The sequence below is a fragment of the Gymnogyps californianus genome, chromosome 4 (assembly GCF_018139145.2).
Source record: "Gymnogyps californianus isolate 813 chromosome 4, ASM1813914v2, whole genome shotgun sequence".
Lineage (NCBI taxonomy): Eukaryota > Metazoa > Chordata > Aves > Accipitriformes > Cathartidae > Gymnogyps > Gymnogyps californianus.
In genome coordinates, this window is record NC_059474.1 from 79,071,202 (window position 1) to 79,215,380 (window position 144,179).

The 144,179-nt window shown below is 39.0% G+C and overlaps 2 protein-coding genes and 1 long non-coding RNA gene across 3 annotated transcripts; 1 reads left to right on the forward strand and 2 right to left on the reverse strand.

Moving 5' to 3' along the window:
• Positions 1 to 19,692: 19,692 nt before the first annotated feature.
• LOC127016253 (uncharacterized) lies at positions 19,693 to 71,173 on the reverse strand. Its single transcript, XR_007766462.1, has 3 exons — positions 71,117 to 71,173; positions 70,008 to 70,123; positions 19,693 to 19,874 (listed from the first exon to the last, which is right to left on the reverse strand). It is a non-coding gene; the product is annotated as an uncharacterized LOC127016253 (long non-coding RNA).
• Positions 71,174 to 76,159: 4,986 nt separating this feature from the next.
• Positions 76,160 to 78,976, forward strand: MAD2L1 (mitotic arrest deficient 2 like 1). The gene is made up of 5 exons (XM_050896713.1): positions 76,160 to 76,235; positions 76,397 to 76,543; positions 76,706 to 76,826; positions 77,456 to 77,559; positions 78,117 to 78,976. Exons 1-5 carry the CDS (start codon positions 76,160 to 76,162, stop codon positions 78,287 to 78,289), a joined length of 621 nt encoding a protein of 206 aa, XP_050752670.1. The 3' UTR covers positions 78,290 to 78,976.
• Positions 78,977 to 79,943: 967 nt separating this feature from the next.
• Positions 79,944 to 86,855, reverse strand: RPL7L1 (ribosomal protein L7 like 1; the record flags this gene model as incomplete). Its single annotated transcript, XM_050896416.1, has 8 exons — positions 79,944 to 80,195; positions 80,451 to 80,663; positions 80,909 to 81,018; positions 81,287 to 81,424; positions 81,601 to 81,764; positions 83,677 to 83,785; positions 83,928 to 84,060; positions 86,786 to 86,855. Coding segments are annotated over 7 exons (933 nt in total), but the record flags the coding sequence as incomplete, so codon positions are not given.
• Positions 86,856 to 144,179: the final 57,324 nt, after the last annotated feature.

Genomic DNA, 144,179 nt, shown 5'->3' on the forward strand with positions numbered 1-144,179 from the left:
AAAGCCCTGGCGCAAAAAAAAAAAAAAAAAAAAAAAAAAAAAATTACAGTTCTTTTTAGTACAGTAGAGAAAGAATTATTTTGGAGGCCTTACAGGAGGGATTTTTTCTTTCTTCTTGTTGTTGTTAACTTGATTTATTTGTATGTATCCTTAGAAGTCTCAGTCAAACTTCACACAAAAATTATTTCCAACAAAAGAGGTTCATGCTTCTGGATAGAAAACAAGTAAAACTCAGATTGAAATTCCTCCTTTACTTCTGTGACCTGGGGCAACTACTACTGCCTTTTAAAATATGCGTACTTCTCCTGTCCCTGGTGATTGTTATTAATACAGTTTAGGGAAAGTGGTGATAAAGATCAATCCCCTACCCAGAAAAGAAACATTAACTGCTTCTTTCATGTCTTCCATAGTGAGTGAGCAGCTACAGTTTCAAATGATCCCCAGATGTTTACTACTTCTTGTGCTAAAAAGCAGTTTAGGTTTTCTCCAGAGCAGCTGTGCCATGTTGGGTATTTCTGGTTATCCTGCAGACTTCAACCTCTTGTCCTCTGAAGAAAATGTAAAGGTCAAACAGAAAGCCTGTGTGGTGTAGAAGTCCCCAGTGAAAAATAAACCAAGAATGGTCTCTTACCGTTGGCCAACTTAAGCTATGCCTCGGCATGCTAAACAAAATATTCAAGGAATTCCTACAGAGATGGGTATGTGAACATTATAAGCTTTTCACTTAATTACAGAAAGGTTTAATGATTCCAGTAAAAGAATAATTGCTGAGGTTTCTCACAAAAACCATGCTATTTTTCTGGTTCTTTACAGCAGTGTTTTCCTATTTCTTTATTCTTACTCAGAGCTCGGACTTCTCCTCCCTCATTCCTCCTGTCTGGAGTCCTTTCTTCATGTGGTCACAAATTTCTGCCACTTTGGCCATTACTGGGATCCGTGTTCACTGTGTGCCCCAGCACGACTCCCTGCGATCGGGCCTGCTTTCTCCTTCTGAGCTGAAATAGCTCGGGAGAGGGTGACAGGGCTGACTGGTTAGAGAGCAGCTGCACACCAGAGGCAGAAAGGCATTTTCTTAAACGTGGGAGTTGATCACACTATTGTCTAACCTTGGGCTTGTGAATCATGATGTCGGACAACACCAGTAAGCCACTGATAACAGCTGAGGAGCTAACTCAAAGTTTAGTGGACTTTTTCAAAGCTTATAGACTGCCTCCAGAATCTCTGGTTATGCAGCTACAATAATGACATGGATGGAAGTATAGAGAGATCAGTACTGTTTAGATTTCAGGGCCAGTGGGGCAGAATGTGGATTTGGAATCGGGCGGTATCTGTTATATATCTGGAATCAGGAGATACCCGTTATCTGTTCTGTTATTCTTGGTCTGGCCTCTAAACACAGTGTGACCTGGGTAAGTTCACTCTTTTCCATGTCTCTGAGCTAAGTGAAGATCCAGAAAACTGGAGCAGATCAAACATCCTACTTATCTTTAAAAAAGAAGGGGAAAAAAAGGCTTCACAGGAAATTATAGTACAGACAACCTAATTTGACTATCTATCTGGGAAAACATCTGGAAAAATTATTACAATTAATTTACAGGCACCTACAGCACTGTAAGCTGAAAAGCAAAGATTTATCAAAACCAAATGCTAACTTAGCTTACTTTCCTTCATTTACAGCTGGCCTGGTGAAGAGTGGGAGGATTACAATGTAAATTTGCATGCCATAACAAAGTTTTTGACACATGCCAACGTAAAAGTCCCAAAAGCAAATTGGTAGAGATGGTCAAGATTAAACAACAGATGCACAGTTGTTCAAGGAAAGAAATACTCAGAAACTAGTTATCAGTAGTTCACTTGCACACAAAGAGATACTAAACAGGACAGTCTACCTTGTGTACATGGTGTACATATGACAGTATAATATTTTACAATAGTAGCAAACAGTAATTACAATATTAACAGTAATAAACAAGGTCACAAAAATGCCTTCCAAAGCACATCATTTTCTGGAAACATTTAATGTGATGAAATGGACTTTTCTTGAATTTAAAATATATTATTTATTGCCTTTCTTTTTTTTCTGATCAGATTGTTTCTTCTTAGAACAAACATGGAAAAGCATAAATTAAACTTCCCAGTTTTACAGTTTACCATGTCAGCTGGTCCTGTGGTCAGTGACACTTACCCCCATTAAGGAAAATCCTATGTGTGATTGGCAAGTCAGGTAATCAGGAACCACAATAAGGAGGGTTGATAACAACATTCTGCTTTTTACATATATTCTCTAATGCCCTAGAGAGTGACTGCAGTGAGGTATTCTACTCCTACACCGTTGAAAAATGCATTGTTTTAGAGATTAAGTAGTGCTTATATTAGAAAGCTATATATTACACAAAGAGAAAATAAGCTGGCTACTAAACTTGACCCTCCTGAGCCTTTAAGAATTTTAATATCCAGAAACAACAACAAAAAATTTCACCTTGTCATATCATTAAAGACAAACTGACCAGCTCACGCTGCTATCCTGAAGAACTACGGTGGCTGCAGAACCTCTGGGCAAAGGACTCACTTCATGCCTAGGCTGCTGCACCCTTGGAAATGCTGACTTGCCTGCTCATTCTCAGAAGTGATAGAGAGCAGCTGGGGAAAAAACCGCTTTTCTATTTATATTGATTTCCTTTTACTTTTGGTTACATTATAACAGATTACTACATCAAGCCAGCAGGAACATCACTATAAAATTGTCAGATAAGGCCCTGAGTAAACACAGGAATCAAACTTTTTTTTTTTTAAGCATTGGTAATATATTATTAATCTTAGATACACTATTTATATATATAATATAAATATAAAACACCTATAGCTATACACTATATTTATATATATAATATAAATATAAAACACCTATAGCTATACTCAGTACTATACCTCTAGTGTACTATATACAGTATGAACCTATTACAACTACTAAAATCATCTTATTCTTTCATACCTCCATCACTGATCTTTCAAAAATGCCAAATAACGAGGGAGTATAGTCCACCTAAATTTGTAAACATGATGACAGCTAATAGAAAAATGAAATAAATAATATACTTCCTCTGCTACTGCATACCTATGTTACTGCATACCTAGCTACTGCATACCTTATGTTTTCCCATAAGTGTCCAGGCAAAGTCACTATGGAAAAAGCAACCTCAAGCTGTTCAGCAGTGGCTGCATTCCTTGAATAGGACACTAAACTGTTTGCATAGTTGATCTTCACAACTGTGGCTTCCCATTGAAAGCAGCATCAAAACCAAACATTAATTGGTAGCATTTATGTAAATACATGAAAAATAAGGATGAATAAAGGAAAAAAAGTCCTCCAAATTAGACAATGTTTATAACGCTAGTAGGTAACATTACAAGCAAGAAGCAGAAAAGCGTGCTGTTAGGCTCAGAACACAATACATAGCAAGATTAAGAATAATAAGAAGAATTTTCATTCTACTTCTCTTTCCTTTGCACTTGTCCTAATTAGTCCCTGATGATGTGAAGACTTACCTTTACTGATGCTTAGTCCCGCTGGAAGCAATTAATGCTGATAAAAACAGGCACTTTCCAAGAGCTTTAAACAGAGTATTATCTGAAGAGCCTAACAATTTTGTCATTATTATAACCAGGTAAGTAAAGACAGAAGAAGATCATGCCATATAGGACATTAAAATTTTTTACTTTCTTGGTATGCACTGTTCCTTTCCCTCTCTTCTTGTGAGGAATATTGCCCAAAGGATTTAGTCCTGCATGAACATCAGAGATGGAGAAAAAACCACCCCAAATCACGGCAGGACTCAAACCCAATCTGTTACACCTGTGTACATAACTTAGAGGAGGTAATGAAAAACAAAAGCCTCTGATCCTAATTTCAGGGCAATTATTCTGATTGAGCACTCAACTGAGCTGGGTTCCTCTTTTTAATTCATGCAAAGATGCCAATTTGACTTAATTGGATCAGACCATATGGAAATTAAACATTTACATATATTGTTAAACTATTTCTTTCATGCCAAATAGGCAGGCTTAAAATTGACTTCTCTGGTCACGTGCAATGGTCAAAATTAACCAAGTTGTTAAGTCTCTGTAGGATCAGAACCAAAATACTATCTGAAAGGTATTTTGAACAGACTCCATGATCTTGTGAGGCTTCCACTGTCTTTGCTGTGTTAGAGGAAAGCTGGCTGAATTTGGCAGTTGTTAGTAGAAATTTTGTCAGATGGACTTACAGTTACCTTACATACAGTCTAACTGCCATTGCTACTCACACCACAGCTTTCACTCAGTAACCAGTTTCAGATAGCCCTGTGTTCTCTCCTTCCTACTGCATCAGTGGTGTCATTTAGACAACAAGTCTATGTTGTGTATGTTTTTAGTATTTCCCTAAAGAGCTTTTAAATTTGAGTATTACAAGAGCATCCATGGAAAGTATTCTGCAGTGTATGAAATAATTTGACCTTATTATCTTTGCTGATACTGAGAAGGTAGTAGGATGGCCCTTGCACGCAATAATGTGTTCCCAGTGGGAGCAGGAAGGTTTGAATAAGACTGTCTTAATACAGCATAGTTCTTTCAATCAGTAGTCTGGCTCAACATAAAGCTACTCTTTATTCTACTGCTGAAATATTACACAGGCAAATATTTCATTATGAACAGAACAGTACCTAGTTCATATGTGAAACGTTTTCATCTGTTAGCATATAAATGTTAATACATGTTGAGTTAATAATCTATTAATACTGGATTACTATTAGTCATAGGTTTGTTCAAATTGAACTGTGAATTCCCTTATTCAATTATTCCTGACTACATGCAATTTTACTTTTATGTCAAAACCACGTTACTTACTGATATATTTCACCCAGCTTGTCAAAAGCAGGTGGGAAGGCTCTGAAATGCATACACCACAGACAGAGGTCTTCCAATGTAAAGAGGCCAATCTTCCCTGCTGAGAAAGCTGAAAAAACAATAAAGTGCATTGTTGATTCTCTGTTTATTGAGAAAAGGCACATTTGTAAGTCTAAGAATTAAATACAAGTTGGAATCTCTCTTCCATAGCCCTGAAATGGAATTGTGAAAGAGACACTAAAATGTCCATCTTAGAACTACGGTGACAATTTGGTATTGTGGCTTGCTGAGGCAAAATGGTAGAAAAGCTGGAAAGGAATTTCATTAATAATTTCCACACTATTTCTCCTGCTTGTGATTCACTTTATTTCAAGTTTTCTTTCCCCATTCCCAAGTCTTTCACCTTTTTGCTTTAGCACTTTAAAAGAAATCTTTCATTTACAGATTTCCATTTCTTTCCCCCTTTTCTGCCTGTTTCATTTCCCTCCCATTTTAGCTCAGGGGAAATCAATTTTCAAAATTAGCTAGATGGCTATAGAGGAGAAAAATGTGAACACAGGAAAAAATACATATAATAATTGCAAAAATAATTTTTTTAACTTTAAGAATTGCAGAAATCCTCACCATTTTAAAATCAATTTCATTGATGGGGATCCTACTTTAAAAAGAAAGTCTATTGTCAGTTATTAAAATTTTGCTCCAAAATACCGATCAGCTCAATTATAATTAGTTATGGGACCACCTGGTTACTTGCAACATCAAGGATTTCCTGAGTCCTCATGAGCTAAGTTGTCTTAAGAGCAAGAACGACTTCGTTTACAGAATTGTGTAGGCCACCCGGTGAGGATGTCCAGGGAAGCATAACAGAAACAAGCTTCCAGTCACACACCTCCTTAGGCTGGCTAGTAAAAGCCACAGGCAGGAATCAACAGTCCCTTCCTGCCCCTGGAAATATGTTACACCTCGTGGCTCTTCGTAGGAATTAAGATACAAGGTCTCCATTCACCCTTCAAGGAGATAAGGCAACAGCACACTTTTAACTGGCCATGACAGGAATGGGACTTAATCATATGCATGTAATTAAAAATGGATTTAGGGACTTCCCAGAAGAGGACCAGGTTCCAACAAAACATCCTTCTGTCTGCCCATCACCAGGAAAGGCGATTACAACTCTAAGATATTATTAAAGCTGCTGAGACTGTGGGGCTTTTTAAATTTTCTTTCATGTCCAAAATTATTCAGGTGTCTTTTTTAGGTGTTATTTTTGTATAGATTAGCTTGTGTTTTCCATCTGAATTCTCAATGAGACTGCAGCTGCAGTGTGACCTCAACCTTTTTTTTTTTCTTTTTTAAATTTTTATTACTTAGCACAGATTTTAAGATAGGAAATAATAGCAAGCTTATTGGGCTTGAAGACAATCCCTAGTGGTACACACTTTAACTGGGGTATAGCTGTTTGTCTGTGATATAATTCCCCAGAAGTGAAAGTTAGCCAGAGACCCTACTTACTCAAAGCAAAATAATGGTTAGGGCAAATGTCCTGGGATCTGTAAAATCTACTGTTTCTAAAATTAATCTCCTTTACTCTATGAAAGAAGGCTATGAGAATTACACACCTGGGAAGTTGCAAAGAACACTATATTATAGTTAGTTAAATCGGACCAAACTCTTTCCTCATGCAAACTTCTGAAGTCAATGGAATTACAAAAGCAGTGGTTTTGGCCTGCAGCATCTGATGGGTGACTGGTGTAGCAGATCTTGGGGACACTTCACGCAGCATTACTGTAGGATATAATTTTGTAATAGGTAACGAAACAGCCTTAGGAAGCTTTACAGTAAAATGACACACTTGTACCTTTGAAATATTGGGACTTTCTGGCATAGTCTGACCTATTTCCGTGAGCAGGTTTGAAACTATTTGGGCATGCTCAGTGGCAGAGTAACTGAGTCTACAAATCACTCCATTGTGCTACCCATCCACACAACTATCCCCTAAAATACAAACTGGTGACAAGTGTAGACACTGTCCTGAGACGACTCCTGATCTGTGCAAACCAGAATCAGCTTACAAGGATGGACAAAAGTACAGCTGAACGGTAGTACACTCTCTTTCCCCCTTTCCTGTATTTCAAACCATGGCGCTTCCTTGTGCGCCCCTGTTGAAGTCTTAAGCACCAAGGACACAGTTTTAGAGTGTGTAGAAAGAATGAAGAATTATGTTTTGTGTCCTTTACATGAGGTGCACAGTAGCAAAATAGATCTGCTCTTTTGTAGTCAGATAAATTTTTAATCCATCTGTGATAACTGCATCTCATCAAACTAATCAAAATCTGATTTAACACCTCTCCTAAAATTTATAGACTTCTAAAATAGGAATTAGAAAGAGTTGAAGGACCACATAGGTATTTCTGTTTCGTTCTTTACTTCATGAAATGTTCTGGATGCAAAGCCACTTAATTGTATTTCAGCATCTTCTTCTACAAGATAAAGATTTTACTTTCTTAAAATATTGTTCACTTCTGAAGCTGAACAGCTACCTCAACACCTCCACGAATCCCAGGATTTTAAAGGCAGACATTTTTCTTCCGTGGTGAGAAGAGTGTAAGTGCCATCAGATAGTACTGAGATTTCACATAGATCCCGACTGATATCAATACACACACACACATGCACATACATATGGTTTGTATGTTATTGTGGTGCCTTGTCACATCACTCAGGAATGAAGGCCCTGTTCAGTGAAAGACTGCAGATAAAGTGAGCATGACCTACAGCAACAATGACAGAGCCTGTGCCCTAAGCAATTGGAGTCAGACAGGACAGAAAGGTAAGCAAACAGAAAAATGTGGCGGAGATGAGCAAGACGATTGCAAAATAAAATAAATAGGGTTTAACAGAAAGCAGAAAAGTAGAAAGCTCACCTTGTCCTTATACGAGTCAAGCTACGTTTGCAAGTGAACACGTTTTCTACTAATAGAAATAAAGGTCTCCACTGACAGTGTTTTACATTAAACTGGAGGATAATCAGTTATTTAAGACAGAAATAAAATGAGTGCACAAAGCACTTTGCAGAAGCTCATACAATCCACTGTAACACTTTTGGCTTACTGAACACTTTGAAACAGAAACTGAACATTTCAGCAGAAGTTAACCCAGCTCAAGAGTCCTTGAAATTGGCTTTTGTTCGTCACCCATAGATTATCTACTCTCATGACCCCTCCTTCCTTTCTGCACTCTCTTTTTTTATTATCATTCATGATTTGTCAGCAGCCAAGAAATTCCTCTGGGTTTCAGTGATGAAGTGCTTCATTTGGACTAATTGTTTCATTTACTTTAAAAGAACAAAGAAATATGTCAAAGCACATTTATTCTTTTGAGGCCACTTTTGGATATGTGTAGCCAGTTGTTATGATTTTTGGAACTAAAAATTGAAGATTTAACTTTCAAAAATATTTTAAGTCACAGCAGCACACACTATAGATATTACAGAGACACGGTGAAGAGAACATCAAAGTTCTTGCATTTGTGCCACTACACATTTCACCTTAAGATCACTAATTTTTCCAGACCACCTTGGCAGATCTCAGATATGACACCACTGAACTAAGGCTCTTCATCCTCTGCTCCCTAGACAAACAAACAACATTCAACACAGCAATGTCTGCTGGAAGTGGAGTAGAGGGTAAGAGCAGAAGAGGAAGAAATAGGATAAACTGGTACAGGTGAACTATAACATCAGGACAGTAGAAAAGAGGCAGGAATTTGGGACTGGAAATGGGAATAAAACAATACTATGTGGAAATATTATTAGTAGACAGGACAATGAAATAGTCGTTGAGTAGGCACAGGTTGTCATAGGACTTCAGGCCTGAGACGACATACCATGGATGGGTAACTTTGCCCAATCATCTCGCTATGCAGGCTCTTGTGTTAAACTTTAACTGAGCTATACTGGCTAAATAAATGGGAAAGCAGGTTTCACTCTTAACTTCAGTGAAACTGCACCTGCTTACATTTCAGTTGAATTTGGTGCTCAGTTTCTTTTTATTTCTTCTCTTCTTGGTACAGATAATGGGCCCTCTCCCATCCTGGGGGAAGGGAAACGTAGATTAAAATGGCTTACAGAGAAAAAAAAATTAAAGTTCATTAAAAATTAACTCAAATTCAAAAGAAGAGTTTGACATGGGCTAGATCAAAAACCAGGCTAATAGCAAGTAGGTATTTTTAGGTATTGATTCCCAAACTGTGTTTCAGGGACAACTGACCTATGTGTCAGCCTGGTCAATCATTTCTAACTGGTCTGCTGGAAAACATTAAACTATATGTTCACCTGATACTGTGCATCATGGGTTGTAAGAATGTGGTTCAGGTTGAGCATTCTCTGTTTGTCCAAAAAAAATCTGAAAATCATTATTTTAATGTGTACTTTTCCTTTGGCTGTACCTGGACTGGTATCCATTTAAACTGTTCTCTAGTCTCCCATCCCAGTGCCTTTGTGGCTAACAGATTAAAACTCTACTACCAAGAGAACGTAATGTACCTTTTTATCATGAACTTTTATGGCATTACTTCCTTATTATATCAGTACTCAAGAAGAATGTTAACAGCCATTTGAACTCAACCATTTGCATGTTTCTGCATACTATACAGTTGTTAAGGGAATACAAAATAAACCTCTATGTCATACTTTCTTAAGCTGAACTTCTTGCCTCACTGACAACAAGCCACCTGTGATCCTAATTCTGTGATATATTATAGGCTTTTGTGCAAGACTGAAAGGAGTTAGTTTGGTGCTGCCGCTGATTAACCCTGAGACAAGTAGAATAAATAAAGGAAAAAAGACTTAATTTTCACAGTTTACAATTGTGGCGTGTACCCTGATACCATACACAGATTAAACTTAATGGCTTTTATTTATTCTTGTCCTTTATGGACAAACCAATTAATGCTATTGTGTGAAGCATACTCTACTTGCCCACTGTGTCCAGTCTACCGAAAAAACCCAGTTCCCATTATTTTGATGTACCACCCTAGCATGATCTCTAGTACATCATATCTTCAGATATGTGTGCAGTGGAGTCTGTGGCAGCTGTTAAATCAGTATTTATTTCACTGATGCGGGACACCAAATTGAAAGAGATTGACTTAGTGTCCTGGGCATTCTCCTAGCCATAAAATGTGACATACTGTGCCTACTTAAGTATTGCTATCTGGAGGAGTGACAAGTTTAGGGGGAAGACGTATCATTGCTATCAGCTCTATTGTGCAATAAAACCTGTGTTCAAGTAATGGTGCCTGCATACAGCATATTTAAACCAATATTCTTTTAGTTGGAGCAACTTAGAGTGTTTCTTCTTTCAATGGTCTTTGGTGTTTTCTGGGAGATTTCTTTCAAGGACATTATCAAGTGGAAATAAGTTTATACGTTATTCCACAGCTACATCTGAAAACAGAGCAGCTCAGTAGTTTGGAGATGCAGCTGGTAATATTCACAGTTACCTAAGTGGCTGTGTACTCTGAAAGTCAGCTGAAAAGTTTTCAGGGATATGGCCACATTTTCCCCTTTTTAGTATTCACCAACTTTAAGATTTCTTATTTGTTGTCTGTCAAATTAATATTTAAAAACAGAGGACACTTGAATTTTAAATGGAATTACACTGAGAATTTGCCTGTCACACTAAAGAATAGACTTGTTCATTTGATATTTTTCTTTATATAGACCAGAAAATAAATAGTATAACCTGCATTTTGTGTAATGTATTTGGGCATAGTTGTATAAATGTTGCTTCTCCTCATCTTGAAGCCAAACAGATTGTAGTTTTTAACTTAATACTTGAACAAACCTGAGGAAAAGCTCTCATACAAGCAGTTCTGTTTTTTCCTGGGAATTCACAGTGAACCTGTCTTTCATAAACCGTTCAGGCCGTATAAAGACTTGAGCTCCAGCTCATATTGGAGATAAATGGAATGGAGCTGTCCTGGCTCTCTCCAGTACCACAGGAAGATCTTAGATAACTTGCCTGTGTTAGACACCCAGCCCTCAGATGGCCGACAGCAGGTGAGGCAAGTCCCATACAAGAGCAGCCCTTCCTCACTTGTTATGTGATCAGCTGAAACTTTAGTGGATATCCCCAGTCTATTCAAAATGCACTGATGCATAGGAAGCTAACAGTTACATTTGAATGTTAGTCTGATTTCAAGTTTATAGTTAATACTGAATTAAAATTTGTTCTGATTTGCTAATGTATCATTTTCTGTAAAACCTGTTCATGTTTTGAAAGGGATGTATGTATTAATTCTGAACTCTAATATTAAAGAAGTACCTTGCATGGGTTAAGAAACAAACAAATAGCTGATATTGATGATGGCAGGACCAAAAAGAAATTCCAGTACTCAAATATAAAATCATCTCTCCAGCAGCAGCCTAGCACCCTCCTTGATTCTGGGCCTGCTGGTCAGTCTGAAGATTTCTCCACAGGGCAGAAAAGGAAAGATTATTGAGTACATAAATCGTCTTCTTCCCCCAGAGTACATCCCATAAAGTCTACTTATTGCAAAGTGAGTTCTGTGGAGGCAGATCCTGTAACACCATGTTTTCAAAAAGTATTTACTAAAAGTCCGTGGCTCAAGTTCAGGACTGCAGTTCAAGACCACATTTACAGGCATCTGACAGGCATCGCATTCACCATGCCAAACAACGCATCTAGAGGAATGAAGGCTACTTCCTCCAACAGACCACCATCTTTGTAACCTATTAACCTACTCTCCCACATCACTCCTTCCCTCCTGCCTTCTACTATTCCATATTCCTATAGGCAAGGAAATACTGAATTTTTCGCTTTCTTTCACTTCTCTAGCTTCATAATTTCCACCAGCTTGCTATCATCAGGTTTAGTCTAGGCAGCTCCCTCAGATCAACAACCTTCTTCTGACAGAGTAGAACCAAGAAAGAAACCAAGAAAGAGCCTAAGGCTTTCCTGGTAACACATGCTTGCCCCATCTCAAAACCTTGCTGAGCACAAGCTTTTTCCTTTTATTCTTCATTCACGTTACTCTAAGAGTTTCAGACGCATAATTTTTGGTGCTGTGGTACATTACACCTTTTGTGCAACTTTTGCTCCAAGTCAATAGGTTTTGTTTCTTTTCCAATTTCAGACTCTATTCCTGCCTCTTTAGTTTCTGTCTTTCTAGGCAACTAAGTAGCTTCCCTTCACTACAGTTTGTCATTGTTTTTGTTTTCCTTCTTTTTTGTCTTTTGTACAGCCTGACTCTTCATATTGGTGTCCTCTGACTTGATTCCACACTGTAGCTTCCTTCCTGGAATATTTGCAATGCTTTGATCATTCTTTTCTCTCCCCTCGTTATTCTGTTCCTCAACTCGGAAAGATATATTAACACCAGAAGCTTTCCATTCTAGGTAAGAGGGAAACTTTCTCCTTGGAGACACTGTCTGTCCTGTTCAGTTTTACATTTTGCCTTGTTATTGATATTAAATTGACAATGAATGTTGACTACTTATGGAAATTGGGGACATAATTCTCACTATAAAACATTTACTGGCGTAAACTCAACCCAGCAAACAAATTGATGTATACAAGGGGAACAATATAAAAGCTATCAGCAGGGCACAGGCTTATTTTATGCAGATGTACAGTTTGCATATTATGGGACTCAACAGCACACAAGTTTCCAATAACTTCTTTTTTTGCTTGACCAATTTTCTTCATTACTTATAGGTCCCTGCAGAATTCAGAGCTGTTATTACAAACATATACATTACAGAAGGAACACAGCCTGACATGCATAGCTTTTTAATAAGGTTTTCATCAGCTGCTTTTACTGACATTTTTTCATTTCTCTTACACCCTACTTTTAATGTCTCAGTCTTCATTTGATACTGTAAAACAAAAGGAGTGGAATATTACCTCAGAATGTGCTCATGGCTGAATATAAAAATAATCACAGAATGCGCGTGAAGCATGAAGGCTCTGTAGGCAATTTCCATTCCTGTTTGCATATGCAATCTATGCATCTAGATTGGAAAAGTTATCCTCTTTTCCCGTATCAGATTAACCCTGTAAAAAAAAGCATTCTCAAAGGTTAGATTTATAACTGAAAATAATCCATATTGAGTTTTAAGTCTAACATTCAAAAGTAAGCATACATATTTGTGCAAAGAATTTTGTGAAATCTTCCAAGACCTGCACTTGTGAAACTATACACCACAAGCTGATGTTCAAAATTCATTCCATCTCAAAGGACATGAGCCAAAATAAAGTGTCCTTTTATCACTGAGGAGTGATTGTGATGTTCTAAATTTTAATTATTTGAGGTAATAGAGTCAGCAAAAATAATCAGCAGTTCTCTATCCTACCACAGATGTCAATAAACTGAGTGCCTGATGGTTGTCAATTCATGTCCATCAGGACATGAGGCAAGTTTATTCTGGCTCTAGGACACAGCTCTGACTCATACCAAAGCAGTGTATTTTAGGTGTGGCTACATTTACTAAAGAGTGATCTGTACACAAAATCAAATTGTTTGTCATGATCCAAACATTTAAAAAAAAGTAAAAAACCTCTGCTAATTTTCTCAGCTCACATGTCAATACTAGTGGTGAGATAATCAATGGGATGCATCTAATATCCCTGTCAGCCAACCTTTCCCAGCAGAAAAGAGAATGAAAGACGTTGTAGTACATTTTTTCTAGATGTTTTCTTCTTTGGTATGGTGTATAACTTGAGTTCCCTCTTCAACATGAGATGCTTTGTGATATGAAGGGGAGAAAGAGAGTGAAGCTTCACACTCTGTGGTCAAAGGAGGTGAAAAGTAAGCTTGCAGCAGGATTGCATCAGTAGGCAAATACACTTCTACTCACTTCAGTGGATTTCTATCAATGATCATTCTTACTAAACCTCTCTTTTCCTTAGCTCACAGCTTAGCTCTGATGCATGGGTTGGCTTTGTCCCAGCTACACTCTACCTCCGGCAGTTATGATAGATGAGGGATTCAGATTCATGACCCCTTTACTTGCATTTGAAATAGGCTACAACATTCTGGGCAAATCTGTTTTATTTTTTCCATCCCCATAAATATCAGCAGGCACCATGAAATCTGACCTGCATTAGCTCAGATCTGATACCCACCACTGATGCACTGCTCGCAGCACTGCCAGAAGAGGGTTATGTTGAAGTGTTCTGGACAGCTTTACAGATTGAAAATGCCAGTGCCAGCACGCCTCAAAAGAATCTCAAAACTTGACTGTTGATACAATAAACCTGAAGAAGATGTATCCAACAACAGCACAGAATGAAGAAAAGCTGTGAATGGCAGGGGAGGGAAGCTGGCAGGAAAAAAAAGAGGCTAAAAAGTTTGGAGTTGGTGTTCGCTATTATGAATATTGCCTAATTTTTTTGTCAAGATGTCTTCATTCATAGATCATGCAGGATGCTTAGTCTCATATCTATAATGGTGAGGGAACACATCCAGAATTATATGGAGTAATCCAGAATTAGTCAGAGTCTGTCAACTAAAATGATTCCCAAATGCTCTGATACCTTGCAACCTGGCAAGTAAACCTGCTGCCTACAGATAGTCCTCTTAACATCTGGTGGTGTGATGATTCTGAGCATGTGCTTGTGCATTCACACTCACAAAGACAGGATATTGTCCATCCTGCTACATTCTCTAAAGCAAAATTCAAATAATATGTTACCAAGGATGGGACTCTTGAGGAGTATGTTCACATCACTGCAATACTTCAACAAAATTACAGCTTTACATTCCTCTTGGCTCTGGCTGTACTGCACAACATCCATAGGGCAAAGGAGGAGGGGGTTGAAATTCAAAATAAATCACCTGAAAATTCAGAAGTGCTATGTTTCTTAGAGCAGCGAAGCATGCAAAAGCTGCATGAAGTTGTCCCACTATAAAAAGAATGAGAAAGGTCTGAAAATTTTCTTCCATCATTGGCAAATTCTGACTGATAATCAGGAAAGTTACTAGTGCACACCCACATATACACATACCTACTGTACTTTGGAAGTGAAATTCAGTAGCAGATCATTACATTGAGGCCTAATATTAGTGCATAATCAGAAATTAAGTGTAGCTAGTAAAATATCCTTGCAACAATCTAACTAGATTGTCACAAAGAGAGATAATTAAAAAAAGGCCCAAATTCCTACTTCGCTGGTCATTTACTCATGCAAGAAAGCATTCTGTCTCTCTTTAGCCTCTGTTAATAAAGATATTAACAGTTAGATCCCAGATTTTATCTGCCTATAATGGAGCTCTCATAGTTACTAGGAGCACTCAGTGAAGTTATTTGACAACACTTTGCCCATTTGTCAGAAGCAGTAGTATTTTTGTTATTAAAATTTACTTTGCCGTGGCATCTACTTAAGACTCTGCCAACTGCAAGGTTTTGTGTATTGTGCTAAGACGTTTCTGCTCCTACAGTTAGGTCCAAGTCTTATTAAAATTAAATGGCTTTTTTGAGTGTGTTTTGAGTCAGCTCTGATTGCTTTAAGCTTTGGTTGTATCATCAGACAAAAAAACCCAAACCCTAAAAATAGTCAAGAAAGATATATTAATTACTTTTTTTAAAACCTGCAATTTACAGTGACATTTAACCCATCTTTCCAGAGCTGCAATTTGACAAGTATGTAATTACATTTGACCAATGATAATCATAGAGACAAATAAAATAAGTCACATTTAAGATGACCTTTCTTAATTGATCTTTGCCTGCAATTAATTATTCATTGTCTGTATGTATATTATTTATAATCAAGAAACAATTCATAATAATCTTCTATGATTACATCATATTTTTCTAAATGAAAAATGATGTCAAGAGTTGCTTAGTTTCTTCTATCCCAACTCAACAGGTGTTTCGAAGAATAACGTAAGAAAATTTGGCCTGAGTGAAAAGGAGAAGATTCAATATCAGAGGCATAATATTCTACTTTACAGGAATTTAAAAAAAAGTGAACTCAGTTTGATCTTGTGATTGCATTTTGGCTAAAACAGAACATTGGCCTTTTCACAGCTGCCATGTAACCAATTAATAAAAGACCTAAGCAACAGAAGTAGTTGACTTCAGCATAATGAATGCTAGCCTGCAAACAGAAATCACATAATTTCTGGGATTAGAGCTGAGTTCTATATTCCCCATTTTCAGTCTTGATTCCTTCTGTTTGTTTGGTTGGTTTTTTTTAAACCTTGCTTCCTTTAATTTAAATTCCCTTTCTTCCTGATCTTTCTGTAACAGTGGCATTATAGTGCAAGTAACATAAAAAGGACAGCAGGGAGTAAGGTCTAAAGGGACTGCTTGTTTCCCATCATGTTCACTTCTGCCCAGTAGCACAATTCTGACATGGCCCTCACAGGCCAGGCAGGATACCTGTGAGCATCTGCGACGACCTTAGCCACCTGCATTTCAGATCTTGACTCCCATTGCTTGTGATGATAATGGCAACACTAAGCTTTCCTCTTTAGCTCAAGTAAAAACAATGGATGCATTTTATACCTGAAAACAGCTAAATCATACTGATACGCAAAGAATACCTTAGAATAGTTATTTAGGCAACCTGTGACTGAACACTTACCTCCAAGAAAAACTTCCACTGCTAATGGAGAAATACAACCTGCTTCCCTAATTTGTTCTCCACAGATCTTTTGTCTTCCATCCCCACCCTTATTTTAGCAATTAATGAAGTCAATGTAACTCTTTCCATTGATTTCAGTGGTCTCCAGCAGAAGTTTCCAGCCCAGCCTCTAGGAGCTGCTTTCAGTCCTCTTGGCTAAATGGAATTTATTAGCTTTGCAGCACTACATATTAATTTATACCACCATGTCTGACAGTCTACCTGGGGGGCAGAAAGGCTGTAATTTAATATTTTAAGGTATATTATGTTCATTAAATGATGTGTGTACATTAACTGAATGTAGACGTTAACAGAAATTAATTTTTATACAATAGAGTACAGTATAAACTAATGAGAAATAAAGGAATGTTAGTCACCACACCATAACAAAATATTCTCACATCTACACATGCCCCTGGAGAATTGTTACCTCATGCTCTGTGCGATGGATGTCTACCAACAGTGGGCTTTGTTGTCTGAGGTGACTCACCTGGAATTAGTTAATGCTTCTAAATGAAGCCAAGGAATGTTAACATTTTAAAGAGCTCAGTGATATAATAAACCCTTACACTGGATTTATAGTATTGGCATCATATTTAATTTTAGTATCTGTAATTTTTTTCCACTTTACATGTAGAAAAGTGGTGGAGCGGTTACAATTAAATTCTAGAACATCCCTACACTGCTATTAAAACCTCTTTTTCCTCCTCTAATCCCAAAGCTAAAATGACTTTGTTTTCTGTACTGATCCACCATTACCTCCGGATAAACAGATATGTATCTTCAGAATTATATTCTATACTATGCAAATTGGCACACCACATAAACAAATTACTGAAATGACACAAAAGTAAATGGAAGAACAAAAGATTCTTATAAACCATATTGCTATTCCTATTGGATATTGAACACCTGATTTTTTCATGCCATATTTCTTCCATCTTTAGTGTACACTCCTTAGGACAGACCATTTCTTATGGTATCTGAAGGCAGCAAATTCTGTAAAAATTTGCATGCAGTAAATTTACCCAATAAACATTGGAAAAGATGGGCTGGGCCTAAAACCTATTGAAATCCAAATGAATATTTCAATTCAAGTTGCTTTGGATCAGTCCACAACTGCAAACTACCTTTTGTAAATAAACATTTTAAAATATTAAGTCATAAAAGACTCCTACTTTCTTGTTCATTACGATATCGCCTGCCTTACGTTATTCACCTTCCAAATTATATATCTATATATACATATATATACACACACAGACCCTTTTCCACAAGAGAGACTTAATATATTGAGACACTATAGCTTTCTTAGTATGCTTCATACTCTTCCCTATTTTGCTATTGCCTCTAATGATCTATTTATATTCACTTTTAAGAGACCAACTAATCCAGCTGCACCTCTTCCTAACACCAGATCTTTAGAAATGCATTATAATGGACTTTCTGAAATTCATGATTCCTCTCACCTTTGACTGAGATTCAGAGTTTTCAATGGCAGCATCATGTTCTCACATCAGAAAAAGAGATTACTCTCTGAATGTACTTAGGCTTCACGTATCAAACACAAATATCTAGCAGTCCCTTGGAAATTGTATGCTACCATACAACTATGAAATGGATTTTTCTACAGTGCCAGCGGGACCTCACATTTTTAATAGCTTTCTGCTCAAGTAGCCCTGGAGAGGAAAATGTCCAGGTATTAGCAATAAGCACTGTTAATAGATATTCACTAATCGTAATATTCCATGATACGATACCTGAAGTAACACATCTTAATGTAGGCTTCAAAACCATGTGCCAAAGAAAGCACTTAACTTCCACCTGTACTTGTATATATTATTCACATGACTGAATGCACAGAACAGGAGAGTACCAATGAAAAATTACTAAACAAGTAACTCACAAACCACTTACATGTATAATCATTTACTTTATAGCAACTATGATGCAAATTTAAGCATGGCAGACAGCTCTCCACCACTACAAATGTATTCTTACATAAGATTTCAAATCCTTGTGTGTAGGATCTCAAAAGTCTCTGACCCTCGGAAAGTATTTTATTAGGTGGTCAGAATTTTCAGATCTTTTTCTCCTTAAAATAAAACAAAAATATCAAACTCAAATCTGGTGTATTTTTTAGATCAAGAATAACAGAACAAAAAGTCAGTAAAACACTAAGATTAGTGCCTAAATATTACAGAACTACTTCCTTTTTCCCTGTTTCTTTTTTAATTTCAAGAAACTTCACTCGGTGTAAAATAAAATCCATTCTTTTCAATCTGGAGTAGAACAGGAAGTTACCTACTATAGAACAACTAAGAAGCCTAACCAATTCACAAGGCCTCTGTGAGACATGTCAGGGTTTATCTGCCGGTTATCATGGAGGGCAGTGATGCTGATGGAATGTGAGCGCAAGTCCTGCCACTCTGACTGCAGCGCCTTTCCAGACCTTGTCCCGAATGGAAACAAAAACCAGTTGTGACCATCAGAAATCTGATTAATTGAGAGTGGCATTCTGAGCCTGGTGCTGGTGACCCAATGACTGGGAATTGCCCTGGAGGTTTAAAGTCTCATGTCCTTCCCAGGGTAGCAGTCACACATATAACAAAATTGCCTAGTTAAATTACATTAGCCAACTACTGTTTACAAATTTCAGGATCACATACGGTCTGCCCATTGTTTGGCACAGATAAACACAATCAGCCCTGGCATTTGAAGCTGCTGACAGATTGCCAGCCACTGGTGCAGATGGTGACAGCACAAGAGCGCTAATTACCGATGACATTAATGATGAGGTAACCTGTCTCTCTTCAGCTAATAAACAGATGGAATGTGTTTCCTATTAATTTTTTTCAGATAACAAAATGTTTAGCTTTAATGGTAGAGAGCAACAAAACCAAATTATCTGTTCTTTGGAGAAATTTGTTTTCTGCTAATTGCTCTAAACAATCAATAAAAGAATTACAACTGGCATTATCCCACTGAGAACAGAAGCAGAGAAGTCAAAGTCAATTAGCTTCCTACAGTACGATGCACTCAGATGGAAAGAGTCATTACAACAGAGTGTAAAAGTCAAACTATAAAGCATGCAGTTCCATGAACAAAGCAGGCTTGGATGGAAACTCTAACAGAGGGCTTATACATACCTGTCAATTTTTCATATATCTTCATATATCTTCATATAAACCAAACTGCAGTTTCCAGTTTTTCTTTAGATGCTTCCAAAAAAAGGTAAAAGACAGGTAAGATGACGTCCTTGGATCTTAGAAGGCTCTGTGTCTTAGGAGTGCACTAAGGCTGTAAGTCTTCAGAAGTCACGACTGAGAAATGGCTCATCTACAGAATAAAAAGAACAAATAACCAGTTCAGTTTTCTGTCAATGTTCCATTACTACAAATATGATAAATATGGAAAAGCTGAGGACTCCACAGTGGCTAGTGAAATATTATGCAAATGGGTAAAATAGCAGCCATAGTTGACTTCCCAGTCTTTTCTCCACTATTCTCCATGTGGGGGTGGGAGCAAGGAATAAAATAGGGCAACTGTTGTTGCCACATGAGCAGTGCTTAATACAACGGCCATGCTTCAAGTGAGGAGACAACTTCATCGGGACTGGGAGTCCCTGTCCTGTGTAAGCACCAGATACCAGCAGTGTGCTGAATGAGTGGAGCGTCTGTCTTCTCAGAGGCAGGATTTCAAGCTCTTGCTGAGTCCCTGAAAGTCCTGAGAATTCAGATTCTTGTGTCCTGCAGGGCCATGGCTCCTGGCCCTGCTGAGCAGTGCCTCTCACCAAAGCCCACGGCCTGTCCAGGAGGAAGCAGCCAAGAGGCAGTGGCCCCCATTCTCTTGCACACTAGCCAGCTAGCAGTCTCTTGGCCCTATATGCACAGAAATCCCTGCCGTCCTGCTCTGGACAGGGCTGCTGCACAAAAAAGTTGTGATATCCTGTTTCAAAATTGGGAAGTGGTGATGTGTATTTTTGCATATATCCTCATTTCCCCCACCACGGGTTTACGATACAACAGAAAGCATATATATACATATACACACACAAACTGACTGTTCAGGTTGAAAATTTTAACTAATAGCAATTGGATCAAAGCAGCAACCATGTAGCAAGGACAAGTCACCTTCCCTAGAGGTATTTAAAAGACGTGTAGACGTGGCACTTAGGGACATGGTTTAGTGGTGGACTTGGCAGTGTTAGGTTTACAGTTGGACTCGATGATCTTAAGGGTCTTTTCCAACCTAAATGATTCTATGATTCTACAACCAGCAATATCAGAAAAAAATTCAAGCACATAAGATACAGACATATTCTGCTAGAATAACTTCTCATTGCTATTTTATCTGATTTTCCTCAAATGCATGGAGCTTTAGATTTCCTTTTATTTTTTAAACATTTTTCATGGAATATTTGTTGGTTCCAGTGCATTCAATTAAGAAAGTAACATTTTAACACACTTCGTGTTGAACATAACTCACTTTGTGTGTTGGAAGAGTCAAGTCCACATTATTTCACATTAATTCCTTGCACCCCACAGTTTCTCATCAGTGAAAAGCTTAGTAGCGTATATTTTGCCCCGGAAAACTGAAATCATAGAGCTTTACGTGAACCCTTGACTGATTTAACCTCTCTTTTGGGGTGAGCTCCTGACTCTTCTAGTAAGGAGTGGCTAAAGAGCCAAAGTGCTCTTGCACAGGCTACTTGAATGACAGTGCTTGTCTCCCCCAGATCATTCCATCAAGACGCTTCCCTGCACAGGTTTATTTTTCTACAGCAATGTCTCTAATTTTATACAGGGTAACAATTGCTGGCCACCCAAGGTCTTAATACATTGAGCAATGTTTTCAGCAGTGATGTAATGTTGTATTTGAAAACACATTATCTCCCCACTTTCTACTTTATGCTGTTGCACACAAAGGAGTGAACTGACTTTTTCATGCAAGCACAATTGCAAAGGCATCCAAAATTTTTGTTAAAGGCCACCTACTTTTTCCATGAGTTATCAGAAACAACACAGGCAGCCTATTTAGAAGTGAATAACAATGAATGGCTGTTCTGGGCTGGGAAAGGTTTACATACATCCTCACAGTTCTCTTTCTTCAGAGCTTGTAAATAACAACAGCATACAAGCCCTACAGCACTAATTTAGCACCACATTGTGACTCCCTCTGTTTCTTTCCATTTGCCTCAAGCAAAGTCAAGTTCTAATGACCTTTTTTGGCCACTATATATGAAACTGGTTCGTGTGACCTCGGTACTGTTTTGTACAAAGCATTAAATATTTTGTACAAAGCAAATAGTACAGTCTGTTGACCATGAAATTCCTATGACTGCGCTTAAGTTGGTTTGCCTATGCATTGCTGAATAATTAAGTGTGGGACTAAATTTTGCTGAAAAGGAAAACAAACATTTTGTTTAGTTTTGTTGCAAAACATTGCTAATTCAGGGGCTATTCTGCTGCTAAGCAGAAAAAGGAAATCTTTGAGGAATGAAAAAAATTATGATATTTAACAGTTCTCAGTTTTTATCCTTAGCCAGGACTCTTGTAAAATGAAGACAACATCCCTCTATGACTATATGCGCAACAACAATTAGTTAAGCCACCTGTAACATGCTGTATTTTCCTATGCAAAAAAGAGTACGCAGTGGTTAGAACTGATACTTGGTACAGAAGGAAACATCTCTCTTATATAGACTCTGTTTACAAAGCCACTTATGAAATGTTAAAAATTGCTCTGAATGTCTTGCTTACTTTTCCAGCAAAGATGTTTTCTTCCTGTGCTAACGCAAGACAGATTTCCACACAAGGCCAGCTGAGTGCTAACATTTGTTCTTTACAACATATCCCTCTACAGATGAGACCAAATTCTGCTTTCGTTCTCATTTTGGCAACTACTGTATAAGTAACAGTTGCACCGTGTCATTCTGAATCACAAGTTTTGCTTATGATCTGTAGAACATATCTCATGTTAGACCGCTTTTCTTCCTTAATGCTAGAATCCTCATACTTTATCATCTACAGATACACAGGGTGGATATCTAACAAAACCTAAGTCAGCTCTTACCATGCAACTTTTGTTTTCCCTTCACACACATGAAGCACTCCTGAAGTGTTTATACAAATGAAAGGAAATCTTTTATCATACTCTTTGCTCATCTGGGTCACTTGAAATGCAAAGTGCAAAATTAAATTCCTACAAACAGTAAAACAGTTCATTCCTCTTTCTGCACTCCGCTACACTTCACCATGCACACAATGTGGTAATTGCTTTTGCTTGACTCGTTCAAACAGCCATTTTCATGATGTGACAGCTAGGGCACTAATATATTTATGCCCTTTGTAATCGGCCAGCACTGCTTGTAATTAGGTGCAAAGTTAATTAAGTGCAATACATCTAATAACTGCCTGCCAGTAATTGTAAAGTTTGATTTAGCACATGAACTGTCAAGGTGTCAGAATGGTGTGTTAAAAAATAAGTTGCTAACAGAAAAACAATCCTGCCACAAGCCAGAGAAAAGCACTGTGACAGTGAGTCAGTTGAGAAAAGGAAAAGATATTCTTTTTTTCTTTTCCTATATTTCCTATATATCTTTTCCTAAAAGATACTATTTCTGACACTGGGAAATGACCCCACCTGCATTTTGATAAGTTGTATCTTGCTTTATTGAACAACAAATTGAAATATTTTTTTACTTACCAGTCAATTTCTTCTCCTATAGACAACTCTTCCCTTTAAAAGCTATACATATAGTATTGAATTTTTTAAAGTCTGTAAATGTCATTAAGAGAAAAGATTTAATTTAAAAAAAAATTAATGCATAAAGAGGATTATAAAAAGAATCAAGAAGGCCCAGAGAGTCACTTTTCATGTTTGGGGACCTGGTTTTGTTTGTTTCTTTTATTGCACAAAATATAGCTTTTCTTCTACTGAAAGTCAGAGAACATTATGCATATCCCAAATACTTATATATAATACTAGCGTAAATAACTATGCTTTAGTTGTGTGTGCTTTAGCTAATTTCATGATTTCAGTTCTTCACCTAGGAAAAAACTATGTTGTTCATTATTTTATTCACTACAGGATATCCTTTCTCCAAACCACAGTTTCAAACTACTTGTTCTTGGTTTCAACTGTCTACTTGTGCTTTTATTTATCTCTTCAGTTTTCTTGAAAACCAGCTCCTCTCCTAATGATTGATCATCCCTTCTCCATGAGCTCATTGTGAGTTTTCCAGCTCCATATTCTTCTTTCTTAAATTCAACTTTGACTCACTCAAATGTTCCCTTCACCTCAATCCCTGTATGGTATGAACTGTAAAATGTTCTTTTCCTCATACTAGGCAGTCAGGGCAGGTTTGAACAAAAGCATAGCTGGTCAGCAGGGGAAAAAAAAAGGAAAAAGAACAAATGACACAAATTCTATACATAGAATAATTTAGGACTGGCTGTACATCAGATTAGAAGTTACAGTGAGTTACAATGATGAGTTACATATGTACCACAGCAGCACAAAATATATGCATAGTTCAATAATACTTTGATTATTAACACACAGATGTATGAAGCTCAGAAAATTACACCTATAAGATATCAAGAGGGAAAGTATGGACAATGCTCTGAAGCTTTTTTAGGCCAGCAGATACAAATAAATTGATGGAATTTGTACACATATAGGATAGCCCACAAACCTTGAGAAATAACCTAAGTTCAAGGACAACATTGCTACTTCCAAAGCAATCACCAGTAAAGCTTTCTTTCTAAAATACTTCACAAAAATCAATGTCAGATAAGCTAATCTTTGTGGTTAGTTATTATGAACTGATATTTGATCAGGGAAATTATGCTCTAGATTGACATGAAATTAATAATGCTTGTTGTGTGGTGCCCGATGACAAAGGTAAATGCTAATAGCTCTGAAATCCTAATGATTGCCAAAGTACTCTTCCGAGCTTTGATTAGTGCTTGTGTTGTGCAATTATGCTTTTCTATAATTACTGTGAATTACCATCATGATATTATTATTCTCATATTTTTTATTCCTCTGAAATTCTCAAAATTTCCTGCAGCTAAAAATGGATTTCATTTGCATTATCACAAGCTTTGATTGTTTAATGAAAAATAATTCCATGCAGACCCTCATGTTAAATTGTCCATTTAAAATTTTCCTGTTATCTAGATTATGTTGAAGTGTCCCTTCTTTCATTTATCATTTGCCTTTATTATCACAGTCACTGCCCTCGCTTCATGCTAGATTTCGGAGAGAAGGAAAAAATGAAAGACATTTTTATTCATATCCCCGTCTACTGCCTGGAAGCCCTTTCTTTGCATGTTCTCCCTTCTCCTTAAAATTCCTTATTTGGAAAGCTTAAAAATGCCAGGACTTTTCAGCAAAATGTGGTACCTGTGCTAAAAATACGATTTTCTTTGGTTGCAGAAGGGTCTGCAGAAGGCTACCTCAGACTTGCCTAAGGCTTAGAACCATGCCCTAAGCAAGCGAGATGACCAAGGGCCATCCTTGTCTATGCCTGATGGCTGCTGGATATTTCCCTCTCAAAAAATACACGTAAAGGGGCAGCGCGTGCTTCTTTGGAATGTCCATCTCTCTGCTAGGGGCACAGCTACATCCGCCTCACTACTGAAATGTTTTTGGCAAGTGTGGATATCTTCACGGTTTTCAGTGCTGTAGTGGCTTTAAACTTCACAGGATGGCCTAAAATGATAATCATTTTTCAAAATGAGTCTTCCTTTCAGTTTGCTCAGTTTGAAGCAAATTTCAGGACTGATTTTCAAGGTGTTCACACTCCCTGTGAGCAGTACTGATCAACTTATCATTAATCAGATGGCTACTTAACAGCCTTGGGAAAAAAAAAAACCATGAGATCGCCTCACCTTCAGAAATTAAAAAATAAATAAATAAACCATTTGTTTGCATGTTTCCCAATGATTTTTGTTTATGTGCAGGAAAATATTAGACTCAAAGTATTGATTTTTGTAGTCTTATTTTTTCCCATCTGTAGACATTAATTAATTTTCTCTTTTTTCCTTTCTCAGTAATTTTACAGAACATCTGATGTCTTATAAAGCAATGGTGGTTTCGAGGGCTTCCGAAAGCCTAGCTCCATGGCAGCTTGCAAAACATCAGTGCGACTATGTTGTGGGGGAACACTCAAAGCATGTACTCAGCAATGCTGTAATGAAAATGTAGCTTAAGCCGTACTCGAGGCTAATCTTCAAAAAACTTTTTAGGAGCAGAAAGGAGAGAGCAATTGACTTTAGTAGATTTCTGGATACCATATGCATTTCAAAAAGCATATAGTACCAAAACCAGCAAAATCCATTCAAAAGCCAAGTTGGAAAAATGGTGGGAAACGTGGGTTTGTAAGAGTAAGTAGGAGCCTTTCTCAGAGGCATTGAGTTTAATAATTGTAAAAAACCACCAGATAGACATGACCTTCAAAATTAAGAAATATGAAAGTATCCCACAACCTAAAGAAGAGGTCATCTGATATTTGAAATAGTCCTTCCTACATAAAACACTTCTGCATGAGGTGCGTGTATGTTTAAATAGATGGACGAAAGGAGACAGAGAGACAGAATCTATTCTTCAAAATTTAGTGAAATTCAGTTAACTTTTTGTTGGTTTACACAGAAAGTTTTCATTTCTCTTGCAACAAAAATGGAAAAATCTTGTGACCTTTGCACAGTTTTGATAGTCTTAAGGTCTGATTTGTATGTTTCTCAGTCTAGCTCAAGTTCACCGTCATTTTGCTGCCTCTACATTAAAAGCCTTCACTGCAGTATTTCTACTAAAAGGGTAATTCAGTTATTTTTTAAATAGATTTTTTGAGCTATTTTGTGATGTATTCGCAAATGTTGGACTAGAAGATGGTCTAGATAACTAAATTTATATTACGTATTTCGCTACATATACAGAGAATATTATTTTGTTACTTTGTCTCCCTCATTTCTTACCAATCTTTTTCAACTGGTTCCATTTTCACCTCATATATGCATCTGATTTTTCTCTCACATACACACGGGTCTCCTATGCAAAGTGTTAATATAACACGTGTGGTCACAATTTCACACTTGTAATATTCAAATAGGTTCAAAGTTAGTCAGAATAAGTTTGACCATGCCCATATGTATACTTAAGGAGATGAAAGTCTGGATCAGATGAAGGAAAACAACCATTTTTTTTCAGCAAAATCTTATATAAGGATATTTATCCCTTAAAGATTCTTTTTTTGTTGTTGTTTTCACCATGGATAATAATAAATGAAAATATTTCATCTATAACTTTGTTGTCATGTGGGGAAAATTGAGCCCACAGTGAACATCGGTAGATTGCATCTTTTGAAGCAGAGCTCCACCAGTAAGATTTCATAATGATAGCTAAAGAATGTTGGGTTTCGAAGCAGCAATGTACACTCATGAAACCACAACTTCTTTTCATTTGTTTGTCAGCGCTGCAAACCTGTTCTCATTGCTTCCTAGATGAATCATCATTCCACAGGGCTGTGTACATGTCCTGATGAGCGTGTGCTACATGGACATCTCTGACACTGCCTTAAATATTTGTTCCGTATCTCCTAACCCAGCTACGGCTGCCAAGTGAATGATCACGGCAGTGACACTGATAGTAAGATTAGCATCTTGCACACTTTCATCCCAGTCTGCTTCATATCAGTTCTACTTGAAGTCACACTGTATTAAGAAGGGCTGTTATTTTTAGGTACCCAAAACAATGTTACATAAACAAACAAGCAGGAACAAGTCATGCATCGGGTGTTGACCTTGCCAGTAAGCCAACCTTCTCAACTTGAACCAGTATAAATGTAAATTATTAGAGAAGCTCCCACCCATACTTCATGGAAACTTCCACTCTACCACCCACATGGTCGCTGCCCAGTCTTACCCCTCTCATATGGGAGGTCAGCACAGATCCCGCTTGTTTCAAAATTTTTCTTTTATATTACAGATCAGCTTCAAGAGCCTAGGAGAGAAGCTAATCCTACACACATGTGCCTCTGGTGAGATGGCAACTGTCCCTGGCTAAGGAATTAACACCCCTTTTAAAGTTATCCTCTTTATTCTGAGCTTCCAACAAACAAATCAAATCCAGCATTTAGCAACTGCATGTTTCACATCACCAAAAGCCCTTTCAGATCCTGAAGCTGTACACACTGTCTGCTAGAATAACCTCAGGCATTCTGTGACAATTGAATTATAACCAGCGACACCCTCTTTCCCATCCCATTGCACTGAGTTACCTCCACTGTCTACAGAAGACTCCACATGCTTTCATGCAGGCAGCAATATGCTGGACAACAGCGGGAACATATTATTAAATATTTCTTTTATCTTCACTTACAATAGTCACAAATTTAACCACTCTTCAAATATTTTCCATTAGACTATTGCAGCCACAGAGGTTCCAAGCCTCGGAGACTAAAGGGGTTTTACATGATTATGGCTCTTCAGTCACTTTTATCTAGCCCAACCAATTTTATCCACAAAACCTTGAAGAAAATACCCAGTCACATGCCACAGCACAAGATGAAATGTACGCAATCATCTGTGTTGCTCTAGGCCTCTGAGATATTATAGGTTTGGCTGTTGACCTTTCACTACAGTTTAAATTTTGTTTGAGGATGTTAGAAATATTTCAGCTCCTGAGTGGTTGCCTGTGATTGGAGAGACGGCAGCCAGTGAGCTGGGTGGTCCTTTCTAGTTAGAGGCTTTTCTGGGCTCTCAGGAACTGACTATGCTAATCCATCACTGAACTCAATGTGCTCGAGTAGCCATATTACTTCATCATTGCAACTTACAGTGTAGTGTGGAGGGATTTCCTTTATGTATAAATTGGACTGTCATTGACTCTGGAGCCTGCCAGTAAATAAATATTTGTAAGATTTTTTAAATTATCTTGGTATAACTTTGTGCAATGCTTTACATGTATGCAGGAGGCATTGTTCTTCCTTCCCTCTGAATGTTCTGCAAAGAATGGAAGAGCAGCCTGAATGCAGAGATGTGAAGAAATCACACAGTGCTGTATCCAAATCCCTTCAGACAGGGAAATGGTCTGATGGGTTCATATCCATTAGCATGTGGATATTCTCTTTATAAATTCTTATAAATCTACCTGGTTATGGCTAGAGCAGTGACTCTAAAATGCCTTGTGGGTAACTCAAGGGGATTTGGGAGAGGGAGTTCTAGTCCAGGAACCACTGCTTAGCTGATGAACAGTCTTGGATTAATCACTTTCCTCCCCATGTTACTATTTCTGTTTGCAAAGTACAGAGTTATTTACGGGTAGGAAGCTGTACATAAAAAGTCCTCATTATTATTAAAGGATACTCTACTTTTCACACTCCACTAAACTGCAGGAAGGTTTAAAAATGTGCTGCTGTAATCAGTCAAAACCAGTGTTTTATTGGACGAAGCTGGTTCTACCTGTCACCAAGTCATCGTATGTAACTGTGGCCAAACTTTAAAAGTATCAACTTTTTCTAGGCAGCTACATACACATGCCTGGAGGGATGCATGAATTCTCTTAGTGGGTTAGAGTTTGACTAGAAAGATACCAATAAACTTCGGTAGTTGTATACACCTCTCTAAGTCCTTACTTGGACATTTAGGGACTATATGCAGTAATGCATACAGCTTCAATTCACTTGATCAAACAGCTGTGAAGTCAGGAGGAAGCTCCTGACTGGCTATTTGAATAACCCTTTTAGTGGGAGTCAGATATACACAACATACAATTGTGACTGAATCTGGACCACATTCAGGTTAGTATGTGATAAGATCTTCTAGACAACCCAAGTTATGCTGAAGATGGTTGACACAGTTGACTGCTGTCAGAATACCGCCTGAGTCACACATTTTGTTAGTCAATTCCCAGAGTGAAATTTCAATCACGATGTATAATAAACTAGGCCAGTCACTTAATTGTATTTCAAAGTGGATAGCAAAAGAATGTTGTCTGTTCTAGATAAAAATTGGACCGTAGCCAGCAATCCATAAATCCCTTTGTCCCATCCTGAAGGCAGTATGTAGCACCAGAATATGGCAACATTTTGGAGTCTCTGAAATGATCTTTACCACAGAGATGACAGATGAGATACTGTAGAGCAAACATCACTGGCCTTGCAGCTACTACACTGAAAGAATACTTGGTAGCATGGCTGTGCTGCCAGGATAGGTGAACAGGACTGAAGATGTAGCAAGTTTGAAGGTCTTCATCTGCTTGTCCTGCCTTACATTAACTCAGCCCAAATACTGGAAAGCAGAAGTTTGCAGCCTTACAGATACGAACCAAGGTTATACAAATAAACAATCAGTAATCACAAGCACGGCAGAAAGCCAACATGCTGAAGCGATGTTGTTGACCTAGCCAGCACACTGTATTCTCTCCATCTGAGAAAAGTCTGGCAGGCAAATAAGTGCTAAAAATGTTTACACTCCTCCACGAAAGAAATACTGACCTTCTCATGTAGGAAAAAAGCCTAGGTAGCTATTTGATCTTCCCTCAAGTGGTTTTATAGTTTAGAAAATCCTTTTGCCTTAACGTAGCTATCAAACAGAATCAAACGAGTTGAAACTTGCTTTTACCAAAGCAAATGGATGATCATCATCTGCATGCAATGGCAGCAAGACAAGCTCAATGAGAACTGTTGTATCTGTACTGCTGCATCCAGACCTGCATTCTGGCTGGGATCTTCACTCTAATACAGACTGAGCTGGAATGCTGAGCTGTATGTTGTCTAGGGTCAGAAGCAAACAAATATCAAAAGAAATTCCAAAATTAGACCAGGAGCAAAGACAACACATGGATGAAGAGCAGGATGTTCAGAATAGTAGACTATATTTGTAGGAATGTTTCCAATGACAGCTGGTTAGAAACCATGCCAGAGGATATCTCTGAGAGATTACTCATTTTCCCTGAAAGTGAAACTTCTTACGTTGAGTATTTATTTCTTCTGGAGGAACTGGGCCTGGCTCCAGCCTTAAGGATGCCATTTCAGGGGCTCTCCACTGGAGGCCTCATCCTGAGGACCCCAGATGTCCCAAGAGCCAAGCAAAGCCAGAAGCAAGCTAGCAGGTGAGTTTAAAAGATCTGCCGAGACAGATCTGGGCAGCTCCAGAACCCACAGACACCAGCATCTGTTGAGAAGACTAGGGGACAAACTTAGATAAAGAAATGCCATGTTTAAATATGTCCTACATCTTATATTGTGGGATTCCTGACAAAAACATATTTTTTGATTTTTTGGCTTTTTTTCCCTTAAATTAAAAAATTACCAAATTAGTTGAAGAATTTATTTTGGAAATCCACAGCAATGCTTAGGGGACATGACTTTGACTAATGCTATTCATTGTTCTCAATTCTCACCTTAAGCCTATAAAGCGTGCTACGTTCCTGTTCTCAAATCTCCTGTTTTCTTAAATTGAAATTTCTATCTTTCCTGTACTTTTTAACCCTCACATACTATTTTCAAAAAGCATCATTCCAAATCTCACATATTTTTGTGAATTGGGAAATAAAATATTCCATTGTTTTGCAAGTTTAATAGCTACCATGTTGTTGAGTAAAATGGAAACCTCAAATACAAAGACCTCAGCTTTTTTCGCTAATTAGGGGACTTTCAATCTTTACCTCAATAAACAGAGCTGCTAATCTGTCTTTCCTCTTCCAAGGCAGAGAAATGTTTCAACAAACCAGGAGAAAGATGCATGAATGTTAGAAATAATTGCCACAAGTTGCCACAAGAATACTGTGAGATATTCAAAGCTAGGGAGGCTTTGGGAGTGTTATCTTAGTGTGATGTTTTGTTTTGCAATCAGTTTCATTTTTTATAATTTGTATCTCCTTCTGTTTCCAGCAGCACTGCTCTCCCATGCAAAATCTGGAGTTACCAGGTAAAGCAGATTCAGTACCAGCTTATTCCTAAATTGTGACATACCAGCTCTTTGCTTACTAAGCTTAGCTGCTATCAAGGGTTTAAAGGTGAAACCAAGCATCTTGAAATTCATCAAAAGAGCTTTCTGACACAAAACATCTTTCTTATGTATCTATATCCACTAACAGCATTTTTGTAGTATTTTGAAATTACATTTTAACACCACTGGCAAACATAAATAGTCTTTCAGAGAGTGAAGAGAGGTTACTTTGACTCTGGCACCATCTACTGAGAAGTGAATAAAAGTGCCTGGACTACAAGACCAAGAAAAGATATATTAATCAAGGAAATACACCCTAATTTCTTCTTGCAGTGTGAATATTTCTATTCACCAAGAATCATCACCAAGAAGGCTTTAACTTACATCCTTGAAAAATATTTTCTTAGCTTCTCATTACTGTTGACATTCATCAGAGTGCAATGATATAATGTAATAGGATCTTTCCAGTCTGTAAGATAACCAGTACAAATAAACAAAAAGTTGCTTGCACTGACTTTGCAAGCAATTCTTCACCACACAGACGCTGAGGAGGAACAAGCCATTTCAGTGTAACTGCCAGGAATGTTCTTAGCTGTGCAAAATCCATTAAAATATGAATGCGAAAAAACCCTCACACAAAGGCTTAGCTTAGAAAACAGTTTTCTTATTCTTGCCTTTCTAAATATTTCATTCTCCCTTTCTAGACAGAATACATTCTCCATGCATTAACAAGCAAACCATAAATGATAAGGAACTGTATTTTGTGATTAATATTTAAGTTGAAAACATTTCTAAGTAAAAAATTAACAAATGGCAGCTTTTTACCTGTTTTTTATGGTTACTGAAAAGTACCAAAGTTGAGTTTCATAAATTTTTGCCACTGGTGAAAAGAGTATTCAGAGAACAACATTTGCACTAAAAATATTTTTTAAAAATACTGAAAATGCCTCCTAAACATTTTCAAAGTATAGGAGTTAAGGGGAAAATAGGTAATATTTTGCCTCTGTCTGTATGTTAATACAGAACTTACTTAAAAGGGGAACAGAATTTAAACTACAATCAAAATGCATAAGGACAACTAGGGGTTACAGCAAATTCAGAAGATGAAGACAGAGGTTAGTAAGTAAAAAATGCTGCAGAATAATAAGAATTGATCATTTGTACCTCTGAGCAATGAAATGAAGACAACAAATATTGTCTTAAGCCTGCTGGACATTCAGAAGAACAGAGCCGTCATGCTCTCAGGGTCTGCTGATTAATGCTTGGCTTTAGCGTAACATAAGATTTATTGCATTTTGCCTGAAGTGGGTAATTGAATAATCCCTCTAAAAAGCAATAATTTTTCCATGAAGTTCATAAAGTTAATACACTCCAAACCTCCAAGCAGCAGAAAAGAAACAGCTAAGCGTCTACCTGTGGAAATCATTGGACGTAATTCATAATGCACAAACGTCACTTCATAGAATTTTGTTATTGAAGTGTTTTACAGGAAAAAATAAATAGATTATTTTTAAATAGTGCCTATGTACACATATCATGATTGGTTGAATGAACATCTCACATCTTTTTATATCATAGTAACTCCATTGAATCACTGAATACTATTCTCACCTTATATGGACTAAAATCAGATTGAAACTCAAAGACAGCCTAACTCAAAATCTGTTTATTTTTGTTAGTCTTTCAAGTTGTACTGAAAATATATCCAGTTGCTGGGAAATGGGAGAATAAGTTCCACGTGTACTGCTTAGGCTTTTGATATTAATGGGAACATGAGGAAAAGGAAAGAAAATTCATATTGATTGGTGCTGTGTTTGGGGTTTATAGACCATATCCTATAAAATGCATGTAAGACTTAGACAATCAGCCAGAGAGCTAGCACTGTACCATCTAGTAATCACTATGAACAGATGGAGGATATAATCTTTGTGCTCCAGAGTGGAAATCACCAGAATGAAGACCCTGACAGACCACAGAAGAAAGCAAGGTGTCCTCTTCTAGTTTGTCATACCTAAACCAAATCAAATGGGCATACAATAATGACCATATTCCCGAAGGCTGGATTTATAAGTGTACAAAGGTGTAGGTTAGATTAACAGACCAAAGATGTGTCACTTCATTAGTTTATGCAAAAAGAAACTGAAAAAAAATTTAAAAGCAGCATTTGGACAAAATGTGGCAATCATAAATTCTGCCTCAGATGATGATAACGTTAATTAAGAAATCTGAGCTCATAGTGTCTTTCAAAACAACACAAAGCAAGATGCAATATCCTCAAATCTAATATCAAATCTATAAAAATCCTCAAGCTTATGTACTTAAAAAGTATCACCTGCAACTGTTACCACACCTCTAGACATTCTTCTCTGGAGAAAGCACTGAACAGATTTTGGTTTTTTGAGAAGAAGAAAATATCAAGTGCTTAGACTGTCACTAAGAATGCTGTATAGAGCAAAGGCGAAAATCATACTATTGCAGTGGCCTGTGGGCTCTTCTTAAGATCCTGAAAGATGGTCCCACCTAGCAGAACCATTTCACTGCAGCCCAGAGTCTCCAGCAAGAGTCATTTTTGAAGACATCTTACATGCTGCAACAGCACCTTGATGTCTGATAATCAGGCTGCTCCTGAGATCAAATTAAAACAAAAATTGTCAACACATAAATGATATCTGCCCACAATGTCGCGATGTGAGTCAGACACTAGTATTTTAAGAACGATTGTAGGAACTGCTATAACTACTATAGTCATCCTGTAAGGAGAATCAATTACAAGGACATTTTACTTGATAGAATGAGTAGTTATTTTATGTAAACATGCAGTGGTTATTGGTGATCAAGGTGCATTTTTGTGCATCTGAAATGACTGACTTGTGCACCTGTTTGTGCCTGATTTGAGGCCTGCTCCATTAAGGATACTGATATCAAATTTATTCTAATGTTGCTGACCTCTTAGGCACACATGACCAAAACAATTCTGGGGGAAGGGAAGTTCACTGTGAAACTTCCAAAAGACTTCAACTAAAACTGTTAAGGATCAAGCTCTTTTTTCTAAAAGTGACCTTGAAGATACAGCCAGACTAGAACAAACCATCTCTAACCTGTCAGAATGTCAGCTCACTGCCCCATGGAGAATGTGCACCAACATGGAGAGGTCAGCCACACTTGAGGACACATGCCACGATATTCTTAATATTGAGTCCTATAACAAAGGTAGAGAAATATTTCAAGCTTCAGTTTCAACAGAAATTTTGAATTCTAAATTACCTGCATTTTCTCTATAGGCCCTAGGTAATACTACAGTTCAGAGTTGCAAAATTATTAACTCTAACCCAATCATGCCCATAACCGTTCCAAATTTGGTTCCAAGTATCATATCCAACTGTTTGGCTGGAAGCTTCCAAATCCATAAACATCAGCATAGGACAAATTCAATCCTGGTGTTAGTGGATGCAACTTGGCAAAAGCCAATGCAATCACAAAAGATCTGACAGGTAAGCATTTCTCAGATGGTTGGAAGCTATACATGACTGTATGGCACATGCTATCCAAACCTAGTTAGTGCCAAAAGATCAAAGTTACAGTGTTTCTCTTGTGAAGTATCTGTTAATTTATTTTGAATTAGCAGATACAAAACCATAACAAAACCAAATTCCATAAAAGAATACTTAAAGTGTAATTCAGAACAACTGAATAAAACCAGAAAAGCAATAAACAGCAAAAAAGCTCAAGGAAAAAGTCAATTCACTGGAAATCAGTTGATACACTTCAGCTTTCTAAATTGCCCTCTTGCCTGTGCCCTCACGCACTTCAGATATCCCCACACAGCCATACAAATAGCTGGACATTGCACCATGGCCAGAAAGTCAACAGATTTAAGCTGTACTGGAGAGAAACAAATGAAATCCAAAGAGGAGGAACAATGCTCTTCCACTAATCCTACCGACTTAAACCAAAAAGCAGTGGCTCAAGCCTCTTCCCCAGTGGGTCTGTGTAACACATGGAGAGACACCACCTCTTAAACCAGGTCATTGTGTCTGTCACAATTTTCATAGCTTCTCTGTGTCTCACTGTCTGAAAACACTTTCTGGAGCCCCACATAGACTCAGCTCCTCAGTGAATGTAAACTAGTAAGTCCTGGAGTAGAGTCAATGGCTCCATACCTAGCCACAACAGATCAGAACTTGGACTCCAGTTTTTCACATAGCTTTTCAATCTTTGTTTTTCACCTGGCCATGACAACAAAATGGCCTTTTTGCTGGGGCGTGCAACTTACACTTCCAATATTACCCTCAGTGGATTACAGAGTCGAGAAAATTGTGATTCCTTTTTCATTAATGAAATGATTCTCAGGCTGGATTGCAGTGATACAATACATTTCAGACATTCTTCTTCTCTGAATTAATGCACATGGGACTACTAATGTAGTACTTTTGACATAAGAGATCTTTTTTGATTGTACACTTCATGTTACATAGCTTCACTAGAAACACCAATGGAAACATTAGAATTCTCTATTCATATTTTTAACTTTCACTTTGAACCATCTGGTAATCTCAGCCAGGTATGAAGTAAATTACAGGCCTCCAATAAATTTTCAGGACACTGTCTACTACTTAGACTATATAAAAACCACATTTTTAAAATACGATATAGACATCTAAAATTTGAAAGCAATGTTATCACAACATATACAGTAAGATAATGGAAGGAGGAGGGCATATTTTGGTACTGATGTGTACTTAAACAGAAAGAATTATACTTCCATCCTACAATCAGTTTTAGCATGATACCACCTTGGGAATTCTGTGGGGAAAAAAAGGTCACATGGGACATATTGATCCAATATCTCTTAGGGAGTAAAGGTGTTTGGGTTTGCTCCTGTGTCGTGGTTTAACCCCAGCCAGCAACTAAGGACCATGCAGCCGCTCCCCCCTCCTGCCTCCCAGTGGGATGGGGAGGAGGATCGGGGAAAAAAAAGTAAAACTCGTGGGTTGAGATAAGACCAGTTTAATAACTAAAGTAAAATAAAATATAATACTACTACTAATAAAAATATAATACTATAATAATAATAATTGTAATGAAAAGGAATATAACAAAAAGAGAGAGAAATAAAACCCAAGAAAAGACAAGCGATACACAATGCAATTGCTCACCACCTGCTGACCGATACCCGAGCTGTGATCTGCCCCTCCCAGCCAACTGCCCCCTGTTTACATACTGGGCACGATGTTCTATGGTATGGAATATCCCTTTGGCTAGTTCGGGTCAGCTGTCCTAGCCGTGCTCCCTCCCAGCTTCTTGTACACCTCCTTGCTAGCAGAGCGTGGGAAACTGAAGAGTCCTTAGCTTAGGATAAGCGCTACTTAGCAACAACTAAAACATAAGTGTGTTATCAACAGTATTCTCACACTAAATCCAAAACACACTGTATCAGCTACTAAAAAGAAAATTAACTCTATCCCAGCCGAAACCAGGACATCCCGTTGGAGTAGATTAACGGCATGAGAATGGCTCTGAGAAACATGGGAGTTGTTGGCTGAAGAAAAGTTACTCAATCTTGAAAGCAAGCAAGCAGTGTGGGCTGCCAGTGAAGCAGTCCTTAGTGTAAGACACTGATTTCTTTTGTAATTTTATTGGTTTAAGAATTTAGAGTTCTTACGCATGTTGGTCTGAAACACGATAAACATTGATTTGTGTTTCCATAAAAACTCTGTTATATTTTCTAACTCAATGGAAGAATTGCCTGGATAAAGTATTATGCCATACTCTTCAGGGCTGGCAGCAAGCTGGGCCTGACTGAATGATCAATATTTGTGATGTCAAATCTGCATTCTTCATTAAGCAACCAAAATGCATTCTTTGGTGTCGAATTTAGGAGTTTGTGGTAATGCAGTACCTTATGTAGTAAGTTCTGTTCCAGAAAGCATGGCAGATACTAACAGAAAAAAATGGAGAGGGGAAGTCCATGCTCTGTAAGCAAATTACAGTGGGGCCCAGTGGGGACCATACAATAAAAGAAGATGGAAGTTTGGAATGGCTCAAATATTTGGAGGGGAGAGGAGGGGGATTGAAAACTGGGAGTAATGTGAGACAGCAAATCTTGCCAAAATATTTATGTGTCTCTGACCTAGTCAGGTTAGATCTTCAGATGAGAATCTGCTTGTAACCAGGGGCAGCTAATAAAAAGTAAAATTTATGGCTTTCTCATCGTAAACGCTGCCCCAGATGTTCAACCACAAAGTACATAGGTTCACCACCTAACCAAATGCAAGGAAGAAGATCTATAAAACAACATCAAGGTATCCTTTTACCAGTAAAGGCAGAATATTTGACTGAAGAGCAAACAGTATATGGTATCTCAAGTGACTCCTTAAAACTCTTGCCATAAAATTATTGAGGATGTTAATATGAGAATTGCAATATGAAGACCAATGACCATATTTTTTACTCTTCTCCTTTACAAGGGGAGAAACAGAGCAGGTCTCAAAACCTAGATAGGACTGATACTGTCCCCGATAGGTTATGAGAAGTTCATATAATAAGATAAAACCCCTAAAGCATGAAACACAGAATCATGCTGTCCTTTTATTTGATCAGATGTAATTTCACATGGACTTTGACCTATACTCTAGCAATAATCTATTTTCTGAATTTCTGCACAAAGAATAACATTGGAATCACTGTACCTGTGACCCCAGTGCTGTACACCACTAAGTACTCTATCGCAATCCTTCACTTCACCCATCAGCTAGTTTCGAGGCAGGCATTGCTGTATTATGTATAAATCTGATTAATCACCATGCACCCTTCACATTCTACAGCCAAGAGCATCCAGAGCTATAACTGTTGAAATGCGAGATTTCCCTTGTTGTTTGCTGAGTAAGTCCAAAAAGCCTCAGTCTTAGCTCAAAATGCCTGTTGTCAGTTGCAAATAAGCTTTCTGCTATTATTCATAAATTTTAGGGCTAGATGCATGATTATGCTAATCCTCATGACAAAACAGCAATAAACTTGCAACCAGTAAAGGTGAATGGTCCCTGCAAATGATGGAAGACTAGAATAGATTTGTGAATATTTATGTGGACCAAACACTCAATTTTTTTTAATATTTGCCAGCAGATAGTTTTCTGTTTGTCTTTTTCAGTGTTGAGGCTTAGGACCTCTTCATTACATTTTACATAAAATTCGGCCTTCCCTGCTATTGCTTATTATATGCATTAGAGAATTTTTGCTGTTGAATTTTCAGAGATCATTGATGATATACAGATTGAGTACATCTTCCCTCTAGTAAATTTGTGAGGACACCGTATGCCTGGTTCTCCTAAATTGTCTTAGTGTCTTTAGCTGACAATGTAATAAGAATGAAAGATGATGTCTTATTCCATGTGAGAGACCTTAAGGGCATATCTGTGGGGGAAATAGCTTTGGAAGCACATAAATGTTGCAATTTTTGGTTCTGCTTTGCAAAGGAGACAAATAAAAGTACTTGCCTTTTGCTGAAAAGCTAGAAATAAGCAGACTGAAAAGAATTAGAAGAGTTGTCTAAAATTTCTCAAAGCCAGGCTAGAAGATCAAATGATTTAGAAGGTTGAGCAAGGTGTGCAGGGAGGAATGGATTAATTATTTAGTTACCTTTGGTTTCTTGGTTTGACTTTCTCATGAACATAGCACAATTAGCTATTCCAATCAGTAATTTGCATCTCAGCTACTTTTTCCCGTCCATACCCAATGATGTGGTATGACAGGGCTCAGGTTTTGAGCGCTAGCCCAGTGTTTCTGGTTAGCCAGGGCTTGATTTCAGGAATTCAGTTTTCAAGGTCTACAGGTACATGGATGCAAGATGTGTTGATATAGTTTTTGGATTTCAAGAATAGATTATACACTCTCTTTGTAGACATACATAGCTGATGAGTATTATTTCTATAAAAGGATTGCACTGGAGCAAGGGAAACTTGGAAAGCGTAAAATATTCCGTATTTTTTTAGACCGTCTTTGCATCTAATGCCAGGTGCAGTTTTAATGTCACTTTCTAGCTACCTTTTTTCTTTTAATCACCTATGCCTCAGCATAGAAAGGGTTGTTATAGTTTCCCCCTTACGTGTCGATGATTTTAATTTTATTCATTGTCATTGCATAATTTTTCATGGAAAGACAAAATCACATCATTGTTTGAAATAATTGTATTCTGCAGGATTCTGTGGCAGTGATGGGAGGCCCCATCTTTTTCACTGCTTTTGATATTACATTCCAGGATTATTTTATCAACATTTCAGTCGCTAACATTCGGTCCTATGAGTGTTCAGATGCATGATGTATCCTTCATCAGTTGTACCTCACAGTGCTCTTGTTACCCATAAAAAAGAATGCAAAAAATTTAGGATGGGAAGCCTGATTGTTTCATTCCTCCTGCTTTCCTACTATCTACTGCTGCTCAACACATGAGAAAATCATCTCTGGTCACACCAAAGGTCCAACTAGCTAAGTAGCAGATGCTTAGGAAAACAAGGTATTTAGAGATTTATCCTTCCCTTGAGATGCCCTCTCAGGTACTGCCTCCTCTCAGGAGCTGAGTCACTCAAGAACCGCCTGATGGCATCTATTCAGGTGCCTCTGTTCTCTTATTGGAACAAGTAGATTCAAGGTGGAGTTTATTTTTCTGTGACGCTATGCTGAGATTTGTGAAGTCTGTCAATCTTCATGCTCCTTCGTCTTCATTAAGTGTAATAGCCTGACATACATGATACGCTCCTGACTGGCGACCAGCTCTGTTTCCACACATGAGACTGATCTGTTGTGTGATTTGGGGTAGGACACTTTTTCCGTTTCCTCTCATACCTAGTACTGGTATGGTGCTTAACATAAACAGGTTTCAGCTGGAATCTCAGCATTCTGCAGCAATTTAAATAGTAGCAACACTGCACATCGCATTTCTTAACCAGTGAAAATAACCACTAACACGGAACTTGGCCCCTTAGTTCGCCACAGTCAGCATCTGCATCTTCTTCCATTGCTCTTCTCCACCTTGCCAACACTTCCTTTTACCCTATTTCTTCTTTTTCCTCCTATTTCTGCTGGTGTCAGAGGTAGATATATTGCTAAAAGCTAAATTTTCTCAGGTAAAAGAGGTTTCCTGGGATTTTGGTATCAGATCTTTGCTTCTGGAATAAAGTCATTATCATTATCCCTTTACAAAAGAGAGGATGGGACAAAAGCGATTTAAAGACAGCTGAAGCCTACAAAGAAGCTGAGAAGAGCCTACCTTGTGTTAAAGGTTATATAGTAGGAACCCAGTAGTCCACCACACTGGATTTACTCATAAAATGCTTCTTTCATTTAGTTACAGCTTCAGCCTCTCCTTTAAACACCACTGCTGTGCCTGTCTTCAACAGCCCATGTTTCTGGATCAAAACTTACTTTTCTTCCTTGAAGAATACTGCTCTTTATTATGTCATTTGTAACAACAGAGCTGTTAGGCTAATGTAAATTTAGTCCAAATTTCACTTCCTTTCACATTCCATTTTTGCTGAAATGAAGTAGATGTGAAAAATACAGAAACTTCAGTGGGAATAATCTTGTGCAGATGGAGGAAACCCAGATGCCTTTAAGCAGAGCAGCTCTTTGTCAGTCAAAGGAGTCCAAAGGACAGATGTGTTGTTTGTTAATCATTCGGAAAACCCTTGTGATTAGGAACTCCTAGATCTCAAAAAGGCCAGCCAACTAAAAAAGATACACTGTGCTCCAGCACTCATAGTACTCCATTTGGGAGAATAAGAGGATTCCTTGGCCTGAAGTAAGGAAGAACAATGTAAATAAGGTTATTATACATAAAAATCAGAGTGCATGCCCTGGAGGATAGGGAAATTTCAGTTCTATAAATCAGCTAGGAAGATCTGGCAAAGTTCATTGTCCAACTGGCTTACAAATTTAACAAGAAGACTAGTGCAGACATTTCTTTAAGAAGCTTAAGGAAAAACAGAGGTCGATTCAAGCCAATGGATTAAAACACTATGAAAGGCAAGTGAAAGCCATTAGTAAAGAACCTGAAAGCAATACACTGCGACCCTCAAAGTATCCCCCCACTGTACAGAGTGTAAGGGTGGAGGAAAAGCAGAGAGTATCCAATGAGAGCTAACATAAATACAAGCGTAAAGTCATGTGGAATATAGAAAGAGTTCAGAATATACTGAATTTTTGCATGGGTGAAATGTCTCCATTTTATATAATTCGTGTGATACCCTAGGATTTGTAATTCGTGTTGCATTTAATCAACATCATAATTAAAATACATTTTTGTTATTAATAATTATTTGTATTACTTAGGACATGGTCCAAAATCAGGGACTCCAGTTGCTAAACAAACAAATATGAAGTATACAGCTGCTGCCCCCAAATATGGACAAATAGATAATACTACAAAAAAAAGAAACTAAGATTAGTCAACAGTATGACCAATCATTTCAGCACATCATCTGCATACTTGCTTTCAATATTTCTGCAGACCTCATGACAAAGTAGAAATATCAGAGGCTGAAGAACAGTTTTGAAGTGGCTTTGCTAACTCATGGGGAGATCCTTCTAAACATGAAGGACAACTTAGAAGAAAGCACAAGATGCTTGTTTGCAAATCTGTGGAACAGGGGAAGATGCTCTCACGGGGAAATTAGTTTGGTAGAAATAGGAAAGCAGTGACAGAGCAGTGCGGCTCATATGGTAACTGCAGCAGAGGAGAGGAACTGAGCTGTTGAGCCAAGTTGATGGTAAAGCATTCAAGAATGGAAGCTAATGGAGAATGACAAAGATTTCAGTCTGGACTAAAGGAGACAACTGAATGTCCTTGTTAAGAGATTATCCAAAGTTAAGATGTAGAAGGAAAAGAGGAGGAAATCAGAGGCACAAAACCCCCACAGAAAAGGAGGAGGGAATTGGAGAGGATCTGCTTGTAAGATGTGCTGAGGGAATAATAGGGAGGTAGAAGAGAAATCAGGAGAAGACAGAGGCACAGCAGCCAGACCAGACATGATCTCAAGCAGACAAGCACAGTTGGATGGGTCAAAGGGGATGAGCAGGGACACTGATCAGAGACGCCGCTAACTCTGGATAGAGCTTCAGTCATGCTGAGTTATGAAGCAGCTGCAACAGCCTCTAACAAAGACTTGGCTCAAACAAGCACCATATTTAAGTATTGAGACTCACTGGAACAGAATGGTACTGCACAGCAAAATCGTCTCTTTTTCTTGTTATTCTTAGGTATAAGGACTGAGTACTGAACAGCTTTACAGTCCATCTGTGGGAGAACATAGCAATTGAAATTATATATGAACAGTAGGACCCTGATTTGCAAAAAACCATGGGTTAAAAAAATCTTTGTAGACAGTTTAGTGAATTTTTTCACTCCAGCTAAGCACTGAGGGCTGGAAATAAACAGGTGAACACACCACTGATTGTGCCATAGGTAAATCCATGAGCAAGCCAGGCATCGTTTTCTTCTACCCTCTTCTACAGATCAGAGTTAACTATTTACCACAGGTTTTATTTGTCATGTTTATCCTTCATGTCATGGCCTAAAATATTTCCTTAGTCTCTCAATCAGTCTGCCTCCTTACTGGTTGCTGCCCCTCCTTCTAGAAATTTCTGTACATATCTTGTTTGTAAAAACAATAAAAGAGAACAGTTAACAGTAACAGGAAAAAAAAACCAATTGGGAAGTTTCCTCCTCTCCAAAAATACTACAGTGAGAATAAACTCACTAGCATGTTACTGTAGCTGATGAGAATGCTCACTGTAGCATTGCATCCGAGGGATAAAAGTAGTTCTATAGGTCCGATCAACCAGAATTTGCAGTCTTAGCTATTTACTACATCAAATCCATCCATATATGAAGAGCTTAGAAAGATGTTACAACATTTTATAATTAGTAATACTAATGTTCTCTCATGCATACCAAATATCCTGGATGATTATATATTCAGTACATTATTTTCTTGTTTTGATTCTTTAGGATAAGCAAGATTAAAATCTCACTGTCTAGTATGTTCTACTGCTCTATACTTATAATCTTCCTGTCTCAGTTATGTTGAGCTAAGAGTTACTGAACAAAGAGTAGGGAGATAAAGAAATTCAAATTCTGTTGTTTTCTACTCACAGAGGAATCAATCAACAAAAAATTCCACTTCCACATCAAACACCTTCACCCACACTAGGCCCAAGGGCAGTTTTGTCATTTACAGCAGTAGTGTTAGCACACCCATGCTTGCTCATGAAAAACCTACTCTTTTTTTTAGTGTCAATTTTTCCATACATAGTTGAGGGGTTTGGACAGAATAACGTTTACAGCAGTAGTGTAACACAAAAACCCACTGTGTTGATAATTACAAAGTTACATCAGCTAATATATCACCTGGTTACCCTTTATCATTTTTGAAAACCCAAGAGATTTGAAGAGCCACAAGCTACATAACAGATTCAAGTTTGCATCTCATGCTTAGAAATCTGAGACTAAGTTTTGATCCAAGGGAAACTAGGATTTCACACATAAATGTTTGCCCAGAACAAATAAGCAACTTGTCCACCGTCAGGTCTGATGTGGGAGGCCCTCCCCAGATAACATCATTAATAAACCCAAAACGAACAGAAATATTTTTCCATTTACTTACCCACATTCTGACACTGAGTTTTTATCTAACAAATAATTTAAGTGCAGATGAAGTTTTAAGGAAGGAAGTAAAAATTTCTAGGTGTCTATCAAGAATTATAGAAGAATACAAAAATTTTTGATCACGGGATTAATTTCTTGCTAATTCATTTAAACATTTAGGTCCTCATCATTTCAGGCATAGCCTACATTAATAGTACATGTTTAAGAAAGAAACTCATGTCAGGTAAGTATCATCTGCCAAGAACATACTTTTAAAAATATTCTTTAGCATGCAAAGAAATATTAGATTTCCATGAATTCACTGTTATGTTCTTACTAACAACTGTGGTGGACAGCAAGTAATAACAGAGACAGGCCAGCACAACAGTAAAATATGTGGACACATCAATTTATATAAACCAGCATTTGGTTATTATTGTTGGTTTTGAGGAGCAGTGTTGCCAGCTGTCACAAAATGCATAAACAGTTCATAATCTGTAATAGTTCCTTAGACAGCTGCAAGACCATAAGGAACCAACTTTTCTTCCTCAAAAGCTTTCATGAAACATGTTATTTAGTTCCAAAATGGACAGCTATTTCAGAAACCATATACCAAAAATACAGAGGAAAAAGTAAATTTCTCTATTAAATGGTTTTGTAGAGTAGCCCAGACAGTTAATTCTGGGCATCTTGTCCTAAAAGGAAGCAACTGTTATAAGATACGTAGGCCTAGTGTAAATTAAGTAGATCAGTTTACTTTAGCAGTTTAATTTGTGAAATTAAACTAGGTCAGGTGACTTCACCAGATGAGTGTCTAGTTGTGAGCCCCTTCACAACTTGTCATTCTTACTAAACAGAAGATTAACTCAAAGTGAGCAAAGTTGTACCAGTTAGGCAAAGTCTACTGCTCCATAAGGGCAGAAAGTTTAGACTTGGATAAAAGCTGAGCTACAGTAAACAAACATAAATCTTCATATCCATCATGCCACTGTTGCTCGTTGCCACAGGCCAGATTTCACCTCCCTCTACTACATTACTTCAGAAGCCATATAGTTATGACAGTTTGTAAGCATAAAGGACAATTTATGCCAGATAGGGAAAATGGCTTACAGACAAGCAGAGTCCAGGGGAAGACAAAAGGAAGCAAGGCTCTACATGGCTGTCGCGGTTTAACCCCAGCTGGCAACTAAGCCCCACACAGCCACTTGCTCACTCTCCCCCCGGTGGGATGGGGGAGAGAATCAGAACGGTAAAAGTGAGAAAACTCGTGGGTTGAGATAAAGACAGTTTAATATGTAAAGCAAAAGCCGCGCACACAAGCAAAGCAAAACAAGGAATCCATTCACTGCTTCCCATCGGCAGGCAGGTGTTCAGCCATCTCCAGGAAAGCAGCGCTCCATCACACATAACGGTTACTTGGGAAGACAAATACTATCACTCTGAACATCCCCCCCTTCCTTCTTCTTCCCCCAGCTTTATATGCTGAGCATGACATCATATGGTATGGAATATCCCTTTGGTCGGTCGGGGTCAGCTGTCCCAGCCATGTCCCCTCCCAACTTCTTGTGCACCCCCAGCCTACTCGCTGGTGGGATGGGGTGAGAAGCAGAAAAGTGCTGCTCAGCAATAATGAAAACATCCCTGTATTATCAACACTGTTTTCAGCACAAATCCAAAACACAGCCACATACCAGCTGCTCTGAAGAAAATTAACTCTATCCCAGCCAAAACCAGCACAGTGGCACAGACATACTTAACAGCAGAAATGGATCAGAACTTCAATTCAGTAGAAAGTGCAGAAACAAGGCAGGTTTCAACCTACGGTATCTACAGAAGGATATAAGGACTGCCCTACTGACTCAGAACAAGGGCCCATGCTGTCCAGTGTGCTAACCTGGACAGTCACTAAAAGACAGCAGGTAAACCTGGCCAGTTTTTGTGGCCCACACAGAATCATACAAAATGGCTGAGGTTGGAAGGGACCTCTTGCGTTGAGGTTGAACAGGGACCTGTTCAACCCCTCTGCTCAAGCAGGGCCACCTAGAGCAGGCTGCCCAGGATCATGTCCAGACAGCTTCTGAATATCTCCAAGGAGGGAGACTCTACAACACCCCAGACAACGTATTCCAGCATTTGACCACCCTCACAGTAAAAAAGTGTTTCTTGTGTTCAGATGGAATCGCGTGTGTTTCAATTTGTGCCCATTGCCTCTTGTCCCACCAGTAGGCACTACTGAGACAAGTCTGGCTCCATCTTCTTTATTTTCTCCCATCAGGTATTCACACATATTTGTAAGACCCCTGATCCTTCTCTTCTCCAGGCTAAACAGTTGCAGCTCTCTCCTCCTCTCTGCATATAAGAAATGCTCCAGTCCCTTGATCATCTTTGTAGCCCTTCACTGGACTTGCTCCAGTAAGTCTACGTAGAGACATGGACTGCGGAGCCCAGAATGGGACCCAGCACTCCAGATGTGTCTTACCAGTGCAAAGTAGAAGGGACCTCATCTGCTGAAAATACTCTGCCTAATGCAGCGCAGGAGACTGTTGACCTTCTTTGCTGTGAGGTCACATCGCTGGCTCATGTTCAGCTTATCGTCCACCAGAACATCCAGGTCCTTCTCTGTAGACCTGCTTTTCAATCAGTTGGCCTGCAGTTTGTACTGGTGTCTGGGGTTATTCCTCCCCTGGTGCAGCACTTTGCACTTCCCTTTGTTGAACTCCATGAGGTTTCTATCTGCCCGGTTCTCCAGCCTGTCAAAATCCCTCTGAATGGCAGCAAACCCATCTGATATATCAACTGTGTGATTATCTGTGTGACTTTGTGTGAAGATGTGGGCCCATCAAGGTTTTGTACAGTAGCATAATGACACCTTTTTTCTTGTTATCAATATTCTCTCAGGGATGCCCAACATGTTGTTGATTGCTTTGGCTGCCACAGCACATTAAGCCAATGGTTTTGTGGAACTGCCAATGATGGCAAGATCTCTCTTTCCTGAGATATAATCCCCAGTTCTGAGTCCAGGATTATGTAAGTACGGTTTATTCTTCCTAGATGCATAATCTTCCAGTAATTTACACTGACACTTTTCTGTCACTTTTTGCCAATTCATTTAGTTTTGTGAGGTCCCTATATATTTCTGTGATGCAAGCGTGGCATTTTGCTACCTAAGCAGCTTAGTAGCAGCTGCAGACTTGAAAATCTCGCTGTTTCATGCTGCACTTCTGCATGGTGTCCATGAAGACATGGAATAAATGTTTTGTTGGCACTTTTAATGGTCAAAGTAATCACTAAATCCTATCCTATGCTTTCTACCCTTTCACCAGCTTTCAGCCCATAAGGGGACTTTTTCTGCAATCACATGGTGGCTTATGTGTCTTTAATAAACCTTGGTATGAAAGGCGGTCAAAAGCTTATTTAAAATCCAGTATGAAAATCCAGTATGTCCACTAGATCCACTTCAACCACGTGCTTTTTTACAGCCTTGGAGAACTCCAACAAGCTACAAAGTCAGGATTTCCCTTTAAAGATGCCATGCTAACCTTAGCCAAACAGACTGCTTTCCATGCATTCAGAAATCTCTTTTTTTATTACAGTCTCCCATCTTGCCAGGGAAGAGAGTCAGACTCAGTGGTCTGTAATTCCCAGGATCCCATATAGCACACTTTCCTAGGTAGGATTTACAGTGGCAGTCCACAGTCCCCTGGCAGTTACTCTTTGCTATGTAGTGAGGTTGTAAAACTTCACCACCAACTCCGTAATTTCACATTATTTATTGGTCATGCACTGATTTTCTAATGTTTAATCTAGGACACAAGAATACAGTTCATCTTTTTTTCACATCCTGTATTTTTCCCTCAAGTTTGCCAATATGTGAGAATTAAAGCATCAGCACAAACACGTTTCTTTAGGGATCCACACCACATCAGTGCTATCCGTATGGTACCTGTGCACTGACTATTGATACTATTTGTGTGGTAACTCCTTGTAACTGCATAAAGATCAAAAAAAGACCACATACTCAATACTATATATTATGCGAGCTAAAATGCTCACTTCCCTGAATCATGCTGCTGTGCTTGTTTAGCATTGCAGTTTTCAAAGTTTAAAAGTGGTTTAGAGAAGCTCAGTTTTACAGTGTCTTACTTTAAATGCCTTAAGAAAAATAATTTTCAGAAGCGCTGGGTACTTTTGCTCTGAAAATCAAGACTTTCTAAAAGAGTTTTGGGCTTCCAACCAGAAAAAGTTCAACTTAAAATGCTTATTATCACTCACGAGGTCATGGCTGAAGGAAAAGCTACTTTCCAGAACCCCTCCAGTTTCCTGTCTTCTCATGACTATATTGTGCAGCAAATGAAGGCCCCTAACAGTCATGGCTTGAAAAAAATAGCAAACACAGGAAGATCATAGAAATATTCAGACTATGCAACAGAGCTGTTCAGAGTTGGTGGTTTTCCTTTGCAAGAGCTTGTGCAAACATTCTGTTCAATTTCATATCTGTGGGAGTTTGCATCCCCCACATCTCATTTTCAAAAACAAACTCACACAGACCCTTATTCTCATAATAAACATCCCCAGCTACATCTCACCTAAATTTTCCATGGTGCTGAGTTCAATAAAAGCTGGATTTAGCACCATTATTTGGACAAGACTTGTTAAAAGGTTTCTGATAAAGAATCCTTTTTTTCATCTGCACTAAGAGAGGTGTAGAATTTGGTGTCTTATGATACTTCACATGACAATAGCTCTAAAAAAAAGATAACTTGAAGATTAGCTTAGTGATTCCAGCATGTAACCCCATCCTTTTGCAAGGGAGAAAAAAACCACTGTTCACCCTAATGCCTTGTATGTGTAGCATCAAATGGAATAGTCATGGTAAAATACAACACAATGTTCAAAAATATTTTGTTTCCATGAACAAATTCTCATTTCTGGACAATATACATCAAAACAAATTTATCTGCAATGTCCACCCATTGGTACTGTGCCACATTTGACAATTTTTCTTATACAGCAGTAGATATTCTTCAAATACTTGAATGAAGCCAAAGTTTATAGGTGCTAACGTTCAGTTTTCAAATAATTATAACTGTACTGAAGCTTAGGGTTTAGCATTTTTACTTAACAACATTCTATCACACTTGTGATCCAACCAAAGTAATCTGAGAACTATGAGTAGCTTGCTCTTTCAAAATTATACTTAGTATGGTGCAGTGCACGGAAAAAAAAAAGATGAAAAGTTTTCTAGTATTATTATGAAATGGAAAAGGTCCTTTTCCTTTGTTATAAGTGCTTTAGAAGAGCTTATTTATGAAAGTATGCACATCACAGAAAACAGTGTTTCATGACAAGTATCCCTGCTGAAAGACTTGATTTACTCATATGTTCGAACACTGTTCTCTCTGAAGCTATAGCTCCTACTTTTTCAGCCTTCTAAGTACAGTAGAAAACACTGTATTGTGTTTCTTTCACCAGAGACTTTGATAATGGAGCTCTGTCATGCTTCCTTGCTGAAGTTTGCATTGCCTTAGGCTGATTTGGAAGGCCATCTGGAAATTACAACTGATTAATTAGCTGTGAGCCTATGATGTGAAGAGGGCAGATGGAAGAACACAGTACTTCATTGCTCCCTGCCCTGCAAGAGCTACCAGTCCAATACCCGATCCACATCAAGGTCCCAGTCTCTTTCCAGGAAGATTTAGAAAAATTCAGGTAAGTCTGCCACAGTAATTGTCTTTCCTCAGCTGCTTTTTCTTCCACTTCTGTTCACTGGAGATACCAATGCTGACAAAGATGATGTCTAACATGAGGAGCTGACAACAGGGTGTTTTCAGCAGAAGTCCTGCCTTGCAATCCACAGAACTTAGGCAAAACCAGCTTGGTTTTACATTTATCACTCCTAGATGTATTCCCAAATGGAAAAGCTGTGGTATTATAAACCTAAATTTTGTCTAATAGAAAAAAGGCATTTGAGAATCCTCCTGGCCCCTGTAGGTACATACCAGATTCACTTGTACACATCACACATACACTCATATTTACTGCCCATGATTTTCTGGCCAGAGATATGGAAGTCCTTTACCAATATCCTGGTGTTGTAAGTATCATAACATAAGTACTAAGAAGCAGTTTTAGACTGAGAAGGAGGGGAAAGCTATTCAGCTTTGTCTCCCCACTGAGCCTTCCACTTGCCCTCTCTCTATACACTCTAAGTGGGAAGAACAAGATGAAATGATTATCAAGTTATTCTTCCATATTTCTGGGATCAAAGACTTCCTCTCTAATGCTCTGGATTGCTATCCTTGTGGTCAGCTTGAGTTTACAAAGTCAAGAGAGCAAGCTGATCCCTTTAGCCTAACAACTGTGTGAATAATGTTAGTAAAAATAATATCAGAAAGATTGGAGACTAAAAAAAAAAAAAATCACTCTTTTTCGTTGTCTGGTTTAGGAAGTGAGAAGGTCTGAAGACTAATAGAGCACATGACAGAAATGGTAAAGATCTTATTGCTCTTGATAAGGTAATTACATTTTGGAGCTCCAGTCATCAACCACCACATTATACCAGGTCTTATGCAATCACAGAGGAATATCTGATACAAGCACTGCAGCAAAGTAAGAGAGAGAATATTTATTCCATTTAGAGTTACAGCTATGTATGAACTACAAGTAATCAAGCATCTCTTCATTTCTTACTGGATGCAATACAACATTGTCATACATATCCTAATGAAGGAAGTGGAAGTTAGCTTACAAAGCACATTTATGCAAAAAGCAAATTATTCTGTCGTTCTCTCCTTACTGTTTTGTCAGCTACTTTTACTTGAAAATTAAGACAGATAAGCAAAGAGGTATCATCTTTGATAAATAGTTTTTTCTGCATGAACACTATCATAGCATACCAGCTTAAATTTAAGTCTCACTTCTTTCAGATTTATCACTGATGAAATATATATGCATGAGCACCACTGAAAACTGCACTTTCACAGGTTTTGCAAGAAACCTGGTCATAACTAATGACTTAAGATTAACTTAAGATCAACAACATCAACTGTTTGCCAGAAGATGGCTGGTAAGAGAGGGATGCAGAATTACAGCACATTTACAATTAATGTTGAGACAGAATTTAAGACAGAATTCCTTCAATAAAGATGTTTACAAATATTTCATTGTACTTGGATTAAAATAATATTTTGGTCCAGATTAAAATATAAGGCTTAGTATTTGTTCATCAAATCCTTTTTCTCTCTTTAAATTACTTAAGAGCCCATGTTTTGAAACACTAAGCTCCTGACTAGAGACAGAAAAAAAGGTACCTGATGTCCACTCCAAAAAATCCTTCCTTCCACACTGAAATCTGAAAATAGAGTCAACCTCTGCATATTTTACTCTGTCGTACTTGCTGACATCAGCCTTGCCATTTTCAACTTGTCCAACAGCCCACTGACTAGCTATTTTAAACTAAACTGTAAACATTCCAGGAGCAGCCCAAAGAAAAGAAAAAACAGTATGTCTAGTTTGCAAAACCCTTCCAGCTCATCGTTATTTTCCAAGTGGATAAGTCTGAAGATCTTTATTTTTTTTTCCCAGTAGGATAAATGACATATAGACTCAAATGTGAGTCCATACATTAAAGCACTTCAGCTCTTTGCTTGTCCATAACAAGGTGAGAAGTTCAAGGCTCCTGATATTAGCTAACAGTAATATACATGTATGCAAAATCTTGTTTACCTTTCCCTCCTATTCTTCTTTCCTCTTCTTCCTTCTCTAAACCATTTCAGTGCCCATGTCCTGACATATTGAACTCTGCAGGTTAGGCTGCTTTTGATTTGCGAGGAGAGTTACAATAGTTAATTACAGAGCACGGTCTTCTGTGACTCAAACATTTTGCATTTATAAGCTCTTGATATAGTCCAGAGCAAGAGGGTAACCCATATTTAATTTGTCCAACACGTTTCTGGTTAAAGTTCCATCAGATGGGTGACTGGAATCCCTCCGATTCAGCTGGAAAAGTCACTTTGAAGGAGGCGTTTATTAGCAACATTTGCCTCAGTCACAACAGGAGGCCCTGAGGGCCTGGGGAAAATCAGTGGTTGCTTATAATAGTCAAAACCGGCTATTCCCCACAGGATAAAGTGTCAATAATAGGTTAGATATTATTATTTGGAATTGATTTTACAGCGGGTATAAAATTAAAGAAAATGAGGCCATTTCTTTAGGCAGCAAAGGTCTGTGCTTTGAAATGCCCTCTAGCCTGACCCCTGCAGCCCCAGCCCCAGGAAGCACGGGGAGGCTGCAGCAGGGCTTGCCTCCCAGCCAGCGTGCCCAGCGCCGCACAGCTGCTCCGCATAGAGCATGATTAACATAGCTGAAGGCCCACAGCACTTAGCACAATTAAATCAACAGGCTGTAGCTCATTCCTCCAGCGTGACAGGAAAAAGGCGCAAACCCCAGATGCCTTCGCTTTCTTCTATCTTTATGTTTGCTGGAGCGATTTTTGTGAGTGTTTAATCCTCTCTGCGGCCCAACATTCACACGAAAATTTAATGTGCATGTGGTTTTGACTGAAAAAGTCCCAAGCCAGAATATCATTAGCTCACAGTCTTTTCAAGTGATATATTCAGTAGTTAATTCTGAGGGTTTTCTACATTAAAATGAGAAACATTTTCAGCAGTATTGTGAAGGAATGTGTTGGGCAGCCTGTAACTATGAATATTTCACTTTTCTTGCAAATGAACACTCTGGAACACCTCTACAGAGACAGCCACAAACTCCTTCAGCAAGAGGAGCACTATCAGACTGCTTCATCTTGAGGAAAAGATATTCTGTGGTCTTTTACATTATGTTACTCGTGAGGTCTTTTACAGCGTTTTACTCTCTGTATTGTCCTGAACGAGGAGACAGCCTAGTAAGAGAGTCCTGCCATATCAGACAGACTGTATTACTATTGCAAATGTGATAAAATTATTCTTTGCAGAACACAGCAAAGACCATCCTTAAAAATCTGTGGAATAAGAATGACCTTACTGAATAGCTGCATTAAACAAAAATGTGGATACATTCTCTCCCTTTAGCGTCCCAGCCAGGCGTGGTAACCGGAAGTTCCTCTTGTTCAAGCCAACAATTATTATCCTTTCCTGGTTATTTCACTGTCCCTAGAAAATTTAATGGATACTGTTCTCAAAAGCATTAATGTTCAAATGTTTCATGAAACTTAAGCTCCTCATTGACAAACACCTCTAAAATTTAGCCTAAGCTTAACTCTTGAAACGCTATAGGCACTTAGGAGCCAAAGTCTCAGTGAAACCCTGATACTCACAACTCCTTTCTGAAAACAGACTAGCTCATAAATCACTGAACATTTTGTCCAAAAACAAAGCTACATTTTTGCCCTGTTGTAATCAGGTACAAATCCACTAGTCCAATTGGACTTATTCCCAGCAATATCAGGTCTAAGTTTCACCAACCCTATGGAAAACCTTGAACGTATAAAACTTATTTTCAATCCTGTCTTTTTCTTTTTCTTTTGAGGTAGTTGTGTGGATTCTCTTTTTTTAATTTTGTTTTATTTTCCATCTTTATTCCCTTCTCTCTTTGCCTCCTTTATACTCTCCTTTTACATTCTTCTGTTCTGTCAGTGTTTCTATCTCCATTCAGTGCTTTGTCATTGCCTCTTTCTCATAAGACTTCAAAAATTATTTTTAAGCATGTTAAAACCAGGAAAGTAGGACTGAATCTCATGATGAACACAGTATTTTGAAAGAAACCAGACTGTATCTAGAAAAGGTTGCAGGTGATTTTTTTCTCATTTAAAAATAAGGTTTACTGCTTTACCAGTCTCAAAAGGTCCTCTGGGTCTGAAGGTGGAGACCATAGTGTTCTTGATGGAGAAGGTATAAAGTGCATGGCCTCAGTGAAGAATAAGATGATGGAATATTTGTTCTGTCCACAACAAAATGCATTAGCCACAAAAATTTCTTCTAAACCTGTCAATGCATTGCCTTTTTCTGAAGGGAATCAAAGAAACATTTGCATACAGGAGGTGTTTAAATAGATGTTAACAGAACATCACAGTTACTGATAGGGTCCTGTAAGCACCACATCCCAGTGCAATGTTCTTCATGTTTGACAGCCCTGCATCAGCCCATCAGCCAGCTCTGTCCTGAGCTTTCACACAGGAGGTGGTTCGATCCAACCAAGAGTGGAGGAAAAGCTGAGAACTCTCTTTTCATGCATATTTGGAAGTCCCAGGGATAAGAATGCTAATACGAAGTATTTGTCATCCAGCACTATTTCACAGACCTTGATGTGGCCTTTCTTCTCATACTATGCTTGTGTAAGGAAAAAGTGCATCCTGTACTTTCTCTACTTGTGAGTTGCAAACTAATTGTTAAATCTTTGGGGCAAATGTGTTCTTATTCAGTCGCGGGGACTGTTCTCAGTCTGTTAATACCTTACGTACATCTTATATTCACGCTCATTCTCTTCCCTAAGCTGTCATCAGACTATGAATCTCAGTGCTGGGGGGTAAATTGGTAAATTTTCCTCACTGTCAGGGTTAGGCAAACTTTGAGAAAACAGTGCTGGTGTAAATACACATCTGACTTCAGTGCTACAATGCTTAGCTGGGATGAGAGCTGGAAGTAAAAAATGGCTAGTTTCACAATTATGATACAAGTATCCTTCTCCTACCACACACAGAAAGCAACAAAATAACCTGTCCCAACTTGCTCCCTCACTCCCCATTATCAGCGCATGTCTTCTACCTTACAGAAAAAGAAACAGCCCTTATGGGACCACGATTTGGTTTACATCATCACATGACCAACACATTAAATAGTTATTGGAGATTATTTTTGCCATGTCCTTGGTGCAGTGCTTTCTAATGAAGTGTGCACAAAACACACATCTGGTCTATTAAGCTATGGAAACGTTGTGTGAACCATATGGTAAGGGCTGATGAAAAAAGAGACCAGTGAAATCTTCAAACCTAAATACATTTGCCAAAGTTGGGGGTCTGATTCTGGTAATAGCCAGTACCAAGTTGGGATAATGTAATTAAAAATCTGTGATGTTACATGGGTCCAAACATAGCAGGAGATTCCAGTGTGAAACCTAACGTGCCACACGAAATGCTGAACTTCATTAGGTGAAGCTTCTAACAATCATATGACACTTCTAAAAAAATAACTTATCAATACAACCCATGACTGTGAAACTGTGTAAGTTTCCATGTCTCTTTTTTAAAAAAGTACCAATTTAAACAGATTTTGTCACTCATGAAAAGAAGCTGCTAGGTTTCTACCTGGGATTAGGACGTCTGACTAACAAATCTTCATAGGCATAGATTTTCATAGATATCTTTGAAGTATAGCTTTGTAGCCAATTTTACACTTAAGTATCTCTAAAGATGATATGAATCATTTTTCAAGTAAGCTACTAATCTAGCTAGTTATATTAAAATAGTTCGGAGTATTTTGGCTGTTTGGATTTGTGCTGAAGGAGATAAACCAGTAACAACTTTCGATTATGTAAAATCATTGTCTTCAGGTGGCTTCAAAACTGTTATTTTAGATTATCAATGCCAAGACTCAGGCACACCTTTTCAAGTTTTCAGTTTGATTTAATATATATTATTATTTTATTTTTATTTTTTAAATAGGAGCAGGTAGCAGTGCTGGGTTCTGGTATTAATTACACATGGAAACAGAAAACCTGAAGTAAACCTGGTAGCATTTTAAGAATCCAGCTATTGTGAATTCATCTGGAATTCATTGGGCTACCCCTGGCTGTAATAAATTCATGCTGTATTAGTAGTAACATCACATGTACACTAATAGATGTTCTACTGAGATCAGTATTATTTAATTGACTCAAAGGATTAGTTTAAGATCAATTTTCTTTTAACTATATTTTTAACATAGCTTTCTACTGAAGCACAGCTTCCCACAAGACAAAAAGGCGACATCAGAAGAAAAAAATGCATAAGAAAATATACAAAATCTGACATCTTTGTCTCCTTAGGAAAGCTACAAAAAGCATTAGAATCATATAGTCTATCCCCCATGTAAACAAATATTGTGTTTATTTATAAAATAATTTTCTCTGTGGGAAAAAACATCGACCTCTGCAAAAGTGAACACATGCAGATTCAAGAGATGTATTAAGATGCATCTAAGTAAAAATGACATATCTTACTTGAACTGAAAAAAATGATGCAAACAATCTGTTTGTAAAGAAGTACTGAGCAGTATCATCTGCACATTTCTGCTTTGTCAGGCATGCTAAATAAGAGAACACAAATAACATGCAGAAGATTTCACTGGTTCCAGTTGCATGACTGGGATACGGTAAGTAATGGAAAAACAATAGCTTGGATACTTTGGATTGGAAAGGGAGGATGTTCTTAACTGTCTGCTGTGTCTTGTGAACTGTACCAGAAACACCAATGTGACTAGTGTTACCCCTTTGCAACTTAGGTCTTGCTCACCAACGTTTATATTTCCTTCCTGAGTTAGCTGGCTAAGATGAACAGGCTGGTCAGACATCAAGGCTCAGATTCATTTAATATAATCAATCAGCGCTTCTAAGACTGATGAGAAAAAAACAGGTCTTCCTGAGTCTACTGGTTCAGCATCACTGAATAAAGTATCAAAAGTAAAAATAAAGAACTGGTAACCTCACTGCTTCTCACATTTTTATGCCAACCTCAGTCATGTCATGAGTCAATACTATGCCAAAGGAATAGTGAAATGCAACCACAGACAAGGAAACAAATGTGTCTAAAAAGAGGCCTTGTCTCCTAACCAGCCAACAGCCAACTAACTGAATGTGCGGGTACACAATTAAAAGCATATGACTGAGAATTTTGTTGAAAAAGTCTTGCAATTCCAACTCATATTTCTATCTACTCTCCTCCTCTAGAGATCCTGGGGGGGCGGGGGGGAAGGCATCTCTGTTTTCCCTGTACTGTGAAGATAGTCTGGCTTTCTTCATTTTTTCTTTAAAGAAAGAAACCACTGCAGGGAAGTAGAAAAAAAAGAGATAAATAGGGGATACCTGGTTTGGACAATTCTACTTTTCTCAGATAGTATATTCCACCTATGGACAGCAAGCCTTAGAAATCATCAACATTCCTTACATCAAACAGCTGCACTTTCTTATCCTTTTATTTCAGATTATCTTCCGCCCTGATTCTATCAATCAGCAGCAGAAACAGCTCTTAGCAGAGTTTAGGGCTGTGATCATAAAATAAATAGTCTGAAGACCTAAATCAGAATTTAGAAAAGCTGCTTTCTTAGGAAGCAAAATTTACACATCCATGTATCATGTGTGTGTTCGTCTGTCTGAGCCATCCCTGTCTAACTTTAAAGCTCTGCCAGCCCCCTTCAGATTTATCAAAAGAGTAGAGGTCTCAAAAGATGTTAAATTTCTACAGTGTTCAGGAACGGGGAGAAAACTTACTAATGCCCATGTGGGAAAGGAATGATGTCTCTCAGTCCTTAGTAGACATCAGATAATTCACACAGGAGGGGATTATGAATGTCCCAAATGCAGAAAAAGGTTGAAGGAAGTTTGCAGCTTAGCAGACCTCAGTGAATCCATTTCCAAGCCATTCTCTTTGTCCTGTGGATTTTCTAGAATCCTCTTCAATTCTACTTATCTCGTTTCTCTTTCCTTTTCTCTGTTCAGATTATCTGGCAATGCTTGCAAGGGTGCAGTTCTTACTGCTTCAGTATCATCTCTTCCACAGTGACTTTAATTTTAATAATCATAAGGTATAGCAACATATAGCAACTTAAAACTTCCCACTACGCAAATTCAACAACCACTTTTGTTCCTGTAGGTCACCTATCTATTGCTCTAAAGTTACGTTTGTGTGGACTCTTTAATCAGCTTCCAAACTCAAAAAAACATATTCAGGCAATCTGTGCCTACAGGACATGTGGCCTCCCCCAAGCTCTGAAAAACAATACTGAAAGTGAAATGAACAAAAATGGGACAAACAGGAGGAAACACGCACAGACAGTAAGAAGGAGAGGCAAATTTGATCCCAGGCTTGTCTCTGTCCTCTTCAGACCTTTTTTGGTTGTTTTCAAAATTAGTTATCTGATGGAGGCAATACTTTGTACTAATCTATTTTTCACTAGCAGGTACTTCAAATACCAAGGTATCGGCATCTCTTTACATATTCTGCGTTCCTCAGTGCTTGTCTCAATAAATATTCACAACTGTCCTTCTGTTGTGGTGCAAACTGTGCTCTGGACTTCAGTGCGTGACCAGGAAGTTCCACTCCCTCGGTGGCATCGTTATGAAAATGCTTGCATTTAAGGGAAGTATCACAGCCACAAATGGTGTGGCTTTACACTAATCACCTACTACATTTCGGCATACAGGAATCTGCAAAAAAGCTCAACAGGGAGGTCTGCCAAGTGTCCCCTGGGATAGCCTTTGTGTAAAAAGTGGTACTTTGGAAGTTAATTAGAGACAATCTGGTTTTTATACTGAGTTTAAAAAAAAACAATTAGAGCTAATGGCAATTCAAATGATTCTTATTCAGATTTGTTTGATATGGTTACTATTATAATTCAGTTTTTCATAGCAAAACAGCAAAATGGACATTAAAAGTGACTGAACAGTGAAAGAATCCCAACTTGCTGGAATTCAATTTTCTTACAGCAAACTTATCCCTTGTGTAAGAGCTGTGAAGGCAGTGGGGATTAATTAAACAGCATAAGAAAGATATACTGAACATATGGACACAACAGAACTACAGAACTTGCTAACATTTACCAAACAAATCATTCACATGGGGAGAGGAGACCTCCTTTGTGGAGCACGCTGCCTCATAGCATGTGTGAAAAAGACCCTTGTTATAGTGCCTTCCTCAAGCACACCCAACAGTGAGGGAACAGTAACAGTCTCCCTTTGAAGACAAATACACACACTTAGGAGATTAAGTGAACAACTGAACTAGAAGGGGCAGAAATTATGTAGCGGCCACCAACCAAATGATATAACTAGGTTTCCAAATAGTACAGCACTCTGATCACAAGAGAAGGGCTATCTATGCTGTGCAGCAGAGAGCAGTGAAGAGATCCTTGAACCAAGTCTAACACATTCCTGTGCTTCAACAAAGGGTCATGCAGTACTATCACCTCTGAACCCCAGCTGCAACTGGAACCAGAACAGATCCCCAAGTCTATTTTAGGACAGGTATCTGCTTTTGTTTGTAAACCAGCTATCGTCATGCAAGGAAAAGAGGCCGTGCTTACTGTGGGCAGCTAGGATGGGGCTAGGAATAAGACTTGAGTAACACTGGCAGGAACTGGGACTCTGTGGAACAAGGTTAGTGCTGAGCTGGAACCACCCAGCACTACAGATACCTTGCACTTAGCGGACTGCTTTGCTTACCCCACTTTAGCAGAGGCTTAGCACCACACTATGACAGTAATGTGCAAGGGCAGCACAGATCCCAAACTAATTTTGACACTGAACAATAAGCTGAATCAAAGGTTTCCCCTCTTTTTTCCCCTCCTTCAATAAAAAAAGCTATTTTGGCCCAAAATGTGCATGGATGAGAGTTTTCATGGGTAACATATGAGAGTTTTCATGGGTAACATTTTATCTTTCTTAATTAAAAAAAAGACATCAGCCACCAGAATTCATTTTATTACAGGTTTTTCTCCACCTTCCTCACATTAAAATGATTATTTAAAATGTTTTGATGAGCTTCAATTTAGTGTTATGTTTTTTCTTTTAAAAAGTGCCTTATAAAAGTAAAATAAAATAATAAAAATAAAATTTAAGACAATAATAATGAAAAACTACCAGTTTACACTTACATATTTTTTTCTAAACTGCAGCAAGAAACCAAACAGTCTGGAAGCTATGTGAAATTCTGGACAGAAGGTATGCCATTATAGGATGTTAATATTTCTGTCCTTGTGCTAATGTAGTCATTTGTCTAGAATTAGCAGAAAGCAAATTATTTTGTATTTCTTAAGTGCCACATAAAAATTCCCAGCTCTGGATCTTGTGTAGCCTTGTGTGTTGCACTCCCACAATTCACCCCCGCTGAAGCCTCTCACTCCCCTGACAAAATGTCCACTTTATCAGTCCCAGCAACTGAAACACTAGTCGCTCTGAAAAGGTCCTTACTCAGACAAATGCCTTCTAACCTGGACAACACAAACAGCTGGGCAGCGTACACAACCCTTTACCTTTCCTGCTCATAAATATAATTCCTATCTGGAATGCACTCTGCTGGAATGCTCTTGAATCCTATTCAATCATTAGCGGGGAAACTACCCCTTTATTTTCAATTCAGCCCCTACCTATCTACTAATTGTTCCTATTCACAGAGCAGGATGGCAAATGATTAAATTAAAAAAAACCAAACCAACCCAACATTTTTGTCAAAATGCTTGCTGAATAAAACAAACATTACATTTTGATGAAAAATGAAATCCCATTAAGTTCCAATGTCATTAATATCAAATCTCTCATTTTTTTCACTGAAATTTTCACATAATCATATTTTCTGGCAAAACCGTATTTAGCCAGAAAATTTTCAGCTAAATCTAGGTCTTAATCTGTCTCAGAAGCACTGACTTCATACTCCAAAATTCTTCTACATTTTCCATGAATTTCATTCATGTGTTTACAATATACTTCATAATCCACATAGGTTTATATGATTGCAGTAAATTTTGATGCGATGAGCACAAAAATTATCTATCTTGCAATCTATCCAGTAAAAACTTTTGAAAAGATACACATCTCAAAAACTGTGCTTTAATTTAACATCATGTAGATCAGAAGTTAAGAATAACTTAAGTAGAACTTCCTACAGAACAAAACCACTGGTTTTATTCTGGTTAGCATGTCTGGAGAAATTCAGACATTTGTACAGACTTTTGTACTAGAAGTTCATAATCTTCTGATTCTCCCCACTCCCTCCTTGATGAAGTACCTCCTGATAGACAAAGTTTCCTGTAACTTTTCACAGGACATATAAGAACAAACTCAGATTATTGATTATGTCTGTGCATTATAACATTGTACTTTCCTTTGATTGCACTCTTGAGCCAGAATCATACACTTCAATTGTGTGACCTCTGTTTTAATAATACCAACACCAAACACTCCCTACAGGGTTCTAGAAATACCAGCCTCATAGCATTTACTAGACAGTGTTGACCTCCCTCACACACTCATGGAATGACTTTGTTTATAACTGTCGGTTATAACTATTTCTATCAAATGCAGACCCAAAATACTGCTAATCATGACTTAACTTTCAACTTTAGTCTTCAGTTAGCGACGGCAAGATCAGCTGGTGCTTTAATGAAAGTGGCACACAATGCCATCTATCGTATTTCAATGTGCAAATAAATGCTCAGTGGATATGAATTTTTGTAATTTTAGGGAAACAGATAAGAATATTTTCCATGAAACTGTCACTTCAAAAGTACTAATTTCATGTAAACATGGATTAAAAAAATTAAATTTAGCAACCTGGAATTTATGGAATATACAGCAATCAAATGAAAGCTGTGGCCTTCTTGTATAGGGGAAGAATCAAGAGTTGAAGGCATTCAATATGGGACAGCATTCAGAATGGCACATGAAACAATGTTTTTTCATAAAACAGTGTTTGCACTGCACCAAAATATTTTTAAAAGTTAATTTAAAAACTGAACAGTAACTCATGAAAAATTAAACAATTAGACTCTTATCCTTGTGCATGTAGGTAATTTCATTAACATTCACTATGGCAAGGAATGTTTCAATCTCAACACTTACTCTGTAAGACTGTGCTCTGCATTAACAAAAACTAAGCTTGAGGCTCTTCCTATCTGAATGCCCCTATTCCTGTTCCCCCTTTCAGCATTAATAGCCAAATAGATTTACCAATGAGCTGATCTCCTCTAGAATAAAATACATTGAGACAAGCTGTACATAAAGGGGGAAGAAAAAAACTCTTCTCTGCAGGAAATACATAATGCAGCTGTTAGAGCGTTCACTGTAAACAAGCAGGCCGATGTGCTAGGCTTGTTTACTGAGAAAAGCTGCTGTTTCAATCATTTGTAAACAGAAACTACATGAGCACCAGAATAATTCATTGAAAAATAAATACATTTACTAAAGCGTCCAGTTTGGGTAACTTATTAAAAAGTAAGAGAAGTATCATGTTACAAATATCCTCTATTCTTGTTGCTTCTTGTGAGTTACTGAGACATCTGGCTTCATGGGTATTGTGCCAAAGCCTGTTCCCATTTACATGAATGTAAACGTGGTGTAACTATACCGGTTCCATTGTTTAACTGAGCTTGCCTTGCTGAACATTCCCATAGGGGAGAAATGAGATATTAAGCATCATTCCTGAAGGTATTCTGATGTGGGTTTTGTCATGTCATGACTAGGGCTGAACGCTTTCACTCCTTAACAATCACATGCGATGTTATATTGGCTGTGTTAACTTACCCAAGTGTTCAGGAGAAAGGAAAGACTTAGAGACAGAAGATGGTCAAGCCCAACACCCCACTATCAGACACTCAGTCACATACTCCATTATACAACCAGTTAGGATTCTTGCCACTACTGAGACACCGGAAAGGTGAGGAGTTCTGTTTGGTGTTTTGTTTTCTTGGACAGAAGCAACCAAAAACGTCTTCACTTTACAAAGATGCCAAACTTTGCTGCCAACCTTTCCATCACCAGGTGCTGAAAGCAGCAGAACCACCGTGCTGTCGCTGACAGAGAAGAGGTCACCTATCTCTGAAGAGGCCTATCTCTGAAGAAAAAAGTAACACAGATGCATCTGGCAGGCTTAACTCTTCTGCGGATCCCTGAGGTTTCCCCTGTTCTGCCAAATTTCATGAGAAAATGAAAAGACTCCAAGTCTTTCTATGGTGTGCAGGAGATGGCTGGGGCTGTGAACTCTTTAATACTGCCAGGAGACAAAGGCAATCGCTTAGTCCCAGAGCCTTTGTGCCCAAAGTCCGCAAGATGCCTATGGTGCACAATGCCCAAGGAAAGAAACTGCACTGCTTGTAGAAAAGAGGAGACACTAAACTAAAAAGACACAATTGATTTACTAGGATTTTGAGGCTTCCTCCTTAGAGAAAAAACTGTTTGGTAAAGCTCTTTATCCAGAGCTTTAGTGTAACATTTTCATTAACGGCCTGGATGATGGGTCAGGGTGTACCCTCAACAAGTTTGCTGATGAGTGGCTGATGCACCAGAGGGCCATACTGCCACCCAGAGGGACCTCAACAGGCTGGAGAAATGGGCTGACAGGAACCTCACGAAGTTCAACAAGGAGATGTGCAAAGTCCTGCACTTGTGGAAGAATAAAATAACGCCCATGCACCAGAACATGCTGGGGGCCAACTAGCTAGAAAGCAGCTTTGCAGGAAAGGATCTGGACACCAGGCTGAACATGAGGCAGCAATGTGCTCCTGCCACAAAGAAAGCTAACGGTATCCTAGGCTACACTAGGAGGAGTGTTGCAGCAAGTTGAGGGAGGTGATCCTTCACCTCTACTCGGCACTGGTGAGGCCACAGCTGGAGTACCGTGTCCAGTTCTAAGCTCCCCAGTACAAGAGAGATATGGAGCTACTGGAGAGAGTCCAGCAGAAGGCCACTAAGATGATTAAGGGACTGGAGCATCTCTCCTATGAGGAAAGGCTGAGAGAGCTGGGACTGCTTAGCCTAGAGAAGATCTCTGTCCTTGGAGATATTCAAAAGCCATCTGGACATGGTGCTGGGAAATCTGCTCTAGGTGACCCTGCTTGAGCAGGGGGGTTGGACAAGATGACCTCTAGAGGTCCCTCCCAACCTCAACTATTCTGTGGTTCTGCATCTCCTTCAAAGTGCTAGAAGTAACATGTGTTATGAATAAGTACATGTTGCATTACATGTGTAACCTTTTCACTTCTATTACCTGAAAAAAGTATCACAGAAAAAGGAAACCAAATCCACCAGAGTAAGTATATATATTTTTTTATATATATAAAACCATGTCTAAGATAGAATAGTACAAAAGCATATAACACAGTAAATACAGATGAGGAATATTTGAAACTTGACTTACTTGTGACTATTTCACTGCCACACACCATGTAAATTTACGCCTTTCCTGGTTCCTTACATTATTCAGAACTTTGTTTTTCATTTTCCTCAGATATAGACAGACTCGGATGATTTATAAAATCTGCCAGCAAGCTGTTGCCAATTTTAGTATATACATGATTTAGACCTGTTTTTAGTTTAATTGACATTTTGCTTATTTAAAACACAAAAATTGGCCACTGAGGAAAAAACACTCACTTTTAACAGGATCATGGAAATATTAGCAACAGCAGTCCATAAATCACTAAAAATGATTTTTAGATTCCCAGAGAATGAACAGTCAGTGTGTCAAATATAACGGAGGTTTGACAGGGAAGGAACATGTTTTTCTGGGAACAATTAATTGTCACAAAAATGAGTCCAGTTATAAAGGGCAGTCATATTCTAACATAGGCATGGTTTCCAGTGTTCCACTTCATAATACAGTAAACCAAATATAAGAAAATTCATTCTCAAGCATATAAATAAGTAACAGCACCTTTACCAAATACAAGAAAAGACTGGCTCCATAAAATCTCACCTTAATGCAGTTAAAAATACTGATAATTTCACGCTACAAATCGCAAGAGGAAATAAGGGAGACATGCAGTTCTAATGCCACACTCCCAGACCACGTCCTTCTCCTCCACTCAAAGATAACGAGAATAGGGGTACAACCAGAAAAAGAAACAGGAAAAAAGGGTCATGACAGGGTTGAGTAGGGACTGATACTGCCTGTTCTAAGGAACACCAAGAGTTATTTAACACAATAGAAATACTCTGTATAAAGAAAAGCTGAGGTAGCACTAGATAGGTCAGTATTTTGTTTCAGACCAATACATGCTAGCTTTTATCCAAATCTGGCCATAGTAACTTGTGGTCATTATTCATTAATACATGGGTCAGGAGCTGTTTGTGAATGAGAACTTAATCAAGTTTTCCAAAATGCTTTTAAAAATCACATCAAGAATTGAATTGTGAAGGTGAAAAGCGTGTCACTGCCTTCTCAGAAGGTCTGCAAAGGCAAGCATTGTCATCTGCACACAAACACAAGTTATTCCCTTGCCACAACAGCTCAGACATGAGCTGCTCTGTATCTAGTAAAGTAGGTACAGTTGATTTTTATGAGCTTTTAACATACTGAAAGTTGGCTAAATCATGCTTAATCACAATTCATCATCTCAAGAAATGGGGCCCTTTTTTTAGTATCTAAATTGTTTGCCTAAATCTTCAGGAAGTCTCAAAATACTGTGCAGCCAGTAGTTTCTCATTTGTGATTTCTCCATGCAAATTTAAAGCCAATCATTTTCCAGTTCTGGTTGTGCTTAGCAGCTGTAAAATTCAGTTTATACTAACTACACATACCAGAACAACTCTCTCAAGCAGAGGTGGCTGATGAGCAGTGCCCAGACAAACATCACAGAATCTTTTACAAACCTATGTTATTTATGGTACCATGAGTACTGCAACCCCATCTTGAAGTAGGTGAAACTGAAGAATGGGGTCAGGGGTAAAAAAAGAGGTAACATGACGCAGCAAGTCATGGGTAAATGAGAACGTGAGAGTAAACCCTGTGCTTCCTGAGCTCTAGTTTCTTGCTTACTCCTAAGAATGCACCCATATGGAGGTCATCTCTGTCAAACTATTTTTGTACTGTATGTATGTTTTAAGGTGTTTACAATTCTTACCCACCATTAGATCATGTCCTTTGGCTCTACAGCATCCTGTTTAATGTTGGACAATATCTATGTAATATGTCTGCTACTGCTTCTTTCCTCCAGGTTTTTGTTTAAGTCTAGGTCCAGTTTTGTCACTATCAGCATTTTTTCATATTTTTCATGAAATACCAGCGCAGCTGTCACTGGAGATGGAGTAATCATGTGCATGTCCTCTACCGTCTGCAGAGAACTCAGGTAGATTCTTTTTCCCTCTTTATGAATAACAATGCCATTTGCTTGGTAAATATAATGCAAAATTGGCAAGGGTAACATGTAAAAACCTGCAGGTCAGCACAGATTATTACAACTTCTAAATTCATGTGCAACCTGGTTGGCCAAAATGTGCCCAAGGACAGAGCAAGGTTAAGGCTGCTACGGAGATGAAATCTAAACATCATCAGCGTAATGCAAAACGTGTGTGTGGCAGTAACTGGAGACAGCCATTCACTGTGAGATAAAGATTTTGGCAGAGAGAGTTCAGCAATCTGGTCATGCTGTTGAGTGGAAAGCACTACATGCAACTTTAGGCATGTTGAAGAGAACGCAAAAAGATGCAGGGCATTTTACCTAGCAAATCAGCACAGGCAGCAAGCAGATATCCAAGGTCAATCATCCTGCAGCATTTTAGGAGATTATTTAGGTAATAACAACAAAAGACATGTACCCCTAAAGTTTACTATGATCGCTAGGGCAGCACGTCTTTGTTAGCGTTTCCCACTAATATTGTTTTGTGTTTTTTTAACATTGTTTACAATGAAAATGTCATATAAACAAATGCATCCGTCATTAAAAAGAAATATTAAAAGAGATTTTCTGTCATGAGTTTAATTCAGAGCAGGAGATCTCAGTAAGTTTAGACTTTACTGGTACTGAAAAGCTTATGCAAAGTGAAATATATGGAAAATAAAGTATGTGAAACACAAAATAACTTGGCAGCTAGACTGCGATTCTGGACTCTCTTTGCCAGGTCTGACCATTAAAACTCAATCTCTTCCTTTTCCCTTCTGTCTTCAAATGGATTTTCAATTCCCTTTTGTTCTGTGGCACAGTTTCAACAGATGGGATAAAGAACGTTGCCCAGCCAAACTAGCCTAAAGCTTGCTGACAAGAACACTTCTCTGGGCATGGGAGATGAGGGTTTGGATATCTTCTGGATGCAAAAGTTATTGAACCTCAATCTTCTCAATGCTAGATGACTGTTCCCATATCATAGTACTAAATAAGTGAGTGTGGGCATCATCACTGTCACATCTCTACAAAACAAAAGTAGAACCTGTCTGTTCTTTAAAAAAAAAAAGGATGGCAGTGAGCAAGGCGTCTCCAAGGTAGAAGTTGCAGAAATGCAATGTACCTAAGCTTGCAGGACTTGTAAATCCTTTGTTGGAAACTTAGATCTAAACTGATTAGCCCAAGTTCATACAAAGTCCCTGGCAAGCAAGGATGGAAATGAAACTGAGTGCTGACTCCCAACTGCAGTACCCACAAGGGACAGTGTCACCTTGCAAAACATCGTACAGTCATGCTGCACAGTCCCTGCAGAGAGCTTGTAACAAAAAAAGAAACCCTGGGCCAATATGTAGCTTAAGCAAAGAGCACAGCAAAGCAATGATGCCACCCCTTGATGTAACTGGGTAATCAGTTATTACCCCGTGATTTCTTCTCATTAAGCAGAAGATCTGCACAACGTTTCTCTCCTGTTTTAACAGATTATATTGCATTTCTGCAAAAACTGCAGTAACACTGCATTTAATAAAAAATATTTATTTATATTTATTATATTTTTTTGCTCTCTCTGACAAATGTTAGATCATTGCTTGGGTTGCTGCTTCATCACATGTAAGTCCACATCCATGGACTTCTTCATTAACATGTTTAAAGGCTTAAAGAAACTTATCAGATCAAAGATGTGGCAAATCACTCAGCTAACACAAACGAAGTACAACTTTGCTGTACTGAGCAGCTGCAATGAGCATGCATTTAGCTAAAGCTCAATGAATTTTCCTCGATAGCAAGAGTGACCTGAACCTTAGACTAAGTACCTACTCTTGGTCTACCTGTCCACCAACTATCAGATTACAACCAAGGAATAGCTTACCTTGAGCAATAATGCCATGTTTTCACTCAAATCAGATTTCAAGGAAGGGAGACTACAAGGAACAATTAGCATCAAACTGCTACTCACATTACCAAGCCATCTGGTTTCCATTTTTACACTCCTAGCAAAGTCAGATCATGAGGTTTGGATGACACCATCCATTGTGCAGGAGATGCAGATAACTAGCGTGAACTTTCAAATATTGTTCCACTCTTCTCTAGTTTTTCTCCTAAAAATTTTGCCAGTGCTGACTAACACAACAAGCGGTGAATAGCATGTCCTTCTGGGCTCATTAATGACTTAGAAAATAAAGTGATTTTATTCCAGTTGTACTAACAAATCCTTTCTTTGCTTGTTTCCCTAGCTACTTGGCAAACAGTCCCACTATCTGCCCTTACGTGATTTTTTTTTAAGGGCAAATAGAATCCAAAATAGTCTTCCCTGGTTTCTTAAGTAGCTGCCAGACTGAAATGAATCAATGACTAAACTCTAAGAAACACTTAAGTACTTATTTATTACTTGATGAGCATCATCAAAAAATAATTAAGAAGTAGGACATTTCACCTTCCGTGTGATCTATGTGATGAATTGAGAGAGAGGAGCTCCTTTACACTTAAACTGGAATTGTACCAGCTTTGTTTTGTACCTGATACTTCCCATACCTAGCTCAATGCTGTTCTTGTGCAAAGACATCTTCTTTAATTGCTTTTACGCTATCAATATTAGTAAACAACTATTGCCCTCATTTTCAGATAAAGGTATTTTTAACAATCAATGTCACTCTTAGGCTGCTCATGTTCCTTCTGCTATTAACCAGCAGAGCAGATGAGTTCTGATGAAGACATCACAGGAAGTTCAGAAGTCAGGCATTTGTCCACATGCTATAGGATTAGACTTCCCAAGGTAGCAATGTGCAGTGAGAGGTTTAGGTAGGGAGGTGGAGAGGAACGCCTTATAGTCCCAGCACATGTGGCCTGGGTGCCTCATAAAATATTTTAGCTCATCTCACTGTCATGATACATTCATGGCCATTTATTCTTTCATTTTTTTAAAGAAAGGTATGCATAAATTTCTCAAAACACATGAAAAAGGATGTTTTTCTTGAAATAAATTACGTCCTTTAAAGAAGTCCTCCTTCCATATGGGAATAGATATCATCCTTTACCATTTTCATCCAGAAAATCATCCTTTACCATTTTCTTAAGTTGTCCAATACTTAGGAGAAAGAATTTGAATATTTTGCATGCCTATTTTCAGTAATGATTATCATTCTGACAACAGGGCACCTAACTTGCCTGGGGATCTAACTGTAGAAAGAAATACATAAACACTCTAATTTTCAAGAGGAAATTAAGGAATTATTCATATTTTTGCTTCAAATATTTCTAATGCTAATAATATGCTTTTCACTACATATTTACCTCTTCGATCACCATAATTCTTAGGCATTATGTAAGCTGTATTGTATTCCTTGCAACACAATTAATTGAACAAGTCCACCATGGTTATACATCAGAAGTGACATGATTAGAAAGCAATCACAAAATAACAATTGTCATCTAACACGTAACCATGCAACAGGATCCTATTAAAGTCCTTATAGTACTATCAAGATATATTTACTATGCTACCAACCTTCTGGACCCTTTTGCTCCTCAGGATCTGATGACCCATTGACAGTCTAAGTCTCTGCTGATAAATCTGTTCTAGTATTCTTTAGAAGACCTGTTTTGAATTTAAAGCTAAACTGCAGTATACCAGCTTAGTAAGTCTAAACTACCTGAGGACTCCTTAGTTTTCCATTAATTTATTAAGATGAAAACTTCAGATGTGACAGGAGCTAACATGAGCTGGATTAACATTCATCTTTCAAATTATCAACCTTCAGGTTGGCAATTAAGTAGTAAAGGGCATTAAGTTGTAAAGAGCTGGATTCAGTGGATTTCACATTACCTGTTACCAGTGTAACATGACATCATCAAGCACCATGGAGTTTTCAAGGCACGGAAAGCTCATTCAAGTTCCACTCTTTCTGATTCTGAAACAGGATTCCCGTCTTCACTTGAAACCTTTAAAAATAATTGTTCATCAGTTAAATTGTCTTTAGTGCAATAGCAACCAAAGGTAAACATCAAAACTGGGCATCAAGTTAAGTATTTCCTTCAATTGGGAACAATGCTTTTAAAACTAGCAAAAGAAATGCATCTAAAACTTGTTTAAACTAAAGTACATAACAGTAAAACAAACTTGCTGTAGTTCAAGACTAAACTGAAAGGGTGCGGATAATATATGTGCCTGGTGCCACCTCCTGGTAGTTTAGAGGTAAAACCATCACAAATATCTTACTAAATTTTTTCCTACATATCCTTTAGAAAACTGTCAGGTCTTGCGGGGGGGGGGGGGGAGAGAGAAGGAGAATTGAGTGTTGTTCTACAGAAGTAGCTCTCAAAACTCTCAAAATCCACAAAAAGTTATTTCACTGTACAAGGCAGCCAGCATCCAGATGTAGCTACTTTCAAGCTGAATACTGTTCTTACATTGGCTTAAATAAGAAAACATCAAATCTCTTTCATTTTATAGAATAAGTAGTCACCTGAGTAACTCTAATTTCAAAATACATTCAGTACCACTCATAACATTTAAAATGAAAATTAATTTTTAAAATTGCTACATGGTGTTCAAAAACCAAAATAAGGAAGTCCTTTGAGAAGTCTACTCATCATATTAGGAGTTATAGTGCAGCTTATTAGCCCATACTGACTCATTTTAAAATCAATTTCTTTTAATGAATACTTAAAATTCAAGACAATCTTTCCCAGTTGCACCACTCTTTCATTGCTGTTGGTGAAAGAATACAGTATTGTTATTTGTAATAATATTCCATAGTTTATGTTTTAAAAAATAGCATTAGCCAACTTGAAAAGAAATATTATAGTTATTTTGACAGCTGACACAAGGTACCTATACTTATCCTGCAAACTTTAATGCTACAAAGACTGTTGAAAAAAAACTTGACCAACAACAACAAAAAAGAAAACAAAATTAGCTTGGTAATAAAATACCTGTTAAAAAGTGCAGTGTTTTACATTACTTCTAGAGTTAATTCCAGATAATAATCAAGTACCGAAGGAATCCTGGATGAGAGCTGTGAAGACATGATGGAAGGCAGTAGAGAAGCTCACACACAGCAAGTAATTTAAAGATAGGAAAGTGATTTAAAGATTCAGAAGATTTTAAAATAACTCTTACATAAAGGAACAGTGATAGTACTTGGCTGTGCTGGTGGCCTACCCTATGTCCAGGAAAAACTTCTCCTGGGAGCCACCCACGTATCACACCCTCCTATAGCACAGAAACTAAACAGCTGATAGAGAAAAGTAACAGTTTCACCAAAAATCATGGCAGCTCAGCCAACTGAGAACTGCCTCACCCAGCATGTGACCTACAAATACCACAAGCTGGGCTGAGGAAGGGGGAGAGCAAAACGTCTAACCTGCAGAAAAAGAATAAGCTCAACACCTGCCATGAATTTTAAGTGCTGGCAACTACAGGTGTCATGGTTTAACCCCAGTCAGCAACTAAGCACCACGCAGCCGTTTCCCCCTCCCCCTCCCAGTGGGGTGAGGAGGAGGAAAGGAAAAAAAAAAAGTAGTAAAACTCATGGGTTGAGATAAGAACAGTTTAATAACTAAAGTAAAATATAATACTAACAATGGTAATAATGAAATAGAATAATAATAATAATGAAAAGGAATATAACAAAACCAGGAAGGGGGGGGAGAAAAAAAAAACAGTGATGCACAATGCAATTGCTCACCACCCGCTGACCAATGCCCAGTTAGTTCCCGAACCGCGATCCACGCCTCCCCGCCAACTCCCCCCAGTTTATATACTGGGCATGACGTTCCATGGTATGGAATACCCCTTTGGGTAGTTCAGGTCAGCTGCCCTGGCTCTGCTCCCTCCCAGCTTCTTGCACACCTGCTTGCTGGCAGAGCATGGGAAACTGAAAAGTCCTTGGCTTAAGATAAGCACTACTTAGCAACAACTAAAACATCAGTGTGTTATCAGCATCATTCTCACACTAAATCCAAAACACAGCACTGTACCAGCTACTGAGAAGAGAGTTAACTCTGTCCCAGCTGAAACCAGGACAACAGGTATGGACAGCGTTCTAAAACCCTAAGGAGAATCAGTGATGCACAGAAAATAGCAGGGAAGAAGGCAAAAGGGCTAGCTATTTCTATAGGCTCAGAAGTACAGAATCTCCTCCTACAGTCTGGGAAGAAATGACTCAAAAGAGCTTGAGATCTTCCAGAAAAGGCAAAGCACTAAGGCTCTGTTGGCCAGGGTAAGACTTCCTTTCTCTGCACAGGGAAAACTGGTTTTATTGAGGCTTAATACGACAATTTGTTAATGTGATATGAGGGTTTTTGTAGCAAACAGAACTTTCATTTTATAGATTATTTTGCGATGCTGGAAGGAGACACCTGTCCACACCATCCTGAAGGTAAAAAAAAAATAATTAGGAATGAACTCTACAAGTGGATTATGTCTTCTAGTCTGCTGAATAACTATGGGAATGTGACCTGGGCTGCCTTAAAAAACGTGAAGGCATACCAGTGATTTGGATTGTCCCAGGTTCATTGACAATTACCATGGGGAAGCAATCATTAAATGTTGCAGAAAAGCCAAGGTAAATAGGGGACATTTCCTTCCACAGAAAAAGAATCAAAAAAATTATGTCATAGCATCAAGCTGTAATTGAGAAAGAATCATAAGAGACCTAAATTAAATACAACTGGGATTTCACATTCCTTATGAAAATTAAGGTTTTAGCATGAGATAATTAAAGCAAGGATAGCCAGCTCCTGGTGTGCCAGAACATATAACTCAGCCTGTCATCTTCGTTCCTGAGAGTCCCTCAGAGTTGGTCAGGAAGCAGGCTGTCAGCCACACAAATCATCCACTAACCCACGGCAGTCTCCCTGCTGTTCTCCCTTGCAAGAGCCCTGCAGCCTTGCTCCTGTCATGGAGCTGGACATGCCCTAAACACAAACTACAGGCATCATCATCGCATGGAGCATGCCCATTTAGTAACATGATGCGAGGACTTACGTACGTATGTCCCCATCAGACTTGACCGGGCTATGGTCAAGTGGTGCCTGCAGATTAGTTACACGACAGATAAGCACATATTCCCTGGGTGCCTCTGTTGGGGGACATTGGATTGACCTGGCAGAGCAGCTGAGTGACACCGACCTAAACGAAGTGAAGTGTTGTGGAGTTTAGGACTTGTAACAGAGAAACAAAGATGAGATAATCCGAGAATGTGAAGGGAAGAGCAGCAAACACACACTATCAAATAACTAAACCTTCATGAAAGTGAATTATTGGTGGGGGGAAGGAGAGGAACATCTTGATGACATGAGAAGAAAAAGAGAGGTGAAGATGAAGAATGTTCTAGTATAAGAAATACAAAGGTTAAGAAAAAGAAAGACACTACTTCATGGAGTTAAGGCTGAACTTTTCAAAACTAATGAATTGGCTATGGAAAAATAATGTGTTAAAAGACAAAGGGAAATATTAGGAGCTTAGGAGAAAGCAAAAGTATTGAAAATATGCTGCTCTTACCATTAGATTACATTGCAGCACATTAAGAAACGTAAAGAAGAGTAGTAACACATTGGAAAAGGGAAATATATTTCCCTAAAGAAAGAGAAAAATTAAAATTCCAAAATGCAAAGGTGGTGTTTGGTTTTGGGGTTTTTTTTTGGGGGGGGGGGCGGGACATCAGTGCAGAAACCAGTGTTAACTGCAATACAGAACTGGGGACAGAGAAGTGATCCAAAACTCTGTGAAATACTGTGTGCCAGGTACACTGAAGGAAGCTTAGAGTTTTAACAGAGGTACTGGGGATCACCACCACCTCTCAATACCTGCCAGATGAATCTTAGCAGAAATAAAGAAGATGCAATTAAGTCTGTTGTTTATAAGCATATCTGCCTGGTCGTATCAACAACAGATCTTCAAGCCATCTACACTGAAATACAGTGAAATGAATTTAGTAAACCAAGAAGCATTTGGATTTTTTTCTTCCATTTGGTTTTAACAGTAAAACAGCTAGAGAAAAAATGTGAAATACTAATCATAAGCTCTATTATTCTTGCCTGGCCTCAGGCAACAGGGCTTTCAAGCTCTTATATTTATCACAAAAATGAGCAGCTCTCCAAAAACCTCAGAGGAAGCAAAATGGATGAAAAGCCAAGTGGGGAAAAAAAAGGGGGGTTGAGACCATTTTGGGATAGATGAATAAGAGCATGATAGTACACCAGGTTTGAAGCAAACCAGCTGATATTCGCAGCTATCTAGCTTCTAAAAGCTAGGCTTCACATGAAAAATGCTTCCATTACCATAGGCTTTGAAATATACCACTCTTACTCAGAAAATTTTTTATTCAGAAGACTAATGTATAACACAATCACTAGCGATCAAGACCCAGAATAAAGTTCTCTAGGTTAATAACTAATGTATTCAGACCCTTTCAGAATTTCAGCACGTGATTTCAGGACTATAATATTTGTTTTAATCACAGCAGCACGAACCCTGAAGCAAACTGTACCTCCTCTTAGAGCAAAAACTGGAACCAACAGAAAGTCTTAGCTTTTGAGAAAAAGTATTTTATTACGACAAAATAAGCAATCACATCATCGATTCACTCTCTTAGCAGCTGGCCTACTGCACTGTGTAATGACCATACAGTTTTTATCCTAGGTTTAAAATACTTCTGGTTTGAACATCACTTCATTTTAAGGCTGTTCTGATCAGTTTCATCCAAGGTCAATATGGGCATCTAATACAGGTATGTCTTAGATGATAATGTCTATTCATTCCAGACACTCCAGAAAAATCATATTCAGGCAAGGATTTCATTTGCAGCTCTTCCATGCCCAACAAATCCACTCACTCTGCACTTACTTGCCTGTGGAATGATTTTATCAGCTGACTAGCTGGCCACCTAGTTACTATGCCAGCAGAGTATGGCTTCCCCTCTTCATTATACTACTTAAATATTTCAACACTTAACATTTACTTGCTGTTTCACTCTGTCTCTCTTACCTGTTAACCTCTGCCAGAGTTTCCTCCGTTTGATAGTCACCGCTAGTTGCAGTGTCTTCCTTGGTGTCTCTGTAGTAACAGGACTGTGCTTTGAGCAACTAGCAATTGCCCTTCACTGCAGCAGCCTGACAGCAGCGGTGGGTATGTCCAGAGCAGTGAGCTTGTGGGTTTCCTGCTTTTCTAAATGCCTCTTAACCCCTTTATCTTTGTGTTACCCGCTATCCTACGGACTTTAGGAAAAAGCGGTTTCATCCTGCTTTCCTAGGTTCTCCCTGCCTGCCTTTTGACAGTGCTTACACAATAGACCATTTTTATTTTAGATAGCTACTACGTGATTTGCATAGTGAATGCTACCAAAAACCACCCATAAAAGTATTTGCCTTATTTCATTCGTACCTACAAAGTATCATTTTTAAGTTCAAAAGCGCCTTCATATAGACGAATGCATCTAAATAAACTCGGAAACCGAACTTCCAACAGCATTTCTACTGCGAGGACTCACTCCACCCCCAGCCTGCGCTTCCCTCAGCCCCGCCACAGGTGACGGCTCGGCCCGGCGCAACAGCACCTAGAGCTGGTGGAAAGTTTAACGGGGAAAGACCTTTTCTTTCTAACAGATAGCTGCCGAACCTGCACCCAACAGCCCTTTGCTTTCGATGACAGCACAGCAGCCCCGCTTCGCCACGAAAAAACCCGCTGGGGCCGGCGGGGTGCAGTGCCGTGCCGTGCCGTGCGATGCTCTCCCCTCAGCCACCAGTGCACCCGCACCGCCTCGCGCCCCTCCCGCTAACGGCCGCTCGCCGCGCGCGCACGCATGCGCACCAAGACGGACAGCTCCCCAACGGTCCGCGCACGCGGAGAGGGGACGGCGCGGCCTCCCTAGCGCGCGTGCGCGGCGGCGGGCTGACGAGCCGGGAAGGGGCGTTGTGGCGGGGCGGGGCTCAATTTGAACCGGGCGGCGGGGAAGCGGCGGCCGCACAGCCCCCATGGCCAAGCAGCTCGGCCGGGACCAGCAGGGCATCACCCTGCGGGGCAGCGCCGAGATCGTCGCCGAGTTTTTCTGTAAGGGGCTGCGGGGGGGGGGGGGGGAGAGGGAGCCTCGGAGACTGAGGTGGGAGGGAGGACGGGCAGCTGGTAGGCCTCCTGCGGGGCGACATGGCCGCCGGCGGGGGGGCCCGGGCGCCTCATGCACACAACCCCATCCCCCCTTCCGCGTGTTGCAGCCTATGGAATCAACAGCATCCTCTACCAGCGGGGCATCTACCCCCCTGAGACCTTCACCCGCGTCCAGAAGTACGGGCTCACCCTCCTCGTCACCACCGACCCCGAGCTGAAGAACTACCTCAACAACGTGGTGGAGCAGATGAAAGGTGGCGGGGCGCGGGGGGCTGGGCCGGAACGGGGAGCTGAGGGGTCTTCTTCAGACTGCTAAGCTAGTGCCGCTGGCAGGAGGCTGCTGTGCCGTCCTTGTTGTGTCTCTGCTGATGCTTCTTATCTCTCGCACTGCAAGTAACTGCTGTGGCTTCTTTCAGAGTGGCTGTACAAGTGCATTGTGCAGCGCCTGGTGGTGGTCATCTCGAGTATCGAAAACAATGAGGTTCTGGAGCGGTGGCAGTTTGACATAGAGTGTGACAAAACTGCAAAAGATGAGAGGTGAGTAACAGTGTTCCTCTATGCCTGCTCTTCCCTATAGCTAGTAGCTGTGCAGGCACAAGATAAACGCCATGTGCATCAGCACTGTTCTGGTTCCCCAGAGCAGCTGAGATAGCCTTTTCTCAGTACGAGCGTGGAAGATGTGCCTTCAAACCTTACCAAACCTACTACCTTTCTTATTGCTATTCCTTCTGTTTGTCTGTAAACCAGTCATTATACGACTGAAGCACACATAATTCTCAGGTGTTTGGGTTTTTTTCTTTTAAAGCATCAGATCAAAACTTGACTATTAATCTTCAACAAAGCATATAAAAAATCCTGTATCGGGTACATGCCCTAAAGAACTACTGCTTTCCTGTTGTTACACGAAAATGTTCTCATCCATTCCGGACTGAGAATAAATGTAACGTTCTGTACAAATACTGTGAAGCTTCACAAATGACAAAGGGAAACTGACTATCACTTAACTTTTCTAAGCCTATCTACCTAGGGCTTAAAAGAGCGTCACTACCATAAAAAAAAATCCTATAGCAAACAGACTAACAGAGCTTAACAGAGAATTGTATGTAAAGAAAACTGTCAGTATAGTGGAAGCTTGCTTTCTTAACAGAGTTTTCCTATTTTTCCAGTGCACCAAGAGAAAAATCTCAGAAAGCTATTCAGGATGAAATTCGATCTGTTATCAGACAAATAACTGCCACAGTAACTTTTCTGCCACTGTTGGAAACTGCCTGTGAGTATTCCTAACTTCACTAAAGAAATCAAACACTTCTTTTGAAAAGCCCCAACAACTTTTCTACTTTAGAAAATATTTTCTGCTAATTTTCTGAGGCTTTTTAATTATTACATGTCATATACTGTCACATTTCTGAGGCAGAATTTTGTTAAACTGAGATCAGGACAAAACTCAGGGTGGCTTAACTAACTTAATGAAACTAGTATGTGTACTCTGAAGAATGTAAGTTTTCATAAATAGTAAATTCTTTTCTGACTAGCTGTGGACAGGCTTGTATGAACAACCATTGAGTTCATATGAAGTGTTACATAGAGCTCAGCTCCACGGTATTTTAATGTTTAAAAAAATTCACATCACACTTGCTTGAGAAAACTAAAAATGCTATACATGAATATAACCAGGACTTGTTTTAACTATTTCTTTTCACATAACTAGTATCAGTGTAATTTCTGAGAACCTTGATACGTCTCGAGTTCTAGAAGATGCACTTTAACTTCAAACATGCTATCTTCTTATGCATGCATTACTGTTAATTTGTTTCCACTTGCTTACAGGTGCCTTTGACTTGCTGATATACACAGATAAAGATTTGGCAGTGCCAGAAAAGTGGGAAGAGTCAGGACCGCAATTCATAGCCAATTCGGAAGAGGTTCGTCTTCGTTCCTTCACTACTACAATCCACAAAGTAAATAGTATGGTGGCTTACAAAAAGGATTCCCTCCCCTAAGACATGGGGGTATTCTGTATATATCCTCTCACCTTGTATAGTTTCTGTTCATCGTGCAGCTGAGTCATGAACACATCATTACTGTTGCTCTTGCTGAAGTATGATACAGAAAAAAGGCAACGTGTTTGTGGTATAACACTAGACTAAGCTGGCATTGTTTTTAAAGAGGTCTAAATAAGGTATTCATAATGATAGTTCAATTCTTACTTAATTGTATGAGCTAAACTAATGGTGTGTTAAACTACCGCATTCACTATAACTGCCTAAACCTAGGGTTAATTGCTAGAATTGTGTTCAAATCCTGTAATTTAGTATTTTAAGATTATTATTATAAACTGCATTCTATTAGCAGGCTTAAGTTCCCTCTGGCACTAAAAAAAAAAAAAATATCTCACTCCTCACATGCCAGTTCATGTTACAAGCCTGGTCTGTTTTACTACCAGCAACAATCCTAAAATGAATCAACAGAACAATTCTGAAGTTACTTGTACCTCTTTACAATGAAAGCAGCTGTTTATCAGGAAAGTCTTAAATATGTGAAGCCTTGTACATTAATGACTGCTGGACTCCAGTTCTGGGGATGGTGTTGTTCTAAGTTGGTGTATGTCTCTAGTGTCTGTCAAGCATTTTCTATGTTTGTATTCTTGTTTTACAGAATAAAGCTTCAAACTGTATAGTGTTCTCTAATTCAGAGTCTGTAGTACTTCGTATTTTAGATGGTTTTTATAACTGTCATAGAACTACTACCCTAAAGGCATCCTACTTATATTGTTACTTTAACTGTTTCCTCTGAGTCTCAAAACAAGTGTTGTGGAGTCAGTATGAAATCCATTCGTGGATTAATAGTTTGCCCCCACCTAAGTCTTCAAATAACAGTATAAATAGCCACAGTGACCTAATGATTAAGCACAGTGCCTTCCATATTTGTTAAATAGCATAGGACTCTTCCTGCATGCTTCACACATTTTTGTACTGGAAAAAATCAGGGATTTAAAACTGTAAGTGTTAATAGAACTTTCAGGCTCTTCATGTTTTTGTTCACTTCCTTCACCAAATTCACTTGAGCCAGAGTATTTAACTTTTCCTGTTCTTCTAGAGTTACCCATGACTCTTTCTGTTGTAACAGCATTATTTCAAAAGTTTATTTAAAAAACATTGATTACACGTACTCCACCACTGTATTACTAAGTTTCTGGGCTTTCCTACCAGGAAATAGTTCTCTCCAGCAGTCCCAATCTAGCAAAATTGAAAAGGCAGCCTTTTGTAGCTCAGTAGCACAAAATCATGGCTTTTTAAAATAAATACAATCTAGGTACTTCAAAAAAATGTTACATTATTCACTACTAGGGCTTGCACTGCAGTAACAGAGGAATACCTAGTGTCATCTTCTGCCTGTCAGCAGTATTCTTAAAACAGGTGACTGCACTACACCTTTACACCTAGAGGGAGGTGCACTTCAAGGAGTGCAACTTCAAGCACTTCCCCTGGGGAGGACTGAATCAAGGCAGTGAGTGCAAGTCAACTGTAACAGAAATTTAAATCGGGAACTGACAACCACTGCTTTATACCAAAGATAAGATCAGGAGGTGACTGGTACAGAGCCAGCAGTAATGAGTATTAAAAAAAAAAAAAAAAAAAAAAAAAAAAGGTTTTACAGAGACGCAGAAGTCAGATTGTTCCGGGAAGTTCAAGTCACTTCTTTCTTTCTTGTCCACCAAATACAATTTATCTTCTTTAAGAAGGACCAGCCCCAAAGTCCATCTCCATCGTCATCTGTGTGTTTGTTTCTTTTTTACAGAGGCACCAACAGTCAAGAGATATACTATATCATTGCATAGAGATAATGTCCATGAAAACTACATGTGAAAAGGAACAGGTTATAAATCCTGAAGTTTTCACAAAGACCCTGCAGAACAGGAAAAAAAGAAAAAAAACCAGTCACATTAATGCAATCTCCCAGAAGTCAAGCCTTTATGGAGGTGTCCAATAGGATTTGCTGACACCTAATGGGACCCACACTCTTCATTAGTTTCCCCTGCCTTGAGGGTCACTTCTGTAGAGTGAAGAATCAAAAACAAAGGAGCCCCCCTCATCTCTGATGACAGCATAGTTATTCTTAGGAAACCGGACAAAGGATAAGATTTACCCAAGCATTCCTTACCTGACTAGTTCAGCTGACGTATAAGCTGGTTGATTGCTTCACCTCTGCAGCCAGGCTTACCCATTTCCTTAAGGAAGCCTACTTTGTTACGTGAAGCATGGCGAGCCACTGACAGATGGAATGGCCACAGAAAGTTTGTGACTTTTTTGAAATGCTTCCCAGCTGAGTAGATTTCATGAATAAGGTCTTCCAGGCAAATAATACCACAGTCTCCTGCAGGGGGGAAAAAAAAAAAATTAAAAAAACCCCAACAAAACAACAAAAAGCCCCCCACAAACAACATACACACGAGATGCCCAACCGTATTATCTTTCCTCACACTACTCCAGAATTGCCAGTCCTCTATATTGCAAGTCTTGCAAGATTTTTCTCCCTCCCCTCCCTCTTAGGTCAGATTGCAAACTCTCAACATCTGCCTCTTTCCTTCATTTGCTTCATTTTCTCATCCTCTTCCTCACCTAAATGTTCCTCTATCAGCATATTGTCTGTCAGAGGCATCCTCTTTTTCTTAATCTTGGCTTGGCCCCGTTTCAGGATGAGCTCTCGTACAGATTTCAGGTTAGGGTGTCTGTGCAAAAACAAAAATCAGATTCTGTAACGGAGAGACATGATACAGCAGGAAGTCCCAGCCTACTTCTTTGTACAGAGGTGAGAAAGTAACCAAGTTATGTTTACAACAATGAGAAAAGGGACAATAAGAAGTTTTAGATATAAAGTTGACAATGTTTTGACCGTTACTGGAAAAGCCAGCTATGGATTTGTGATACCAGATGGAGAATCAAAAAGCTATGATATTTACATACAAACTACAATCAAGTCACAGGACTGGTACTTACCCCCACGCCACGTAAGGTTCCACAACCCGCAGCATCTTCAGCGATAAAGGAGTCAGTTTAAGAAATATTCCAGTGAAATTTTTTCTCAGCCGCAGCAACTCAATCACTCTTCTTACCCTCTTACTCACTCCCTTAATACTGAGTCAGAAAAACAATACTATTAGTAACCACGTTTCTCTAATACAGCAACAAAAGGTCTCAGATTACCTGCAAGGAGACATGTCTGGGGTGATCACCCTTCCTTTGCTTAGAAACGATATGACAGCTACAAATGGTAGCGATAATAAAGGTAAGGAGCAATGAAAGTTTCTTACTCTACAATCCGCACAACAAAGGCTAGTTTGTGCTCCTGAGGTACAGCTGTCTGTCCAGGTCTCTGCTCCATGCGCCGCAGCCGGATGTCGTCTCGGTGTTTGCGCCATGAATCTCGAACAAAAGCCTCGAGGCGTTTAAACTGGATTTGTTTCCCCTTCTGGTGCTAAAGACAAAAGGATAAGAAATCATCACCCTTCCCAACAGTCTTAGAGGTTTGCATCTCAAAGGCCAAATGAAGTTCAGAACTTGATGAACTATGCTCTTTCAGTTTTGGAGGCAGTAAGAAGAAAATAAATTTGACAATCTGAGCCCAATAGAGACCAAACTGAGGGACAACATACGAATTTACAAGCAGCTACCTATAATTTATGAACAGTGGACAAAGAGTTTTTCCCCAGAAGAAAAATAAACTAGGAAAAACAGAGCAAGACCCAGGATACTTCTAGGCATAGGAAGCATTTGCAGCCACAGACAGACAGCACAACTACATACACAGCTCAGCCAATCACTGGGAAAGCCAGAAACAACATATGTCTCTGGGTAAAACAGATGCTACAGCAATACCCTAGCGTGACTCAAAATTACCATCCAACAGAAAATAACTGGGTTTAAAGTCCTTTTCTATAAAGGCACACATGCAAAAAAAATCCAAGCATTCAAATAACTATTAAGTATTACTAATTTAAACACAGAACATCCAGCTCATTTGAAGAAAAAAATATTTTCAGAATTACGGGAAAATGTAAAGCTTTTTTAAATTAAAAAGATGTTCAAATCTCTATCCTTAGCTCAGGAACAAGTACATCCACCTAAATCATAGTGCCTTCTCATATGAATAGGAGCTGAATGTACATGGCAGTTACCCAATAATATTTCAGATACATTACTAGCTAAATTATTAGGCTATTTTAAAAGTCAAGTATCTAACGTTATGTGTCTTCTATCCTATTTCACCTTGTAAATCACCCATTAAATTGGTTTGAATTTTCAAAGCAGGTAGACCTGACCAAAAATCTCATCACTAGGGTCATTTTTCTAATGAGAATCTTAAAAGGTGGCTATTTAACAGTATTGCTTACACTTCCACCTTGGAAATACAGCAAGCCATTCATATATTTAAAAACATAAATAGAGCATGTAACAAAAACAGCAGGAGTTTTGCACATAATCCCACTAACTCCACAGAAACAGATTCACTGGGAAAGCTTTAAGCCAGTTCCAAGACAGGCACCTGCTATATTAGCTAGGATACAGCAGGACAGGTCTCAAATCCTGAAACAGAAAGGTTTGCTGTGCTTTGCCAGTCTGGAAACCACACATTGTGCACAGAGAGTCTCTGCATTAGCAACATGTACCACTCAACACATAGAAAAAGGCTTCATGATGACCTGTCTATGCTCTAACAGATTTATAGCTAACTCTAAACACAGTCTCAGAAAAGCACACCATCTCCATGAAGGTTTACAATGCAAAGGTCAACTGCTTTCAGACAGGGTAATCCCATGGTAGCACAAACAACTCACCAGCATTACATTTTACCATGTGTGGCTATACACGCACACACCCCCTGGTAATCACTGATCTAAGAGGAACAACTTACAGTCTTCAATAAATTTGTGTTTCAGTCTAACAAGCCAAAACGTTTTGTCCTCTTTACAGGGCTCAGAGACACACGAGGAAGATGCTCAACAACTGAAGAGATGAACTCAAGTTTCCCCTCAGAGATAATCCAGAAGATCATCACAGTATCAACACTGAGTGTCAGCAAGGATCTGACTCCCTCCTTTGCCCACCCGCAGAGCTCCGGCATCCCCCGTCGCAGAGAAAGCTGATCACTCAGACCATTTGTACGATTGCACAGAATTAGGATTCCCTCCTCCGAAACACAAGTACGCACAGCTGCAACAGCACTACAGATCCACCCCGGGCTTCACCCCCTTACAACCTGGCTCTCCCAGCCGGCCACCACCCGCAGACTGCCGGACAACGCCAACTCCTCCGCCCCGTCAGCTCCCGGCTGCACCCCCGGGCCGGGGACCGCCGCCCCGGGGATCCCCCCCACGGCCAGCCCCTACCTTCCGCTTGTTGAGGAGCGCCTGCTTAGCCTGGGTGGCCTTGATGGCCTGGTAGGCCTTCCTCTTCTTCAGCAAGTTCTCCGGCACCAGCGGGATCCGCCGCCTCGGCCTGCGGGACGGGAGAAGCCGGTCACATCCAGCAGCACCGCACCCCGACCCCCCGGGACTCCCCCGCCGCCGCCCCAGCCCCGCAACGGCGCAGTCCCTGCGGATGCCGGCGGATACCCGACCCGCCGCTCCACCACACTCACTCCTCCTCCGCCATCTCGCCAGGGTGCCGCTGCCGCGCATGCGCCGGGGTGGGGGCGGTGTCATGGCTGTCCAGCCCGGGATCCGGGTTCCTCACAGCTGCTCGTTGTCTTTTACCCTCTTTTGTCTGGGAACCTGAAGGACACGGAGGTGTTTGCCCGGGGAGGAGAAGGACTACTCGTTGTTGTCCAGGCCGTGCTCTGTGTGTGGGAAGGGGTACGGACGAGATGGCGGTTCTGTGAAAGCCTAAATATTAACAGTGAAGCCTGGCGAGCGAGCCCTGCACCCCCAGCAGGGACTGCTTTGAAACCAGGTGCCTTCTCTGCCTCACTTCAAAGCTCCTAAAGAATGCCGGAGGGGAAAACGGTAAATCTAAAAAAAAAAAAAAAAAAATCTAAAAAAAAAAAAATCTAAAAAAAAAGTAAAGAAAGAAGAGTAAAGGCAGTGTCTGTAAGTCCTCTCAGCTCTTCCAGCCTGTGGAGGAGCTCTTCCAGCTCCTCCATCACCGTGGTGACGGAGCGGAGGCACCCTCGTTGATCCTGGGCAGAAACATAGACCGCTGCGGAGTGGAGAGATGGCTGCCGGGGTGGCTGGGCCGGAGGTTTTGCCTCAGGCTCAGACCTACCGCAGTTTTGTGGGAGAGCATGGCGATATCAGTATCTACGTTTGACATCACTGCAGGGCTTAAGCACCTTCCCTCTCCGCTGCTCCACCCCGCTTAAAAGATACCAAGGCCAGTGTTATCCCTGTTGTGAACGCCGAGAAATGGAAATAACAGGCTCGCAGGGCTGCTCCCCCTGGCAGCTTGTGCGGCCATGTCCAGAAGACACTCTCAGGCTGTGATGTCCCTCTCCCCAACTCTCCTGGTGTGAGGGAGACGTCTCACCGTGCCAGAGGCCTGCGATGGAAAAAAAAAAGCCTTTCAGAAAGAGGTTGTCTTTCAGCCCCTCACCTGAATGCCCTGGGGACCTTCACCAGGAGGAACAGGCCATTTTCTCTCCCTCCCTGGTGGCTTCCAAGTGCAGCGGTCCTGCCCCCAAACAGCAGGTCCTGCCTGAAGGACCAAGTAGACCCAAGCAAGGACTTGGGGGCCACACAACACACCTGAAGTGTAGGCGAGCAGCTGGTCACAGCCACTTTTGAGGAAAGGATCTCAAATGTGGCCAGGGTCCTGTAGAGCAGGAAGAGAGACGACCCCGCCTCTCAGGCAGCAGGAGCAGCGTGAGGAGGTAGCACACCATGTCCAGCTACGCTGGAGAGCAGGGTGGTTATGGAGTAAGGGACTGGGGATGGGGAGTTGCTTTGGAGAGAAGGGGAAATTGGGACAAGTGGTTTGGACAGCAATCTCACCCATAGATGGTGCCATAGCCTCACACTAAGGGGATGTTGTTGCATTTGATGAGGTTGTATTCATGTTCTGCAGGCTCCTTTTTCCCATGTAGGGTAGAAGAGGCCTGTGTGCCTATACATTGGACTTGTTACTTTCATTGCATCTCTAATCAATTTGATTTATACCAACCATAGTTTCCTCTGCAACTTAACAGTTGAGAGCTTGAGTCTTTCACTAGAAAGCTCAGTGATGTCAGGGTTTAACTGCTCACCTCAATGAAGCTGCAAACCTTTACAACACTGTAAATTAGGCACTTCTATTTTGACACCTAGTACTTGAATGTCTGTATTTAGAAACGTGATCCCACATTCCAGTACCTGCTCAGGTGTATGCTCTGCAAAGAACACACCCCTTGGTGAGCAAACCCAGCTTCCTATCAACTATTCTCTGATACAACCTTTTGGACTATGAGACAGAAAGCAATGAGCTTATGAAATAAATCATACAAAAGTTTCACTGAAGAAATTAGAAGCAAATCCATAACTATATAAATTTCACTCTGACATTAGGGTAAGCTTCTCCATATAAAAATAGCTGAAGTGTCTGGTAGCTCACAACAGAAAATGTGGCCCATTTAAATCTACACAAGTGTAGTTTGTTTAACAGAAGGGAAATGCAAACAGGATCTTGGGTATTTCATTATTAATGGTAAAGAAAGAATAAGTAAATATTTCAAGCGCTGTTGCTATGAAATGTCACACAGCATAGCAGCATATATAGGCTGACTTGTTAAACTTTAACTAATAGTTATATTAATGAATGACTATTCAAATGCCCGTGTTTGCAGGGTTACTCAAGAAAAACATTCTCACTTTCCTAGACAGCAAGCTGTTGTAAACTGACCTTCAGCACCCTGAACTCCTATTCTCTCCTTTTTTCTTGACAAGGCCTTACATTTTCTAAGATTTCCATGAACTGTTACAGACAAATCCAATGACTGCACGCTTATGGTAGTCACCGTCCGTCAGTGATGGATTAAATGATTTATCCTAGTTTAAAGGTCATTCAGAATGATAGGTAAAATCCTTTTAAAAAAACTGGATATCTAGTCATGCCCCTTTCAGTCATTGCCATTCAATGACTTCACAAACCAGTTACTAGCTTCCCATCAGTATTTTTGATGAAGCTCCATTGTGAGTGCATTTTCTCCATTCTTTGCCCGTGCATCTCAGATAAGGCTCAGAACCCACCCAAGGAAATTGTTTTTGAAAACAAGGTTTTGTATAATTCAAAAAGGTCTGTTGGTTTGGGGAGGGTGAGAGGGGAAGGCAGAGATCACCTTTAAGGACCAAAATTGAATGTATTGTATCAGAAATAAGTCATCCATAAAGCAAGCCACAAAAACATGTATCTTCATCAGCAGAATAGAATATAGCGGGGTTTTTTTCTGTACTGCATGGAGGCTTTTTGCACTTTCATTTCAAAACCAAAAAAAAAAAAAATCAGAATGTATTTAACAAAGCATGTTACCTTTTGATACTAGCTGCAGCAGATCTTTTATGCTGTTTTGAGGAGATGGTATTTGAAATGTCGAATAGAGAGATCAAAATCCAAACACTGCAGATATCTTTCCAGAATGGGCAGGTTTTTTTCTCCACTCTGGAAGGGAAGAATTTAAAAAAAAAAATCTCTCTCAGAAAGCTAGGTCCTGCTTTGTCTGAGCTGCTTGCCTTTATAAATAAAACTTGGAATATTTTAAAGATGACAAAGTGACCCTGCTGTCATCACACTGGTCCATATTGGAGTGCTGCTGCAGCACACTCACAAATCACCACCACAGTTTCTGCCTACCTTGGCTTGAAACTCTTCACAGTGCATCTACAATACCATTAGGTCCTGCAGAGCTAGCAAAAAGCAGGTCCCTTCATTATGCTTGGGACTTCATTAGAATATTAGAGTAAATGAAAGCCAATAAAGACAGATCTCCTCCCTTTTGTTCCCCTGCAGGCCTTACGTGACACATGTTCTCTAGCGTTGTGTCTTGCCGGCTTTCATTTTATTGTGATACTTTAGACTGGTATTTTGTGTCATGTATTTTAATGTTTATTTTTATTACCTTATTCAAGGATACAAATGCAAAGACATTAGAAAATACAAAAATAGCAAACTCATGCTGATGGGTGTGAACCTCACAAAAGGAGATGCTGTTGCTTTGTTTCATTGTTGTATGGGTATAGTCCTCTTCGACAAAGTGACCACAGCTCTTGTTTGGATTAAACATTTAAGGCTATTTTCTCACTGAAGAAGGAATAAATAGCCTGGACTTTAGCCACAGCTTAAATCTTCATTTTCATTATGCCAAAGGCCTAGCTTTCTGAAAGTATCTGAATGTCCCTCTCTTTCCATCAACTGAGATGTTTGCTATTTGGTGTACAGACCATTGGTTTTGGATACATTGTTTTTGATGGTGAACTGTACACGGATGTGGAAGGAATAAGTTGTATGCAAAGTTCTAGTCATCTACGTTGCCAGGGTGCTTGTACAGTCATGCGGTGATGGCAATCATGGACTCAATTTCTGAAGGTTTTTAATCCCAGACAACAGTTTATATCCCTGAAAGAATTTGTTATGACATGCCTACTGCGACAGAAATTTCCAACCCTTTCTTTATACTTACTGTGCTTCTGTTTAGATACTGCCAGTTATGGTTTTTGTGTTACAGCTTTTCTTAATATTTCTATAATGAGGGGATAGTTAATAGTAATATGATATATTGCACTGCCATAGTTCCATAACTGTAAGCCATATACCTCTATAAATACAAAGCAAGACAGCAGGTCTGTGAAGCTGTCACAGTATTCAGACTGGTATTTGATTTGCAGTTTGAAAGTGCCACATATGCAGCTTGAAAAAGTAACAAAACCACATTGCTAGTTGAGCACACAAATGTATATAAAATATATATAAAATGCATATATGTGAATTTGTGTAAACAAATGTAAACATAATAAAACGTAAATATGTAAATACAGTTAAGAGTATGCCAAGAACTGACTCACTTTTGCATGCAAACTTTTAGGGCTCCTGTGATGCCATCTATAGTGCAAAGTAAGAGGAGGGATGATGCTGACCTGAGTGCAGAATCAGCGCGGGCATTTCAGAGAGGATGGCTGGGTAAGGAAACAAAGGGCGGATAACAACACAGGGACAATGATTCCAAAAGTGAAGTCAGGAGGTGAGGTGGGATGTTAGAAGCATCTTGTCCATGAAACTTCTTGATTTATTTTATCATCTTACTGTAAGAGGAGAGTATAAAACCCCATTAAATTAATTTCAAATCCCACAAAATCTCTATTGACACTGTGTGCAGTCTCAAAGCAGCAAGAGAGCCACGCTTGAAGTCTATCACTCTCACCAGCGAACCGTACCCTAATCTGAAATCTGTCTGTAATGAATTCCCTATAAAGAGAGCCAAAGAAATAAATTCTGTTTATTTTGCCAAACCATGATCTAATCTTGGGAACATTTTAATGGGGAAAATACCTTGTGATCCTAAATTATGCCCATTTTCAGATCTTTTAAGGAAAAAGTTTATATGATTTGGAAAGAGGCCCAGGAACTACTCTATACACACACTCAAACCAATGTTTAACAGAGAGAAAAGCTGGGTGGTCCAAGACTTTCTTTCATGAAAATAACAATCATATGGAGATAGACTAATATTTAATAAAAATATTTTTGTGAAAAGCTGTGGATACTTATTTTTATGCTTTTAAAAATAAGGTTCCTTAACATTGGCATTTTTGTCAGAAAACCTGCAAATCCATTTCATGCCTCAAAAGGAGTAATCTGGGTATAATGAAGAGACATAGATGAGACTAACGTAGGTGTGTACCCTCAGCTAGTGGCCACCTAATATGTCAAAATGAAAGGGCAAAAAAAGTTAAGGTTTTGGCTTTGTGTCTTCCTGGAAAAAATGAGTGAGGAAAAACAATTCATTTAAAAACAAACATTTAACATTTTAGATTTCTGCCCTTGTCTTTTCACTGAAGGGATATGCTTTATTCAGACTTTACAAGTAACCCCTCAAAACTCTACTTTGTGACCTTACAATTCATTGAAAGACTACAACTAACTGAATCACCACACTGAGCTGCAGGTGCCTGTATAAAACAATGCTAGCGATTGAGTCCATCCCAGCCACAGAACATACACCTCCTAGATATAGCCCACACGTAATGGGGTTTACTACATCTGCATCCATGGTGAGTCCAGCCTGCTGGACATAACCAAGGTACAATCACAAGACTTTTCAGGATTTGACCCTAGATATGGCCTCCTAATCCATGAGCATAAATTTGACCCAAAAAGGGGCTATATATTTATAATTGGTTTAAAAAAAAAAAACCCACAAACCAAACCAACACCAAAACCTTTCAGAATAACTTGGCATTATTCTTACATTTTCACTGAATTAAAAGGAAATAGGATCAGCCAGAATCCAGTATCATTTAAAACACTACCTTCTAAATATTGTGCAATATACATCTTATAAATAGATTCAAGTAAGTATGTAAATAAAATAACTCTCCATTGACTACAACAGGGTGATAATTAATAACACACCCATTGCAGCGAGATCATGTTGCTTGCCTCCCTCATTGTGGTATAACTAACAACCCCATCTTGCAAGCACCTATTTCTGTGAGAAATCCCCCTGGTTTCCATGGCCCCACAGACAACTGAACCTCTCCCGCTCTGGGATATTTGCTGTGCTGGGCCAAAACTAACTATCTGTGGGAGATAGGAACGCTGCATCTCTCAAGAGGCATGCGGTCCTACTTGGTAGGACTGAACATGAAATTATTGCTCAATGTGCTAGTTCATTTATGGCTTCATTGTCTTCTTCAAGCTGCCTCCTGTGTGAGAAGCAAACACTTGGCAGCTATAAAATACTTTTTAATGTGGGGAGTTTCCCATGTACACAAGACCAAGTCCTCTAGCACTGCCCCAGTGGAGAGGCTGGCCAAGTTTCTTCAGTAAATGCAACTGCCATTACTTCTTTTCTTTCTTTAGCACGATTCATTTACAAGCATTAATGGAAAATATTCTAACTTTGAAAGCTCAGTTTTACAATAACTACCGTGAATGCTTTACTAGAAGAAAAGCAGACTACTAATAAACCCATCGCTATTCACAATTATTGTCCTTGGAAATTGTATCTGGAGTTTTAAGTGCTTTTATGTTATGAATATTAAATTACAGATTTACATCTGTCAAAATGTTCTGACATTTTCTAAGAGTGATGGTACCTATTTACAAGTTTCCAAAGTGAAACACTTGTAAGAAATAAAACGTAAATTAATTTAATTTTACTTCTGAAGTACTTGTAAAGGCTTGATTAATGAACCTGACATAGAAAAATTAATATTTTTCAATTACAATAAACAGCAAGGAAAATAATTTCTTTTTCTGTCTTGTCTACAAGACAGAGTGTACAGTGTCTACAATTTCAGTGTACTACAAATTCAATTGTATCTTTAAAGAAAAGTGGAGGTAAAAATAGACATCATTATATATGGTCTCCACAGGTCTCTATGACCTCTCTCCTTCCTCCACAGGGATGAAAAGCTACATTTTATTTGGGAAAAAAACCGATTGAATTATGTCTGAGATGAAAGTGAGAACAGAATAGGTGTCTTTCCCACACTCAGTAATTGGGAATCCTACCTCCTACTAGATTACTTTTTAATTGAACCTTTGAGATAAAAATGCAACTAATTATGCCATTTAGGTTGCGGAAGCATATTAATAAGTACACCACAGCATGAACTATTCATGAAAATACTACAGACTAGGGAGCCATAAAAAGAGATGGAATAGCATAACCTAATTAGGAAGTTTATCATTGCAACATAGACAACTTAATAGGAAATGCTTTGTATACCCAGATATGCTTTCTGTCCTAAATGTCAATGATTCTGATACAATGGTGGTGGGTGGTAGACAATGAGTTTTATCTTTAAAAAAAACAAAAAACCATGTAATTATTCTTCCTTTATGGCTCTGGTTACTGTCACCAAACTACGTAAAATCCTTTAACAAGTTCAGTTTTGGAGACTAGGGGAGGGAGCTGTTGTTTCAAGCAGAAATAGCAATCAAAAGAGAATTAAAATGTCATAAGTGAGAAGTGATCTGAAGTAATTTATGTAAAATCACAGCAGAATAGTTTTACTGGTTTGTAGATTGCACTGTCGAGCTCTAAACGAAGCTGTGGTTCTGAGTGCTGTAACGGTGCATGGCAATAGGGCTATAAAGATGCTCTCACTTTTTTCCCCTGTTAATTTATGCTGGGAAAGTTTTAGTTGGAACATTTTATTCTGCCTACAATTATTTGTGACAACTGCCTAGTCAAGATAAAGATACAGGGCATTCGTATTTGACCAGGAAACATCAGTCAGGGAAGCACAGAGCCTGAAGGATGTAAGTGGTCGCCCATAGCTTTGTCCCAAGAAAGGGGCTGTGTCCCAGCTACCCTGAGCTGCCTACGCACGGCAGGAGCAAGAGAAGGGAGGAGGCAGTTGCAGGGTTCTGCTTATGGCACAGCAGAAGACCTTATAAGGCTGAGTGCTAAGGCAATAAGATGGCAGATAAAAATCAGTAAATAAAAATGCAGCAATGGTTCACAAATTTATATATGAAATGATGGGCTCTAGGCTAATTAATAAGCTTGGTAGTAGGATTTTGGAATTACTATAGATAAATAAAAATAAGCTCAATACTTAGGACAACAAAATAGAATAGTAATTGAAAATTATTAGATAAGGGATAAAGAACAAAGCAGAGACCATCATTACATACTGTACCCCCTTACATCCACATTTTGAATGCTACAGCTTTGGTCAATCCTCTTTCTTCCATCTGTCCATCCCATACCTCCACCCACCTCCCCCCAAAATAGACTTGGAAAATGTTTAAAGAAAGAAGATCAAAGATATGGAATAGTTTCCATCTGTGGAGCAGTTAAATAGACTGGACCCTCAGGCTGGAAGAAAGGTGTCTGAGGGAAGATAAAATAGTCCGTAAAGTCATAAATGGTGGGATAGTTGCTCCAGCTTTCTTCCAGCACAAGAGGTAGGGAACCTCAGATGAAGGCAGCAGGAGGCAGGTTCACAACAAACAACAGGTTTTTCCAGCACATGAACTTGTATAGTTAAGACAAGCCACCAGATTCTGAGAAAGGTCAGGTGAATCAATAATTAGGAGAGGAACTTCTTGACCCTATCATAGACTCCGGAGTCTTAGAAGAGCATGGACGTGACACATCTGCCAGCCATTTACATATTATGAAGACGCAAGTTTACACGCCATTTTCTGTGAAGATACTTTTCCTGCAAAAGACTGGAGATCTATTTACAATGTTGAGCTGGGCCTGCAGATACAGCATTAAATAATTGGATTCTCAAATACTGATAGTTCCTCCTTTGGTGTTCTTGACAAAATACCTTTCCAACAGGCACCTGTCAGCTGAATGCAAAACATCATTTGAAAATACCACCTTATGTGCAACATTTACGTGTCTTACACAACCTACAGCATTCATAACCTAAGTTTTGTAGCACTTTTGACTGTCTTTATACCTACCTTTTCTTTATATATTTGGGCTGTATAATGAAATTTATCCAGGTCAATTCCTGAACAGGTTAACTTTTGCTGTATTCTTCCTATCTCTACAGGCAGTGAGACTCCCGACTATTCTTCCATTTCTCATAATAGGCACGCACTCCATTTTTTCCTACAAAGGGTGCAGATTTTTCTTTCACAACACACAGTCCATTTTTTTCCCTAAACCTTTCACACACTGATCCTAACACAGATAAGCCAATTAAGAAGCTTGCTGAAAATGAATAAATTAAAGCCCTGGGGACGAATCAGAAAAAAGAAAAATATCAATGCTATGCCCAAAACCCTATTCTCCAACAACGTATAAGTCTATAACAAAAAAGGAAAAACAAACTGAACACAGAGGGGCCAAATGATCCTGCATTCTCCTCCAGTATTTTAAGTATTTATATTTGGGTGGAGATGAAAAAAGAAATAGAGTTGTAGGCCCAGGTATTGGTTAAAAAAATTGTCAAATAATCTTTTAATTTTACTCCTACCTGACTTTTCCCTGATATATTGATTTAGGATATTAAAAGGACATCGATATTTGTATGTACACCTCAGGTTTGGTTGTGTTTTATATCAGGTCTCAAGCCCTGCTGATAATCCCATTGCATAAACTGTGCCATCCTGTCGTTCTAATCTCATAGCAAGATCTGTAACACCTCTAAATAAAATTGAGACAGTTCTGTTCCAGGCTTTCTGCCTACTTTCCTTTCCTATGGCAGAGAAAGTCCCGATGACTGCTCCTGCTTCCTAACATACTGCCTTTTTATTTTGTCCTTGCAGCAGACTGGGATTCTGTGCTGACCTCCACATTTTTTGCAACAATGCTTCCATTTGCAACTGAAACAGTTTTCATTGCATTCAAAGCATATGGTAGGTCAGATATTTGCCACAGAAGCATGCAGTCTCAGCACTGGTAACCCCCTGTCTCTATAAGCTGATTTTGCCAAGCAGAGGAGTTACACGTTCCAGCCATGCATCCCCACCCGCCTCCTCCCCTCTGCAGTGGATCTGGCCTTTCTACTAGCTCAGCTTTAAACTTTCCATTTTAACTGAGATCTATCCCATTTTATATTCCCCCTTGCTATTATAGCAAAACATTTGAAAAGGCAGACAGAAATCAGTTTCTTTGCTTGCATATAGAAGGGGGGCTAATTTAATCTGACTGCATGTCCTTCTCCTCTGTTCACCTGCACTGCATCCCATTTTCCTGCCTTTGAAGTGCATCCTTTTCAGATCTTTAAACAGCCTTACATAAATGAATCCTTTCTTGCAACGCTCTATTATCACTGCTGTCTGAAAGCTAGAAGGATGAGAAAATTTGCCAAAAACCTGAGAACAGATGGAATTAGCGAGAAGGGGATCAAGGAGCTAGTTAGGTCCAGGTACTGCTCTCTGGACCACAGCTGTGGAGAGCACTTGCAGCAAGCAATGCCCCATTGCTTGGTTCCAGCGTCTTGGAGCATCATCCTTCCAGTTGTAACATCGATCAATCAACTGACAGACTGAGATTTCAGGGGTACTCACTCATCTTGAAAGAAAACAGCTTTCACATTGTTCAGCCTAGTGATACAGGGATATGAGGGGCATGCCTCAACAGATATAAACCACAAAAATTCATAGCAACTGTGCTGCTCCTCTGTGCTGTGCTTCGCAAGACTTACTTCTTCCCTGATAGTTTTCCACAACCCTCGGCAGTATCAAGGCCTTTCTCTATCAGACACTGTGTTCTGACATCTAAGAGAGAGTTTCTGACTCAAGAGACTATACTGAGGAAGAGCTAATAAAGAAAAACTGCGTCCCATTTCTAAACCAGTCAGCAGGATAACAAGCGTGTCTTGCTAGTTTCAATTTTCTCCACACACATACTAATTATACTGTAAGTTAATTTTTGATAGGTTGTATAGACAAAGGAAAGGATTCATCATCATTTTTTCCTATTTTTTAATAGTAAGAATAAGCTCCTTCCTGTCAGTACACAACCGCAGTAGTGAAAGAAATCATTTGGGTGCAGGTGTGCTTCAAACAAATGTTTGTTCTCAAAACAGTATCTTCCTCCTCAGCATCTGACACACTGCAGTTGTATCTGAAAAATGCACACGCAGACACACGCACTTTTTTTTAAACCAGTTTTGTCAAGTCAGTCTTTGCCTAATGTAAGAGTTAGTGCTATGTGAAGAGGCAAAGCTAATTAGCCAAGTAGATTTTATCAAGGAAGAGAAGGCTCTTAAATTTGCAGGAGAGGGAAGAATCTGACCTACTTTATGTATATACTGGTGCTTTCATTTTAGGTGTTTTCACAGCCTTCCTAAAGGCTGTGGCCAAATTCCCTATATAGCCAATGTAGAAAGGCTTTGTGTATTTTGATACTGCTTAATTTAAGTGCTTCAACTTAGGTTTCAATATCTCCCTCTCAAAGCAAAATCATTTCTCACAGCCTTTAAACAGGCAACAGAAAATGGAAATAAATACCTTCAAACTCCCCCCTTTCCAAAATCTTAACATCTCTATTCAGAAACACTTTAAAGTCTAATATGAAGAAAGAATGGGAAATGGTGGCTTCTCCATCAAATCCAGACTGGCTACCTTTTTGGAAGATAAGCTTGAATGAAAAACACATTATCTGCAGGATTCAGCTTAGAGATAACAAGGCAAAGCATAATGGATTATCAAAATATGCTGCTCTGACGTGATCTTACTTCTTGTGTCAGAAGGAACGTGGGTCAGTGAAGAGGTGCCCGTACCGAGGCTGGGGCTGCCTGGAGGAGCTCCCCAGCTCTGGGGACATGCTGTAGCTGTGCCCGGCTCCTGCCAGGGCAAGCCCCAGTCCCTTCCCCTCCTTCCCTTTGTACCCCGGTTTCCAAGTGAATAAAAGTGCACATGCAGGTCAGGAAAGAGCCATGAAACATTCTTACCACATCCTAGTGGGGCCAAAGGACCACAGACTACATTGCAGCATATACCTGTATAGTGCAGGTATATGCTGTAGCCCCTGTATTTCATTTTGATCCAGATAAGGATTTAATTTGAAGAGCTCACTTCTTCATAGATACTTCAAAACCTGGAAGGCACTACTGGAATGCAACCCTGTTATCTGTTTGTAATGATCTGAATAGACACCTAGGTTTAGTGGTGTTTTATTATTATTACAGATCACCCACCAGATGGTTTAAATAAAAATACTTCAAGTGATGAATAGCTCATGAATTCTTCATGTCACTTTAAAGGTTTGCTTTTCTGAATTCGCATCGTGCAAGTGGTCACTTGTGCATGTTTTTTTGTTGCTGATTCTCTTCTCCAGTTTACAAACCACCAAATCTACAAGCTGCTTTCAGAATAATCACATCTACCTGCAGAGTGTGAATACTTCTGCCAGGACATACGGGCATTTCCACTGCTTTCTCTTTCTACAAAGAGAAATTCACTGGAAAGTTAATGTAAGGCTTCCCATATTGAGCCAAAAGGGAAGTTTGGGGGTTTTAGTGGAACAAATGGAAATTTTTTTTTTCTTCATTCAGCTCTAATTAAAATTTATATCACTTTGACTCATACTAACACCACTAACTGTAAGGAAATTTGTAGTTCAGACTTCCAGTTCACTAAGCTTAGATGCTGCTGCACATATGGTATGTGTGATCACTGACTGTTCCCGATAAAAGCCCATATGGGCTACAACAACTATGCAACAAAGATGGTGATGCTTTAGCCTCACTTCTTGTTGTTATTAACTTGTTTCTCAGTTTCACTCTACTTTTAACTATGAGATATTTGCTGTCTATTGTCTATTTTCCCTTTATGCACAGTCTCTTCTCACAGTCATCACAGCTCCTCTAGTAACCACCACTCAGGTCATTTTGCCTTTATAAGCTGGATTCACACGGCTATCAGGAACACTCTCCTTCCACTGCACCGTGCTGGCAAGCCTGCAGGCTAGCAGTACAAAGGTATTTTCTTTTACATTCTGTTGCAATGAACAGAAATTTAAACTTCATTCTGAAAAGGTACAAAACCTGACTGCTAAACAGCATCCAGCAGAGGTGTGAGCTGCCATCAGACCCAGATCTAGCTGTGGCAGCGTGTGCCCTCTAGGCTGCCAGCATGAGCAGCAGGAGGGAAGCAGCTGAGATGAGCCGCGAGACAGCACTGGAAAGATGCCTGCAGGTATAGGGAATGCAATATCACTAAACATACTGTGTCCATTTGAAGTCAAAACACCCTTCTGACTGAGCATGGGATGTATATCTGAGCTCAGCAAAGACTTCCAGAAGAACAGATCATATCCAGCCTTGGTTCGGGCAAGATCTGTGTCTGTGTTGTGGTGCAGGTTTGGTGAGATGCCTGGCACGAGAGCATGCACGTACAGGCGCACACAAGTGCGGATCTCCAAAGCGGAGACAAGACACTAGGCCACATGGACCGTCGGGCTGAGCCAGCACAACTCATAGCTGAACTATGTCTTTTGGGCAATGACTGACTGGGCAGCTAGTGAGGACGTGCAGCTCCTGGCAGCAGGAACCAGCAGCTCTGGGCCACCAATTCAGACAGGAACAAACACTGCTGTCACTCTTCACTGTTTTAATTAGGGTGTCCCTTCCTTGCTACATTGCTTGCAAATGCAGACACTAAGCCATTCTTGCAAAATTCAATCCAAATACACAAAACATGGCTTCTTGACTTGTGCTTTCTTATCAGCTCCTTCAGACCAAGTGTAATTCATCAGCCCTTTCTTGCAGCCCTCTTTTAATGACAGAAGTCTTATTTTACAAAAGCAGCACAACCAAGAACCATGCATCTTTACCAGTCTTCTCCTAATATATCATATTCTTACTACAGCAGTGGCATTAATAACCAGTGTCATACCATGCAGTCCTTTGGGAAACTGCATTACCTGCTGGTAAGAAACTTTTCTTCACGTTACTCCCTAAGTGGTCATTAAGAATCTTTCACAAAAATACATACAACAAGAAACATTGTCCCTGTTCTTTTTTTAACTTGATTTTGAATATAAGTATCTTCTTTGTTGTTTGTTTGCTTGATAGGTTCTATAGCTGTTGCTGATAAGGTGTGAAATATTCCCTTCCATCACTTCCAAATTATTTTAAAATCTAGTGCTTAAGTTACCCTTCCCCTGAGCTTAATCCATTTTAATAAGTTTTACATGCTTATTTTGTTTCTATAATTTATCTCATTCATCTCATAAATCTCTTTCCTTGCTTTAGCATACCCTTTGGAAGACACATGCCCAGAATGCATTAAGAATAATAATTACCACTGGTGCAAGTATAACAGTTTAAAGGCATTAAATTAGAATTAGTGGGTTTCTGAAGTGCAAAGCACATGCCAATGCCAGTTTACTTGCTGGAGAAGATAGGGTATAGGCAAGAAACCAAGGGAAGTGTTGCTTTGGTGGCTGTCCATTTTATGCCTGCAGTTTTTCTGCATGTGTCTGGCAGAAATTAAACACGCTATCTGTAGTGGAAGGCTTATACACGACAAACATAAGAGTATCAGTCTATTGCGAGCCAGAGCGTTTTTGTACCTAAAAAAATATCAGTGAATGCCTATTAGCAGAGTAAGCTCATCCATGCATTAAGTCATAAGGATGTTTAAACAGACAACTACATTACTTAATAGGATACTATTAGTAAAGCAAGAGTCAGTGTACTGTTCTCTGACCAAAATGAGGAAGATTATTCCCAAATATTTTACAGCTTATGCAAGACTTGTGACCGAAACATTTGGCTGTGCATGGTCTGGTTTAAAACTTCTTTGGATGTGTCCCCAAGCGTCTAACAGAGTGGTCGCTTCTTCCTTCTGTCTCAACAGTTGAGTGGGAAGACGGGTCATGGCCTCTGTCTCTACCATGGCCTCTTTCCCCCAGGGCTCTAGCACCTCTCGGAGGCATTTCCTCTCAGACCCTTAGGTTCAAGCTTTTGCCTCTCTCCAAGTCTGATCTGGTAGAATTACAAAACATTTCGCATTCAGAGGGGTCTGGTGGTTGTTGGGCTTTTCACGTTTTGGTATCGCTTTTACGCTGGTGGTATCTGAGCACTTTATAGAGATTTCATATTTCATTCTCCTGACAAGGCCACTGAATCAGAAACTCCATCAATCCTCTAGAGCTGCCTTTCCTTTCACAAATGCACTTTAAACTGAAAAAGAAGATTTGGCCACATATTCTGACAGCTTGTATTTTGTTACTTCCTGTCCTGAAGTGCTGTATCTTTATTATACCGACTGTAAAAAGGGATAAATAGAACTATGCTAAAGCTTAGTTTATATAACACTAATTTATTAGGGAGCTATCAAAGGACAGCTAAAATAGAAACATGCCCTTTAGCCCAAAACTTAATTTCAGCTGAACTTGTGCTCTTTCCAACATAACAGGAGGCCCATACTAAATTCTGTAAAAAAGAACTTCAAGTTACACTTACTTATCAGTAGTATTTTCATTATGACTGACAAAAAAAGTGAAGTTTTAAGCTTAAATTTTTAAGCAAAAAATATTCCCACAGATATATGACTGTAATTCTGCCTTGAAAGTTATTCACTCTTAAAAAGCTATTATCAGAATAGTCATAATTCTTTGTGGTTTCTTTCATTTTGTTTGTTTTAATACATGCTACTTTTTCAGAAGCTTAGTCTCTTGATTTTACGGAAATCTGAGTTAAGCAGTTTCTTGGGAGAGAATTTACAACTCAAAAGTTGCTCTAGTTTGTGTAAATAACACAGGTGATCTCATGATCAACATGACTTTTAGATACAAATATCCCATCACCTACAATATCTTTTCATAGCACCTTCCTTATGGAAGAAATTCTATACTTGAAAATGCAGCTTAAAAGGCCACCTTTGGCACATTACAACATAAAAACCAAACTGAGAATATCATATATTATTTTTGTTTTCCACAAAAAAAATTGTAAATAAGAGTGTTAACAAAAGCAAGAAAATTAAATAGGCTAAACTACAATACAAAGGCCTTTATAAATATAATGGAAACAGAAATAAAAATGTATATAGATAGATCTATATGTATAAGCTTACATATGTAACTACTTTCAATACTAGTGTAAAATCCAGACAGGTTCAAAAAGGCGGCCAAATGCTGTACAGCATTCTTACTGGAATTTTAAGAGAGATTTGGTCCAAAAAGCAAGGAGGTACATCTGGCCTGGGGGGAAAGAATAGTCTATGAAATGCTTTTAAGGGGCTAGCAAAAGATGCAGCACAGATAAGGCTAAGGTTCATGATATCAAGATAAGGTCCCGGTCTTGGTGGTGAACCCTCTGCATTCTTACTGGCACGCACCACCTCGCAAGAGATAGCTTGTTGTGAAAGACCAGAAATGCCATGTAGCAGCACTGCAGATGTAAAATTAGAAGATTGGAAGGGGCCTCAGGAGATAAATTTAAGTCCATTTCCTTATGATAACCTTATGATAAAGGAGGATCCTTTCTTCTGTTGTTCCAGACTCCACTACCTGCCCATGTAATCTATTGTAGGACTTTGCTATGCTCATCATTATAAAGTCTTTTCAATGTATAACCTTCAGTGGTGCACTTTAAGCACATTACAGTGTTCTTTTTAAATTGACTGTACAATTTTTTTATTAGCTCTGTTAAGCATGGGGAAATCAGTGAGGGATAAGTCCAGGCAGTTAATGCAGATGTTTTCTAACTCATCTCTGATTGTCTTACTTGTATATGGCTGGATGGGACCCTGTCCTTATTACAGGGGTTTACAGGGCTGTGGCCTCACTATCCAACTGGATGAGAATTTTCTGCTGCAAGTAATTCAAAAGCCAGCTGCAAAGCCATCTTCTCAGGGCCACATTGCAAAGAGCAGTGCTGGCCTGGGAGGAGAAATGACATGCTAGAGATATCTCATGGTGTCCTGAAGACACTAGGAAGCATTGAGGCTCTCAGGACAGTCCTAGGATGCTGCCTTAGCTTAGAAAGGTCTTCAGGGTGCTTACAAGGGAGAGGCTCAGAATTGGGGAGAAACAAATCAAGAGTCAGCTCCTTGATGCTCTGAACTGCAGCGGCTGTCTTGCAGCTCATGGAGGTGCAGGACAGAAACCCCACAATAACCAGCTCTTGGCAGGAACCATGAACGCAGGACTGGCACCCATAAACTCAGCGGGGCTCAATGCTTTCAACACAGACAGAATTTGTCTCTGTGTTTCCATGAACTAAATATCTTGTCTTTCTAATGCTTAGTAAATGCAGTTACACTCACAGCTAGGACTCTTATCTTCCACAAAGGTGTCTCTGCTGACAGCTAAGCTACTGGACTATGCCATTTTGTAAACTGCCCATTTCCTTTCCCTTTCCATTGTAAGTGGCGGGCAGTGGAATCCCAGCCTGTTATGAGCAAGTTTATTGCACACAGTAGGTAAATATTTGTTGTACTGAGTCTCATAATAGCTCCTCTTATTTTTTCTACAATCGTATTAAAACTGGATTATGGCTTAATGTTGCTTTTATTGTCTCCACAATAGCACAGCGAGACTTACTTAACATTTTAAAACTTTCACACTCACATAGCTGAAATGACATTTCATTTGGTAGAGACCCTCAATTCATGCGGAGGGAGAACAAGAGAAGGAATAGATGTCCACAGAAATTTGGAAAGGATGCAGAGCCAGCATCTCAGCTGATAAAAATGATTCCCTGGCTTCCACGGTGGAACCAGGTACATCTGTAACAAACAGGCACAGGCTATAAAGTGTAACATGCTTTAACTCTACTGAACTCGGATACAACTATTTTATATTTGTAGAGCTACTACACAGTTGGTTTCAGAAAAATGGCTAAGAGTTATTGTTCTGCCAGTTAAAAGTAAGTAGTATGTGACAGTTTAAAAATCAAAAAGGGACCAAGAAAGCATGGAAGAAGCAACCCTAGAAATGGATCTTCATTTCCCAAACGTTAGTGCAACAAGTGAAAAAAATCTTTGCAACAAAATAATCACTGGCAAAGAGCTCCATTTCCCCAGAAAAGTTCTCAACTTCTCTGAATGAGTCAGGGGTCACTTGAAACTGAGGAAAAACCTGCTGTGGTGACCAGTTCTATGCACTTTATCACAAGCTGTAGGAATTTCCCATAATTATGCTTTGCAAGTAAATTACCATCAACATAAACACATCCAGACATTAAATGTGAACAGAGATATTTCTGGGATCTTTGAAGAGGGATAAAATGTAACGTGATTAGAGTTGCTCAGAAGATAGCCATAAAAGAACTTCCTTTGAAAGGATTTTGCACATATCTCCTACCAAGAATAATACTAAACAATAACAATAATTGAGGTTTCTATGGGGCCTTTGACCCAAAGAGCTTACAGAACAAAAGAGGAATTCTTTCCTAGTTATCCAGGTTTTTGTTTTGTTTTATAATCAGGGACTCAAGGGCAATGCTCCAACTTCAAGCTGTGCCTCTTGGCGGAGGATGGTGCTGACATTGACAACACCCGTCAGGGATGATGAAAAGAACTGTGCCTGACAGACAAAATGCCTGTGGTCATCCACCCGCTACAATATAATCAAAATCCCTCAGGGCTGGCACAGGGAGACCCACTTTGCTTCGTGTGCTTTTCTGAGAGGAGTAACCTGGGCAGTCCTCATGCTTCTTGAGCAGAAGTGCTGGAACTGTTGCCGTTGCAAATACAGGCACAAGCTGGTTTAACGTTGCGGTTTCTAAACACATCTATTCCTCCTGTTATCTAACATGTTAACTTGGTATGTGTCTAACTTTAACTACAATTACTATTATTTGGAGTGGATGACTCCTTAGTAACCTAACAACTAATAAAATACATGTTTGTCTACATTTAAATAGCTTCCCTGCAGATGTGGAGCTAATTCCTGTGCTAACAGCACCTCGCATTTTACTGAAGGGCAGTTCCTCTCGTCCACTGCTCTTAACTTGCAACAATCACAAATTGTAAGGACTGAATTGCATGCTTTGAAACTAATAAATAACAGAACAAAATAATAGATAGATGTCCCATTTGAAAGATTTGAAACAGATGAGGAGGGCAGAACATGCTCAGTCTGCCTGGAGTTAAAGGGCATAAGAGTAGGATCCAGCTCCTGCTCCTTCCTCCATCTCTTCCCAGTAGCCAAATTTCAAGTCTGAGCGCACTCATGTGGACTGTCGCCTCTGTTTAAGAGCAAATTAATTACAGGCATATCAGAACTGTGAACAAATTAAAACCCTCTTGCTTCACACACTCTTGCTTTATGTATCTGTGTCCTCTGGTTTGAATTTCCTGAGAGAAAATGAACAACTAAAACTAGACTGTTTGTGACGCAGAATTTCCTAGCGACTCTAAGTAGCCGTGCTAGAGCCGACACATGGCTATGAGAAGGCATCGTCCAACCAGGCAGCCAGAAACTTGTAAAAGAATAATTGAAAGGATTAATGGGGAGTACCATATGCTCACAATTTGGATGTGGCCACAGGCAGTACAGAGTATGAAGAGATTTCTAGCACAGCACAAGGCCAGGAAAGGTCACGGGCACCGATATCTCTAGAAGCCAAGAGAATAAATCTCAAATGAAAAAGTAGCTATATGTAGAACATGGGCGTTACGCGATGAAGGATCTGGACAGATGAGTCCTAGAGGATTTTGCTGCATCTGTCCAAGACATTTCTGCAAATCCAGCTGTGAGGGGCTGGGGACAGATCAGGAATTGTTCCTCTGCCTCAGCCACCACTGTCTGCAGCCCAGTTTTTAAGCTAAAACACTCCACTTCTGTGGGTTTTGTGCTAAAAGAAGGCCTTTTAACTGGAGTGTCGACAATGAAGACATGTATCCAGCTCTGCTGCTGTTGCAGTGGAGCAGGGAGTGCTGGGCTGCTCCGCTGTGGGCAGCGCTGCCAGAGGCCCCTGCCAGCCCAGCTTTTAGGGTCCTGTGGGAGGTGGAAGGATGGTGTTGTTAGGGCAGCATTGCTGGCTTACTACAGACTTGGTGTGCGACAGTACGTGCCTGCTGTATCACTACACCCTGAGCACACACGAGTAGAGTCATAGTAGAGGAAACTTCTTCCAGGTTCTGCCCAGACACCCCAGGGCTGTTCACAGCCTGGCCTGGAAGAGATTAGAGCTGCTTCTCACAGGCTTGCATTTTCTTTCATCTGATCATACATCTAGAAACAACATACCTGAAGAAATAAACCCAATAAAAAATGGAGATAAGGTGTTTACTGTCAGTATGTCCTTTTACTCCAAGATAAACGGTTAAACTCTTCCCAAAATATCTGAACACCAAAGACAAAGCTGCTTTTGTGACAGAAAGTTCAGTCAAGATGTGGGACTCAACTCTTCTGCATACTGAACTCTCTTCTGTGAGCTCATAGCCAAGAACAGGACACACTGGGAGAACCTAAACACTGGCAGTACAGCAGAGGTAAAGCAATGCTTGCCTGCTATATAAGGAATAGATCTTCAGGCTTGCAATCTCAGCAAAAGGAGGAAGACGTCCTATAAATACTTCTGTATTTATAGTACTTTATTAGTACATGTTATATAACACTTCTGCTCGAGCTTCGTGCCTTCCCCTTCGCTGACAAACACCACGAAATGTTTGATCTTACTGCCTCTTTATATTAAAAGGAATCTAATTTTAAAGACAGAAACTGGGCCAGTATCTCATGATTTAAAGCTACAGTTAGCATTCACATGAGCAAAGCTTTTGCTTTTCGTTGTGTCTTATTTGCTGTTTCTACCATACCTTTTTTCCCCCCAAATATGCATTTTTTTCTGTTTGCAGAGTAATGCTGAAAACAGTAGTATTTCCACAATTTCAGAATGCACTTAAGAGAGAAAAAATATATTTTAAAAATGCACTAATTGAAGAAATACATTAAAAGGCTTAATTGATTTTTAAGATAGGCAGGGTAATAGATAGCGTCTGTTGTTCTTTGCAAATAAATGTCAAGTAACAAGCCTACAAGCTTAAAATAAAAGATGTGAACAGCTGCTAAACAGAGGCCAGAAGTTACAGCAGAATAAAGTCTTAAGCCTTTTCTTAATATATTCTAAGGAAGACAGTCTGGGTTTGCCTGGTTAACATGAGTAGATGACAGTTAGATCCCCATAGAATCCTGAAGTTGAAAGAAAATGCAAATAAAGTGACACTTCATCCCAACCCATCCAAAAGAGTGAATACAGTAATTATGTTGCTGTCTCGAATAGGTCTAACTGCCATGCTAAAGATGACTGCATGTACATTTTGGACGTAATAAAGTTTTTGCCATTTTCTCCAGCAAGATGCATGTTATAATAAATAAATCTGCTACCTCTAGTCTTTAAGGGCAGGTTTTTTTCTAAACAGTTTGATTTATAATTGCCTGGTCCCATGCTGGACAGGAAGAGAAGGCCAGCCACGTAGGAAATAGCCGACAAAAAGCCCCTGCTGTGGGAGCGCATCCCTGGAGTACACACATGGGAGGGAGCCAGCTTTGTAGCACTGCAAGAGGTTCAGCTGGCAGCACACCAGGAACATTTTGCTCCCAACTCAGAGTGAGTATGGGAAGAGGTTGGAAAATACAGCACCTTCACAATATGTCATTTCTCATTGTAACTAAAAGCTGTCGTGGCTTGAGGGAAGAATGTAGGAAAAAAGGAGCAGGAAAGAAAGCATATGGAAAACCCAGGAGGAGAAGAGACAGTGTGAAATATGGAAGGAAAAAAAGGAAAAGAGGAATAGAGTGGGTAGACAAATTAAGACAGTATAAATAGGAGAAAAGAAAAAGGAATAGAAAAATGAATAGGAAAGGAGAAAAAGATCAAAGACCATGCTGTTTTTTCCTAGCACTAAGCTAGAAAGTGGGCCCGTATGAGCAGGTCTGGGGCCCAGCAGGGCTGCTTTCAGAAGCAAGTCTAAACCTAGTCAAATCAAATGCCTGCCCAAGGCTCATTTTCACCCACCCATGCCTTATGTTAGGCTTTGCTGACCACATGTGTCAGTCTCTCCACACAAAAAGACTGATATGGTAGAACGTGTCTGGGGTCAGGGCAGGGTCTCAGCTAGGAGGTGACACACAGCAATTCGTACCTGGGGAGAGTGTGCTCTACGGGTTATTTCTGTTGTGAATGATACAGTCTTGTCCTTTTAAAGATACTAGAACCGCTAATTTGCGCTGCTACTCCAAATTTACACATTTGGGAGTAACATTTCCCCATTTTCCACAGGACTGTCATCTTTCCATTTCTTCAGCGGATACCTTTCCTGCACTTGCCTTTTCCTTACCATCCCTCTTTCATAGCCTGAAAAACTCAGTTAAAGGTGTAAGGAGAGTTGCTCCTTGATTTCTACTAGAAGCACAAGAAAAAACTCTCTTCCCTTCTCCTCCCAGCAGTGTGGGGAGCACCGCTCCTCAGTACTGCCCCTGCCCCCTTACTGCCGAGCGAAGGACACAGTGGGCAGGGAAACCTCAGCTGGGGGCAGCAGAAACACCTGGCATCAGGCTGAAACACAAAGCTGGCCAGGGGAGAAATCCATCTTGTGATTGCATTCAAAGTTTCAAAATCTGTTTTTGTTTCAGTGAGGAATTAAAACAAACCCTTTCAAACATTTCTGTGAAACAGAATTGTGTTGAAACATCTGTTTTCTAGCTGAAGATGTTTTTTGTTACTCTCTCAGGATATGATCAGGGACTCTATCCTAGATCCTTCCAATTAAATATTTTAATATCTCCATTAAATATTTCAGCTACAACAAAACAGCATAATTTGTGCATCGATGACAAAAATATAGTAGACAGGGGGAAGAGTGTTGAAGTGTATAAGCCCTCAGTCTACTGATGAGTGGGAAGAGCAGCTGCAGCCTTCAAGAGAAGAAGAAAAGGGATCATGGCCAGAAGCCTTTGACCTACCTACAGTCAGTACTGGCTATCTTATCCCTTTGTCCCCGTCACTTGCATTTGCCATAAATTAATCTAGCATTGCCACCAACATGGGAGCAAGTTTGGACTGCACCTCACCTTTCCGAAATAGATCTGCTTCCTCTGTTATTAAAAAGGGAACTAAATAACACATCTGTCTTCCAAAACACAGGAACTCACTGGCATTAGTGTATCAGTGCCCTTTGATGATTTCTTGAGCATGCATTTAATGGAGGCTACCTTCTGCAAGGCCACAAACTACAATACCATTCCTCAGATGAAGTATTTATTCTTTTGCCATTAACAGCTTCTTTTCTTCCTGATTGTAACTCTGTGAAAGACCATGAATTTTTTAATTGACCTTTTCTTAAGGTTACTGCTCAGGTACGTTATGTGTGAAATACCGAGGAAGTCACAAAAAATTCATTTTGTCTCTACTGTGTATTTATCTGCAAATAAACTACCTTAGACTCCCTTAATAATGAAAAATTCAAAGAAAGATGCCATTTATTAAAGTGGTCATTAAAAAATAATTTGGTTGATGCATGATTAAATGATACTTCACATGCACCTATTTCTCAGGAAGAAAGGAAACATGAAATCAATACATGTTTCAAGCTCTATTTCACAAGGGTTAATTTAATTCTTGGCAATGAAACTGAAAATTATTTCAGATTCAAAGAAAAGCAGGGCTAGGAGAGAAAGAACCAACTTGCAGTAAACGCAACCTTTGTCTGAGGTCCTGGGGAAAGACCTGAGCCTATTGTCTTCTGAGCTGCTGAAAACATTCCACATGGGAAAGAAATACTAGGTATTGGGGTTCCAACCAGCACCAAAATTATGAAAAATGGAGGTTCAGTGGAGGTACAAAGATACATTTCATGCTAAATATTTTTTCAACTTAAGTTTCACCTATAGAAGTAATTTGGCTTTGTAAAAACTTTTTCAAGGGGTCTGTTTAGGCACTCACTGTTAAAACCAGGAATATGAACCTGCTTATTTTTATCATTGTTTTAGTTCAAGTAAAATCAAGTAAAATAAGAAAATGTGATATTTCAGTTTTGTAAGCTACCCAAATGGGATATTACATTATGATGAAAGTGATTTTGAAATATTAAAAAAAATTGTTGCTAAGGATTAAGAATCTATTAAGTAGTGAACTGAAGACCCTTGCTTTTTCTTATTGAGGAGTCTGAACTTTAAACTTCCACAGTTGTTTTTCCTATCCCCTCAGCTGTGGAAGTCTTTGGAGTCCAGTAGGGATTCTGAGGATAAATACACTGAACATTTTGTCTCTGGTATTTCCTCAGAAGCAGAGAACATAATGTTAGAGAAAGCGTTACTCACTTCTGTGATCTGTCAATTCATTCTAGCATAAGGAATATTATTAAACATTTTGCAAAGAAAAATAGATGTCAAGTCCATTAATTTGGACAACCTGCCATTGTGTCTTCTTGATGTCAAATCTGGTATAGGAGCTTGATTTCAAGAACAGTCTTTTGTGGATCCTGCTTAAAGAGTTGAAATTTGAGCTGGACAGAAAGAAAATCTCTAAAACCTTTTCCAATATGTGAATATTATTTTTTTAGTCTATTTCCAAACACTGATCCATACAGCTCTTGTTGATGCTTCCCAGCCAAGCCAAGTTCACATGGTGCTGGGCAGTTCCTCCTTGCCCTCAGGAAGAGTCATGGAGCCAACGGAAAGGAGAGAGGAAACCAGCAGCAAAATAAAATGCCATGCTTTCTTTTTCCCCTCCTCTAAATGGCCAATTTACAACATAAAAGTACTTTTTATTGTTATCTCTACACATACACGATTCCTATTGCTTCACCTGGGAAGTGAAGGGTGGGAAGTGTCACAGTGGCAAACAGGACAAACCAGCATCTCTAAGATATGGTCCATATTACTGAAATACTGGAGAATTTCAGAGCGCAAGAATATTACCGAGTCTTTGCAGAAAGCACAGTTTCACTGCGAGTTGTGCTGGACACACAAATTGTGTTGGACTCGCAATGAGATAACCCAAGCGGAGGACAGAGTTTGGTCTTTGCCGTAGAATCAGAGAAGCACCAGGAAGAGTCCCTTCCCTGCCGGGGCACAGCAGTCACTCACCGGATCGATTGCTTTCCTCCAACAACGTCACCTGTTAGGACTGTGTGACAGCCACAAGCTGGAGGCTCTTGTCTGCATCACGCAATATTGTTGGTGTAGGGTGCAAAATGTTCCTTCTCAGGGGAGGGTAATAGGCAGATAGAGCATAGATTGATTTTCACATCCTAGCCTAAGCTTGGTAAAATGAAAAGGTTTATAAAAAACATAAAAGGCATTTTAATAAAATAGGGGGCATCTTTACAGGTCAAATTTCTATCTACAGCTTACTTCTAGAAAAAGATTGTTTCAGAAAGGTTAGGTTTCACATTTGTGTGCAGATGGGCACTCCCACTACTGAAAAAGGTTAAGTCAAAATTTCTAGACCTAAGTTCCTAAGCTCATAAATTAGATGTTAGGCCCCTACACCAGATTTCAAGGATTTGCAAGTAACCACAAACAGAAGATACTGACATCACTGAGAGGCAGGTAATTCTCTGGGTGCCCGAGTGTGACTGCACAAGCCTGGGGCTCTGGTGCAGACAGCAGTGTACCTGGTGCCGATGCTCCCCTGCCCCAAGCCTCCCACTCAGGGCAAGACGGTGCCATTTATTTTGGCTGTAGCAAATGATGTTCAGTAAAGCAAGCTAAAAAAAAAAAAAAAAAAAAGAGAGATAGCCTAAGAGATGTCAGAAGTTAAGTTCTCAGATCTAGGCTCCAGCCAGTTCAAAAAGCTTTTCTGCTGACAGTAGGTTGTTTTCAACACTAAGAATGAAGTATTTATCTTTATCCTTTGAAGCTGTGCCATTCACACCAATAAATACACAAGACTCCTGAAATGGATACTTACTAAAACAAAATGCCTGTTCAAAATTAATATCTTTTTCTATTTCAAACCACATTGTACATAGAAATTCTTTGAAGCTTAAGGACAAAAGCAAGAAAAATAAAGGAAAGGAAAAAATTTTAAATAATTCTGTTCCTATACACCAAGCAGTAATGTAAAATAGAAAAGTTATGTCAAAATGAACCACTAAATTGGTATGCCTTCTGTAAATCAAGCCAATACAAATTTCATAAAACTTTCCTTGTTAGAGGTACAAACCATCCGTTAAAAGAATAACATCGTCATGCCATAATATTATCATTTGCACTGCTCCAGCTGAATGTGAAGTTGCCTATTGCATTGAAACAACAATATCAGGTATCACAAAAATGTGTCTAGACTCATGACAGCACACTCCCTGAAGGCAGCCTGACACTGGGAACTGAAGTCTTAATTATGGAGGTACCGCTGAGATATTGTTTTCTTCCAAGCATTAGGTTACTGGTGCATTGAAATTATTAAATAGGCATCTATAAAAGTGAGTATCAGTTTACTATGGTTTCCTAACAAATATAATAATTAATCCTTCCACACTGTGCTTATATTTGGAAATTTAACTTTGTCATTCAGGTTTTTACATGGCATTTAGGAATGGGTTAGCCATTGCAATAATTACTTTTGGGTGTTCCCACTTTTTGCTCAATAACTCCTAAATAGCTATGTATAAAAATAGTTAAGATTATGTATGATAGGATCAAGATCAAAAAACAAATCAAGACTTTTTAATAAATTCCCACAATGCTTTTATTGTCAAATTTCACAGTCAACAATTTTGTGAGCATCTGGCAGCTGCACAAATGACCAATCATGACACAAAGCCTTAGCTGATATCACATGAAGCCAATACTTCAGGGTATGATCAAGGTCACAGTGGTAATTTATCAAGTGTGTAATAGTTATTTTCTGTCATATTTATATATTTGGATCATTAAGATAAAGGAAGTGAATGCCGAGGTTATGCTTGAGCATAAAAGGTAGAGCATTTACAGGAACCACTCTCTACCTGCTTTCTAATTTCTGGAGAGGTCACAGGGTTCTACAAAGGTCTCTATCCTATGACAAAAACTATCAACTCTATTGTATTTATTTTGTAAAATTCATATTTATGAAGTTACCCCTGTTCAGATTGCTTACAGATACACAGTGTTATTTTATTACCAGAATGAATGGTGTCTGTATTCACCTGATTGATTCAATCTTATTTCAGAACTACAGTGACTTAGGGCCACATTTTGAGAAGAGCCTGGTATCCAACAACTTTCATTAAAGCACCTAAACAAAAGCATTTTATGCAGTTCATGTAAGCACCATAGCTATTCACTTTTAGAAATAAATTGAAAAAGACTCCACCTTGAATTCCACTCCTATCAATTCATTAACCAGTCATGAAAAGAAGAATGCATCTAGAGATTCCCTACAACTCATCCTGAAGTCTTCTCCTCGTGTCTGCTGCTGTCATTCCCCATTTATGCAAGGACAAAAGTGCCCTTCTGTACCGTAAGGCATTTAGTCATGTATCAAAGCCCTTTTTTTTTTTTTTTTTTACCAAGAGAACTCCTGAAAGATATTGTCATGGGAATCAAAGTAGGGCAGCAGATAACTTGAAGTTGTATCGTAATCAAAAGATGTTCCAAGGCTACTATTCATAAGCTTGAAATTAAAAGGTACACTAAAATTTTTCATAGAGCTGCAGATGATCCATTACCTTAGAGCCTAAAGCACTTGCACGCATTTGAATTTCGGATAACTGACTTTGTTGCATTCATTTTCAAACCTTTTCTAATTATTTGAAGATCTTTTATAAGCTCCATAATTTCTGAAAGAATTATGTATAGATATTATAAACTAATATACTCTTTTAAAAGGAAAGGAGGGAAAAAAGTCCAAGAAAGTACAAAATTTCAAACTCAGTTGTGAATTAAAGGTCTTAAACTGTACTAAGGAATACAGTGCAAAAGTAGTTTACTGTATGTACTGGGGTCTAAAGATCAATATTTCAGATACATAGATGTGGACCACTACACATGTTATAAACTATCCGCTTCCACAGAGAGAGTGGTGTTTGTCTTAGAGTAAGACTAGGAAAGGTTAATTCCTGCTATGCTTGTGCAGGCACCAATTACAGAACTGATTTAACACAAGGAGTTTGAGAACAAGTTTGAAGGGTTTTTCATTTCATTTTCAGCTGCTTCTAAAACTTGTCAGCTGCCTGGGTTGTTGTGTTTTATTATGACTTTCTGATTTACCCCTTTAAGAGGAACTCATTACTTTTGCAAAAAATGCAATGACATGCCAGCTCCTTCCAGCAAGAGAAGGACTGGAGCATGAACAGGAGAGGAAGCTATGAAAACTATATTTGAATTCAGCTGTTTTGTTATGCAAGGTCATACACACAAAGAACTAGCAATCACATATCAGCTGCAGATCTGTAACACAAACAAGAAGACGAGCACTAAAGGAAAGATTCTTGTATTTATTAGCTCTGCTTTTAGGTCTCCCTCACAGCAAAAACACCCTTAAAACCAGGCTTAGCAGCTCAAGTGATAATTCTTGCCCCCCTGTTTCTCTACAGCAAGCTAGCACCAAACTAGTTTCTGCATGCAGTTTTCCCATAAGATGACAATTTACCATCGCTGGAAAGATAAATGATTAATTCGCTCAGCCACGGCCTGAAAATTTGCACTTAGAACTGAAGACCCTTGACATTAGGAAGACCCTCCTTCTGACATTTGAGTACAGGCAGTTGATTCAAATTTTCTTTTTCATTATCTTACATTATTTGTTCCCTGTCAGAGTACAGAGCCTCGAAGGGCTCATTTGGACAAACAGGAAGAATTGTTGGGCCCCCACTTTCAGAGAGCAACAGGTCTTGTGCAGAGAAGTCACACTACCTGTACCACCTCTGGTAGCAACGCTCAGATTTCAGCTTGAACACATAAAGCCAGGTGGCTCAGCTTTTTGCATCCATACCCTTTGCAATGACTGAGCTGAATTACGAGCTGCTGACACCTGCACCAGTGTCCCTGCTTAGATCCACTTCTCTTTTGCTCCATATTCAAGCTAGACTGAGAGCCACCAGAGACAGATTAGAGAAGCTTAGCTCAAGTGTCCAACTAAATCCCCAAGCTATCATCATCGACCTCAAAAGGCAACTAAATTATTTTCTGTGTCACCTTTATAAACTGTAGTATTTCTGTGATACCTAAACCAACTGGAAGAGCACAAATTCTTCACCCCAAATTTTTAAACAGATTCATAGATACTATCCAGTCTCTTGACATAGAATAACACAAAAATTAATAGCAACTACGTGACCAGAGACATAATAGTGGGAATAAAATGAAGAATAATTTATTTACCTTCAATCTGAAGTTAATTATTATTCAAACAATGTTCCAACATTTTTATAGTTGTTTTCTCTGTATATAAATGAAAGAGCATACATGCCATAGCTATTTGGACCTCCTGGTTATCAAGCAAGGGAAGGAAGAAGAAAACTCAGGTCTATAACAGACATTATTTTAGAAAAAGTGTTTCCCCAGCTATTCCAAGGAAATATAAAGGCTGAGGATAATTGATGTCCTCAAGCACAGGTGAATCCCTGTGGACATGAAAGTAAATAGTCTCAAAGGCAACTGGACAGCAGGCCACTAATCCTACCCTGTCCACATTTGTTTGATCACAGCAGTGTGGAGAGCTACAAACAGAAATGCCAGAAGCCTACATTTCTCTGCGCTGGTGATGCAGTTTTCGTACACTCTGTGGAAATCTTAGTAATGGGACTCCCTCCTACCCTCATCTCTTCATCCATCCCCATGGCCCCTCCAGAGTAGCACTGTTCCATAAAGCCACCACTATGGCTATATTGCCATTTTAGTCCATCACAAAAGCCCAAGAGCTTTCACTTTGCTTTCATATGTTCCCTTGCACATTTTCTTTGTGGACTAAATTACATGACAATTTATAACGTAAACTGATGCAGAGAAACCTCATTATCTGAAGTGTCAGGAGCCAGTATAAAATATCAAAGCCTAGAAGCCATTGCAGCGTTTGTGACATCTTATTAATGCTTTAGTAAGGCCTCCTAGAAAAAGCCTGAAAAATCAAACCCACACACTACAACACAAAGGGCTCATAGAAAAGACACAACAAGGGACTTCAACATCAATTAATTTGCTTGCTAATTTACAATAAAATTGCCTACTGGAAGCAAGGAAGGGACACATCAGAGATATATTACAAGTACTGTGGTGAAATCTGTTGTTCATCATTTGAAGTGATGGGACTAAGACCTTCTAGAGGGCCACGTGATTTAAGATACACATGACAAAGCAAAAGACAATTTATCCTTCAGAAATATCTTTCTAAGCCAAGGAGTGTTCTGCTACAGGGGTCAGTTTTTGAAGAAATAATGGGAGCTCAGATGAGGGACAATCTTCCCGGACCCTCCAAGAACAGCATACTGGACCTTTACCACAAACCTCTTGTGACTTCTCTCCAAATATAAGAGCCAGCACACAGTTACACTCAGATACTGAAGTGTAAAATGTCTGCCACGTTTCCACAGGATGACCTTCATTCTCTTAAACCGTGGTCAAGGCAGTACAGAGGACATATCCCTGAAAAGTGAGACCTGCCTTTTGCTACTTCACCATCTGTTAGGGGGATGAAACGGTAACTCGATAAGCTTTCAAACAGTGGCCATCTGCAATTCAAACCTGGCAGCACTATGAATGCATTAGCAAAGGTGTCTATTTGCAATTCAAACATCTTTTCAAAGCTTTTTTTTTTTCCCTAGATCAACCATGAAGGATTTATTTGCTGTTTGGTTTTTTTTTTTCATTAGAAAGGTATCTCCGATCAAAAACAGGGAACAAAAATACTTTCTTCTGAAGCTTAGACTCAATATAATCAACTTATTCTATTGAATTTGAAAGTATCTGTGTCAGAAGTCAGGACATGAAAGTGTGAAATTTTTTGTTGGAGCCAGAGTGGGAAAATAGTGTTAGTTCTTTCATTCTCTCTTCTACTATATTTTGCTTCCGATTAGCTTTTAGTGTTGAAAATTAACTTAATTTGAACAAATACATTGCCTTCCTGCTACAGGGAATTACCCTATGTAGAGTCATACAGATCATAGAAGTATTTTTGGAAGCAGTAAATCCAGACCAAGCAGGGCAGCAGAGATTGATTAAGTTTAGATTTGATCTTTGAAAAGCAGGATTTTTTTTTTTTTGAGGAACATCGATGGTTTTGCAGAACAAGTCTCTAAATATAAGTCTGTATGAAATTTCATGTAGAGGACTAAAAATCTCACAGTTACAAGGACAGAGATGAGAGCAAGTGAATATTCTTTTTCTCTGATATTATCACAGTCAGTCTAGAGCAAACATGAGAAAAAGAGTGCCTAACATGGCTAATGAATTATGGATTTCTACCATGACCTCTCCCTCACACCAGGGAGCAGTAGCAGCACAGAAAAAGGAGACAGTAACACACCACTCTGCCAGGTGGCAGCTTCCTCAGTGCCAGTTTTCTGCAGCAAAGAACTGTCTTGGTAGTGTCTCAGCTCACCAGCTTGCTGATACTCAAAAAAATACCAGAGGAAGCAACAAAATTCCTCCCCGGTATCTTCAGATAATATCTCTTTTGATTAATACCTCCTTTATTTCCAGTGGAGAAATCCTAGTCAAATATGCCCAAGTATGACACTCGACTGGGAACATAATCCACTGGCCAAGTCTTTCCCCTCATCCTTTTACAGATCTGCTGGAGAGCTTTAGCTCACAGCAGTACCTGATGGTCTCAGGTGAATCATTCCCTCATCCAGTACCTGGTTTGATGGGCAAAAGATTTTGTTAAACAAGTCCTGGCAGAAGATCTGGTTAAGAGATTAGGCATCTCATGGCAATCAAAGTAGAAACTCGTTAAACAAAACCCAGTGCATAATAATCATTGGCCTTAATCAGTGACTTCAACAAGGAAAGAAAATATTTTAAGAAACAGACAAAATAGTTGTGGGTAGAGTAATTAAAAGACATCATTCAGTGATAAAGCAGAAAGGGAGAAACATGCTTGTTTATTATATATTCACATGAGAAGCACCTCCTTTGGTAGGGATACCCATACTAATACATGTTATAGAGGGGTGGAAATGGAGAGTTTTTGAGCTCATTACACCAACCAAATTTTGAAATAGCCTTAGCTCAGTGTTTTGTATGGACACTGCACACTCCTCTCAAGTAATCTGAAATCTGCAAACAATTGAAGGCTAGAAGAGTGGAGGGAACAACACTGCTCTTATACATTTAGTTAGTGGAATGAGTAGAACTGAAAATGAATACTGACATACTCTTTTTTTGAGGCACGTGTCTATTTATCTGGGTCCTGAAGAAACATCAGGGACAAACTTTTGGTTAGAAAAATAGGCTAGAACTCAAGCAGCTTTTCAGTCTGCAGTAGAAGCAGGAACAAATTTGATCAAATTACTCTTAGAATATTACATAGGATACCTTTTACTTTTGTCAGCTGCTTATAGTCAGTTTGCCTAAGGATTGTCTTTTAGTATGTACAATGTCTCACAAAATGAAGCTTCCCTCTTTCCCCCAGCTATGGTTGCATCCCCTAGTGTTTACATCAAGGCTAGCAATATCATCTAGATTAAACTGGAAATAAGAAAGAAAAGAGTCTTGCAAAGATGCAAGTCTATCATTCCAATTATAAACAGTCTCAAATTAAGGGACACATTCCCTTATGAGTAGATTATTGCACATGATCTTACAATTGCATTTCCTACACTTTTCAGAAGCATTTGCTACTTGTCACCACCATCTGTGGTAACATACCACTGATCTAATTCAGCATGACAATACACTTATTTCACTGTAAATATAATAAGTAATCCTCTACATTTTCATTATGCAGGTAAGAATAACTTTTTTTTGCAAAAAAGTTCATTGCAGTTAATTTACCTTAAGCAACACACTAATTTTACCATGACAGGCAAGGATTGTATTCCCTTGGCACCAGAAAGTACACAGTGCCAGCCTTGTTCCTGCTCTGCAGAGTCTTGCTGACTGATTAGCATTAGGTGACTTCAGCAAGTCTCAGAGGTTTTACTAAATTGCAAATATATTCATATTTCCTTGGCCAAGGGATTAGCTCATTCTCTGGAGGTTTCCAATTTTAGATGGCTCTGAAACACTTCTGAAATATTCTCCAAGAAAAGCAGGGCTGTCACTCAGAGAGGAAAGTTTCGAGGTGCATGGAGCACTACTGAGCTGAGGAACATCTGTGTTTCCATGTAGCAAACAGCATGCCACAGTAAGGGCAAGCATTTCATATTGGAATAATGTTTAGCTAACTCCATTCTGCTAAGGTAAAAAGAGTTGCAGTTACCTCAAACACCTTGAATGTTTTGCTGCCATAGTAGTATCTGTCTTTTCAATAAATCAAGTGAATCTTTATAGGATGCTATCTGCACACCTGTTACGGGCTAGAAGCAGCTTTCCACATAAGAAGTCATATAATTGAAAAACGCAAGTGTGAGAACATGTCAAAGACTTTCAGCGTTTTCTGTTGCTAACTAAAGGAAGTCTCTTCTGATGAAATCATCGAATTGTAGGGGCAGATTCTTATGACATCCAAGGTGTCTCAGTCAGTTAACAATCAGGTCTAAGAATTCCAGTTTTCACAGGTAATCTAAGGAGGTTATCCAAATTGTTCTTGTATACACACACACGCAGACACACACACAAAGTTTGAGCATTTGGGTGCATGAACTCAGATTTAGAAAGGAAAAGAATGACAAACTGGTTCACCTTTTGGTTATTTAGACCTCTGGACTGCCTGAAATCTTTGGTCCTCCTAAGGAAGAGTAAAACAATTCCTCAGCATTAGTCCACAAAAACACGATTTGAAATTGCAGCCAAAACATGGAATGAAAAACCCACATGAAAGAGCAGTTAGAAGTTTGTTAATTTATTTTCAAACACACACCATTCCTCTGCTTCACTTCTTCAGGGATCAGAAGCAGAAGTACCAAAATAGAGCAAGAGGCACTTCTTCCACTATTCTTTTGCTGGCCGAAACCAGGAAACACTGCAAGTCTCACAGGAAAGACCTTTTCCAACAGCAGACCTTTAGGTATGCTTCAAGTAAGTGGAGAGTTTTGGATAATTATCTGTCCCTCTGCCAGATTTCCCTAGCTATTCCTTGAACTACACTATTTGTTTCTGATCACTGATGAATACATACAGTTTATTTTGGCTTTCATCTAGGTGAGCATTTCTTCCATTTTCTCTAAACTTCTCAGAAAGCACAATATTCAGAAATGCTTAAGAAACTGAGGAGCCTGAGACTCCTGAAAATGGGACCTAGGTGTTTGATAATTGATTTTTTTAATGAAAAGCCTAGGCACTCACAGATCAGCTTTTAAAGATTTTTAGCTCTTCTATATGCATATCAGTGCCTAGTGTGGTTTTCAGAAAATAGCTAGGGAACTAAACTCCTTCCGAAATATTTTTCTTACTGGCTAAGTTGTTCTGAAGTCATAAGGAAATCTTCTGGAAAGTTATTTATATCAATAGCTATCACACCACTGAAGTCATCTGATCTAATCATCCCCAGAGAGTTGCAACAATGGGAATTATAAATAGCAAAAATATCCTGGATATCGCCTCCACTGTTTTAAAAACACTGGTCATACAGACTAGTAACTAAGAGAAATCTCAGGACCTGGTCCCTCAAGTTTGAATGTCAGAATACGTGTACATTTGTCATTGTCAAGTGGTGTTGCTAAGGGCCAGATGCTTTTTTCTGAGCAAAAACCATTGAATGCAGACAGAAGTGTCATGATAGTCCATATATTCTCTGCCTGGCTCCTGGTTTCTCTCTCATCATCATATACATAGGAGCAGCTAAAGGGATAACTGTAACTGTGTTGATAGATGGCCTAGAAATGCAATAGATGAAACAAGCTAACAAAAAGCACCATCCTAGCTTCTGAATAAAAGGAAGATTGCATTCAAGTAGTTGTTTATTCCGAGTCCATTTGTAGATTAAATTTTGCCATCATCTTCATTGCAACTTAAGGGTGTCCAGAAGAGACTGACTTCAACAAGGTCTCTATGTTTGTTTTATAACCTAGTTCCCTGTTGAGTTCAAATCCAAAGTGCTTTAGGGAGCAGAATATGCATTATTTCCATAATATATAAGCATGTTTTTAATTCTTTGGTGAAATTACACACTTGCCCTCTCTGATGAGTACTGCCTGAGAAAAGCCAGGATATCTTAGCCCCTTTTCACTATTTAGGTTTTGCAGTCTTCAGCAGTTCCTCCAAAGACAGCTAAAAACAACCAAAGATCTCCCTACGTGTAGTTCCTCAGCCAACCATATTATATAAAGTTTCTAACACTGACAGAAATAGGAGTGGTTAGTCAGATGGCATCGAGGTAGACCTAACTCCATAATGTGTTAGCAAATAATTACCAACATCACTTCTGAGGGTATGAACAAAGTCATTTTACATGAAACTAAGAAAGCATGCAACATAACCTAGAATGCCAGAAAATATTTTGCAGCACTTGCAAAACATGACCACTATTCTGTAATGGATGGGTTTTTTTTTTTTTTGTTTAGTGTAACAGAAAAATTTTTTAATAGTTTAATAACTGTCAGACAAATTGGCTACATGCTGGGAAGCATCCTGGAAAAAGTTAAGCAAAATTAACAACTTTAAAAGTGTTGATTACACTTTCTAGAATTTCTTTTCTGTATCTTTAAAAAATATATAAGATCTACAAGCATTTTTTCCTATCTTCCAATAGCATCCAGGTAGCTAATAAATAAACACTACACACATTATATTCAATTCCAACACTGAGACCCACTTATAAAGTCCTGTAGCATCCAGTTCTATTCAAGGATCTTGTCTGTCTACCAAGGTATCTTGTTAGAAAGAAACAGAATGGACATATCTTGACCCTTCCCTTTAGTCTTTATGTGACTTTTAAAAGGTGAGCACATTGTGATACTGACAGTTTGGTCTGACTAAATTATTTTATTACATACTTTAGTTTTCAAATATGTCAAACTTCAACCAGCCAGGTTGAAATGTCTTCTTCCTGAACTCTAGAATTTTTTTTTTTTTTAAGTTTGATAGAAAATAGTTCAACCATTTTTGGAACAAACTTAGTGAAGGATGGTTTTGTCAACATTCATATTTTTCATCTGTTTTCTGAAGAGTCATAATGATTTATAACAGGAGCTTGAAATCTGGCAGCAAGACAACTTTCAAGTTAGAACAGTATCTTTTTTGTCCCCAGGAAAATCTATTCTTAATCAGCTGGGTTAAGAGTTACAGAAAAATCCCAGTTGGTTTTTACAAAACAGAAACTGTTACATTTTGATTTTCTGAATGTTTCAACAGGAACATGCAAGCCCTGAAGCCTGCTGAGCCTCTTGTCCTGAGCAGGTACTACACATCTGAAGGTACAGCTCAGGACAGCTTTATCTTGAACAGAGCTCTGTTGTTTTCTTACAGCAAGACTACGACATCAACAGAAAAAAGTGTAATAGAAAAGTTAACAAGAAAGAAAAAGCTAATTAGAAATTAGTTGGGTATTAAACACTCTTAACACTATTTATACACTGTAAGACAGCATTAGAGCCTTTTACAGCAGTAGAGCCTTTTAAGCTCAGCCTGTATAATAATTTCCCTAGAATTTAAGGGCTTGTTCTTCAGTTGTTGTAACTCAGCTCTATTAATATCAGGGGAGTTACATTAGTTTGCCCTGACTAATATTCTTTAGTTAAGCAGCCAAGCAAATAAAATCACTTTGGCTGTGCTTTTAAAGTCATTCCTAAATATCATCTGAAAGGCTCCTTCAGTGCAAAAAAAAAACCCCCCCAAACACAGCACCCCGATGTAGGGCACAGCCCTGAACTGGCTGCACATTCCAAATTGCGGGTCAATAGGAGTCTCACAAGGGTACCCTAGGTCACTGCTTCCTCACAGCAACTTCAGAGGGAAGGAAAAAAAGGGTTTGAAAAACATTCCAGATTTCAGGAGAGTTTTTGTAGCTGTGCAGACACAGAAGTCACTGAAATGTCCGGAGGGACAGCCTTAGCAAGCCCATGACCTTCTATGATAAACCGGATCATGACATTTCAGAAGGGATTTGGTCAGGATTGTTAAACACATGCCAAAAAGAGAACCGCTTCTTGGATTTTTTTCAATCAAATAGCACTATATTTGGACTGGAAACAGCCTGTGGATGAGCAGGAATAACCATTAGAAGGCAAGTGAAAAGCTTCAAGCAGATACTACAGTCAAGGAAGAAACAACTTGAACGTATCTGGGCAAGTTTCCATACTGACTCAAGCAACACTTTTTCTCATGACATCAGATTCAAAACAAACAATACATTATAGTCCATATGTTGATTAAAAACCCAAGCAGTGCAGAGGCATGTACCAGCCTCCTGAACACCAACTGAACAAAGCGGGATTGCTTGCAAACCATGGAAGTCAAACAAATAAAAAGCCCCAAGTTTTCAGGATAAGCAGCCTGGGTAAGACTTCTCAGCAAGATGAGGTTGTGAATATTGAGGTAAGATTGAAAACAAACTGCCTAGATAGAAGTTATACAGTCTAACTGGATGACAAGTACAATAAGTGAACAGTGCTTTGGATATGCAGCTGTCATAAGGCTCAGAAAACTGTAAAGTTGGTTGCAGATAACATGCTTAGAGAACCTGAAGTTCTCTACCTACCTGAAGTCATATGGCATTTGCATGAGAAATTTGGACTACAGAATGGTTTGCAGTCAGGGTTCAGAAGATCTTTTGGCAGATTAAACATGTTCCCAGTAAGATGATGCTGAGGATAAACACACAAGAGAAATATAAATGCTGTTTTCACAAGAATAATGCTGCTTTCTTAGAAGTGATTGTATTTTAAGGGAAGAAAGCTAGAATGCAGTCCTCATGAGATGCCAACACAATCTATCAAGAACAGTTAGTAAAACACACCATTTAGCAACTTAAAATGACATGGTACACTTTGTTATATTCCTTTTCATTACAATTATTATTATATTAGTAGTGTATTTTATTTTACTATAGTTATTAAACTGTTCTTATCTCAACCCATGAGTTTTACTTTTTTTTCCTCCTCCCCACCCCACTGGGAGGAGGGAGGGGGAAGCGGCTGCATGGTGCTTAGTTGCTGGCTGGGATTAAACCACAATACATGTTCTACAGGAGAAAGAGGTACTTGCTAAGCATAGCATATTGATGCTGTTTACGAAAGAATTGGGAATTGCACTCTTACTTTAACATGGTCTAATAACATTAATGCTTACTGCATACAGCTGAATTCACTGAGATATTTTGTCAGACCTTGAATTATCTCATCAGTTGATCCTGTGTAATAAGAAACAGAAGGCCATCATTGTTCTTTCTCACAGAATTTAATAAGTCAAAATTAGAAAGGAGCCCTGTCTAGGGCTGTCTAGAAAGCCTCCCTGACTAGGAGGATACAGTAGGCAGGTTGCTAAATTTCAATTGTGTTTTAACAAAATGATCTAAGCTCATAGGATTAATAGCCACAGCAAATCATGTAATAAAATGTTGTATTATTGTCACTGTAAGGTTAAAGTGGAAGAACCTAGGTTTATAGAGGTATTAAGGGAAAATAATATTTCTTTTGTTTGTACAGTACTGAACACATTCACAAGAAACAAGAAATACCTTGTTCATTAGCCAGACTTCTGAAAACTCAATTCACTTATAGATTTTCTATTTTAAATGATGGATATACTTAAAGGAGTGCTTTTCTAGTTTTGTACATCCATCTTCATTCCCTTATACTGTTTCCAAATGCTTCAATCCAGGAATGACTTTTGTTAAAGTCAAACTACACAGTGAAAGTCTCAGCTAAAAAAAAAAATCTATGTAAACAAATTTGGCAACCATAATTCTTTGCCATTCAATTTGAATCTCTGCAGCCATTTCCTTCAAGATAAATATAGACAAGAATTTAGGTAACAGCAGACTTAATTAATCCCAGGTACTGTCAAGAAAAGAGGCATAGAAATGTGCTGCTTCCAAGTAACAGCAATCCTCCCGAGACAGCCACAACAGCAAGCTGTTATCTGTCAAGAAGATCCTCAGTATTAATGATTAACTCCCACATCTCTATGTACTTTCTTGTACATCTGCTGCAGTTATTTGGAACATACAGTATTTTAAAAGTTGAATATTACTGCCAGTTGAGGTGTGTTAATATCTGCATATTGCTCTTGCACTGATCTTCAGTGCCTAATTCCTAAGAGAAAACTTAACAGCTTTTTTCACATATCTCCCAATTCTGCTTTGCAGGAAGTAATGGTGACATATTGGCCAAATTTGTTGCATAAAGATCACAAGGGTTTTGAGGAGGAAGAATTCTACATCTTTATAAGATTAGTTGGATTTTAAGTATGGTCTCTAGGTCCAATCTGAAACCACAGGTATAGAAATTAATTACCTGCCATCACTCCATAGTCACATGCATGTTACACAGGATATACTGCATGTGAACGCTTCTTTACCACTCTAAATAAATAAAAAAGTAATAACACTGGGTGTTTAACCGCTTACCTTAAGATACAGGTAACTAACTCTGCTTTCACTCATCAGTTTAAAAGTCTATCCTGTAGGTTCAAGAAATTCTAGTAGAACAAAGTAGAGTAGGTCTGGTAGCCTTAACTAATCCTTATGAAGTCATTAGTGTTAAGCTGAGGAAAGCAAATATGGGTAGTCTGACAACTGTCAGGCATGTTAGTTATCTTTCATCCCTTGCTCTTGATTTTAAGTTGAGGCTGTACATTCCCTGCAGTGTGCAGAAGGAAGAAGGGAGTGCAGCGAGGTACGACTGGGAAGCAACATTCTGAACCTGATGACAGGTGCTTGTGTCTAAGTAGTTAGTTATGCTTTCAACAGTGCTACACTTCTCATCTTCGATGCCTAATTCCTAACATACAGGCAAAGGATACATCAGTAGAGACAGACATGGAGTAGTATAAGATTGCACTTACTGCATTGCAGTGAGTAGCATTGTATCCATTCCATAGAAAAAAATCCTACCTTTACAGAATAATACATGACTAAACAACTAGGATCTTGATTAGGGTCAATATAAAGCACTGATGCCACTATTGCAAACACCTTGTAGGAGCTTTTTCTATATTCATATTTTAAACTCAGGCAAGTAACATCTGCTTATGTAACAGTGAATTAAGTCGTAGCAAGAGCCTTTTTCATTATTAACTTAATCAGCACAAATTACCCCAGTATCTGTTTCATTGGATGCATGTAAGACATCTCTGCAACTTTATTTCGCTTTTAGTAGTCATACCACCAGCAATTACAAACACTTCAGCTAGGCAGATCATAGTTTCCACATTTTACCTAACTGTTCTGTGAAACTTAGTGTAACATGCCAGCATTTTTTTTAATAGAAAAACCAGATATTTTCACATTTAGTCTCTTAGTATATTCTATACACATAATCGCTTTTAAGATAATATTTATTTTAGTATATGAAAAGGAATTGAATGGCATAGTAGACTATCATGAAGCGCTGGGCAAAAAATGTTCTGCTGGACTGAACCAGCTGTCGAACATGTCTTTTCAAAAATCTTGAAAACCGTGTTAACTGCTACATCTTAGTTTTCATGCACCTCAGCAGTTCTTCGTTCTGGCTGGAAGTGTAAACTATGAAATGACTGTTCTTGCAGTATGCAGAGTTTGGCAATAGCCAAGAAGTCCTGGAATTGTAATAGTGTATTCTTTGGGGTATATTCAATGTTAAACTAAATCTCCAAATGTTTCTTGGCTCACCCGCCATTAACTGGACCTTGAACTCACCATTTGTATTCAATGGCGGGGGGCTAGCGCTGCCATCTGTTTTGACAAATGTTTTCCATTGCCTCTGCATAGCTGACAGATCATGAGGCACATTAGGAGAAGGTTAAGTTCTCTTTCTGAACCACCAAGAATTCCTTGAGTCCTCAGAAATCTCAGAACATAACCAAGAAGATAATTATAAATCTGTTTGTAAAGGATTTTAGTTTGTCATGAGCTGCAGGTCTTAAAATCTTCCTAGATCCTTATCACTTAATTCTCTGAGCATCTGCCTGCTCTCCATTCCTTTAGGTCAAAAGTCTTTACTGAGTGGAAAATCATAGCTGCAGGCATTCTGGGAGAAAAAAAAAAAAAAGGCAGCCAGTATCACTTCTACTTTTGTCTTCTGCACTTTGTTTTAAATACAGAGCACAAACTAGTTATAGCTGTGCATGTTAAAGAAGGGCAGTTGTGCAAAGTCAGATTTTTTTTTTTATTAAAACCAGCAATCCATAAACAGACTTTGAAGAACAGGACTACCTTTCTTGCAGTAAAGCCAAAGAAAGACTGCCTGTTTAGAGTTGTTAGTTTCAGGTGCAACTTGAATAGCTTTGGCACAATAATAGGAAAATATGACATCTCTGAACTCTAATATTCAGTGCCAATAAGCTCTTACTTAGCCTGCAAGAGATTTTGATAATCAGATGTATTTTTAATAGTAGCTTCATAGCAGAAAAACATTAAAAGCACTTGTTTCTTAAAAGCAAAACATATGCAGAAGCTTCCTTTCAGTAAAACTTCACAGAATGGCTGAGATAGGAAGGAACCTCTGAAGGTCATCTGGTCCAGCCTCCCTGGCTCAAGTAAGGCCACCTAAAGCCACTTGCCCAGGACCACGTCCAGATGGCTTTTGAATATCTCCAAGGATAGAGACTCCACAACCTCTCTGGGCAACCTGTGCCAGTGCTTGGTCACCCTCACAGTAAAAAGTGTTTCCTGATGTTGAGAGGGAACCTCCTGTGTTTCAGTTTGTGCCCATTGCCTCTGGTCCTGGCACTGGGCACCAAGGACAAGAGCCTGGCTCTGTCATCTTTGCACCCTCCCTTCAGGTATTTGGAGACATTGATGAGATCCCCAGCAGCCTTCTCTTCTCCAGCCTGAACTGTCCCAGCTCTCTCAGCCTTTCCTCATAGGAGAGATGCTCCAGTCCCTTAATCATCTTAGTGGTCCTTCACTGGACTCTTCCCTCATAGCTCCACATCTCTTGTACTGGGGAGCCCAGAACTGGACCCCATACTCCAGGTGTGGCCTTACCAGTGCTGAGCAGAGGGGAAGGATCACCTCCCTCAACCTGCTGGCAACACTCCTCCTAATATAGCCCAGGATACTATTTGCCTTCTTTACCCCAAGGGCACACTGCTGCCTCATGTTCAGCCTGGTGCATACCAGGACCCCCAGGGTCCTTTCTGCTTTCCAGCTGGTCAGCCCCCAGCATGTCCTGGTGCCTGGGACTGTTCCTCTCCAGGTGCAGGACTTTGCATTTCCCTTTGTTGAACTTTATGAGGTTCCTGTTGGCCTATTTCTCCAGCCTGTAAACACTTTCTAAAACAATGTACAATGCTATAGCTCTTGAGCAGAAAAGCTAGCAGAAATCAGTTACATTTAATTTCTCTTTCCGGTGAAGCTAGCCTGTGGCTTGGAAACCTGGGTATCTGCTAGGCTTTCTTCTCTATTAGGTCAAAGCCTAATTTCACCTCAATTGTTAGATCTACAACATGCAGGTCCGCATAGCCCTCAGTACCTCAAGACAATAGTAGATCAGCATTAAGAGATGAAATATACATTGTGTTACTTCCTCAGGAACTGAGCTAATTGCTTGCAAGACACAGGAATAAAATTTTTTATTTTCCATTCCTTTTCCATGTAGAATTAGTCATTTCTATTGTAATGATCTGGTCTCCTCTCTTCTAAGCAGTAGCTAGACATGGATCATTTGCATAGGCTTGCACTTCAAGGTACCACACACCAGCTTCTTGGGCAGGTGCTTCACTGGTATCTCTCTCAAAAGCATAGGGTCAAACTTATCCCCAGATTCGAAATGAGACAAATTTATTCCTGACTGACAAGGGACCATGAAGATTTCCTGCCTTCCTTTATAGTATGGAGTATGCCTGTGTCCTCAGATCACCAAAATCCCAGTTGCTTAAGCAAACCTGGCCTCTTAATTTGGATGGCAATATTAACCTCAGTGTCTTAAAGTGTGATCTTATTCTCCAAAATAAGTATGTACATTTGGTGCTTTAGGGCTGCCTTATGTGTTTGTCAGATATATTTAAATTACAACTTGAAAGGTATTTCTTGGTTTCAGCCCAGCAAGATTCTAGCCTGAACTCTGAAAATCAAGCTTGCTCCCTTCTGATTGATACACTGTCATCAGTAATAAGAATTCAGTGGCACGTAGACTTGTAATGCCTCAGGTAGATGTAGTTGGTTGGAATTCAGTGAAAATACAATTTATCTCCTTGTTTCCTTGCTTTGCAGGGCTAGTAGACCAAAAACCAGTGTTTATGTTTGTCACTAAACAGATGTGATGATATATCTGTAAGTAGGCAGCTCTGTCAGGTAAGAAAAAAAAATCATTTTTTGTTGTCATATTTCAGAGGAATAAACCCAGTGTTGAGTAGTCCCAAACTTAGTTTGCTTGTGTGAACCATTAGAGATAGGGGGCAGACACAGCAAGAACACCACCAAGTCTTTGCCCTTTCTTCACGCACAGGTGCAAGATGCACACAGGACAGCACATACTTACAGCCTAGTGCCACTTACTGCCTAGACATCATGCTGCATCACAAAGTCACACTCCCATTGCTATGTCTGGTGTTAGTTGCATAGAGAAATACAAAGAGCGGGGAATATCAAAGGAACTAACGCCCACTTATGCATCCTAGAAACTTTTCACCAGAATTAGTTGAGGTAGCAGTGGTAGGTACTGCCATGAATACCAGGAACAGCAGTCCCAGACACTGCAAGCAGTAGTCGCTTCAATTGCTCCTGCAGCACAGTCTCTCCCTAGTCCCTCTTCTTCCACACGCTGCCTACTTGCACCCAAACACACAAGTTGTGCACTCCAGCTTTGCTCACCAGGCCAAGGCAGCACATCTATGCCTCGCTGCCATGGCCCTACCCTCTAAGCCAAGGCTGGGCGTTACCAGTACCCACAGCAGAGCTCAGGGGAAGGCTCTTCCCCCTGCGAGGCCAATGGCTCCACTAAGAGTCTCTATCCAAGCCGCTACTGCCAAACAGCAATTGCTCACGTGAAGACATGTAGCCTGCAGCTCATCTAGACAATTTCAGAGGCCAGTTTGAGAGCTGGCATCATTGCCTATAACTTAAAAATGGCTGTATGGCACCAGCACTAAATAAATGGTTTACAAGTCTCTACTTTGAGATCAAGTAGAGCCTAAATAAAAATTTATTTATTCTATGTTTGTTGTTCCATTTTTATGGAAAAGTGTTAGTGACCATTATAATGAGTGACACTGTTCTTGAATTTCTCAGAAGTATATTTTTTTCTTTGGTAGGAAATGCTACTAAGGGTCAGCAACAGTCTGGCTCTGTCTGTGGCGATTTGGGATTTGCCTTTGCAATTTCAGACTTCCCTCATACTTACTGCAGCCCAGTCAGTTCTCATTTAGTTTTCTGTCCATCTGCTTTGCTAGTGGATCACTTCAGTCTCCCCAAGCTTCGCTTGCATGCTGCCTTTCCCCTGAACTTTTACTATTTCATTACCTCTTTTCTTTACAATCCAATCCTGTCTCTTAGCCATCAAATTATTTCATCTTTTAACATAAAACTACACGCTTATGTTTAGATCATGGCCCTATAACCAAAAGCCTCAGCATTTTCTCCTTGAAAGGAAAGGTGAAAGAAAGCCCAAGAAGCACTATTACATGCCAACACCAACAAATTGCTCTTAACCTCATCCTTCACTGGAGCGAAGATGGATGAACCAGAGCAAAGTCTTTTAGTCCAGGGGACAGAGCTGGAACCTAAATAAGTGTATGGGCACAGTCCAAAAGTGGTGTTAAGCAGAGGACACATGCTAATGTTTCAGTAAAAAGTTAAATGGCACCATTGGAGTTACATCCATTCTACACAGTTAAGGAGACTGTCTTAAGCAGTAAAACACAAGATTTCTGCAGACATCTAGCATGACGTTCATTTCTGTACCTGAGGCTTGGATAAACTAGAACAGGCTTCTAAGGCAAAAGAGAATGAAAGATTTCAGATATATTCAGCAAAGTTCTGGTGTAATTTGTTCTTCCCTCTACAACCAGGGATGATATATACACCTGCAAGTGTTTCAGACTAAAAATAAGAAGCATTTTTAATAAAGGTATCTCATAATTTCCAGAAGATTTTATTTTTGTGTGGCCATGGCATCACCATAAGAGGGATGTAAAACATAGTTCTTAAAGGTACTTATTTGGGCCCTGGAATTGGTTTCGTCCAGCCCAAGTACCAACTTCAGCATAAGGTTCTGCCTACATGCAGCTCTCTGCAAGACTTGATCCATTAACCCTATTAGATACATATAGGGATGTACATATATATACATATATGCACATACATAACACTGAACATCTTTCTTTTCAAATCTCTCACGCCACTGCTTTATGTACAGTCTTTCTCCTTACTCAGCACAGACTCCAGACATAGTAACAACTATCTGAGACTCTCAGAAAGCCACCTAACAATATTATTTATTATCTGCTATTCCTGTTTCTGTCCTTTTTTAGTTCACCTGTTGCATTTTCATAGGGATGATCTAAGTAAAGTTTCAGGAACCATTTTTTAAGCTTATGAATCACTTTACTGGTACCAAACTAAACAGAACATCTGCCTAAAAACAGTTTCTCTAACAGCAATAAATTCTGTCTTCTTAGAACATGTACTTTCAGCCTCTTAGTAGAATCATGAGAATCAAGGGAGCTTGATGAGGGTTGCCAGTTATGATATTAATAAAACAAAGTACGAGTCCAGAAAAAGTAGCAATGAAAAGCTACAGTTCATCTTGAGTTTTAAAATGAGCTTTCCTAATTTCGGTGGAAAATATATAATAACCAGACACAAATGGCCTTGCATAAATCATCTTGCAAGATGTGCATTTAAAATATTTGGTTTTGAACTGGAACTGAATAATGAATTTAAGCTACCAGTACAAGAGAAGAAAGGAAAGATGAAAAATTATGTTGCCCTGCTAAGTGAGCTCCTTAAGTTTGAATAGATGAATCACATCAGCATGGAAAAAATACTACTGTACAATTCATGTCACGTGACAAGATGTCCTACCTATGATTCATGCAGTGTGCCAACGAGCCATTGTGCATGTGTACAAATCAAATGCAAGACATGCAATTAGATTCAAAATACTTGGTTTCAGATGTGAAATTTATCCACATAGAAGTGGCTGTCACTTTTTACAGACTGGACTGCCACTCACTGATTGTAACAAAACCAAACCAGAAGAGCCATGTTCCATATCCTTTTCACATGGAGCATTTAGGTACCTGGTCATATTATACATGCAGCCCTGTATCACACTGTATATAAACCAGAAGTCTGTCTGAAGGATCCTGAGAGATTCCCAGCCTTAACCTGGCAATCACTTACCCTACCAGGGCACAACAGAAAGGTTTTCATCTTTCCAGATGCATCAGTTGCTCCTGTGCCATCCTATGCTCTGTGAAGAATTTTAATGGTTTCCAGATGTTGGCTCACAGGGTGCTGACAGCTCTTTTACAGTTATAGTATCATACAACAATATTATGAGAAGGATCAGAAGCACAGAAGAATTTTACAGCATTTGGAAACTTTAGCTGACAAGAAGAACAAAATACAATGCTGCTTGTAACGCTTTACTTGTTCAGCATTACCACCTAGGAGCCAGCAAGGCTTGGGTACTACTTCTTTGAAGCCTTTTAGATCAACAATCAGATTGGTTCTCACATTATTAGTTTTCTCACACATGAGGAGGACAAAAGGATATATAGGCTTTGGGTAACTGCAAAACTACTTCTATGCATAGAGGTTACTGGAGTTCTTCTTTAAATATCGTTTGGCTATGGTGTGGCAGCTAGATGAGATATTAGCACCATGAATTTAAGTAGATCTGCGCATCATTTATAGTTTTACTATTGTCTAGTGCCTCTTTCCCCCAGAAGCATTTTTTCTGAAATTCTTCTACAGATGTAAGGACATTTGAACAGATCAGACTTGTACTGCAGCACCACAATAGCATGATTGAAGCTTCCCTTTTGAAAGCAAATAATAATCTTTGAATTTACTTTGTAATTTCTAGCATTAGTTATTATTTCTGAAATGCTAAGTAATATCATGATTAAATATTAGTAACTAGATCTTATATTAAATGATTTTATCATTTTCAACAAAACATTGAAACTTCATTTTCTTTCACTGTAAACAGAAAGGTTTCCTTTCTGAAACATACAGTTCTTCATATTTGCCTCTCCTATTTGTCTTCACTTACAAAAACACATTGAGAGAAGAGAAAAAGAATATAAGAAAACTAGAAAACCTGATCATATCACTCTTTTTTAATCATTATCAGATTAAATGATAAATCTTCCTTTACAAAAATGAAAGGCAGGCAAGAGTACAGGTATAATCTAGAAGTTTAAAAATATGCCAACATTAGTATTTTAAGACTCGAAACAGACCTAAAGAGAATTAATTCAAGCTTCTCCTAGCATATCTGAAAGATATTAGACCCTGGAAAGCTTGCTGTTTCAGAGATATAATTTTAAAATACAAAGAAAAATGTAAAAAGGAGTTCTACACACACCCCATTTAGAAACTATTCCATCTATGAAAGCAGAGGCAACAACTCTGTTCATATAAATTACAATAAAAGCAGCCAGATGATTTGTGGGTTTATCTTGTATTTAAAAAGGTGACCATGTAACAACCAGTAAACACACATTAAGAGAAGAGGGAAGCCCAGTGATATTAACCATAAAACATTTAAAGGGCAAAACTAAGAAGAAATATTATTTGATCTGTTTTAGTCCATCTGACATTTTTATATCCACGTTTGACTAACAGGTCATTTATATCCATGCAAATGTAAGCAAGGGAATTTTGAGCTGAGATGTCTTGTTCAAAGTAATAAAACCTTTATTCACACTCAGCTTGTACATCAAACATTTCATAACTTGGCAGCCCTGAACAAATACTCAGGGAGCCACCAGTCCAATTGCACAGAACGGAATCAGTCAGCATCTGCTCACAAAATTCTTGCACCACTATGGAAAAAACCAATTACCATTTAAGTTTTTTCCTCAGAGAAACCTGGCTACATATGGGGGGGCGGAAATCAGATAGCAAGCTGTGTGCGATAGGGGCTTTTAGTTTTTCCTTTTTGCCTTCTAAGTAGAAGAGATTCCTCACAACTGAAGTTCTTTTGCAGATTATAACTTCCTAAAGAGCCACAAGAGAATTTACCCATCCAAGTTCTCTTAATTCAGTCCTGTCCTATTCTGAAACATTCTTAAATGCTAAGATCAGCAGATAGCAAGAATGCATGTCAAAAGAGACATGCTCTTTTTCATTCAGGAGAAGGTACCAGATATCATTTTTCCAAGTTAGCTATTTTCAATTTATCAGAAATTCTCACCTTACCACTTAAGACCATGATTTCTGCAACTGAATTTCTTTGAGCAGACTGTGCTTTATCATGTACCATATAAAACAGAATATAATACAAAATAAAGCGGAATAAAATACTAAACAGAGTAGTATTTTTAATACACTTTTTTGTCATTCTCTTGTCAAATTTAAGAGGAAAACTTGTTTCTGAGGTGACCCTTTTTAAAAAATGGAATCCCAAACAGAATTATGCCTTCCCAGCTCCAAAGAAATCCATTTGCTTCATGGTTTTAAATTTGTAAACAATTTTTCTATAAGGTTTGGTTTTAGGCATGACTGAAGTTGCCATTCTCACAAGAGATCCTCATAGGTCTAATAATGTCAGTGTTCCCAAATAAATGCTATGATTAAATCTTCAAGAATGGTTTAATTGACTTTGAGGTCCTCATAGCTCTGATTTTAATAGTTTCTGATTCTATAAACAACAATAGTATGGATCAGGTGTAGTAGTGAGTCCCATTTTGAACTGGGCTTAAACTGAAATGATTAAGGTTTCTCTTACATCTTTCCCATGCTAAGGGAATGATCTTATAGTACCTTAATCTCATCAAATTGAATGGTCTGTTAGGAAAGTCAGTGGCAGTTAGTGTTTTCAGTGGCAGTTACAATTTTAAGAAGTACAGCATTTATAAAAATTAAAGATTATTCCTGAAGGTCTTTCGCAAAATAAGCAAATACATATATTACTATAAAATATACTCTACGTACACAGAATTATTTTAATACAGTGCTAGATCAGCAATAATTCAAAGAAAAGAATACGCAAGGAAGAAACTGATAGGAGACATAGCCCAGACTTCAAAATGACTAGCTGAATCAACAACAGGACTAATGGTATGAATTTCAGCTGACAGCACATCTTTGCAAAGCGCCACTGTAAAGATGACTAGTCAGAGTAGGAAAACTGATGACTTATTGTGTCAAAAGCATCTCTGAATGTAAATGCAAGCAGAGAGTCTCTTCAGTGCACATGAAAATAAAATTGGTTGTCTGGGCTTACAGTAATCACTGCCCATGGATCAGGCTGCGGGTTGTGTGTACTCTTTAAGAGTTCATCTTTCCACAACTCCAAAATATGTTGTGTGCCAATTGTAGTTGTGGTCATTTAGTTCAGCAAATATTATTCAAGGTCAAACACTTTAAAGGAATGTGGAGAGCGCCATGGCTATCAGAAAAGTCTGATTTTAATTACAGAACTTAACTGCTAAAAATAATTAACATCCACATCAGATTGCTTCAGGTCCATGACATGTATCATAATATTTCTTTAAGTGGTGTGCTGTGTTTAAACTGAGCTTATATGTGATTTCAGTTTTACTCGTAATCACTCTTGAAAGTTTAATTACTGCTGACACTTGTATATGCATTTTCTCTGTATTAAATACTAAATAAAGCTGATTAACTTCAGACACAATTCCTGGGGCTAAATTTGTGGAAGGCTATTTTAGGATCTCTGTTCAATTTATTGCTAATCCTACTGCCTAGAAACTGTGCTGGGTTCTAGAGCATGGCAACTTTAAAGGCAGACCCCTACACACCCCCTTTGATTTAGGCAATGATACAGTGGCAGTTACTGTGAATTTAATTACTATTTCTGATGATGCACAGACTGGAGCGGAATATACTCCCCCAAAACCTTTTTTGGTTCCCTTTTTTGGGAATAGAAAACATAGATGAGAGGTGAGTTCTTGAGTCATTAAACCTGATCTCTGCTATGACAGGCACAATATCATCTAATCTCTCAAAGAGCTCAAACTCCACCATTGAAGTAGCTTGCTTTTTTGCCATCCTTGAGTCAAATGAAAAAACCCCACCAACCTGCTCCAGGCTTTCCCTGCTTTAAAAATTAAGAGCCCCTTCTACTTTGCAATCTAAAATGGCTTTAAGTCACCATGAACTTGTTGGTGTGTCAACATTATCACTTAGCTTAAATAATCTCTTCTCACTAGCATTTATCTTCTTTTATGTAATATGTATGACATATTACCTGTCTTCTGTTTTGCTAGCCTAAATAAAACAAGTTTCCCCATCTTTTCTTATGCATCAGATCAGCTGATAGATTTGACCAAGCTATCTTTAATATTTTATTTTTATATTTTTTCTCCCATTTTTCAATTCCCTGCCAGGTATTCAGAATAAGTTTTGCAGGGAAGTCTGTGGTAGGACTTTTTTTTCTGTGGTACATGGCACAGTCTAACCAGATCACTAGTCTCACTCAGGAAGAAACAAGAACTGCACACCATCTCAAAGCACACATTCCCTACGGTTTAGGCCACAAGTCTAAGGCAAGCCATGCAATAACATATACTTAAGTTAATACTTATTACACTGGTCAGCTCAATTCACACCTTTATTGTAGCATGCCTTGTTTACTGAAACACCATCCTGTTTGGCTTCCAAGGTTCTCCATTCTCTTTAGACCACTGAAAAACCACACAAGTGGACAGATCAAGATGAGGAATTTTTTTTTCCCCCCCAGGAGAAGAACTTTTGCAGTTATGTCTCCAAACTTCATTTGTCTCTCCTTACTCACTAAATAGCATCTGCTTGGGTGGTTTGTGTTTGTCAAAAATATCTAGTAGTTTTTCATTCGCTATCCACCTTTCCTATCCCTTCTTCCTAACCAAATACAGCTCCTTTACTGCCATGGAGCACCTAGACTTCTGGATCTAACTGAAACTCTTGAATTCAGAATAATATTGATAAGTCAAAGATGAAAATAAAGTTGCCCCCTCCCCTCACAGAATTTATCGGTTTTTTACTCTGAAAATTGTTGCCCCCCCATTTCTATTGCTGTTCTTTGAGACACATTCCTGCAGAAGAGTATTCAGCACCAAGTGATGAGCTCATTTTAAGAGCTGCTTTCAACATAATTTCCACATCCAGATGGCATATGAATTATAACCTTCTATCACAGAATTAACAAGCCGTGGGCTGCTGTTAATTGTCACTTCCAGGTTTCAGTGTTGTTTATAAGCCACTAATAAAACCTGCTGTTCTTCTTACAAATTAGAAAATTCTAATTTTTAAGGATACACTTTGCACCCTACTTTCCTTCTCCCTCTTATTAAATTCCTGCCTTTAGTTTCTCCTGTGCATTTCTCACAAATTCAGGAATAGGTCAAATCTTGATATTTTATTGATATTTTCTTCACATCTTTTTCAGGCAAAGTTCCTCAAGGGAAGATCTATAGGCCAAATACCTTCTGCTGTATCTGCTCTTGTTACTGAGAAAAGAACTTGTCCCCTTCATGTTTATTATTCTGAACCAAATTCAGAGACTCTGGTGAATAATACATAAACAGAATGCATACAATATGAAAATGCATTTAATATTATATTTTAGCTGCCTGTTAGATACCTTACCCCAACCAGTAATTTATAATCATGTGCAAGAGGCAGCTTCCTGAATTTGCATGGTTTAGAAATAGCAAAGCAGAAACATGGTGAGGGTAATTATTTTTTTTTTTTAAACATTAGAGCAGAGCTTAGTGGATCAGTGCAGCATCTGCAAAGTTCTGCCCGTTAGTAATAGCAAAGGCTTCAGATGAGACCCTGAAGAACATGAGCTGCATGAATTCAGCTTGTTAATTGCAGAGTTTTTATTAAATTAGTTGTCAGATAATTGTAAAACAGACATTGGAGTTGGGGCTTTCAGAATTGCTTGAGAAAGTTTAGGGTACATAAAACAAACACTACTTGAATTACCAGAAACGAGGCACTTGCGTCAGCCCAGGACTCCTCTGCTTCCCCACACAGTTAACAAGACCACTCAGCACCTCACACCCAGGCAGGCACATGCTGCTTCCCAGACACAGGCACACTCACTTGGGGGTTAGCCACACTTGTCCATAGGTGTTAGTAGGGCTCCAAAATGCAGTAAGTATATGCAAAGAGAGGTGACAGAGAGAGTGCTAAAAGCAGGGCCTCAGAAGGTGAAGAAGTGCAGATCTCTGATCATCACATTCTTCCCCCTGCAGCAGGCATTTGGAAGAACAGACCGAGGTCACGCTTCATAACCACAAAATTGCTTGGCCAGCCCATCTATAGATGGACTTTCCAAGGAAGTTACTTTAACCTCAAGGCCATATTCACAGCTGTAAAACATCTACATGGCCTGGAGAGAAGGATCCCTCCTTCAGCCTCCAAGGCATTTCCCAGCACAAAGTGCAGCTGTTTGGGGTTTGTGCTGGGAATAATTTGGAATTACAGCTTTTAAAATCCTGCACTCTTTATAGTTAATTGAAAACTAAATCTGATTGAAACTTACCGCAGAGAGGTCAGATAAACCAGAAGTGTGGTTTGCGTGCTTCCTCTAGATACACATCAAAGGAAAACCCAAATAAAAAAGGCTATTCTTTGCACTTATAATTGGCACTAGTCATAGGCTTTATACAACATGTTTAAATTCCCTAGGCAGAGGCATGTTCTCTTATACATGCCTCTGAAAGAAAAAACGTGATAATGCAAGCTGAAAACAGGTAATTCAATAGAAGTTATGCACCCTAACAGTTACACAGATGCCTGGCATTGCTTGTGATCCCTTCAAATTGATTAGAAAGTAGAGAAGAGCAGCATATTCAGAGCAAATTACATCAGCACAGTCTGGCAGCTCCAGGAGGGACAAACAGGCAGTGTCACTTGCCTGCTCTACACCGAGAGCTGCTACATCCCCCTAACAACCAGCTCTGCTCAAGCCTCACTCTCCTTACCTACACATAGGAAAAAAGTTATCCTGGCTTCAGGACAGAGTATACACCATGGAGCTGGATCCCTAAGTTCCAAGTAGCTCTTTAAGCCTTCAACTGCATGTTAAACCTCTTCCTCAGAAGATTAATTGTGCTTGAAAGACAAATATTACATGTATGCATATAAGATTCCAACATCCGATAACCTTGTATGCAAAGGAGAAAGAAAATCCAAGTAAAGTTACTTTTCAGGCTATCTTCCCCTCGGTTTCTGGGCTACTAGCGTAACTCCTGCTTTGCCTTTAGAGATCTCTTCTCCTCTGACTCCATGCACTAATACAGAAGCAAGATGGAACTATATGTATATCGCATATTAAGATGTACACACAGTACATTCATTTAATCACTTATGAGCCTCCTGAACTATATTTTTGTTGCCACATGAAAAGCTATTTTTCGTCTGTTTTCTTGATTAAATAATTCAGAAAAAATGCTGTGTTCTTCCAGTGTTTTGGAATGTGTATTTTGGGGTAAGAAAGTATTATGTTGGATTTACTGTACTTTGGTACTTCTGTCCCAGTTACTCAAGATCAAACCCAAACTCCCCCTGACCAGGGCGGGGAGGGAGGGAGGGGAATCACAGTAACCTAGAGCTACATTGTACAAACGGTATTTACATTTGGATATTATTAAACAAATCCCACCATCAGTAAAACAACCAATCACTAAAAGATATTAACAAAATTCAATATTTTCTGGTGAATAAATCAGCTGTCCTGACTTTTGTTTCCATACACTAGATGACATTATATGCCTATCGAATTGGTATTGTTGGCCTTAAGTTGCAGCATTTTGTTCTTGATGCGCATCTGGTCTCTAGGATATTTTGAAACAACGGCATGCAGAACTGCATAGTGTAGGGTTTGGCATATTTTCCATAATAGTCTATAGCGATTTGAGGCACAGATTTTCATTCCTACAGGAGATGTTACTGAGGGCAAAGGGAGTTGTGAGCATACCATAAATGGCCCTAAGTCTTCAACAAGAAGCACAACAGTTGAGTTTATTTCCACCATTAAACAAATACATAGTAATTATTGCAATGTGCTTATATAAAATATGGATTAGCTATGCTAATTATAGGTTACAAATGGGTTGAATATTCAAAATGTTAACCATTCTATAGTATGGTTAGTAGTGTTTCTATTTTATTGAATTTCTCTGGTATGGTGCCATTTCATTTAAGAGGAACATCTCTGCAGCCACTCTTCTGGCAAAGGCAACTCCTTCAGGATTCTTTTGTTTCTAGACATACTGGGTCAGCTTCTCTCAAAGGTCAGTCTTGCAAACCCTTTTGGGGCCTGGGGGAAGCAGTGTGCTTTCTGTTGGACAGTTGAAGCAGATAACTATAACCCATTTCTTGAGTTTTTTTGATCATTTAACTCTTTCCTTTTACATAATGAATTTTTGCTTGAATATTTCCTGATGTGAGCAGGCCTTCCCCATGCAACACAGGGTAAGACCTGTCCTTAGCAGCTAGAATTTTCAAAGTTTCACCTCCCATTCAAGCCCCTTAGATTTTCATGCAAGTAGCTTCAGCAACTACTCTGATAACACTTGTCAAACTTTCTGAAAAAACATATCAGCCAGTATACAGGGCTTCCCCAGAAGTCTCATTCCTTGTCTCAGTCGCTGGAGCCAGGCTCCTTTGAAAAATCTGACCTTAAAATTGTAATTTGTCTCACTCACTCAGATGTTTGGAATCCCTGTGCAATCCAAATTGCATACAGCAGAAGTAATCCTGGTTTCAAAGGAAAGCAGAGCTGAAAGGTCAAACAAATCTCAAGCTATGCTGCCTCAAGCCTTTCTTCTTCCAAAGGAGTGGCTAATGACTTGTTCTTTGGGAAGACTGGAAAGACCAAATATGAAGGCATGATTAAGAGAAGAAAAATCTTTCACACCAATTACAGCTTCCATACTTTTGGCTAGAATCCATAACCCAGCTTCCAGGGGCAGCCCAATGACTTTTTAATTGCCTTATGCTCTACAGGGTCAAAAGGATGGATGCATGCTATCAGTTTGCTATTTTATAAGCTTTAAAAGAGAGAAATTGGATGGCCAGGCTGCCTCAGAAATTCTGTTGGAACATAATTGGCACTAAAAGTTTTCCCAGAAGAAAATTATTCACGTTTCAAAGTTTTCTGAGATTGGGGACTGCATGTAAACTATGTTTCTTTCTAGCTCCCCATCACTACTGTCTCCAGTGCCATCACAGCTTCACAAAAGCCTTCAAAACACAGGAAACTGGAATAAAGCAACAAATTCCACCACTTGCTAAAGCACTATGCTCTGCATGCTCTCATCTGCCAAGCCTACTGTTTTCCAACACTAGTTAGCATGCTCTGATCTTTGTATTTGTCTACTGCTTTTTTGGCTGATACAGGTAGAATTGCTGACATCCATCCCAACAGTGTTCAAGGAGTTCTCCAAAGCAAGAACTTGTGCATTTAATGATGGTTGTCCAATGACTCGGAGAGTTTCAAATCCTGACAATGCTTTAAGTATTGCCAGGTGAGTGAGAAACATGTGAATCTTTGGTTAGGGCGTGAGAATTTTAGTCAACAAAGCAAAGATATACAGGCAAAAGGGATTATATTGTGATGCTTTCAGAGCTGCAGTAATATATACGCTTCTGAATAAACACAGGAATTTGAGGAGGAACCATCACATTTGCAGCTGCGCATAGGAGAACCACAGGTTATGTACCACTGTTGCAATAAGGTACTATCTATCTTTCAGGGTTTGTCACCAACCCTGTGGATAAAATCCACAGCCCTCATAAGGCTCCTTTGTGCTCCTGCAGGTTTGTGGTTCTACCTCCACACCACTTGAGCACAGCAGCAGTTCAAAGGTAAGGCAGGAGGAAAAGAAGCAGAAAGTAGTCCAATGATCCCAGCTAGAAGAACAGCTCCTCTGATAAAACATCTATGTGGCTGCTGTAATTTGCATTAGGAAATCTCTTGTTCCACAAAAGTCAGAGAGATGGTCGGATCTCATTAATGTGATAAAAAGTAAATTGGAATTGCCCATGCCTTCTTCTGCATGGATCATGAACAAAAAAAAAAGAAGTTGGACCAAACAGTGTTTGAAGTTTGCCAAGCTCTTTCTGTTTTTTCACTTACTGGCTTATATGGCTGTGATCAGCAGCACATTAAAGAAGAGTTGAGCCAATATGGATCTTTCTAGTTCACTAGTAGTAATTAGATCTGTGAGCATGAATATAAATCTAAAGATCTGAGACCCAAATGGCTGCTTCTTGATGTATATCTATTTACCGTCTCAAGAGCCCTCTTCATATCTCTTGTAAAACTATGTGTTGCATTCAGATTAAACCCTAGGATAAATTTGTCTTCCCACTTCACGCCCATTGAAATGATTTGACTGAGTTACACAGTAGTCCAAAGGATATGATCTACAGATGTCAGAAATGGCATTAACTTACCTAAGTGGTAAACAGCCAGCATGGCCAAGATTACATATATCTTCAACTAAAGGGTTGGGTTTTCCCCTTCAAGTAGACAACGAAAAATATAGTTTGCCTTAATAGAATCAAAAAGGCTTACAAGTGGAATTTCCTTTTGGATCTCCTTGTTTCCTTACAAGAGGACTAATACATTATTTCTCAATCACATTCTGCATTTTGGCATAGTTTAACAGACTAGGAGGACAACAAACTCGTTAAAAATGTAAATGGTCCTGTGAGGGAGGAATACAGCAGGCAACAATCAGAACATGGATGTGACTGCAGCTCTTTGCTTTGTTTTGAAAGCAAAAGTTTCAGGCAGAAATAATTGGAAAATGGATACTAAGAGGATGAACAGCCAGCAGGAAGACTCATAACTAGGATAAACAACACGATACAGTCAATAGCTGGGATGTTCCACTATTTCTCTATCCTTATTAAGAATCAAGTATTGATTACCTTTAACATACAGCACATTTTACAGTGTAGCTCCAGGTGTGGTTTTTTATTTTTTTATTTCTAGCACAAGGACATCTGTAATGAAGTGGGGCACCAGCATGTGCTGACATGCTAGACACACGTAAGCAGTGCTGCAGACAACCAGGAGTCTTATCAAATCAGACCCCCCCCCCCCCCGCCCCATGCTCTTGAATAAGAAAATGGGTAACAGCTATTTCTACAAAACAGCATCAGTGGACCAAAACAAAGCTGAAAAAACAAAGCCTTCTATAACATCTTTTAAAAAATTGTTTCCAAAATGAGGAATGTTATTACATTTTACAAGTTAAACTTCAAGTGACAAGCCAAAATACTATCAAGTAGTATTGGAAGCTCTTACATTTAAATGCTTAAAGCAAAAGGCAAAGAAAACTTTCAAATTGAAGCTGAGATACAGATTTGCTTTGTGCCTTTGAGCAATGTCTTGTCCTCTTTGTGCCTCTATCAGCCCAGCTGGAAAGTGTAGTAATAAATTAAGAAACACAAACCCAAAAAACAGGTCTTCAATGAGATCCAGGTGCTCTATTAAACTGCTGTCCTCCTTAAACACCTTCCAAACCATAGCTAAATAGAAATACCTCCGACAGATGAATTTTAAGCATGCATGTGAAACTGTAGAATTGTCTTTATTTTCCAACAATTAGAAGTTACCATACCTCTTCAGGAACTGGAACCACATCAGGCTCTCCTATCTATAATAAAGGTAATTACAACAGAACTGCACTGATGCCACCTCAAGATTAAATGATCATATACTTTATGATTCTCTGTTTACACAGTAACTTCTTGTGTAGTTTACCTTGGCTAGACAGTGTGCATGCTGAGACTGCTTCTTATTATGTGAAATTCAGTCTTTTCACTGTTACCATGTCCTTTTTCTGGCTTCTAACTCCCTGCCTTTTTTGAACTTTGTATGGTGTTTTCTCATCTTTACCTGTTAAGATCACATCACTTTACCGAGGAAAGTATATTTTATTGTATGTACATACAAAATGATGATTGGAATTGAACCTGAGCATACAAGAAATTATGGTCATAAAAGAGTCATCATCTCAAAGTGTTTTAGTCAGAGCATTAGCTGAATACACTTTTGTTTCCTGCACAAAGAAATAACCAGAAAATGGGAGAAAACTATAGGACTGATCATGTAACTAAAGACTGATACCATAATGGACATGGAAGAAATTAAATTTGCATGAACATCTACAACACTGCTGCTTTATGTCTATAGTGTTTGACTTTGCTACAGCAACTTCCTTTTTAGTATAATTTTTGTAACAAGCATTTGCAGCGCATACTACTGAACACCATATCTCATGCAGAGCATTTGTCAATTCTCTTGACTCAGATTGCCCCATTAGGAACGAAAAATGGTGAATGAAGTGAAGAACACAACCTGGGGCTGCTTCAGAAGCAATTTCTTCTTACATATTAAGGAAATGCCTATGAAGCCCTTATTGCTGTTGAAGTAGTATTCTACTACTAATGAAACTGCTTCAGTTTAAGTGTGATGCCTACAGAGCAATGCCTTACTACAAACAGATAAAGGGTTCCCAGACCATCCATTAAAATGAAGATTTCCTAATGCCTACCTTACTGCAACTTGGGACAATTGCTGCTGAGCGCTGCTGGTGTTCTTGAGGGTTATCTTCTTGCCTCAATAGGAAAAAACCCTGGTAGAATGTTTTTACCCCTTTTCTTTGTAAAAGTTGCAACCACAGGATAGGCCAGGAGAAAATATTTCTCTCAGAACTCATTCTCAAATTCTCGCCAGCTCTTTGCTAGGTAAGCAGAGTACCCCACATGCTCTTATTTCTTATTGCTGGAAACAGTATACACCGACTTGAGCAGATTTCAAGCTCAGCATAACTGCACAAGATAACTGGCATTTTCTTAAAAAAGGCCATCATCACTTCAATAGATTATCAGGCTCACAGCTGAAATAACAGAACATGGTTGCTTGCCAAAGGACACAGAGAATGTTAAAACATACTACAGATGACATTGCTAAGTGGCAACTGACAAAAAACAATCAAGGGAATGAAAACTGATTCATACCAACTGGGTCTTAAATGAAACTGCAGTCACTGTCAGTAAGCTGAGATCTATCAGAAGCCTCAATGCATGGTGCTGGTCACTTAATAGGAACATGGCTTCTCACATCCAATTCCCAGTATTACTGTGGATGGTCCTCACATGTCTCCAGCTACAATGCCACATCTCATTGCCACCTAGTGGCTAAGAATATTTAATATGTTCGACCTTTAGTCATGGGGTGTAAATAGTTTCAGGAGGGTATTTTTTCAATTTACTCACTCTTTTCAGATCAGTCCCTTACCATAACATTGCATGTGAATGCAGTAAACACCCACACCAGCAACTTTAGCTTTCATTGGTTTGTGAACATGACTGAAAATAATAATTCTTTTTCCTAAAGTCAAAAAAGCTCTAAGACGCAGAAACAGCAACGCCAGCAGCTAGATCTCTATTAGATATGTCTTATGTAGCATGTTGCTAAAGCAATTCCCTGATTCTAAAGCAATATGAAATCACTCATAAGACCTGTCAGAGGGCATTACTCCTATGAGGAGACCTCTGAAAGTTTTAGCACAGTTCCTCACAGCAGTCAGGCAGACTTTGAGAGACCCAAGAAAGATGGGTGGTACAGAATGATTAAAGTGCACGTAGATAGAAAGTTGCTGCTTACACTGATACTGGTTTTGCCTTGAGGCAAGACACTTAGTTCTTCTCTTCTGGCTACAAAATGCAATACAATTATGAACAGAAATACTGGAAGTTAAAACAGTGAATGTTAATTTGAGAAAAGGCATCCTTGGTGCACATATAAGCTTCCAACTTAAGAATGACATGTAGCTAAGTACAACCACCTGAAGTTGGGTCTGTATCTCAGCAGTTGCCTGATGCCTATGTTTTATCATAAAGAAAAATGCTAGAGATTATTCAAAATAAGTTCACAGGCATTTACTTTTAGACTTTAATCTCTGCTGTGCATATGGCTCACTAACTTTAAGTGCAAGAAGAAAACTGGTACGGGC

Excerpts from the sequence above, each read along its gene's own strand:
- MAD2L1 (XM_050896713.1), top strand. The coding sequence starts at position 76,160 with ATGGCCAAGCAGCTCGGCCGGGACCAGCAGGGCATCACCCTGCGGGGC. Across the intron at positions 76,236-76,396 it reads GATCGTCGCCGAGTTTTTCT|CCTATGGAATCAACAGCATC; the intron begins GTAAGGGGCTGC and ends CGCGTGTTGCAG. Across the intron at positions 76,544-76,705 it reads CGTGGTGGAGCAGATGAAAG|AGTGGCTGTACAAGTGCATT; the intron begins GTGGCGGGGCGC and ends GGCTTCTTTCAG.